This window comes from Puma concolor, chromosome A1 (genome assembly GCF_028749965.1).
Source record: "Puma concolor isolate L17-30 chromosome A1, mPumCon1.1.hap2, whole genome shotgun sequence".
In the NCBI taxonomy this organism is placed as follows: Eukaryota; Metazoa; Chordata; class Mammalia; order Carnivora; family Felidae; genus Puma; species Puma concolor.
In genome coordinates this window covers 117349857-117494035 of record NC_141667.1, presented here as the reverse complement: position 1 = coordinate 117494035, position 144179 = coordinate 117349857, and the positions used below count along the sequence as shown (strand labels likewise).

At 38.1% G+C, this 144179-nt stretch overlaps 2 protein-coding genes, 1 long non-coding RNA gene and 1 pseudogene across 5 annotated transcripts; 3 read left to right on the top strand and 1 right to left on the bottom strand.

Annotated features, from left to right (window-relative positions):
- The first annotated feature begins 34334 nt into the window (after nucleotides 1-34334).
- On the top strand, nucleotides 34335-35221 carry LOC112860603 (transcription elongation factor A protein-like 3; annotated as a pseudogene).
- A 2880-nt stretch (nucleotides 35222-38101) lies between these two features.
- On the top strand, nucleotides 38102-114906 carry SPINK5 (serine peptidase inhibitor Kazal type 5). 2 transcript variants are annotated; one of them, XM_086701005.1, is made up of 33 exons: nucleotides 38102-38235; nucleotides 39714-39739; nucleotides 43614-43741; nucleotides 45663-45735; nucleotides 61995-62122; nucleotides 64158-64221; nucleotides 65309-65436; nucleotides 66856-66922; nucleotides 70679-70806; nucleotides 72133-72220; nucleotides 73328-73455; nucleotides 74704-74785; nucleotides 76173-76300; nucleotides 78287-78365; nucleotides 78689-78816; nucleotides 81425-81473; nucleotides 83475-83602; nucleotides 85450-85537; nucleotides 88190-88317; nucleotides 88964-89030; nucleotides 90142-90269; nucleotides 91836-91938; nucleotides 93335-93462; nucleotides 96672-96741; nucleotides 97641-97768; nucleotides 98189-98267; nucleotides 101440-101567; nucleotides 102590-102662; nucleotides 103751-103878; nucleotides 104762-104861; nucleotides 109650-109780; nucleotides 112034-112124; nucleotides 114606-114906. In XM_086701005.1, exons 1-33 carry the CDS (start codon nucleotides 38181-38183, stop codon nucleotides 114612-114614), a joined length of 3186 nt encoding a protein of 1061 aa, XP_086557131.1. In that variant the 5' UTR covers nucleotides 38102-38180; the 3' UTR covers nucleotides 114615-114906. The 2 variants fall into 2 exon arrangements, with proteins under 2 accessions (XP_086557131.1, XP_086557139.1); XM_086701013.1 differs by lacking the exon at nucleotides 39714-39739 and having other exon boundaries at nucleotides 38132-38235.
- LOC147584389 (uncharacterized) lies at nucleotides 68628-74709 on the bottom strand. 2 transcript variants are annotated; one of them, XR_015249189.1, is made up of 3 exons: nucleotides 74548-74709; nucleotides 73680-73813; nucleotides 68628-69704 (listed from the first exon to the last, which is right to left on the bottom strand). It is a non-coding gene; the product is annotated as an uncharacterized LOC147584389 (long non-coding RNA). The 2 variants fall into 2 exon arrangements; XR_015249188.1 differs by lacking the exon at nucleotides 68628-69704 and having other exon boundaries at nucleotides 73623-73813.
- Nucleotides 114907-123057: 8151 nt separating the features above from the next.
- LOC147584388 (double-headed protease inhibitor, submandibular gland) lies at nucleotides 123058-128608 on the top strand. The gene is made up of 6 exons (XM_086719210.1): nucleotides 123058-123405; nucleotides 124558-124577; nucleotides 124967-125088; nucleotides 126782-126824; nucleotides 127836-127945; nucleotides 128437-128608. Exons 1-6 carry the CDS (start codon nucleotides 123222-123224, stop codon nucleotides 128480-128482), a joined length of 525 nt encoding a protein of 174 aa, XP_086575336.1. The 5' UTR covers nucleotides 123058-123221; the 3' UTR covers nucleotides 128483-128608.
- The last annotated feature ends 15571 nt before the right edge of the window (nucleotides 128609-144179 follow it).

The window sequence follows — 144179 nt, the reverse complement described above, 5'->3', positions numbered from 1 at the left end:
CTTAATACAGTAATTGTAGGTGACTTTAATACTCCACTTACAACAATGAACAGATCATATAGGCAGAAAATCAATAAAGAAACAATGGCCTTGAGTGATACATTGGACCAGATGGACTTGACAGATATATTCAGAACTTTTTTCTAAAAGCAGCAGAATAAACATTCTTCTCAAATGCACATGAAACATTCTCCAAAATAGATCACATACTGGGTCACAAAACATCCGTCAATAAATATAAAAGGATTGAGATCATACCATGCATATTTTCATATAACAATGCTATGAAACTTGAAATCAACCACAAGAAAAAATTTGGAAAGCCTCCAAATGCATGGAGGTTAAAGAACATCCTACTAAAAAGTGAATAGGGCAACCATACAATTAAAGAAGAAATTTAAAAAATATATGGAAGCAAAGGAAATGAAAACATGATAGTCCAAACCTTTTGGGATATAGCAAAGGCAGTCCTAGGAGGAAAATACATTGCAATCCAGGCCTATCTCAAGAAACGAGAAAAATCCCAAATAGAAAACCTAATCTCACACCTAAAGGAACTAGAAGCAGAGCAACAAAGAAACCCCAAAGCCAGTAGAAGAAGAGAAGTAATGAAGATTAGAGCAGAAATTAAAAAAATAGAATTAAAAAAAACCAGTAAAACAAATCAATGAATCTAAGAGCTGGTTTATTTGAAAAAGTAAACAAAATTGATAAGGCCCTAGCCAGACTTCTCAAAAAGAAAAGAGAGAGAACTCAAATAGATAAAATCATGAATGACAGAGGAGAGATCACAAGCAACACCACAGAAATATAAGCAATTATTAGAGAATACTATGAAAAATTATGGGCCAATAAACTGGACAACCTGGAAGAAATGGACAGAGTCCTAGACACTACCAAAACTCAAATGGGAGTAAATAGAAAATGTGAGCAGACCCATGGCCAGGAAAGAAATTGAGTCAGTTATCAAAAATCTCCCAGCAAATAACAGTCCTGGGTCAGATGACTTCCCAAGGGGAATTTTACCAGACATTTAAAGCCAAGTTAATACTTATTCTTCTCAAGCTGTTCCAAAAAATAGGAATGAAGGAAAGCTTCCAAACTCATTCTGTGAAGACAGCATTACCTTGATTCCAAAACCAGACAAAGACCCCACTAAAAAGGAGAATTACATGCCAGTATCCCTGATGAAAATGGATGCAAAAATTCTCGACAAGATACTAGCAAATCAAATTCAACAGTATATGAAAAGAATTATTCACCATGATCAAGTGGGATTCATTCCTGGGCTGCAGGGCTGGTTCAATATCTGCAAAACAATCAATGTGGTACATCACATCAATACAAGAAAGGATAAGAACCACACGATCCTGTCAATAGATGCATAAAAAGCATTTGACAAAATACAGCATCCTTTCTTATTAAAAACCCTCAAGAAAGTTGGGATAGAAGGAACATACCTTAACATCATAAAAGCTATATATTAAAGGCTCACAGCTAATATGATCTTTAATGGGGGAAAAACAAAGCTTTCCCCCTGAGATCAGGAACATGGCAGGGATGTCCACTCTCACCAATATTATTTAACATAGAGTTGGAAGTCTTAGCCTCCATAATCAGGCAACAAAAGGAAATAAAAGGCATCCAAATTGGCAAAGAAGAAGGCAAACTTTCACTTTTTGCAAATGGCATGATACTCTACATGGGAAACCTGAAAGATTCCACCAAAAAACTGCTAGAACTAATCCATAAATTCAGCAAAGTCACAGGATATAAAATCAATGTACAGAAATCGGTTGCATTTCTATATACCAATAATGAAGCAACAGAAAGAGAAATCAAGGAATCAATCCCATTTACAATTGCACCAAAACCCATAAAATACCTAGGAATAAACCTAACCAAAGAGGTTAAAGATCTATATGCTGAAACTATAGAAAGCTTATGAAACAAATTGAAGAAGACACAAAGAAGTGGAAAAACATTCCATGCTCGTGGATTTGGAAGAACAAATATTGTTAAAACGTCGATACTACCCAAAGCAATCTATACATTCAATGTAGTCCCAATCAAAATTGCACTGGCATTCTTCTCAGAGCTAGAACAAACAATCTTAAAATTTGTATGGACCCACAAAAGACCCCAATAGCCAAAGTAATGTTGAAAAAGAAAATCAAAGCAGAAGGAATCACAGAATCCAAAGCTCCAGGCTCCAAGCTGTCCAGCAGAGCCTGATGTGGGGCTTCAACTCAAGAACCATGAGATCATGACCTGACCCGAAGTTGGACGCTTAACCAACAGAACCACCCAGGCTCCCCATTCCTTTGCTTTTTTATATGTGCATATATAAATAACTTTATTCCTTATAGGACATCCAAGTGATTTGTTTAGATTTTTGTATGTTTTGAATTCATATAAATGTTATTATACACTTTATATTGTTACCACTTGCATTTTTTCTAAATGTTTAATTGTGAGGTTTCATCTATTTTGATATGTATATTTCTACATATATCACATGTTAATTACTCTGTACTATTTTACTGTATGAATAAACCACAATTCACTCATGGGAATATCTTACTGATGGATATTCATATTGATTTATTTTTTCTTTTCGTTTTTGTTGTTGTTGTTGTTGTTGGAAAAACTAGTATTTGTACATGTCTCCTAGTGTGGAAGTACAAGAGTATCTCTAACATATTCATCTAGGATTTGCATTGCTTGCTCATATGGTGCCTATATCTTCAACTTTCCTGGATAGTGTTGTTTTCCAAGGTGTTTTTGGAAATTTGTAATTAGTAATTAGTAATTGGTATTTAGTTGTGATTAAACTTTTGTGTTTAGGAAGACTGTTGGGAAATAAAGTTGCCCGGGTGCCTGGGTGGATGTCATTTAAACGACTGACTCTGATTTTGGCTCAGGTCATGATCTCACGGTTCATGAGTTCGAGCCCCCGCCTCAGTCCCACTTCTGAGCACTGCGCTAACAGCCTACCTGGGATTCTTACTCCCTCTCTCTCTCATGCTCGTGCTTCCCCGCTCGTGCTTTCTCTCTCTCTCTCAAATTAAATAAATAAACTTCTAAAAAAACAAAGCTGGGAAAGAAGGTTATAAATCAGACTGTGCAGTAAGCCGAGGGGCCAAGGTGTTCTTCTAGAGGAAAAAGAAAGCCATCAGTTATGAGACCTTGTAGGTTACTTACCTTATCTGAATCTTAGTTACCTTCTCAGTAAAATGGGGGCAGTAATGCCTACCTCATGAGGTTGTTTTGAAGACCCTAGCATGTGCTAATGGATCAATAAATTTTTAGATATTCATATCAGAAAACATGGTGAACCAGGCATGGTATAAGTAGATTTTTATTTAACTTAATTTAATTTAATTTTATTTTATTTTATTTTATTTTATTTTATTTTATTTTATTATATTTTTTAATATGAAATTTATTGTCAAATTGGTTTCCATACATCACCCAGTGATCATCCCAACAGGTGCCCTCCTCAATGCCCATCACCCACTTTCCCCTCCTCCCATCCCCCATCAATCCTCAGTTTATTTTCGGTTTTTAAGAGTCTCATGGTTTGGCTCCCTCCCTCTCTGTAACTTCTTTTTTTTCCCTTCCCCTCCCCCATTGCTTCTGTTAAGTTTCTCAGGATCCACATAAGAGTGAAAACATATGGTATCTATCTTTCTCTGTATGACTTATTTCACTTAGCATAACACTCTCCAGTTCCATCCACATTACCACAAAAGGCCATATTTCATTCTTTCTCATTGCCAGGTAGTATTCCATTGCATATATAAACCACAATTTCTTTATTCATTCATCAGTTGATGGACATTTAGGCTCTTTCCATAATTTGGCTATTGTTGAAAGTGCTGCTGTAAACATTGGGGTACAAGTGCCCCTGTGCATGAGCACTCCTGTATCCCTTGGGTAAATTCCTAGCAGTGCTATTGCTGGGTCATAGGGTAGATCTATTTTTAATTTTCTTGAGGAACCTCCACACTGTTTTTCCAGAGTGGCAGCATAGACTTATATTTTAGAAAGCCAATGGCACCTGGGTATAGTATGGATGTTTTCAGGAAGACAGGAAACTATGATGGTTATCTAGCTGATAGAAAATCTTCATTAATCTTTTAAGATCTAATTCAGGGTTTCTCAACTTTGACACAATTAAAATTTTGAGCTGGATAATCCTTTGTTTTGGGAGTGTTGTCCTGTGCATTGCAGGATGTCCCTGGTGTTTGCCTACTTGACGCCAATAGCAGTCCTTCTCTTCCCCATGTGGCAATCAAAAATGTCCATAGATATTGCCAAATGTCCCCCAGGGGACAAAATTGCAACCATATGAGAATCTTTGATCTAATTCCAATGTCAACTTCTTCATAAAGTTTTCCTTGTCTCCCTTAGAAAAACAGAGTTTTTCTCTTCCTACAAATGCCTTTCTATAGCATCTCTCAGATAGTTTTGAATTATTTATTTGTCTATTTCTATACAAGGCCACGTTCTTATAAACCACATTGATCATTTTTGTATTCCAGGCACTTAGAACATGGTAGAAACTAACATAGATTTTTAAAATGTGAATTATCAGGGCACCTGGGCATCTCAGTCAGTTAAGGGTCCGACTCTTTTTTCTTTTTATTTTTTTAATGTTTATTTTTATTTTTGAGAAAGAGCATGAGTGGGGGAGGAGCAGAGAGACAGAGGTACTGATGATCCAAAGCGGGCTCTGAGCTGACAACAGTGAGCCCCATGTAGGGTTCAAACTCATGAACCGTGAGATCATGACCTGAGCTGAAGTCCAGTGCTCAACCAGCTGAGCCACCCAGGTGCCCCAAGGGTCTGACTCTTGATTTTGGCTTAGTGTAGAGCCTGCTTGGGATTCTTTCTCTTTCCCTCTTCCTCTCCCCCCTCTTCTGCTTCCTCTCTCTCTCTCTCTCAAAATAAATAAATAAACATTTTTAAAAAATAAAATTTGAATTATCAAATGAGTAATTCAACAATTATTACTGTGAATATCCCTTGTCCTAGAGACTGTGTCAAGTGTTGTATTGAAGTTAAAGTGTTAAACAAAAAGGCATGGTTCCTGACCTTGCAGAATGTATAATGTAATGGAAGAGAAGGAACAGACAAGTAATAAATTAACAAAATAGTTACAGATATGATAAATGCTATGAAAGAAATCCAAATTGTGCTTTGACAAAAAAAAAAATGAGGGCCTTTATTTATTTTAGGGCCTTTAAGTTTTTCAGGGAAAATGGTGTCATTTAATTGAGGCCTGAAAGTTGAGATAAGTAAGGTATGGAAAGAATTAGGTAGAAGAGTTTTCCAGGTAAAAGAACTAACAGGAGCAAAACTCTTGAGTTAGGCAAGTTTGCGTGAACACACATGACAGCAGTATGTGATGAAGATGAAGAACTGGCAAGGATGAGATCATTGTTGCCTGCCATAAACAATTTGTGTTTAATTATAAATGTAACGGAAATCTGTTGGATGGTTGCTTAGGAAAGGAGAGACATGACCTGATTTCATTTAGGTCTTTGGCCTTAAGTGACCTATTTAACTTCTCTGAGCCTTAGACCTCATAGGGGTGTTGTGAAGATGAAGTTAATTAACATGGATTAATTAGTATAGATGACGGATTGCATGTGATCATTGAGAGAACTGAGAAATCAAAGACAAATGCTAGGTTTGGGGCATCGTTGGGAAAATGATGGTGTAATTGACTGTAATAGGACAGACTGCAGGTGAAGGTCAGGTAGGGAAAGTCACGAGTTCTATATTTTTTTTAAAAAAGTTTATTTATTTATTCCAAAAGAGTGAGAGAGAGAGAGGCAGAGAGTGGAGGGGAGAGAGAATCCCAAGTAGGCTCCATGGTATCAGTCCCGAGCCTAATGCAGTACTGGATCCCGCGAACAGTGAGGTCATGACCTGAGTTGAAACCAAGAGTCAAATGTTTAACCAACTGAACCACACAGGCACCCCTATCTTGAATGAATAAAAGCAAGTGAGCCAGCATGCAGGCATTAGTAACGAAGTTAAAAAAGAAGCATAGAGATTGGGAATTTTATTAATAGAATCAATAAGGTGTTGTGACCAGTTAGATGTACCTGGATAAAAAGATGTTAAAATGACTTCTACATTTCTAGCTGGGGATAGGGAAGTTCTAAATATAGGGAACAAGAGAGGAGGAGACTTGGGTGTGAGGAAGAAATAGTGAGTTTGGTTTTGGATATGTGAGTAATTATGACTGATGGAGAGTTAGAAGTTACAAGTTTGGTTGAAGGGGGAGATGGAGATGATTTGGAGTTAATGTCATGTAGTTGACAGTTAATGGGTCAGGAATTAAATTTTGAGACATACCAGACTTGAGAGCTAGGCAGTGAAGGAAAGGAAAATAAGGAAATGAGACTGAGAAAGAATGTTCTGCATGGTAGAAGCATAGGTGAAGAGAGTAGTGGCGCTGAAATGAAAGGCAGAGACTTCAGAGGGAAGTGCAGCTATCATCTCGAATTTTGATGAGAAATTAAATAAAATGAGAAATGAATTTATCTTTAAATAGCTAATGCTAGTGATTTTCAGTACAATTGTAGGAGAGAAGCTAAATTAGATTTGGTTAATGCTGAATAAATGAATGAGAGGCAAGGTAGTAAAAGCTGTAAGTAGATACTGCCCTTCAGAGGACCTTGGGAACACAAGAGGCAAGGAAGAACTGAGGGAGTAACTTACAGGAGAAAGATAAAGCGTGTTTGTGGGTTAAAGGAAAACATCCTGTTGTAGTGAGGATATTATAAGGAACTTTGATAAGGCAATGCACTATAGACGTGGGAGTCCTTGGAATACAGAAGAGAGGTGGGTGATTAGCCTTGAAGAATATTTAAGTCATCCTTCTCCTGAGGCAAAATGGAAAAAGGAAAGGATGACTGAAACTGTAAATTGTATTTTGAAGTGAAAAGAAGGAACAGTAGTTGAAATTAATGGCATTTCCATGACATTAAGGAGGGTAATGTTCATTTTCATTCAACAAATACTCACCTTGCATATGATTTTTGTCAGGCACCATGGACATACCAGGGAATATACCTTACGTAGAGAATTGAGGCAGAGAGAAGTTAAATAAATGGCCTTGGTTCAAAGAAATAGTAAATGGAAGAATTGAAATTCAAAATTAGATGTGCCTGAATTTAGAGCTTAGTTTCTTAAATATAAGCTATACCTCCACATGAAAATAGCTGTCCTTTGTTGATTAGGTGTGGAATTTTGCAAAGAGAAGGGGTAGAAACTCTAGATTATGTGTTACTGAAGGTGAGGTAATACCTGATATGTTGAGCATTGGATTTAGGTTGGAATAACGAGAGAGAAAACTAAGATAAGATATTCAGTTAGCAATAATAGGAAGAGGAGAAGGAACTTGGGTATGAGTAATGTGAGGAGCAAGATGAGTGAGAGAGAGTGGGAAAGACGGAAAGAGGGGATCTGATCAGAAATGGCACTATTATTATTATTATTATTATTATTATTATTATGAAATTTATTGTCAAATTGGTTTCCATACAACACCCAGTGCTCATCCCAACAGGTGACGTCCTCAATACCCATCACCCACCCACCCCTCCCTCCCAACCCCATAAACCCTCAGTTTGTTCTCAGTTTTTAGGAGTCTCTTATGTTCTGGCTCCCTCCCTATCTAGCCATTTTTTTCTTCCCCTCCCCCATAGTCTTCTGTTAAGTTTCTCAGGATCCACATAGGAGTGAAAACATATGGAATCTGTCCTTCTCTGTATGACTTATTTCACTTAGCATAACACTCTCCAGTTCCATCCATGTTGCTACAAAAGGCCATATTTCATTCTTTCTCATTGCCAAGAAATGGCACTTTTAAGTTTTACATCTTGGGGGTGGAGAATACCCTGTGATGATGAGGGCCAGAGTGTAGCTCTGTAAAAAAACTCCACAAGGAAAGCTTATAGGAGAATTCAGAGAACACATAAATTGGACGATAAAAACAGTGCAAGGCAGACAACCCCATGAACCTTAATAAAATCCACAAGTTGTAACTATATTATACAATTGTCAAGGATAGTTAAATTCTGTGTATTATTTTTTATTCAAGGAGGCAAAATGTGTGTGTAGAGATTTTTAGAATATTTTCCCCTTCTGGGATATGGTTAAGCTATATGGAATGTAAAGGGTAAATTCTGCATTATTCAGAAATCTCGATCGTATTGAATAACTCATTCTGTAAGGTATTGGCTTACTGATATCAGGTTCTTTAAAATTATTCCCACCACCTGTATGCTCACTAAATGTTGTGGCCCAATTGTTTAACTGATTCTTCTGTCACACACGGCCAGGTTGGCTATGTGTCTGTTAAGTATAATGCCAGTAGGTGCAGGAGTCCTCAGAATCCCAAAAAACTTCTCTATTCTTTGATGGTATTTCAGTTGAGCTACCCTTTCGCCATGTTTGATAAGCTCTTCCCTCCTTCAGATAATTACTCAGGAAATTCCCACCCACATTCCACCTGAGAGTCCCAGCTGCTTCCTTCCCACTCAGATATTTTTAATAGCTCCCCAAATAGCCTCTGTCATGTAGTTTTTCTGTCTTCTTCCTGATATAAGTAAAATTCCCAAAGTAATAAAAGCAGTAATAAATATATATATGTGGCACAGTTTTCAAAATGCTTCTATATGCACATTTTTGTCCTCACCCCAATAATGTGAGAAAGCAGGGATTATTTTCACTTTACTGACTGAAGAGAGAAGTTAAATGACTTGTCCAAGGTTGTTTCTCCTAGTAAATAAAGATGACCGGTGTGAAAGCCTGGGTCTTCTGAACTCAACTTTCACCCCCAAGAGCTTCATTCTTTTAAAGAAATATGAAGTTTAGAGCTTGAAGGAAAAGATTTTAGGCATCATTAATTGCAACTTTCCATTTATTGCTAATATCCCATCGTCAGTATCCTTGCAAAGGACCCAGCTCTTCTTGGTCCTTTGCACTTTGACATGTACTATAAATTCAGCTACTCATTCTCTATGAAGAGTCTTGCTAGAATTTTGAATGCTACTGAGTTGAGTTTGTACGTTAAATTTGGGTACATTTGAAATTTTTATAATTTTAGTCCTTTGTATCCACGAACATGTATTTATCTATTTATTTCAGTTTCCTTCATTTCTTTCAAGTATCATTTCATAGTTTTAGTGTAGAGGTTTTATACAGCTTTCATTCTATTTATTCCTAAATTTTTTGTTTCTGATGCTATTTTAAATGGCTTTATATATTTTTACTAAAAAAAATTCTTTCTAGGGGCGTCTGGGTGACTCAGTCAGTTAAGTGTCCGACTCCTGGTTTTGGCTCAGGTCATGATCTCACAGTTTCGGCGTTCAAGCCCCGTGTCAGGCTCTGTGCTGGCAGCGTGGAGCCTGCTTGAAATTCTCTCTCTCTCCCTTTCTCTCTGCCCCTCCCCCACTCATGCTCTGTCTCTCTCAAAATAAATAAATAAACTTAAAACATGTCTTTCTAAACATTTTTAAACTTTATTTCTTAGAGTATAGCTGACATTTATTATATTAGTTTCAGGTGCACAACATAGAGATCCAACAGTTCCATGCATTACAGAAAGCTCACCAAGTGTAGTCACCATCTGCCAACATACAAAATTATTACAGTATTATTAAGTATATTCCCTATGCTCTCCTTTTCATCCCTGTGACTTATTTATTTTATAACTGGAAGCTCATACCTCTTCATTCCCTCCGCTAATATTTTGCCTATCCTGGCACCCGTCTCTTCTCTGGTGACCACTAGCTTGTTTTCTATATTTATGAGTCTGTTTCTCTTTTGTTGTTGTTTGTTAATTTGTTTTGTTTTTTAGATTCCACAAATAAGTGAAATCATATGGTATTTGTCTTTCTCTGACTTATTTCACATAGCATAATATCTTCTAGGTTCATCTATGTTGTGGTGAATGGTAAGATTTCATTCTTTTTTTATGGCTGAGTAATATTCCTGTGTGTGTGTGTGTGTGTGTGTGTGTGTGTGTGTGTGTGCGCGCGCGCGCACGCGCATGTGTGTGTGTTTATCCGTTCATCCATCAACGGACACTTAGGCTGCTTCCGTATCTTGGCTATTGTGAATAATGCTGCAATGAACATAGAGGTAAGTAGGTCTTCTCAAATTAGTATTTTCATTTTATTGACAATTGATATTGACAACAATTGGATTTGGATCCACCTCCTTACTATATATTTTCTGTGAGTCTTTCCTCCTGTTTTTGATTCCCTTTTCTCATTTTCCTGCTGTTTTTGCATTGAGTATTTTTCTATGATTCCATTTTTGTTGCATCATTGTTTATTAGTTACACCTTTTTAAAATTTTTTAAAGTTTTACTCTAGTGTTTTCAATATACATTTTAAGCTTTCGCAATCTATGATTAAATATTATGCCAACCACTGAGCATGTAATAACCTTACAATAGTATATTTTCATTTCCTCTCTGCAGTCATTCATACCATTGTGGTCATGTTTAATTTCTTTCTATGTAATAAACACACAAATATATTTAACTTTAGGGCATCATATCTTTTAAAGTTATTAATTTAAAAAAATGTTTAAATTTGGGTTTGGAAGTTAGTAAAACTGAAATCTCATCTTATTACATTCATTTTTGTTCTGGATATCATGGACTAATTTGACGTTTTTCCTCATCCTTTAAAAAGATAGGATGTTTTTCCTTCTGTGACGCATTTTTGCTTTTTGAGATTTTAATAATAGTCCAACCTAAGGATAATTTAGTGGCTAAATGATTTTAGGAAATGTTCTATATTTAATTTTTCTCTAGATTTCACGTATCTTTTAGCACTTGAAAGGAGTCCTGCAGCTAGGTAAAGTTATTTAATTTGTTTAAACCAAAATTGATAAATCGGGTGCCTGGGTGGCTCAGTCAGTTAACCGTCCGACTCTTGATCTCGGCTCAGGTCATGATCTCACGGTCATGATCTCTGCACTAGCAGTGCAGAGCCTGCTTGGGATTCTCTCTCCCTTTCTCTTTGCCCCTCCCCTACTCTCTCTCTCTCCCTCTCTCAAAAAATAAATAAATAAAAATAAATAAACATTAAGAAAAAAAAGATCGACAAGCCACATTTGACCCTAAAAGTCTTTTTTCTAAAGATACAATTGTAAATACTTGTTTTGTATGGAGCATACTTTGAAGATTACTGTTTAAAATACATAAAAATTTTTATTTTTATTCTTCCTAAATTCAGAAGTTAAATTACTGATCATATTTCTTTCAGTCATCCTTTCACACACCCCCTCATTAAAAATAAATTGAATGCCTACCATGTGCCAGACATTGTAATTTATAGAAATAATGGTAAAGTTGATCTTTAAATACATATTATCTGGCTTCAAATTCAATACCCTTTCTCCTGTGATTTTTCCACAGTACGGCTGGGGCCTCCATCAAAACTTCTTTAGAGCTTCAGGTATTTCTAAGCCATTATGGCATGAAATATAAAATCCAAACCTAGCTATGTCACTAGTCTGTGATCTTGAGTAAATGCCTTCCCTGTTCTACAGAGCAACTTCCCACATCTGCAGTACTGAATGTAACTTTCAAAGTAGCACAAAATGGTCCCTGAGTATTCAGTAAAAGATGAGATTCACACAGGCCTCTTAGTATACAGACAGCTATTTTCTTTCTCATTTTCCTTTTAGATATAATTTACATACATTAAAATTCGCAAGTCATAAATGTACAGTCTGTTGCATGTTTATATATGCATAGACCTATATAATCACCTTTCATATTAAAGTATAGAAATTGACTTAAAGGTTTCTTTGTGCCTCTTTATGGTCGATGCCTCCCCTACCCCTGGCCACAGAAGTTACCATTATTTGAACTTCTATCCCCACAGATTTGCTTTATTTGTCTGGAACTGTATATAAAAGGAATTATATGCCGTGTAGTCTTTTTTTTTTTTAAACAGGTAATTCACTCTAGTTTTCTTGTATAAAAACATTACATGGTGGTCATTTAGTCTTTTGTATGTGGCTTCTTTCACTCCGCAGAATGTCTTCAAGATTCGTCCAGTTGCTGTCTCGTGTTTTAATGTCAATAGGGCTTCAGTCTCTTAATCTAGACAATGAAAGAGGTTGGGCTAGATGAACTGTAAGAGCTTCTTGAGTTCTGACAGTAAGACACTCTTTCCTTTTCACTATTAGGCAAGAATTAAAATGCAGGAATTCTGATCTGAATCAGTTGCTATGATACCATAACAATATTGGGAATGACAGCTTTGAATGTGTAATCCAATGAGAACTTTGATGTTGCGTGTCTGGGCTGGGAACATTTTATGCACCTGTGTTATGTAAGGACAGAAACCATGTTCTATCTCAGGATGCCCTCACTGACTCCTGAGCCCTCCCCTATTCAGCATTTTTCTTGTGTGACTTACTAAGTTGAATTGCCCATATTACAAGAGAGAGAGTGCACAAGTGTGGGAGAGAGGCAGAGGAGAGAGAGGGAGAATCTTAAGCAGACTCCACACTCAGCATGGAGCCCCACTCAGGGCTCGATCCCACAACCATAGTATCATGACCTGAGTGAAATCAAGAGGCAGACGCTCAAACTGAGAGTCAGATGCTCAACCGACTAAGCCACCCAGGCACCCCGCCCATGTTAGAATTTTAAAAGTTTTTGATAAACAGGATTAGAATAGAACTCTAGTGAAAAGCTCCCTCCTAATTTTATTTAGAAATCTATATGTGTAGTGTTTAAGAGTTTAAGAGTAGCCCACAGTGTTAGGAAAACTCATACTCAAATCTCGGTGCTTCACTTCTACCTGTGTGACCTTGGATGAGTCTTAAACTCTGAGTCTGTGTTTCCTCACCTGGAAATGGAGATAATGTTAGCTCCCTCATAGGGTTGTTGTGAGGAACCAAGCGAGATAACGCATGTAAAGTGTTCATTGTGCCTGGAATATGGGTAATCCTTCCTCAAGGATGACTATTAACTCTGACAGACTGCAAAGTCTCCTGCATTTACAATGTTTCAGTTTTTTTGTGCCAGTCCTATATGTTCACATTTTCTGGGACAAGGGTGGGTGTAAGCAGTGGGTAGTGATCAGCCAGAGAATTTCTTACCAATCCTATGAAGAGGAAAACTGTCAATAAAGAATGGTGTGGGACAGCTAAACAAGAAGAACAAGCAATGGTCTAGGGAGTGAGAAAAGGGTTCTAACAACTTGGCTAATCATAAAACACTTCATACTCTTGACTGAGGTACTAAATATCACTGGGATAGCAAAATAGTTTAATAGTTTAGAGTATGTGATTTTTCATTCAAACCCCATTCTGCTACGTATTCTCCATTTCCTCAAACTCTCCCAAAGGAAACTTTTTTTTTCATATATGAAAGCTAGATAATATAGAAGTTGAAAAAAATGAGGCCAGAGTCAGGTGAATTAAGTTTGAGTCCTGACATTGTCATTAATAATGTCTGTAAAATGTCAGACCAGTTAATTAATTTCTCTTCTCCTTGGCTTCCTGATCTGTAAAATGTTAGTTGTCATGAAGATTGTTTAATTTGAGAGCACGTTCAACAGTGCCTGGTAGAGAATAATCAGTCAACAAATGTTAGCTGTTATTCATGAAATAGGCATGATGATATCACCTCTTCAGGTTGTTGAGGGCATTTAAATGAGGTGTAGTAGGTTAGATGACTGACAGAGATATAGTTGATACTTCAAGTCCTATTGCTATAGAAAAATTATAATGTATAAAAAGAGGTCTGGGAATGTGATAGGATGAGAAGATTTAAGGAAACATAAATATCATCGGCACCAAATTAATGGATTTACTATTTTTTTAATGAGAGTATAAGAAAAAATGAGTGGAAGAAGTTATATTTGTAGTATATGAGATTTATACAAAGGAATGCTCTTATTTTTGCTCTGAAATAGGGGAAACCAAGTGAAAATTCTCAAGTCACATAAATAATAATAATAATAATAATATGATAATGATGGGGTTTGGGGGTGATGGTGGGGTTCAGAGCTGATGGCCAAGAAAGAATGCTTGAAGATGTATTTGGTGCAAAAAGGTGATTTTATTAAAGCACAGGACAGGACCTGGGGGCACAAAGAGCTGCCCTGGGGTTGTGAAGAGTGACTGGTTATATACTATGGGGCCAGGGGAAGTAAAGTCAAGAGGAATTTTCATAAAGGGATTTTCGACATGCTAAAGACTCACAAATTACTGAAGGCCTAGCTATTTGTCAAGCTAAAGTTGTTTTCCCCTCTAGCAAAGCATTAACAATAAGACAGTAAGGAGTTCCTAGAGAAATGTTTTAGTCTGCCTGCCTCACGTATTTGTCAATGGGCTGCAGGTTATAAAGAAATTCAATTTTATCTGCCATTTCCTTCTGCCTTTCTTTCCCATATCACTGTGGAGGGAGGGTGATGTTGGGGCTCCAGGAAGCTGAGTCTATAGGTTTCTGGAGATTAGGCTATTGATAAGATTCCTTTTTCTTATAATTTACTAAAATATTTGTAAACTGATGGAGAATTTATCAGCTTACCCATTTGTTTCCAGTCCTTTCCTTTGTCCTTGGGCAGCCAGGAGTGCCTGAGGAACATCACACATATCCCACCTGGGTAGGGGGGAAGGCAATTCTAGGTTGTGCTTGGCCCTCAGTGTGCCTTATGGTCCCTCATCAATAATACCAATAACAATAATCATGCAATACAGCTTCATGGAGTAAAATCTGAGAAAGGGTCCTTTCTTTATGGAGCCTATATTCTAGTGGTAAAGGCACATAGTAAAGAAGTAAACAGATTAATAACAAAAGGATGCCAGAGAGTGATTATTTTACAATGAAAATAAAATAAACTGGGTCATAAAAACAACCAGGATTGGGAATGCAGTAGCTGGAAGGTCTGCTTTAGATTTGGTTACAAAGAAAGGTCTGTCTGAAAAAAAAAAAAAAAAAATTAAGTTGAGGCCTGTCTGGGAGTCAACTCCTCAAAAACTAGGGGAGGAGCTTTCCCGACAGAAGGTTAAGCTCATATAAGATTCTAACATAGGAAGGAGCTTGCATGGTGGAGAAACAGGAAAAAAGCTGATGGTGAAAGAATATGATAAGTGAGAAAAAACAATAGTGCAAATTGACATTGGAAAGATTCATTAGCATCTTGTAGGCCAGAGCTGAAAGTCTGGATGTAATTCCAATGTGAAGTTAGATGGAAAACAATCAGAAGTTCTAAGTAGTTAGTCTAATTCATGTGATTTGTATTTTTAAAACATATCTCAAACTACTGTGTGGAAAATTGATCAGCATGGGGGTCAAAATGGAAGCAAGGAAGCTGATGAGGAGGCTAGAGCAGCGGTCCTTAGGAGAGATGGTTTGGTTCAGTAGGTAACAGCGTAGAGGCAGATATGTTGTAGAGGAAGAATTGACTGGACTTACTGGAAGATTAGGTAGAAAGGAGTCAGATAAGAATCCTAGGTTTTTGACTTGAGAAATACATTTACTGAGATAGGCTTAGAATAGGTGGGACAGGTGATAAAGAGTACAGCTAGGGTGCAAGAGTTGATAGACTCAAGTCTAGATAGCTGCACTGTGAATAATCCGTGATTTATTTATTTTTTAATGTTTATTTATTTTTGAGAGAGAGACAGAGACAGAGCATGAGTTGGGGGGGGGGCGGTGGGCAGACAGAGGGAGACACAGAATCCAAAGCAGGCTCCAGGCTCCGAGCTGTCACCACAGAGCCCTTTGCGGGGCTTGAACTTGTGAACCACAAGATCATGACCGGAGCCAAAGTTGGAGTCTTAACCGGCTGAACCACCCAGGTGCTCCACTATGGTTTATTTTACCATTTTCTTTTCGGTGTATGTTTAAGTTGTTATTTTGTTTTATATAGAGCTATACAATTATTAAACATCTATGTTTAGGTTAGTGCATTTGATCTGTTATTTCATTGGCATTAAGAAGTTAAATTACAAAGATATGCATTTAAAATAGTTATGGACTATCTATATTGCTCTTCAGAAAGGCTGTACCAGTTTCCACAAACTCTTCCAGCATTACCAGTGTCTTTCTTTTCAAGCCTTGTAAATCCAAATTGCATTCTATCTCAAGTCATTAAATACTCAGGACCCTCTCTGTCACCAGCTAATGCTAAATATTTGGAGAGGGAGCTGGGGAGAGGGTTAGAGAGAACAAAGAATCAAATAATAATAGCAAATACTTATTGAGAACTTATGATTGCCAGGAACCATTCTAAGCACTTTATGCATGTGTTAACTTATTTAATTTTAGTTATTTAATTAAGAGATAGCTACTATTTTCCAGCTACTATTATCCAGCTATTATTATCCATAATTTACATATGAATAAACGGAAGCAAGGAGAGATAAAGAAACTTGTCCAACCTTACACAGTTAGTGGCAGGTGCAAATCCAGGCAATTTATTTCCAGAATCCATACATTAATCATTAAATTCTGTTGGCAATCTGTAAGACACTGGATTGGTGAATGTTTTATTTATATAAAGACAACAACGTGAGATAGAATATGGGGTACATATGTCACTCTGTCTAGTAGAAAAACACATGTGAGCTGAATAAGTCAATATTGATTTAGTTAAAACTTGGTTAAAGTATTGAAAGAAAATTTTTTTCTACTTCCTGCATCTCTGCTCAGTGGCCAGAAAATCATCATCCTCATTATCACCATCAATGCCAACTCTTGTATGTGCCAGGTCCTGAGTTCTAAATAATATAGATATTAGCAGCAATCCTTATATTACCACCACCTTTTCACAGATGGAGCAGGTTAAGTGAAATCTGTAAGATCCTATAGGTATGACATTTTTCTGTCAATCTGTTTTTCTGTCTGTGACTAGCTTTAAAATCCTATTCTTTCTATAGTGACAAATGGAGGGACAAGAAGAGGTATTCAAAAGCTAGATTGTTAAGGTCAAAGGACTCATATAGATTCCCTTATATTCCAATAGCTAAGCCACAGAAAATTACATGGTCTTTGAAAAGCAGAAATGAAAAGGAACATCTTGATTCTGAGGCTGAGAGGAGTCACTGGAAGATTTTTTGTGAATGAAATCACAAGGTAAGATTTAAAAATCAAGTCTATTTTTTACAGCAGTTTTAGGATCACAGCAAAATTAAGGGAAAGGTAAAGAGATTTTCCATATACCCCTGCCAGCCTCCACATGCATAGCCTACCCCACCCAGGTGGAATATTTGTTACAGTTGATGAGCATAAAAAATATCATCAACGAAAGTCCATAGTTCACATTATGGTTTACTCTTTACACTGTGCATCCTATGAGTTTTTAGAAATGTGTAATGATATGTATCCATCATTATGGTATCACACAAAGTATTTTCACTGCCCTAAAAATCTTCTGTGCTATAATTATTCATCCCTAACCCCTGGCAACCACTGATCTTTTTGACTGTACCCATACTTTTACCTTTTCCAGAATTTCATACAGTTGGAACCTGACAGTACCTAGCCTTTTCAGACTGCCTTCTTTCATTTAGTAATATGCATTTAAATTTCCTCCATATCTATTCATAGCTTAATAGCTAATTTCTTTTTAGATTGAATAATATTCCATTTTCTGGATACACCAGTTTATTTATCCATTTACCTACTGAAGGACATCTTGGTAGGTTACAAATTTTGGTAATTATGAATAAATATCCATGTACATGTTTTTGTGTGAACATAAGTTTTCAATCCTTTTAAGTAAATACTAAGGAGCTATGTTGCTGCATTGTATGGTAAGAGTTTTTGTAAAAAACTGCTAAACTGTCTTCCAAAGTGGCTGTGCCATTTCACACTCCCACCAGAAATGAATGAGAGTTTCCATTGCTTATATCTTCACCAGTATTTGGTGTGGTCAGTGTTCTGGATTTTGGCCATTCTAATCACTATGTTTTGGTATCTTTGTTGTTTTAATTTACATTTTACCAATGAAGTATTACATGGAGCATCTTTTCATATGCTTGTTTGTTATCTATCTATATTTTTTGTGGGGTGTCTGTTAAGGTCTTGGGCCCAATCTGATTTAAAAATCAGATTGTTTCTTATTGTTGAATTTTAAGAGTTATTTGTATATTTTGGATAACAGTTCTTTATCAGACATCTTTTGCAACTATCTTTCCTAGTCTGTGGCTTGTCTTCTCACTCGCTTGTTTTTGCAGAACAGAAGTTTTTAATTTAATGAACTCCAGCTTATCAATTCTTTCTTTCATGGATTATGCCATTGGTGCTGTATCTAAAGAGTGATCTCCATACCCAAAGTCAGTGTGGTTTTCTCCTGTGTTATCTTCTAGGAGTTTTATATGAAGTTTTATGTCATTTTACATATAGATCTGTGATCCACTATGAGGTAATCTTTTGTGAAGAGTGTAAAAGCTGAATTAAGATTTTTTTTTTTTTTTTGCTTGTGGATATTCAGTTGTTCCAGCATCATTGTCTTGATTACTGTGGCTTTACAGTAAACTTTAAGTCAGGTAGCATTACTCTTCCAGCTTGCTTGTTTTTTGTTTCTGTTTTTGTTTTGTTTTGTTTTGTTTTACTTTGTTTTGCTCCTTCAACATTGTATTGGCTATTTGGAGTCTTCTGCCTCTTCATATAAACTTTTGAATCAGTTTGTTAATACCCACAAATAACTTACGAGGATTTTGATTGGGATTGCACTGAATCTATACATCAGGTTGAGAAGAACTAACATCTTGATAGTATTGAGTCTTCCTATTCACGAACATGAAATATTTCTTAATTTATTTAGTTCTTTGATTTCATTCACCATAGTTTTGTAGCCTTCCTCATATAGGTATTGTACATATTTTTTTATATGTAGAACCAAATATTTCATTTCTCTGGGTGCTAATGTAAATGGTGTTGTGATTTTCATTTTAAATTCCACTTGTTCATTGCTGGAATATAGAAAAGTGATTGACTTTTGCATATTAACCTTGTATCTTGCAACCCTGCCATAATCACTTATTGGTTCCGGGATTTGTTTTGTGTATTTGTTTGGATTTTCTAGAGAAACAGGCATATCATCTGTGAACAAAGACAATTTTATGTTTTTCTTCCTATATGTGCCTTAATATTTTGTGGAATGAATAATAGTTACCATTTATTGAGTACCTACTAAAGCCTAGAAATTTTCAAACATTAGCTAATTAATCCTCCTGATAACTATAGAATCGTGTACTCTCAGCCAAGACCCAGAAATTCCAATAATTTGCTGTTGTTTTCATTGCTGATAATGGTGGATTCATAACCAAGAACCTGATCCAATTTTAAAGCACATGTTCTTCACTTGTCTTGCTTCCCTGCTTGTAAAATGTTACAGGAATGTAGATCAGTAGTAGGATGTAGATCACTGTGCAAGATTTGAGGCTGGTGGAGGCATCAAACGTAATAATTAAGGTGAAAAGACTTTACAATGTCTGGGACCAACATTAATGACAGAACTCTCTTGTTTGAACCAGAGAACACATTATTGTAAACACATTTAAGGTGTTTAAATTTTTAAACCCGAGAGAACAACAAAAACAAAAGTTTCCCTTATCAGCAAGTATTCACTCTCTTTAGATACTCTATCAGGTATTGGAGTTATGAACATGGATAAGGCTCTGTTAATTATGTGTCTTCTCTGTTAACTACACACCTATGAAAACAAAAAGCACATCATAATTTAATCTTAAAATAATGCGTCAAATGGGTGATGAAGACAATATGTGTATGATAGAAGAGGTTAGTGGAGGGAAGGGTCACAAGTGGACAGGAAGTCCACTCCACTTCAGTTTTAAGGTAGTGGCCAGGTTCTCTGTTGGTGTTTTACACCCATAATAACATAGCATCATAAAAATTGGAACAAAAATGAAGAATCAACTAATCCTACTCCTTCATTTCACACAAGTGGAAACTGAGGCTCAGAGAGGGCAATTTTCCTAAATCTAGCTTTTTTGATGATGAAATTAGTACTTAATTCTAAATGTATCTGGCTTTCAGATCAGCACTTCTTTTCTTTTCTACAGGCAGGCTTTTTTTTTTTTTTTCTTTTTTCAGTAGGCTTCATGCCCAGTGCAGAGCCCAATGCAGAGCCCATTGCAGGGCTTAAACTCATTACCCTGGGATCAAGACCTGAGCTGAGGTCAAGAGTGAGATGCTTAACTGACTAAGCCACACAGGCACCCCTCTACAGGCAGTTCCTAAGTTGAAAGACCACTGAAAGAATGAGCTCTCTCAAGTTTATATCACTGTTTATATCCTGGCAATTTGATTTGAGTTGAGTTGTCTGCCTTAAATTCTTTTTAGAACAAGGCGGGGTGGAAATAAATTAGCAAGTGAGCAGAAATAGACATGAGTAGTCTGGGATAAAATGACACTCTAAATCTAAGGAAATCCTATATGATGAATCATCCTTCATATATTTCACATTATAATTTGACCTTGGAGAGTTTGATGGACATTAAACACAGTGTGATTTAGTTCTTAAAAAGAGGGTGGGTGGGATCTGGGATGAAAATAACAAGAGAACAATCATCTTATTGAATATCTTTTACTTGCCATTTATTGAGCTAGATTTCATTTAATATGAATCCTAACATTGTTCTATGAGATCAATATCATTATTGACATAGGAACTCCCTATTAGTGAAGCACAGAAGTTCATACACCTGGTAAGTGGAGGAGGCAGGCATGTGTTCTTTCCTCTGCAATGGTTTACTTTATACAGTCTCCAGATTGAGTGGCATGCTAGGTTTCTATATCTGAAAATGGAAATGATATTACCTTTCTTGTTTAACTTCCACACTGGAGCAAAGATATGAAGACATGGGCTAAAGACATAGAAGTATTTTGAAAAATATCGCACTATCATTTTCCTTAGAGGTGTGGGATAACAGCCTGTTGGTAATTTACATTTGGAAGGCATCACAATAACATAGTCTTTGTGGCCACACATTTCTAGGTTTGAAGGCAGTCTGTGCCACTGTCTAGTTTTGTAATTTGGGGTAAGATTCTGAGCCTCAGAATTATACATGGAAATAATAATTTTAAAATGGAGATAATAATGCCTCATAGGTTTTGAGGAAACATTAAATCAGATGACAGGTGGAAAAAATTATAGTCATTAGTTCTCTAAGTTCCAGGGAGAAAAGGTTTTACCCAAGCTACTTCTTTCTAGTAACAGGAATGTATTATAAGGATAACATGTCATAGTAAGAAAAAAGGATCCCAGAGGGAAAATGTGGCATATACATACAATGGAATATTATTTCATCAAAAAGGAAATCCTGCCACATGTTACAACATAGATGAAACTTGAGGACAGCATGCTAAGTGAAACAAGACAGTCACAGAAGGGTACATACTGCATGATTCCCGTGACATGAGGTATCTGAGATAGTCAAATTCACAGAAACAGAAACTAGAATGATCAAGGCCAGGGGCTAGGGGGTGGGGCGGGGGGAACAAGGAGTTGTTCAGTTCAGTTGTTTTAGTCACACAAGATGAAATAGTCCTAGAGATTGGTACATTGTGCTTGTAGTTAAAAATACTGTACTGTATGCTTAAAAATGTTTTAAGAGGGTAAATCTTATGTTATATAATTTCTATCAGAAAGAAAGAAAGAAAGAAAGAAAGAAAGAAAGAAAGAAAGAAAGAAAGAAAGAAAAGAAAGATCACAGTTCAAATAAATGATCCAATAGGAAAGACTGAGAATGAGCTTCAGGCACCTAAGACTTGTTCAAAGACAAGGTACTGGATTTTTTTTTTTTTTTAAGATTTTGATATTTCATTACAGTCAGTTCATAGTCATAAGGGGAAAATTCAAGTGTGTTGGACTGCTGTGCCCATGCTTTGGTGTTTAGTAATCTTACAATTTTGAATTCCATATTTTGTAGAGAGCTGTGTCAATATATTTGCAATGCTTAGAACACCTGCCTTCATCACTGGGAGCAATGGATTTTCTTGCCATCCCTTTCCCTGGTTCTTCTGACTCTACTATCCGGCCCTCACCTACTTTTCTGTATCTTATTTCTGTTTCCATTTATCAGTATATTGATTCTTTCCGTATTACACTACTCAAATTCCAGCGGGGGGGGCATTATTTAGCTAAAATAATATCCATCACCCCTATTACACAGAAGTCCTCATGCAAAGTATCCTCAGCCTATGTATTGACTGCCCTCGGACTACATGTCAACCTTTGTCTGATTAGTAGTCATGCCTCCCCACGCTGAAAGAAGGGCCCTGAGTTCTCTTTCCTCAAAGAAATTGGGTGGGACAATTTTTCATAGAGGTCAGGCATCATGGAAGACAAAATTACTCTTAATGTCATTATTTGAAATTAGAAGTTATTTGGTCTATTCTCAATATGGCGTAAATGAGTAATCTCTGTTTTAACAGGACGATGCAGTTTGCCCCAGGCCAGATGAGTTGTAATTAGTAGCCAAGTTATAGTTTGTGTCTCTAGATTTCTACCTCTAATGTTTCTCCTGTACCAGGTGCTACCATTGTGATGATCAGCATTAGTAAAGAAAACTAGCATGTGGCAACTTTTTCTTAGCAGTACCAATCTGTTACTGCATTTGTCATGGTAAATGTTATCACCACTGAATGTTTGGATAGACAGCAACAGGTATCAATAGATGCAGACATATAAATATACAGGTACATTTAAAAACTACAAGCTTGCCGTATTCTTTTTAAATAACTTTGATAATTTTTCATTTTACTTTTTTCAGAATATTATTCATAAAGCTTGGCTCATTTCCAGTAAAATTGCTTATTCAATTCCATTTTTAAATGTCTTTTTTGTTAATTTTGGCCGAGTTTTAAGTACTTTTCCTTATTGATCATATGTAAGTGATAACCATTTCCACTGATTACATTATCTGACTTACAAAGATGTATCAGATTACTGTTAACTTTGCATGTCAAAATTTTTGCATACTCAGCAAATATTTAAGGCAGAATAGTTAATTAAGATGTTTATTTTAATAGAACATTAACCCAGTACAAAGACTTTCAATAAAGAAAATATTTGCTATCTTAAAATATCGGTAGAAAAAGCCATGAGAAATAAAACAGAATGAGACTCAAGATTTAGGTATTGTGCCCTTTACATTTTGGTCTTGTTATCCTATTCTAATTGTATCTACCACTATTTTAATTTACCTTTTATTACAGTCTAGTTAAACTCCACAATATCCCTTTTCCTCAAAATATACTTCTCCTGAACCTCACCTGAGTGTCTTTATGTTTCAGATCACTCTTTTCTCAAGACTTTTATCAAATTTCATGTCTCTTATAAATCTTTTCTTAATGTTTCAGCTGGTTGTAAACTTTCCCATTACAAACTCCCATGGCACTTCATCTTTTGGTGGTTATCACTGTTTATTTCAAAGTAGAGCTATGTTGGGGATTAGCCTTAACTACCCTATTAAATTAGAAGATCCTTGAAAGCAAGGTTTATACCTGATTCATCTTTTGTAACTTCCACAGACTTTGAAATTGATGATCAGTAATGACTCAGCAAATCAATGAATGAATAATTTTAGTTTATGTACTGCTGAAGTGAGCACAAAGAAGGCATCATCTTGATAGAGATAATGGAAAATGAGAAGTAGACTTTAAAAATGAAGAAAGAGGGTAGCAAATCAGTAATGTGTTCAGTGGTGAAAGATACACTTCTTCATACCATGAGGAATATTCAACTGATACAAGATTCAACATACTCAGAGTGATTGAGATGCAGGGGAAAATGTAGCATGGAGAAAAGGCCACACTTGGCATCACTAATTTTCAAAAGCTTTATATCTTTTCCCTCTTTCATTTTGATCAACGAATATGTATATAATGTCTTTGCATGTACTCCCTGTACTAGATACTAGATACACACTGGTAATTTAATCTCTATGCACTTTTTTTTTAGTTTATTTATTTATTTTGAGAGAGAGAAGGAGAGAGGGAAGGGCAGAGAGAGAGAGAGAGAGAGAATCCCAAGCAGACTCCACACTGTCAGTGCAGAGCCCATTACAGGGCTCAAACTCACAAACCATGAGATCATAACCTGAGCTGAAACCAAGGGTTGAATGCTTAACTGACTGAGCCACACAGGCACCCCCTCTCTGTGCACTTTTTTTGATGAGCACTGGGTGATGTGTGGAAGTACTGAATCACCATATTATACAACTGAAACTAATATTATGCTGTACGTTAACTAACTGGGATTTAAATAAAAACTTTAAAAAAGTAGAAAGTAATGAAGGTGGAAGCTGGGTGAGACACAGTGGTCCTCCCCTTTCTACATGAAAACAAAATACTTTTATTTGTTATATATGTTATGATTACATTCACAATCTTATTTGAACAAATTTTATTGTTTAAGCATTAAATTCAATATAGCAAAGACAGAAACATTGTAAGCCCCAGAAAAAGAATAGAAGACACTTAGGAAAGTTCTAAAGGAACAGGAAGAGAGGAAGTTAGGAAAGCAGTCTTTGGAGTGGAAATTTGAGATAGGCCATGGTTACAACAGTGAAGAGAGTCAGAAATACAAATAAACCTTTAGAATGTGGCCAATTGTGAATACCTAAGTAGCTTGGTGAAGTTCCACCAAAGAAGCCACTCAAAGAAGGTCCTTGGAAGTTAGACCTCAGAGGAGTTCAGCCATGGAGATGCTAATGACAAAATAATGATTGCAAAACAAGGAGGAAAAAGATAGAAAGAAGGCTAAAGAAAAATCTCCAGGGTTCTACATCTTCTCTTAAAAGTGTATCTCTGGCCAAGATGGATTCTGGATTTGTGTATACATTCTGCAGGCAGGTGATGATACGATGAACTGGCCAATCTAATAAATCATTAAAAAATAAATACTTGGCTTTTCTAACAGTATTCTTATACCCTCTGTGGGTCACAGCAGAATCCCTTGTTCCAGAAATAACTGTCTCATCACCAAGATAATTAATAAAACTTTGAAGCTAATTCTGGCTAGGAAGCATAAGGCAGGGTTTCTGAACATCTCTATTGGCATTTCGGACTGGGTAACTCTTTTCTGGGGGCCAGAAGTGCTTTCCTGTGTATTACAGCATGTTTAACAGCATCCTTGGCCACTATCCACCAGTGCCATAGAAGATCCCTAATTGTAACAACTAAAACTATCTCCAGATATTGCTAAATGTCCCCGGGGTTGTGTGGAGAAGGGGGACAAAATTGCCTCCAGTTAAGATAGAGTAAAGCTAATAAAATGTAACCTAGAGTCCAAACCATTACATAAAATTCTATGTAGAGATGAGTCTGAGTTTATTCTCCAAAATACAGGGTGTGAAAGAAGAGTCGATCCCCAAATCAGGCATGAGTAGGTGATTGAAAAGGTGTGGGAGAAAGCACCTGGAGCTGGAAGTCAGGAGACGTGGAATGAGTTTCAGCTTTGCTGTTCTCAGCTGTTTGTCCTTGAATTTATGGCTTCCCCTCATCGGCCTTACAGATAAAATGAAGATCTTTGAAAATACTAGAATATACCAAGACCCGTTCCAGTTCAAAGACTATAAGTTTGTGACTATTCATAAATGTTTACCTAGTTCTTTGGCTATTCAATTCTCACAAAGACTAGACACTCAAGAGGGCTGAGTGTATTTTCTTGTTGAGGCCTAACCTGACAGGTTTCCCCTCTTTCTTCTTTTTTTTTCTTCTTCTTTTCTAACAGGGCTCCATGCTATATCTACCCTCACTGTTTAATTCTATGAGCAATGGAAGGAAAAAGTGTGCTCTGGCAAAGGCATCTATTTTGCAATATTCATTTTTTTTTCTTTCTAGCAGTTTTGCTTATGAACGCACTTTTTGCTGGGCTCAGAAATGTAATTCAAGTAGGCAAGGAGTCAAGGGTGAACTTCCATGGGAATTGTTCTCTCCATTTGACTCTCTTCCCAGAAAACAAACGTCAGAGGATATTCTGCATTTCCGCCATAAGTAGGCTGCCATTTTCCATTGCATCACAACTTTGAGAGATTACTGTGACTCCCAAGAGTTGTTTTCAGAGCACACCAGTTAATTAGGTGACAGACAGCTGGGTGGAGTGATACTTTATTATTCTAGATGTCTCCACACCCACGACGGATTTGGCCTGGTGCCACCACCAGCCACCCTCACAGCAGTGGCATCTTACTGTTGCAGCCACACCCAGATGACGACAAATCATATTTTTTAAGAACTTTAATTAAAATTGCATATATTAATTAATCTAAGGGCAAAAAAAAAAAAAGAGTGTCAGCTCTTTCTTTCCCACTCTCCTTTTTTTTTAAGATTTTGGGATGTAACGAGCTAGCCTTGTAAGTGAATGTGGCTGATAAATATATGAGTTGAGGCAGCTTGAGGCACATAATACCAGTATGGACCAAGAACAGCAATGAGCTTAGGCTTAGCACCTTATAGCTCATGGAATACTTCTACTCTTACTGTTTAATTTTATCTTCACGACAAAACTGATTTGTAGATGGCAGTATTAGGTGTATGTTTTAAATGAGAAAATGGGCTAAGAGATGTAAATAAATAGGTTTAAAATTGCACAGATAACTTATGGGACCCATTTTTTTTTTTACTCCAAATCTTACACTTTTTTTCACAGCTGTTCCCTATGTGACTTAATGATAGGATATTTTAGTCAAAAGAGTCATCATGTAATTTACTATCTACTGAATGCTGTTCTAGGCATTGTTGCCTTTGAAGACTATTTTTTAAAACTTTTTTTTAGTAGGCCTTATTTTTTAGAGATGTTTTAGATTCACAGCAAAACTGTGTGAAAGGTACAGAGATTTCCCATATACGTCCTGCACCATACATGCATGGCTTCCCCCATTATCAACATCCTCACCAGAGAGGTACATTTATTACAATTGATGGACTCATCTTGACACATCATTATCACCCAAAGTCCCTAGTTTACTTTAGGGTTCATTCTTGGTGTTGTAGATTCTATGGGTTGGAACAAATGCATAATAATATATGTGTATCCTTATAGTATTGTACAGAGTAGTTTTACTATCTTAAAAACCCTGTCTGAAGGCAATGTTTTTATTACATTGGTTGATATACTTGATTAGTAAAATTTAATTAGTCTACCTTCATTTTGTTCCTTTTGTCAATTTTCCGATGTGCCTTGCCTCATGAGTAATTTAGAAATTTAATCCATGTTCACAGTCTCACTTCAGCTAAAAGTGAGGACTGGAATTAAAATGCAGACTCTCAAATTCCACATTAAGTACTATTTGGCTGTATTCATGAACTTGCTAATGAGTTAAAGGCCTAAGATGGACTCATAACAGTAGGAAAAGGCATTCCCCCCACCCCCATCCCCAGAGAGCTGATAAAATATTCTCTCTCTTTTAAAAGAGGAAATATTTGAAAATGTAAGAGCTTAAAATGAGCTGTTTCATTTTCTGACCTATTTGAAAAGGTGTCACTTTTTCATGTTTCAAATGACCTGTCAGTCCATCCAGCCACGTGTGGCTATTGTTCATTGTGGGTGACCCAATTCCTTGCCAAGGCCTCACCACCTGGAGTGCAATAAGCTGTCCAAAGGAAGGGGCAATGATGAGGAAATGACTCCTCTACCCTGGAGGCTATTAGTTTGTACCCATAAAATTAGGCCCCGGTTTTTGGCACTTTCCATAAAATATTCAATACTTTCAAAGCCCAAGAATTGAATTTCCCCACCGTGATCTCTAATTCAATATTGTCAACAGGGTAACAAGAAGACCTTTCTAATAACATCTAACACTTGTACTCTCCATACACCAGGACTCATCTGAAGTCTTTACAGGAATTACCTCATGTAATCTTCATGGCATTACTATTACAATTTTGAGTTTAGCAGTGAAGAAATTGAGACAGGGAGTTTCGGTCAGTTGTCCCTGGCCACATATCACAAAAGCCAGTTTCTGAATCCAAGTAGCATTGGTACAAAGCCAAACACTTAACTTCGAAGTTTAAAGTACTTTTGGCTCTCAAGTAGTCTTCACTATGTAATTCACACTTACCAATATAATAGTGGCTTTGGCTTTTTCACAGAATCATCTCAATCTGCTTAACAATGCTGTCAAATGGATGATACTCTTATCATGGCTTGCATGACGTCAAAATGCCAGCAAGTCACACATTTCCAAAAAATCACTGGTCTTCTATGGTGCACTTTGGAGAATTGATCTTCCCTACCCAGACATTGTCAGGCTCCACCTGTAGGAGATGGTTCAGGAAAATCCTAAAACATTTTACTTCATTTTGACTGGACTCTTGAGTCCAGTCCATTTCTTTCTTTCTTTTTTTTTTTTTTAATTTTTTTTTTTTTTTTTTTTGAGAGGCGGAGAGAGACAGAGCGCCTGTGGGGGAGGGGCAGAGAGAGAGGGAGACACAGAATCTGAAGCAGGCTCCAGGCTCCGAGCTGTCAGCGCAGAGCCTGATGCGGGGCCGAACTCCTGGAACGGGAACACGAGATCACGAGCTGAGCCCAAGTCAACCGACTGAGCTACCCAGGCGCCCCAGCAGTCCATTTCTTTCGATTGATGTTTCTTTTCATTACAGGTTCTATTTCCTATTACTCTGTTAAGTTTTTATTGTAGACTAGTCATTGTCTTTACTCTGTTGGGTGATAAATATTTTTGTATTTCTCTGTTCTTGAGCTTTGTTCTGAGACACAGTTAAGTTACTTGGAAATAGTTTGATACTTTGAAGTCTTGATTTTAAGTTTTTTTTGGATGGAACCAAAGCAGCCTTTGGGGTTAATTTTGCCCCACTGCTAGAGCAATACCGTTCTCAGATCACTAACTGAATGACAAGGCTTTTCCCTTTTACTAATGAAATACAAGGTATCTCCTCTCCTGTTTAAGTTCTGTATATTGTTCCCTGTAGGGTGATTTTTTTCCCCTCGACTTGAGTAACTTTCTCAATTACATTTACTTCTTAGTTCTCAGTTGAAGACTATTATTTGCTGCAGCTCTCTGAAGACCTTTCTTTGAAGTTCTCTTCTCTTAGTCCATGCCGTGTGATTTTTTTCTTTTCTTTTCTTTCCTTTTTCTTGAGAGAGAGAAAGAGAGAAAGAGTGTGTGCACACACATAAGCAGGGGAGGGGCAGAAGGAGAAAAGGAGAATCTTAAGTTCCATTCTCAGTGCAGAGCACTAAGCAGGGCTGAATCCCATTACCCTGGAATCATGACCTGAGCTGAAATGAAGAGTCAGACTCCAATGACTGAGCCACCTAGGCACCCCATGCCATGTGAATTTTAACTCCCTTGGTCTCCCCAACTCTCAGCTGTGTATCTGCATTTAGGGAAACTGCTAGGCTCTGCCTGGGTTTTCTCTCTCTGTGTAGCAGCCTGAAAATGCTCTATAGACAGTGAGCAATGTAGGTATTGCTTACTCTGTACTTGTTCCCTCTCCCAGAGATCACCGACCTGTACTATCTGATGTCCGATGTCAGAAAACTGTGTAGTTTTTCTGTTTTGTTTTTTTTTTTTTTTCAGGTAGGAAGAAATATCCTTTCCCTGTTACTACTCCATTGTAGCCAGAACATAAATCTTACTTATCATTTAAAAACAAACCAGTGAACTCCTTAGTATACATACTCATTTCTGTTTCTCTTTTCAGGATATAAAGCAGGTATTTTCCTTTTCCCACCTGTCTTCTCAAAGCCTTCTCATAATTTGCCTTCTAATGAAATTTTGAAAAGTATATCTTTAAGCATCTTTTACATTGTTAGGAGACCCAAAGGTCATTGGGAAAAGACAATAGAATCTTGATTCATTAAATTCCTGTCTGATTCCAACTTTAACCATTTACTGCCTTTGAGAAATTTCCTGTATCTCTCTAAATTTCTGTAAAATGGGGATACTAACAATATTATATGTCTAACCTACTCACCAGGTTAGTAATGAGGCCCAAATGAGAATATGTATTTTAAAACACCCTTTCGTACTCTTTCAACATTTTCTCCTCTTTTTCTTTTTCTTTTTTTAATTTTCTTTTTCTCTTTAAGTAATGTGCCCAACGTGGGGCTCAAACTCATGACCCCAAGATCAAGAGTTGCATGCTCTACCGACCCAGCCAGCCAGGCACCCCTCTCCTTCTTTTCTTTCCTAATATCACTGACTTAGTGTTTAGATCTATCAAATATGAGAGTGAAAAAAAAAAAAACATGTCAGAATAAAAGTCAAGAGACATGAATTCCTTTGCCAACTCTTTGGCTAATAGATTTAAGGAAAAATCATTCAATCATGCTGATTTTCAGTTTTACCAACCATGAAATGGAAATAACAAATTATCTACTTACTTTAAAGGGTTAATATGAGGATCAAATATATAAAATATAAACAGCGTACACATATTTATACTGTGTACAAATTGGTATTGTACTATACAGTATTCTATGAGTATTATTATTCTGGAATAAAATTTACATATAAGTACAGTATAATAATAAGGTGAATACCGTTATTAATGCTAGTAATTGCATAGAGTTCTTAAATAATTTCCTGTACACTTTAAAAACACTTCTCCCGGGGGAACCTAGGTGGCTCAGTTAGTTAAGCATCTGACTTTGGCTCAGGTCATGATCTCATGGTTCGTGGGTTTGAGCCCCGCATTGGGCTCCGTGCTGACAGCTCAGAGCCTGGAGCCTGCTTCTGCTTCTGTGTCGCCCTCTCTCTGTCCCTCCTCTGCTTTGGGTTCTGTGTCTCCCTCTCTCTCCCATTCCCCTGCTCATGCTGTCTCTTACTCTTTCAAAGATAAACATTAAAAAAAAATTAAAAACAAAACAAAACACTTCTCCCAGAAGCATAAGTAGTATATTCTAAGAGTGAGAGAAAAAATAACTGCTATCTTATACTATAGACTAAAGCTAGTTATTGCATTTTCCAAGAGTGTCCTTGTGGTTGGCAAATAAATGTCCACCACTTACAGCTCCTCACTCAGAAATATTAAAATTACTTTTAAGGACAAATATTTTCTTAACTAGATTAGTTTTTTAGTGAGGATTTGAAACGCATTAATAATCACCTGGGAGATATCACTCAAAATAAACCAAAAACCCACTAGATTTAAAATCACTTTCACATTCAATTTTAATTTCAACTCCTGCCTAGCTATTAGATAACTAACTAGTGATACAGTAAAAACTGAAAATATCAGATAAAAGAAATTACCAGAGCAAAACTTAGGCTCTCATAATTATTTAAGGAATGATGCATTCTGATTGTGTGAATTTTTCAGGTAGGTGATTTTAAATACCTATAATCCCAGATCATTTTTTTAAATTGAGCCTGATTTCATCAGGGAATCCCCCTTCAGAGGCTAAATACCTGTGCTAATATACTAGCTTTACTCCATGGACATTTTTTTAAAAAACACTTTCACAGATTTGACTGAACAATGATTTGTATGATTGTTTTCCACCACTTCCACTAGACCATAACCTCTTAAAGATAGAGGTAATGACTTTTTATTCACAAATCTAACACTAGCCTCTCACACAGTGCCAGGCAAACGTAGGCATTTAGTCAATATTTGTTGTATTCATGTGGGAGTACTATGCAATCTGCTGGAATACCATAGCACCTCACTTTGGACTCACATTTTTAACTTTTTAAATCATTTGGTCCTATACCCTAGAACTCTCTGATTTCAAGCTTCCTATTCATCCCTTTATTGCTTTTTTCTGTCTAATGAATAAAGATTGTCACATGACACAATCAATGTATTACTTGATTGAATGAAATTTTTCAAGTCTTAAGACCTAGATACGACTCTCAGCTTAACCACCTACAAGCCAGGTGCTTGGTGTAAGTCACTGTGCGCATGCTTCACTGGTGTGTCCCTGCATGTCCAAATCTCTTATAAGGACAATGGTCAGTTTGGGTCAGGGCCCAACCCTAATGGCCTTATTTTAACTTAATCACCTCTTTAAAGGACCTATCTCCAAATGCAGTCATATTCTGAGGTATTGGGTGTTAAGGCTTCATATATGAATTTTGGAGAGACACAACTGAGACCATAACAGTGAGTGTCTGAGATAAGTTAATTACAGGTGTAGGTAACATGGTCTCTACATGCGATATTTAAGAGCATGGGCTTTGGAGTTTGACTGCCTTTACTTGCAATGTAAAAACTACTTCTTATAGGCTGTACGACCTTGGGAAAGTTACAGAATTTTACCAAACCTCAATTTCTTTACCTGTAAAAACAGAAGAAAATAGTTTCCTTTTAGGTTTTCTGTTATACCTGTCAGTTAGTACACAATAAATGCTAGCAAGTTAGGGGCGCCTGGGTGGCTCAGTCGATTGAGCGGTTGAGCGGCTGGCTTCGGCTCAGGTCATGATCTCCTGGTTGACGAGTTCACACCCCTCATCTGGCTCTGTGCTGACATCTCAGAACCTGGAGCCTGCCTCGGATTCTGTGTCTCCCTCTCTTTCCGCCCCTCCCCCGCTCATGCTCTGTCTCTCTCTGCCTCAAAAATAAATAAACATTAAAAAAAATTTTAATTAAAAAAAGCTAGCAAATTTTATATTTCTTTGCAAATGATTTTATACAGATATATAAGTCAAAAACACAGATTATCTTTTCAAAATTTTACTTATAAATATAGCAATTTTGTTCTTGCTTACTGTACACATAGACACATAAATATTTCACATATAAAATACACAATATTCTTTCAACAAAATTCATTATACTAGCTAGTTCAAAGTAATTCACTGTGATTTTTTTCCCAAGGACCATAGCTCCACAAACTTCTGTTTTGTAGAGTCAGAATGACTCCTAGGAGACTCCAGAATGTACTGAATTTCCAGGTGATGGACAGTGTGGAGTCATGGAGCAGTGGTTCTAGTAGCATCAACTGTAGGGATATTGTATTTTAGAACAAATATAACCCAGTATGTAAAAGTTAATCCAGTTAAAAATTAGGTATTGAAACTTTCCTGTTTTCTTAATCCTAATCTAATAAAAGCAACAATATCTATAAATAGTAGGGTCTGTGATCAAACAGTGCCCATCCCATCTTGTTCTTAGATAAAATGAGATGCTTATCTATAGTTTCTAAGGCTTTGTGGACAGAGGGGAATTTCCAGAGAGGGAGTGAAGTTAGCTGTTAATGGAACAGTGCAAGATAAGAAGGTGAGTGAAGGCTGTTTTCCAGTTAGCGTCTTTCAAAAAAGAGAATACAGACAGACCTGTTAATGGGGAAAAATATGAGAATTATAGGAAAGGAAATTAAGGATAAGAAAATAAGAAGTAAATTACTTCATCTTCTAAGATCTATTAGGGTATATACTTTACAGTCATGATCACAACGCATTTATTTTGCCCAAGCCATTATGGGTGAATGGTTTTGTGTGTGTATGTGTGCAATTGTATGAGTGTGTGAGAGCAGGCATGAGAAGAACTAAATGATCAGCACGCTGTCCCTAGTTTACAGCATTATAATGTCTAGATTCTCTTTGAACTCCCTAAAAGGCTCTGGGAGAGCTTTATCGGGTGTATAAGGTGAGCAAGAGGCAAGGCTGGGATTACTTTCCAAGCTAGTTCCTGACCTGGGGTTCATTCATGCTACCATCTGGGGCAGGTAAGAAAAGAATAACACGTACTTTGCTACCTCACGTGATTGCATAAACAAATCAAGACAGCTAATAATGGCAGATTGTTTTGAAAATGCAGAAAGTGATTTTATCTTAAGAGACTATAGTTATTTATTAAACTATGGTCATCATCAAGGATATCTCTACATAGAAAAAGAAGATTTGAACCACAGTCTGATAACTTCGGATTTAGGAAATAAATTTGGCCTTTAGCAACACTACTGGTCTACAAAATCTCGTTTGCTTTTATAGTTTTCTCATCTCTTTCCTGTGTGTCAATATCCTTGACGTGAATTCAGATTCTGGACCACTTGATACCTGTTTTGAACTGTAAAGTTTATACTTCTTGTACTCTAGCTTCGTTCCTTCTTCATGAGAAGAAAAAAGGTTCTACATGTTTCATGAATAATTGAAAGAGTGAAGAAAAAAAAAAAAAAAAGATGGAATTTGGAATTTAAGGAAAAGTACGCACGCTCCCTGCCTGCCTTGCTGACGCGTCCCTGCACCTGCGCAGAACCTGCTCCTTGAACGCTGGCGGGGGCAGGGGGGGAGGGCGCGCTTCCGGAGCCAGAGGACGCGGGGGGGCCTGCCGGCCCGCACCTCCGCGAGTCAGTCCCCAGCACTCTGCAAGACTAGAAGGGACAGAGGAACCTGTCCGGGTTCCCTGCAGGGCAGGAAAAAAGGGGAAATGTCAACATGGAAAAAACTCTACGATGAAAAAAAAGGAAAGCTGGAAGCGAGGCTAAAGCCGGAAGATGAAGGGAAATCCGATGAGGAAGAGAAGCTGGAAGTGGAGGGGGAAGCCAGGGCATGAGGGAAGGTTCCAGAATGGGAGACAGCCAGATGATGAGGGACAACCAGAAGATGAGGGAAAGCAAGAAAAGCCGGGCAAGTCCGAGAATGAGGGAAGGCCGCAGTGTGAGAGCAAGCCAGAATCCCAGGCAAATCCTGAGAGCGAGCTGTGGGATGCGGAAAAACACCTGGCTGAAGATGACATGCCCAGGAAAGCAAAAAGAAAAACAGACAGGGGAACAGACGATTCCCCCAAGGATTATCAGGAGGACTTACAGAAAGGGCACTCGGGCAGTGTGAGGAGATGATGAGAGAACGTGGAGATATGTCAAGGGCTCAGGAAGAGCTAAGGAAAAAACAGAAAATGGGTGGTTTACATTGGATGCAAAGAGATGTACGGGATCCATTCTCGCCAAGGGGACCATGGGTGTCAGGAAAGTCACGGGTGGAGGTAGGGGCCAAGTGGGCTTACATGATATCCCATATCTCTAATGCCTTTGGTCTTAAATTCTGATTTCTCTGATGAAAATATTGCTGACTCTGCTTTCCCTGGCAGGCATTTGCCATGCTATGTGCTTTAACCTTAAGCTGATACCTTGCTTTAGCTGGCACTCTTGTTGCCAGCAGCCTTTTGATCCAACTGCAGTGTTCTTCGTCAGTAGGACATTTTCACTCATGTGCATGGAAGAGGTTTTCATGGTACATTGTAAAATAACAATAAAGAAAAACAGTTTTCAGAACCACACTCACACACAAAAGTACTCTCATAACCCAAACCCCATTTTTCTAAAACTTCAATCCCATTCATTTGAATTTAAATGTTGTGGTTGTCAGAAACATGGAATAACTAACAGAGTATGTCATGAATCACCTCTGGATTTAGAACATTCCTGAAATGAAATGGAGAAAAAGCCCTGATGTCAAGAGGCAACTGGTTTTCCTTCCAATATTGGGAGTGCTCATTGAATCTTCTTTTGGCTCCCTCTCCTCATAGAAGAGGCTATCCATTCCAAACTTCTTATTCATCATTTCATATGTACTGGGTGTCATTGAGGAGCACTTTTCCAGTAAGAAGGAAACCAACTCCTCAACCTTTCCTCATAGCAGAGATTCTTTAGAGATGCAATAATTTTTGGTTCTTTTGTTCTGCCTTCACACTACTTCCACTCCTGGGAATACTATCCATTTGGGCTAGGTTTGGGGTTCATTGGAGCATATTACACAGTCACCAATTCTACTTTAAGACATTAAACTTCCTTATCACCAGTAATAGAGTGTATTGTTGGGTCCCATTTCATATGATCTGACAGAGCAGATAAAAAATAAAAAATCGGTACTGGTGTGTCAATATTTAGAAGACACTTGTACAGAAAAAGCTAAGGAATCAATGGTGACTGAAATCTTGCAATGACTTTGACAAGCTTTAAACAGCAAAACTCTTGATTTCAGCTCAGGTCATGACCCCAGGGTTGTGGATTCGAGCCCCATGTCAGGCTCGCACACCAAGTGTGGAGCCTACTTAAGGTTCTCTCTCTCTTTCCTCTGTCCTTCCCCTGCTGGAACTTGCGCATGTGTGCACGCTTCCTCTGTCTAAAATAAAACTTAAAAAAAAGAAAGAGAGAATATAATAAAATGAAAAGGAGAACTTATATCTTGACTTTTTAATCTTAGTTCAGAACGTGTTGGGGGTGTTATTCCATGATGAGTAAACTTAAATCTATTGTTGAGGTCCATGTCCAAGTGATATTGACTTTTCTTGGGATCTTTGACATTAACTAATACACCTACACCATTATAATAACATAAAAATGCAAAACCAACTATAATTAACTATAAGACTTATCACTATACTCAAAATTATTCTAAGCCACACACACACACACACACACACACACACGAATTTCCTCTAACTCTTACAACAATTGTATACTGCAATTTTATTACCCCTGTTTTGCATATTGGGAAACTGAGGCCGAGAGAAAATAAGTGATTTGCCCAAGGCAACATAGCTAGTAACCAATGAGTCAAGATTTGGACCCACGTCTATCATACGTCAAAGCCAAGTTCATTTCCATTACGCTGTGAGGTTGCAAAGACAGGAATAGAAACAAATTTCCTGACTCTCTGTTCCATTCTCTTTCGATTACGCCATGATGGATATCAATTTTCTAATCTATAACAGTAATGCAGTTTGAATTTGCTTTCCGTAGACACTCATTTTACCAAACTATTGGAAGAAACAAAGCACAGACCTTGAAACCAATGATTATACTTTTATAGGAAATAAGTTATTTCATTAAAAAAAAAAAAGAAAAGGAAATACTCTGGCTTTGATGGTATCCAGAATATTGACATCATTCTCAAATTGGCTAGCCTTAGATCAGTTTTCTGGAAGAACCTTTAAAAGGGCTTTGATCCCATAAAGTTTAAAACTTTCCCTCTATGAATGTAGAGACCCTTTGGAGTACTGGAATCAAACCGTTGGGCTCTGGCTTCAACCATTTTTACATAATTTTTCAGGTGCTTTCTTGAGCTACTGGAGTAGAGTAAGCAGGTAGACAAAAGGCATTACTTGTAAAATGGAAGAAGGAACTAAGGAGAAGATACTATCTCTAGAAAAATGTTACATTGATATATTGGTATTTTTAAATACTTTATTCTTTCTTTCCTCCTTGGGAGACTAAATAATGAGTCAACATAGGAGTAAACTAAATTTAGGAGAAAATAGGTTGAGACAAGTTTTTAAAACAGTCATTTGGGGAGTGATGGGTTGTGGAAACTTAAAGCTGGAGACTCTAATGTTTATGATTATGATGTTTGGTTAGACCAAACAGTGAGACCTTAGAATGTAAAATGTCCTTCAGGTTGAGAATTTTTAAAAGTAGTTATGTGCAAGCTTTGATTTCACACAGTTTCTGCCTTTACTAATGCGTGATGGAAGCCATGAAAAAAGTTGAAAAAAGTGTTGAACTTGTGGTCTTCTTCAAGTACCACCCTTGAGTCTTCCTTCTAAACTGTGTGTTCTGGGGAAAGTCAGTGTTCCTTTTCTGAATTTCAGCTTTCCCATGTACTCAGTGTTAGAATCTTGCTGGGTTAGCTCTGTGGGTTGTTAATTCTAACTTGTACATGAGTCCATGGCACTGAATTGAGACACTTCAAAACATCTGCGGATGGAAGCAACAGCTTCTCTCACTACAGGCAACTTTCTCCAGATGTGGGAATCTGTACGTCTCTGACTAGTAGGGTAATCCATCTGTCTTTTTCCCTCCCCTCCCACTTATGAAGGGAGACCAGTTAGAAACATGTTTGTCTGAAAAGTAATGTGTCTGGTCTTGGTGAAGAATTCAGTTCTTAGATACTAATAACCGTGGAGTATTAAACTTTAATGACATTCTTGGATTCAATCTATCGCTTTTTGGGGGAGGTATCATGAAAACATATTAGAACTGTAGAAATACACATTATTGGTTCAAATCTGCTCCCTTGACAGGATGCTAAAGGATGGAAACTAAATTGATGTGGTGTATTAAGTCTAGCACGACCTTGAACAACTGGTTTTATAATGTTGCTTGTTGTTGTGGGTGTCACCAGTATTTGCCAGTATATATAAAAAGTAGGCTGCATCTCCACGGGTTCAGTCTTAGAGCACCAGCTGGTGAGCAATGCACGGAGCAGACTTGTAACCAACTTACATCATCTTCAACATGAAGATAACCACAGTGCCAATGCTTCTGACCCTGGCTCTTTGCCTTATACAAGGTGAGCAATTTGCATGTAATCTAAGCCTCTTGCCACACATGGTAAAGCCCTAGGCAGGGACTTGTCTCCCTCCCCCTACTCCTAAAATGTGTGTTTGTATGTATATATGTATGTGTGTATGTATAATCTTGAAATATCTTGCCAGACAGAGTTTTGAAGGATTACATATGTGGCTTAATAAATAACTATGTTGTTATCTTTAGAAATGGCAAGTAGTTTGACATAATCTGAATTTTTACCAATGAGAAATCCTTCTATTAATTCTTTATTAGTTCTGAAAAGCTAATAGATTCTTCTTCATCTTCCCGTAACCAACTACATCAATTCATACTGATAGGAATTATGTATGTAGTAGATATTTAAAATGTAGATGTATATTTCATGTATATATATATATAGTACTATATATAAACAATTAAAAATCAAATTCAATCATCTATTCCTATTTTAAAGTAGCAGTGCCTCCTTGTATATTTTATTTTTGTATTACCAAATCCTAAATGGACTGAGAGCATCTCTCCTAAAGGGTAAGAGACTTTTATAAGAAGTGAAAGGTAAGTTTTTGCACTTGCTATTTGAATTTGAAGGAAACATGAATTGCCTAGGCTCAATCTTCTCTGAAGCATTTGCATTTTTTAAAAGAAAATCTCAGAGATGAAGAGTCTGGAGATTATTATACATAAATGATGCCACTTTCCTAAAATAAGTGTGTAGGTACAAAAGGGAGTCTGATGGGGTGCCTGGGTGTCTCATTTGGGTAAGCAACCTACTTTGGCTCAGGTCATGATCTTGCTGTCTGTGGATTCAAGCCTCGCACCCGGCTCTGTGCTGACAGCTCAGAGCCTGGAGCCTGCTTCAGATTCTGTGTCTACCTCTCTCTCTGCCCCTCCCCTGCTCGCCCTCTGACTCTCTTTCAAAAAATAAACATTAAAAAAGGGGGGCGCTGGAGTCTGTTAATGAGAGAGTATAATAGCCTGGGATTTTAATTATTCTTAATTTTTGTCAAATCTCTAATCCTTGTAGCTGTAATAAGGAGGCAGAGTTGCCAGAATTCAGAAAATTTAATTTTATGTGTATATATGATATAAACTTTACGCTACACTATACTTTTAAATTATAATTGCTGTGATATACTTGGTATTTGTTACATTATAATTTTAAGAGAGGTCTCTCATACTTTTCTGTGAAAGGATCTTTTTGAAATCAGATATTTTGAGGGGGTAAGAAAGTATATGAGTATTATTTTCCAAAGTAATTTAGACTTTTATGAGTGACTGGACCTCTGTGAGTGTACGTGCTGATTTCTTGGTGCAGTGCCTTCATTTTATTTGCCATCGTAAATTTTAATGTGTTCAAAAACAATTTGTGGTTTTATAACATATTGCCATTAAAATAAGCAAGACACTGCACTGAGTGAATTGTTTGTTTATTGAATAGTTTACATTCCCTTAACTTTGGTTTCTATATTTTTGTCCCAGATGCTGCCAGTGAGGGTGAAAATCAGGTTAGTCCTGCTTTTTCTGTTCATTGAATCCATTTCAAGATCTCTAAAGAAAAATGATCTGTGGCCAACACCTTCACGTTAATAATACAGACATATTATACTGATAGGTACTAATAGCTTTTGTTAAAAACAGAAACAAGTCTTTATGAAGGAAGACATGAATCATACAGACGCACACACACACACACACAGACACGCATATCAATGTACAAATGATGATGGATGTCTGCAAGAGGCAATCTACCATGCTAAAGGAGTGCTTCAAAATTCCATAAACAGGGGCACCTGGGTGGCTCAGTTGGTAAGCTTCTGACTGCTGGTTTCGGCTCAGGTCATGATCTCACAGTTTGTGAGTTCGAGCCCCAGGTTGAGGTCTGTGTTCACAGCACAGAGCCTGTTTGCGATTGTCTCTCTGCGTGCCTCCACCCCGCACCCCCCCCCCCGCGTCTTCTCTCTGTCTCTCTCCAAATAAATAAACTTTAAAAAAATTCCATAAATATACCAGTGAATTAGTATTGTTCAGTTTAACACCTGAAAAAGTAACAACATACATAGAAAGCTGAAGTGAGTGCTCTTGTGATTATTGCGTATAAAGGGGTTGTCTGTACCTAGTATATATTTGTATATGTATGTCAGTGTATGTATTTCATTCAGTTAATATTTACTCAGCATCTACCATTTGTCAGACCCTGTTTGAGATGTTGGAGATATTGGAAAGTAAGGAAACAGACAGGAACCCGGCCCTTGTGGAACTTGCATCTTAGTGGAGAAAAACAGACAAGTTAATGAGTCAATTAATAAAATGTATAGCACATTAAATAATGATTAGTGTCACAAGAAAAATGAAGTAGGATGGAAGGTAGGAATTTCTGGGGATGGAGGTAGTATCAGTTCTTCTTAGGATAGTCAAGAAGTTTTCTCTAAAAAGACAGCATTAAAACAAAGATCTGAAGTCCAAAGCCTGACTCAGGGCTCTGCCTCACCAACCGTGACGTCATGACCTGAGCCAAAATCAAGAATGAGACACTTAACTGACTAAGCCACCCAGGCACCCCCGGTAGAAAATTTCACCATAGTCTCTATTATTTCATCTAAGTTTGCTGTCTGAGAAGAGGCTCAGAAACCTCTATGGAATAAGTAGGGTAGTAGAGTAGAGTAGAAAAACTTGGATTTGAAGGAGTCAGAGAGCATGCTCACTTGCATGTTTTATACTGGCAAAAAGAAGAGTATTGTATAAATATCACTGTGCATGAAGCCGTGATTTGCTTTTTCAGACTCTATGATAATGGGTGGTGATTTCTGATAGATATTTCTATTTTTTAAAAAAATTTTAAATGTTTTTATTTTTGAAGGAGAGAGAGAGAGAGACAGAGCATGAGCAGGGGAAGGGCAGAGAGACAGGGAGACACAGAATCTGAAGCAGGCTCCAGGCTCTGAGCTGTCAACACAGAGCTGGATGCGGGGCTCAAACCCACTAACTGCGAGATCATGACCTGAACTGAAGTCGGACGCTTAACTGACTGAGCCATCCAGGCAATTTTGCAACTGGGACTTTGCACAAACTCTATTTCTTTTAAAAATAAATTTAGCCACCCTTTATGTTGGCATAGGCAAGAAGAACACAAAGAAATAATTATGTCTCTGGAAATATTTCTGATAGCAATCTTTGTATATTTTGTCAGAAATGAGAAGTATTGATTTAATGTTTCTTATGGTCCTGGAATTTTTATTTTCCAAATTCAGTAGCTTGAGTTCTTGACAGCTCCAGAAAAGCATGTTGAATGTTATAAACATGACCCGGAACAGCACAGAAAATGACTGTAGTCATCTGCAAGGATCTTTACCATACATTTAAATTTGTTATCACAGAAGGGTTATTATAGTCAAAAGCACCTTGTTAGTGCCCTAACACAGAATGGAGGTGATGCCAGCTCCTGGTGGATTGTATTATGATGTTGGAGGAGAGACAGTAGAAGACAATGAGCTATGTCAGAGCCAGTAAAGGAAAGAGCTTGGCCCTGGAGGGCTTTAGTTTTTCTGAGACATGTGGAGAAGACATGAACAACAACAATAGCAAAACAAAACAAAATGAAAACAAGCCAAAGGCTGTTTTTTCCAGGGAAAAACCCACCTCCTGCTTTTAATTTTTATGGCCTTTTTTCTGTTTGCCAAGAGAATCCATTGGATTATTTCACAACTCAGAAAAACAGCATTGAGTTCTATCTTAACTCACAAGGGATATGTTTCTATCACAAAAAATACCAAGCTCTTCTCTCTATGACAAAGTTGCATCTAGAATTTTGCATTTTTAGAATCAGTTATGTCTGGCAAGCTAAGCAGTAACTTTCCATGTTGGCATAAGATACTGTAGAATCAGAGGCTCCTGGGTGGCTTAGTTGGTTAAGCGTCAGACTCTTGGTTTCGGCTCAGGTCATGATCTCACAGTTTGTGAGGCTCACAGAGCCTGCTTGGGGTTCTGTCTCCCTCTCCCTCTGCCCCTCCCCTGCTCATGCACACACTCTCTCTCTCTCTCTCTCTCAAAATAAATAAACTTAAAAAAAAAAAAGATACTATAGAATCAGAGACTACACAGAGCTCAAGCAGCCCAGTCATCAGTCAGTTGCCAGAAATTATTACTGTGCTACTCAGATAACATCACTGGGTGGTCATAATCATTTTCTGAGGTATTTTAGTAGGTCACCATTAGCAAAATTTCCCAGGGCTTGTCTCTGATATTATTTATTTATTCCTCTTCTCCATTAATTATTCTGCTAGTGCTACCAACTGCCTCCCATGTTAAAGAAGCTAGGTGAAGTACATCATTATCCATTAGTATCCATTAGATGGTAAGCACAATTCAGGCAAGGATGCTCCTGCCTCATTGCTCTATCCATGCACCTAGCTATATACATGGCACTTAGCAAAGTATATTAATATTGTAATGACTTTTTGTTAACTGATTGAGTGATTATTATAAAGATATAGGAGGCTGGACAGAATTCTATGATCACTTCTTTTGAAGAGGTTGTATTTGTCAGAGTTGGACACAAAAGCATCGTTTAATTTTTTTTCTTATGTAAACATGTTGAGGCAGTAATTTTTTTGGCAAAATCAAAACAAAATAAAAACCCCACAGAACTTACATTCTAAAGGCTTGCTCTAAATACCTAGTGGATTTTCTAAACTGATAGCAAGTAAGACATATTAAATTAGTACTGTATGAGATAGTGCAAATGCACCATTGATTTTAAGTTCCTAGAAAATAGTGACATACAGAAAGCCTTCCATGAAATATATTGAATTAACCTTTTCAGTAGTCTTTTCATGTTCCTTTTGACAGCAGTTATTATCGACCTACCGTGTGCTGGGTATCTTATATGCATCATATTCCAATAATAATAATAATAATAATAGCAACAATAATAATAAAGGAGGAGGAAAAGGGGAGAGGAATGTGATTATTGATTATTTACTATTTATCAAGCACCTTTGAATGTTTCACATACTTATTTAATGTTCACAAGACATATGAAACGTATGAAATTATATCCTGTTTTTACAGATAGGGTAAGTTAGCCATTGAGAACTTAATTTGAGAAGGCTATTGGGCTTGGGAATGACAGCCCTGGAATATGAGGTCAGGTCTTTCCATTTTACTCATTGTTTTAGATGAATGCTTATTAAGTGGATTTTCAATCCCCAAGGGACAATCCAGTCATTATTTGAATTCATGTTATTTGTGTCAATTGAGTGATTGGCTTCGATAGAGAGCAGGTAGTGGTCATTAAATAATATTGCTCAAGGAAGTTCTTAGAAGGTAAAGCCTTGGTTTTATGAGCTTCAGTAAACACAGTTCTTTAAATCTTTTCCTTAGGAAACATGCAATGAATATCGGGCATTGATGAAAAATGGAAAATTATTTTGTTCCCAAGATAAAAAACTTTTTCAAAGCCCGGATGGAATAGCATTCATCAGCAGGTGTGCCACATGCAAAATGATACTGTGAGTAAAAGTTCTCGTTCTTTTGAGTGTTTGAGTTACCAGCTATTCTCTGAAATAGTAAATGTATTCTTTTTATATCCCATCAAATGTACTTTTCTAAATCTAAGTGGTTAAATAAAAATGCTTAGCAGAAGTTGGATAAGTACCTCCTATCTGGAAAGATTTTTTTTTAACATTTATTTATTTATTTATTTATTTATTTATTTATTTATTTATTTATTTATTGAGAGAGAGAGAGAGAGCACGCTAGGGAGCGGAAGAGGGGCAGAGAAAGAGGGAGAGAGATTCCCAATCAGGCTCCATACTGTTAGCGCAGAGCCCTGCGTGGAGCTTGATCTCAGTAACCTCAAGATCATTACCTGAGCTGAAATCAAGAGTTGGAGCCTTAACTGACTCAGCTGCCCAGGTGCCTCCTGGAAAGATTTTTAAATCGCTCAAATGGTATTCTAAAACATTCCAGAGGGTAGAGGGTTAATACCTTATGTAGCACTTAATAGTCTTTTGAGGATATAGTTCCAATTTGAGTTTCCTGATTCTGGGAAAAAAGAATTCTTAGTTGTGTTAAGCCCTGACTCTGTGGTACCCTCAGGACTGAGAAAAGCCACCACCACCCGCCTCCCCACCCCCACCCCCACCCCCCACCCCCCCGCCCTGGGAATGATGCCAAGTTCTCCTTATGGCAGCCAAACAGTAGAAGGCTTTAAGCAGGACACATCTTGCACCCTGACCCTGTGAGCTGCCAGTGTCTGTAGACACCTAGGATTACACTAGGATGAGAAGGTCTAAAGAATTAATTTTATTTTCTACATCCCGGCAGCTCAGAAAGGGTGAGTGTCCTGAAAGTTTACCAACATCTATGTAATGCTTCTTAACTTGACTTCCTTCTCTTTGATGACACCCAAAGGTGGAAGAAGGCTTGTTATCAATACAGAATCCTCAAATCAAAGTGTTCTATTTTGTTTTTGAATAGGGAGGTCATCTTTAATTTCTGACCACCATCAAAACTTCAACACTGATACTAAGCCAACACTAAGCTGATCCATTTAAGATAATTATGTTATAATTAGCTTTTAAATGCTAATTAAATCTCAGGGGATTTAATTTGACATAGTCAATAATATTGGGATAATGAAGCCATGATCACACATGCTGCTGCTAGTGAAGAAACTGTGGGAAGATGAAGGAAAAAGATCAAGATTTAGGTGGGGGTGGGGGGAGGCCTATGGCAAATTATTCTCTTGAAACCTGAATGTAAACTAGCAGTTGTATTAGTTACTACAAAGCTTCTTCCTTGTTACATAGGATTGTCTTGATAGGAGACTGAAACTATGAACCTAGTACATTTACTGAAAAATAATTTAAAACAAAAGTAGAATGCCTTGAGACATAAAGGCAGTTTATCTCTTTGAAGTCATTCACTCAATTATTATTTTTATCACTTACTTAAATTATGTCGGAATAAACTCAGTTTCTTAATCTGGAAAGGAAACTGTGCAAGGCATAAAAGCTATCCTCAAATTTCTGAATTTTCTCTGTGGGACCTTAGAGTGTAGAACCAGAAACAAACAGATTTTGGTTCAGTGTGAACATGGTCTTTCAAAGAGACTATTCCAACAGTGGCAGAGATGGCTTTTAGAGTTGGTGACCACCTAGATGTTGAAAGCACTGAAAGGGGTGGGGGAGTAGTCATTATGCAGTTAAAGGTAAAGATTCTTGCCTTCTGTGGAACCATATCTGAGATATTTTTCAGTACTGAGGAGACATTTATGGTACCTTGGCTCATTTCTGCGTGTACCTCACTTCCGATATACCTGATTGAGCTCAGGGTAAGAGTCAAAATTAAGTTTGACATGTATGCTATTATCCCCCAAATTGGGAAAACATATCTAAGCAAGCTATGCTCTTCCTTGCTCTCTTCCAGGGAAAAACAAGCAAAATCCCAGAGGAGGGCTAGGCATTTAACAAGAGCCACTCAGGCCGCTGCCCCAGAAACGGTGAGATTATTTGAAGTCAACTTGTCATATTTACTTTCAAGATTATGTTTGACTATTTAAAACTATTTGTTTATTTCCTAATTACTAGGTCATACCTGTTGTGAAGCCAACTACTTAGGAAGGGAGGGAACATGGCTTAGTCCAGGGGTGGGCTAACTATCTGGTACAGCTTGTCCCTATGCCCAACCCATGACCTAACTCTCAGAAAACATTTTGGGCACTGACAGACGCTAAGAGGTGGAGTAAGTGAGTGTGATGCCTGCCTTCCATAGCCATTTCTCATTCCTCCTGTCCTGTCTCGGCTTCACCAAGAGCCTTCATGGAACTATTAGAACTAAGTTCAAATCTCAGAACTCTTATTTATTGTCTATGTCACTTGGACAATTTATGTGTCTCTGCGTCTCAGTCTTTTCATCTGTGAAATGGAATGTGGACCAAATGAGAAACTAAGTTTAAAAAGCCAAGTACAAGGTTTACCATGTGTTAGCAGGCATCTGATTCCTTTTCTTTGTTTTTTCTTTCCTTCTTTTATTTCCTACTCATGTCCTTTCTGATACCTGTAGTTTCCCTAACTCAACTAGAGTTGCTTGTTTGTATCTATTTTGGAGATTGGAATACAGGCTAATATTTGTTTGAGAAAAGTGCTCTGTGGTAAAAAAAAAAAATTTTTTTTATAAAAAATCAAATAAAATGAAACCATACAGCTGCTAGCCACCACACAATGATTTCACTTTTTATTTTTTTATGTATACACAATTTTTGTATTTCTACAAAAAAATAAGAATTCTAGACCCAGATTAAGGGAAATTTCTAGGGTGCACCGTGTCACAGTAAGTTATTGACAAAGCTGGGGTTACCACTAGGAATCCTGACAACTCATATCACTATAGATCTCCTCTGTAGCTTCTTTTCCAACATCTTCTTTCTCCTCCACTCCTGTCCCTGACACATAATTAAAATGATCAGTCAGGGGAGGCACACCCAAATTGCTGTAACATCCCTGGGCTAACCGAGCTAAAATTTTCCCTGTCAATGTTACTCAGGTCTGTCTGAGAATCTTAGCCTCCACAGTAAATCTAGTCAACCAGATTCTTTGATTGAACTCAACTAATCTCAGTTCCAAAATAATAACACAGTCACCACTCAATTGGTCAATCCCTGAAAATCCTTTGTCTGAGCAAAAGCGAGCTGCTTCTGTGCTCTGTAAAGTCTGTGGAGATCAGAAAGGTTTACTGGTAAGTTCCAATTCTGCCCTTACTGGTCACATTGAGAGAGAGGCTCCTTCAGTAAGATCTATTCTCCTCCACATTCTCTTCCCCTTCTTTCTCCTTCATGAGAAACTAATCAGTGATGTTTTAAAATATAAAATACAAGCAAATACAAACCAAAAAATGAATTATACAAACATACCAATTTTAACAAAACTATTTCTAAATATTGCTAGTCATATGTTTTCACATGTAGGCATATATTTGCTGAATTTTAATCAAGTAGGATTTTTAAGAAATAAAATTTTGGAATTTGAAGACATTATACCTTTCTGTTATCATTTTATGCCTGAGTTATAATTTTTACCTCTTAAGTTCTTATGGTTACTTTTTTCCCACCTAGGAAAGTACTTGTAAATTAAGGTAGTTCGTATTTGTCTCTGGGCCTTTCAGATAATTTGTTTAGATTTTTACTTATTTGTGTTTGAATCAGTTCATGTAATTTACTGTTTTTGTTGTTACCTTCTCTCTACTATAAGAGAGAAAAATCTACCCACTTTTTGTGCTTAGATTCCTCCCATCAAAAATCAACCCTGATACTTTCAGAATAAGGTGCTCTTCCAGTTCAAGAATTTTCCTCCTACAGAAATCCTTTCTCTCTTGCATCATCAATTTCTACTTCACTAGTATGTCATTTTTTCACTTTCCAACTCTAATATCCAGTCCATCTACAACTGTCATTGGTGTTGCCTCCAAAGTATATCCCAAATATGACTCCTTTTTACCATTTTCATTTCTACCACCCTCGTCTAATTCCTCATAATCTTTAATGTATTTGGTCTGTGTAGAGACTTTATTTTTTAATTGATTGATTCATTTATTTATGATTTAGGTTGCCAACTGTGTAGGATATTACGTTCATATGTGTGTATGTATGTGTTCCTGAGTTACCTATTCTGTTTAGATGAGTTCATTGCTTTAATAACTAATAAGGCAGGTCCCCTTTCTTAATTCATCTTTTTCAAAGTTGACTTACCTATGTATAGACCTATATTTCCCCCCTATATTACAAATAAACAGTTTATTCAGTTTATGAAAAAATCTAACTTGAGTTTGGGAACCCAAAGTGATTAGGGATACAAAGAATTTATAAATTTGAGTAAATTGACTTTTTTAAAATGTTTATTTATTTTTAAGAGAGAGACAGAGTGTGAGTGGGGGAGGGGCAGAGAGAGGGAGACAGAATCTGAAACAGGCTCCAGGCTCTGAGCTGTCAGCACAGAGCCAGGTGTGGGGCTTGCACTCACAAACCACAAGATCATGACCTGAGCAGAAGTTGGACGCTTAACCGACTGAGCCACCCAGATGCCCCTAAAATTGACTTTTTATAGTAGTAACTTGACCAACTCAAGAGCACAGAATACCTTATCATTACTTCATAATACTTTCTGTGTACTTCATGAAATCTATATTCTCCACAGAGATTTTTATGATTTTTGCTAATACCTACAAAATTTGTAATTTTATTGCTATTTTGATTGGTATTTTATTTATGGTATTTCTTTCGGTTATTGCTGGTATAGAAAAATTCTTTTGATTTCTACAGGTTAATCTTACACTGAATAGCTTTATAGCATTTTCTGTTAATTCTGATAGTTTATCTATTAATTTTATCATTTTTTCTTGGTAGTTCATCACATTATCTGCATAATAAGAGATTGTAGGTGTTTCATAACTTTCTTTTGCATTTCATCACTCCTTTATTTCTTTTTCTTTTCTTGTATCATTGGTCAGGATCTAGAATTCAAAAGTTAAATAGTAGTGATGATAATGAACATCAGATTGCCCTCTCTTCATATATTAAAAGGAATATATCTAAAGTTTCTCCACTAAGTATGTTTACTGTAGGTGTTTTTTAAATAAACTATAGCAGGTTTAGAAAAATTTCTTTCTGTTCTTAATATTCTAAATCTGTTTTGATCATTGTCAAATGCCTTTTCTGCAACTATTGAAATAGTTTTCTAATTTTCTTCTTTCAGTCTATTAATGTAATAAATTTCTTGATAAATTTCTAATGTTAAACTATTCATGTTTTCTTAGGGTAAATCATACTAACCTTAATATATTTTTAATATTTTTAATACACTGTTGAATTATAGTTAGTATTTTATTTAGAAAATTTGAAACTATTTTCCTAAGTAAAATGAGTGTGTACTTTTCTCTTTTTAATTATTCTTATCTGGTTTTGAAATCAATATCAAATTACCCTGAGAAGTGGCACTTAAGGCTATAGCTGAATAACAATGTTAGCAAATCCTTTCCCCAAAAAGCAACTATAAATCTAGACAAAATTGACCAAACCAACCCTTATAGCATCTGGAAATTGACCAGTAGCCTATGTCAATCTGATAAGCATTTATGCTTGAAAAACTGCTGAACTTTGATTTAGAACAATGGGAGTCTGTGATGTTCTTCTTAAGGAAACTCCCATCTCACTCTTGTTGTTGGGTTGGTATAGAATGTCCACCAGTTGGGCAGACTATGAGGGTCAGCAACCGCACTGTCTTATTGAAGTAATTTAGAGCAGTGGGCAACAATTATATCCAGAGGTGTTTTCAGTAGATGTCATGATCTTCACCCAGAGTAAAGACAATGCCCTGAAGTGGTAACATGGTTGAGGCAAGCATATTTCTGGCTGAGTCTTCATACATAGGCAACAGAGAGCAAAGAAAGACTGAGCAATTCACAAAGTCTTCGTTAGCCATAGATATTGTGCACAAGCATTTAGAAAACATACATGAAAAAATCCAAGTGGAAAGCAAATGCCGAGGTAGATGTAAATGTATTCTGAACTTTGAATATCCTCCTCAATATACACAGGCCTATCTGTAGGGGATGGAAGCCTTACTAGCTTGAGATGTTTGAGCACAAACTGTTTCTAATCATTGGCCATCTGCTAAGCTATAGAGATATGGAAAGAAAAACCTAAAGACCCAATCTTAAAAAAATAAAAACTATAAACATTTTCTTAGCAGATGTATCAACAACTGTACATTGTGGGACAGCAAGAAATCAGAGAGTTAGCCCAGCCGAAGATGCAAATACGCAACACAACAGCAAAAATATTCTTTATAGTGAAATCATTATCCAAAATGTCTAGCCATCAACAAAAATTATGAAATATGAAAATAGTAACTGGAATGTATGACCCCTACTCAGGGGGAAAAAAAGCCAATGGAAACTATCTGAATGCCTCTGGGGGTTAGGTTTTGCAGACAAAGGCTTGAAGCAGCTATTTTAAAAGTGTTTAAATAGTTCAAACACTATTTAAATAATTAAAGGAAAGTATAATAACAAAGAATAAATAAATGCACATTTTCAGTAAATAGAGATAGAGACGGAGATAGACAAAGATAAATATCTCAAATAGAAAATCTGGAGTTGATAGCATAATTCACACAAAAAACTCAGTAGAGAGGCTCAAAAGAAGCTCTGAGGCTGCATAAAAAAGAATTAGTAAACTTGTAGAAAGATAAATAAAAATTAACAATGGAAGTAGAAAAAATATTGGTTAAAAATGGACACAAAGAGTCCCTGAGGTAGTAAGCATGTCAATACATGTGCAATAGAAATACCAAAAATAAAAAATATCAAATAAACAGAACAATTATATGAAGGAATAATGGCCTAAAATGTATCAAGTTTGATTTCTAAAAACTTACTCTTCACATTCAATAATTGCAACAAGTCCCAAATAGTATGAATACAAAGAGATCAACACCTAGGCCTATCATGATTAAAATGCTGAAATCAAGAGAAAAAATTTTAAGTGGAAAAAGAAAAATGACACATTGTATATAGTGGTTTCAATTAATGACTGGCTTCTCATCTAGAATAATGAAGGCCAGAACACAATGTTATGACATGCTTGAAGTACTGAAAGAAAAAAAATGTTTATCCATATTCTATATTCACCAAAATTAACCAATAAAAATTAAGTCAAATAAAGACATTTCCAAATAAGTGAAATTGGAGAAAATTTATTGCCTTCAGACCTGTTTTACAAGTAATAATAGGGTAGTCTTTTAGATGAAAGGAAATGACTTCCAGATGGTAACTTGGATTTATAGAAAGAAGTGAAAAGAACCAGAAATGGTAAACACATGGGTTAAAATGAACTACTTTATAAATATATTTCCCTTATTTTTACCTAGTTTCTTTTAACAATATAATATTTTATAAAGCATTAACTATGACACTGTTTTATTGGGTGTATAGATAAAATATTTAAGATAACCATAGTACAAAGGGGAATAAAGAAAATGGAGCTATACAGGGGCAAAATGTCTATATTTTACCAGAATTAAATATTAATCTGTAATAGATTGGGATAAACTGGGGTGAATATGATAATCACTAGAATAAGCAGCAATAAAATGATATATATAATAAATATGTAAAATCAACAGAAGCATTAAAAAGACATACTAGAAGTATTTAACCCAAAAGAAGGCAGTAGTGGAAGAACAGAGAAGTAAAAAGGGTAAGAGTATATTGAAAACAAGCAGAAACATAGCAAATATAAATACAACTATATCAATAATTATACTAAATGTAAATGATTTAAACATTCTGATCAAAAGTCAGAGATTGTTGTTTTATTAAAAAAAAAGCTACTATAACTATCTCCAATAGATACTCCTTAGATCTACAGACACAGGAGTCTGAAATGAAGAGTGATACCATGACAAGTATAACACTAAAGAGCAGGATTTGCTATACTACTATCTAACAAAATAGACATTAAGTCAAATATTATTGGAGACAAATAGGGACCTTTTATAATTTTATCTTTTTAATGTTTTTATTTTTATTTTTGAGAGAGAGAGCATGGGCAGGCAGAGAGAAAAAGGATGACAGAGGATCCAAAGTGGGTTCTGCAGGCTCTGTGCTGAAAACAGCGAGCCCGACGCAAGGCTCACACTCACGAACTGTGAGATCATGACCTGAGCTGAAGTCAGACACTCAACCAACTGAGCCACCTAGGTACCCCAGGAAATTTTATAATTTTAAAAGTATTAATACATCAGGAGATATAACAATTATAACTGCTCTTACTCACAGAAGCTCAAAATGTGTGAAACTAAATATGCTATAAGTAAAGAAAGAGACAATTCAACAATAATAGTCAGAAATTTTAATACTCTACTTTTAAAAGTTGAAAGAGCCAACTAGAGAAAATACCATCAAAGATATAGAATACTTGAACAACACTATGAATTAACTGAAATATAGGGAGTATTTCCCCAATGATTGCAGAAGGTACATTCTTTTTAAGAAACAATGGAACATTCTATAAGATATCTATCTCAACAAATCTATTATTTTTTTGAGAGAGAGTGAGAGAGAGTGTAAGTGTGGGAGAAGGAGGAGAGGGAGAGAGAGAGAATCTTAAGCAAGCTTCATGCTCAGCCCAGAGCCCAATGCAGGGCTGATCCCACAACCCTGGGATCATGACCTGAGCAGAGATCAAGAGTTGGGTGTTCTACCAACTGAGCCACCTGGGAGCCCGTATCTCAATAAATTTAAAAGAATTAAAATCATACAAAGTATGTTTTCTGAAAAATAGAATTGAATATAAAACCAGCAAGAGAAAGAAATTCTGGAAATTCCCAAATATTTGCATGTTAAGCAAATTTTTAAAAAAAATTGATGGATAAAAGAAACACTCCTGACAGATATTAGAACACAAGTTGAATTGAATAAAATTTTTAAAAACATAGCAATTCGAAACTTAGGCATTTAGCTAAAGCATTCTATAGAGCTCTAAATGCATAAATCAGAGAAGAAAGTTCACAAGTTAATCATCTTAACTTCCGCATTAAGAAGCTTAGAAAGGGGCGCCTGGGTGGCGCAGTCGGTTAAGCGTCCGACTTCAGCCAGGTCACAATCTCGCGGTCCGTGAGTTCGAGCCCCGCGAGTTCGAGCCCCGCGAGTTCGAGCCCCGCGTCGGGCTCTGGGCTGATGGCTCAGAGCCTGGAGCCTGTTTCCGATTCTGTGTCTCCCTCTCTCTCTGCCCCTCCCCCGTTCATGCTCTGTTTCTCTCTGTCCCACAAATAAATAAACGTTGAAAAAAAAAAAAATTTTTAAAAATAAAAAAAAAAAAAAAAAAAAAAAAAAAAAAAAAAAAAAAAAAAAAAAAAAAGAAGCTTAGAAAAAGAAGAGCAAGCTAAATCTCAACCAAGCAGAAGGAAGGATATAATAAAGACTAGAGCAGAAATCTATAAAATACGAAACTTTATTAAAACAATAGGAAAAGTTAATAAACCAAATATTGGTTCCTTGAGACAAATCTTTAAGTAAATTGACCTAGAGAGAGAGAGAGAGAGAGAGAGAGAGAGAGAGAGAGAGAGAGAAGACAATACTTACCAAAATCAGGAATGCAATTTGGGATATCAATATATGCCCTGGAGAAATTATAAGGATTATAGTAGAGTATTACGAATAAATTTGTGCCACAAAAAAGTAGACAACTGACATGAAATGGAAGAAATCCTAGAAATAAATGAATTATTAAAAACTGACCCCAAAATTAGAACATCAAAATACATGTATAGCAAGCAAAAAAAATTGAATCCATGATTAAATCAAAGAAAAGTTCAGACTTTAGTGGTGATCCCCAGCAAATAATGAAAGAAGAAACAGTATCAATATTTTATAGACTCATTCAGGAAGTAGAAGAAGTAACACCATACAGTATTATTTTGATACAAAATCCAAAGGAAGTGGAGCATGTGGGTGGCTCAGTTGGTTAAGCATCCAACTTGAGCTCAGGTCATATTTCAGTTTGTAGGGTTCGAGCCCTGCATCAGATTCTGTGCTGACAGCTCAGATCCTGGATCCTGCTTCAGAGTCTGTGTCTTCCTCTCTCTCTGCCGCTCCTCCAGTCTATCAAAAATAAATAATAAACATTATTTAAAAGTTTTTAAAAAACAAAGGAAGATAACACAACTACAGAAAAACTACTGGCAAATATTACTTATAAACGTACATGGAAAAATGTTTAACAAAATATTAGCAAACAGAATCCACGACATAAAAAAGATAAAACCATGACCAAGTAGGAATTACTCTAGGAATGCAAGATTGGTTTAACAACAGAAAATCTATTACACCACATTGATAAAGGCAAAACTACACGATTATTTTAATAGATGCAGAAAGGCATTTAACAAAATTCCACACTCATTCAAGATAAACACACTCTCTTTCACACACACACACATACACACACACACACACACACACACACACACACACACCTACCAATAGACAAAAGTTTCTCAGCTGATAAAGGACATCTATGATAAACCTATAACTAAAATCATACTTAATGATTAGAGGCCAAAGAGATTGAGAAGAAAGCAAAGATGGTTGTTCTTACCGCTCTTATTCAACACACCACTTCTATTCAACATTGAACTGGAGGGTATAGCCAATTTATTAAGCAAAATGTTTTAGTTAATTAAAGACATTCTGCTTGGGAAAAAAAACCAATTTTTTTCATTGTAGGAACATGATACTATATATAGAAAATCCAAAAAGAAAATAAACTAGAACTAATAAATGAGTTTAGCAAGATTTCAGCATGCAAATAAATAATGCAAATTCAATTTTATTTCTGTATACTAATGATGAACAATCGAGAAATTATTATCAAGATGACAATTCTCCCAAAAGTAATCTATAAATTCAACATCTTCCCTACCAAAATCCTGTAGCAAGCTTTTTCTTTGGTAGAAATTGACATTCATGAACATTCATGATTCATGGAAAGAGGTCAAAATACAGTATCAATATTAACAGGAGTTGAGAACCTCCATGGACGACTTTCAAGGGTTTAAGACTTCAGCAGAGGAAGCAACTATAGATGGGATGGAAAGAGCAAGAGAACTAGAATTAAAAGTGGAGGCTGAGATCTGACTAAATTTCTACAATCTTGTGATGAAACTTGAACGGATGAGGAGTCACTTCTCATGGATGAGCAAAGAAAGTAATCTGAGCTGGAATCTACTCCTGGTGAAGACGCTGTGAGGATTGTTGAAATGACAACAAAGGACTTAGAATATTCCATAAATTTAGTTGATAAAGCAGTGGCAGGGTTTGAGAGGACTGCCTTCAATTTTGAAAGAAGTCCAAATGGCATTGCATGCCACAGAGAAATCATTCATGACAGGAAGAGCTCATCGATATGGCACACTTCCTCGTTGTCTTATTTTAAGAAATTGCAACAGCCACACCAGCTTTCAGCAACCACCACCTTGATTATCAGCAGCCATTGATACTGAGACAAGACTCTCAACTAGCAAAAAGATGAAGACTCACTGAAAATTGAGACGATGATTAGCATTTTTTAGCCAAAAAAAAAAAACCTATCTTTTAATTAAGGTATGTACATGGTGTTTTTTAGACGTAATGCTATTGCACACTTAAAACACTAGCATAGTGTAAGCATAACTTTTGCAGGTACTGGGAAATCAAAAAATTCATTTGACTTGCCTTATTGCAGTATTTGCTTTATGGTGGTGGTCTGGAACCAAACCTGCCATGTCTCCAAAGTATGCCTATACAAACATTTGGGCTTCAAATGAAATCCTTGAAACAACAGAAAAGCAACTATGGACTGGGAGAAAATTTCTGATTTTCATATATTCATATATTGGGTAAAAGACTTCTATCTGCAATATATAAGGACCGCTTACAGCTCAGACATAAGAAGACAATTCAATTAAAAAGAGCTGTTACACTGGGGCGCCTGGGTGGCGCAGTCGGTTAAGCGTCCGACTTCAGCCAGGTCACGATCTCGTGGTCCGTGAGTTCGAGCCCCGCGTCAGGCTCTGGGCTGATGGCTCTGAGCCTGGAGCCTGTTTCTGATTCTGTGTCTCCCTCTCTCTCTGCCCCTCCCCCGTTCATGCTCTGTCTCTCTCTGCCCCAAAAATAAATAAAACGTTGAAAAAATAAATAAATAAATAAATAAATAAATAAATAAAAAAGAGCTGTTACACTAAAAACATCTTAATGGCTAGTGCACACTTAAAAAGATGTTTTACATTGCTATTATGTAGGGAAATGCACATTAAAACCACAATGAGGTGCCATTACACACCCACTACAATGGCTATAATCATAAAGACAAAAAAAAAAACAAAACCCAAAATGTTTTTAAGATTGTGGAGAAACTGGAACACTTGCAGATTTCTGGTAAGAGTACTCGAGAGTGCAGCTACACTGGGGGCACCTGGGTGGCTCAGTGGGTTTAGTGTCTGACTCTTGATTTCGACTCAGGTCATAATCTCAGGATCGTGGGATCGAGCCCCAAGTGGGGCTGCACGCTGAGTGTGGAGCCTATTTAAAATTCTCTCTCCCTCCCCCTCTATCTGCCTCTAGTTCCCTAAGGGGGGTGAAAAATGCCACTACTCTAGAAAAGAGGTGGTCACTTTCTTAGGTGAAACATAATTGACCATATGACCTAGCAAGTTTGGCCCTAGGAATCTGCCCCACTGATGTGATAACATATGTCCATACATATGCCATGCATGTGAATGTTCATAACAGCATTCTTTTTAATAATCCCAAACTAGAAATGATCTAAGTGTCTGAAAGTCCACTGGTAATGGAACAAAATGAGCTACATTTATAGAATGAAATATTATTCTGAAATAAAAAGAAAGTTATGATATGGATGAACCTCAAAAACATTAGGCAAAGTGAAAGCCAGAGTCAAATAATTGCATATTTATGATTCCATTTATAAGAAATATAGAGGAAAGGTAAATTTATAGTCAGAAAATTCTGTGGTTGCCTAAGGTTAGAGCTGGGAACTGGGATTAACTGTTCGTGGTCATAGTGGAAATCCCTTGGGGTGACAGACTTATTCTAAAACTGAGTTACGGTGATGGTTGTAAAACTCCATAAATTAACCCAAAATCATTGAATTGTACACTTAAAATTCATGAATTTTATGTTAAGTAAAACCTCAGTAAAACTGTAATTGTTTTTCAGTTTACACGCTTTCTCAATTTTTGGAATAACATAAATTATTATTATTCAATATAAGTTTTCCTCTTAATTTAAAACTTTAGAAAAATGGATTTTAAGGCTATTAGGACTGTGGCATTTTGGGGAGGGATTATCTCAGACCAGTATATCAGTTGGATTAATGCTTTTGGTCTGTTCAACTTTTCTTATTAAACAATGGAGAGTGTTTTACACTTTTTTTTAAGCCATGTCTCCATTTTGGTTTTCAGATGTTTTAGCATATGGATACTCCTAATATGCTTTTATTGTATGTATATCTCAACATTTACACAGTTATTTTCAATGGTCATTGCTTGTATTTTTTATTGCCATCTTCTCTTTCTCATATCAATTGTACTAGAAATCTATCTTACCAGCTGTTTTTGTTTATCTTCTCTATTGTTTATGTTATCTGTGTCACTCATTCTTGTTTCTTTAACCTTGTTCTCCTGCACATCTTATAATGGATTGTACAATACCTCGTTTAAAATTTTTAACTTTTAAAATTCTATGACTGGGGTACTTAAAGATATTAATGACTATCTAAAGATTGGTACTTTAAGTGTTTCCATTTGTCATTCTTTGCCAAACATTCTTTAATTTTCCTCCCTTGCAAAGTTATTCAGTAATACATTCTTTATATTATTGATTTGATTATTTGATTTTTGCCTATTTTAAATTAACTTTGATTTTATTGAATTTTGGTCAGAGAACATAGATCATATGACATTGATCCTTTGGAATTTCCTAACACTTTTTTAGTGACCTAATAAGTATTCAACTTTTATAAATGTTTCTTATGTCTTGGAAAAAGTGTTTATTTTCTGTGTCATGGATGTAGTTTTCTATCAAAATCTAATGGCTTAAGCATCTTAACTTTTTACTCTTGATCTATCAATTTCTGAGAAGTGCATGCTAAAGTCTGTAACTCCAGCTACTGATTTATCTAATTCTTTTTTTTTTTAATTTTTTAAAATATTTTTTTTTTTTTAAGAGAGAGAGACTGACGGGGCGGGGGGCGGGCAGAGAGAGAGGGAGACACAGAAACCCAAGCAAGCTCCACGTTCCAAGCTGTCAGCACAGAGGCCAATGCGGGGCTTGAACCTATGAACAGTGAGATCATGACCTGAGCTGAAGTCACTTGACTGAGCCACCCAGGCACCCCTATCTAATTCTTTTTTTTTTTTTTTTTTTTTTAGTTTATTTTTGAGAGAGAGAGAAAGAGAGACAAAGAGAGACAGAGAGAGGGAGGAAGAAAATCCCAAGCAGGCTCCATGCTTTCAGCCCAGAGCCCGACGCAGGGCATGATCTCATGAACTGTGACATCATGACCTGAGCCAAAATCAAGGGTTGAATGTTCAACCGACTGAGCCACCCAGGCGCCCCCTGGTTATCTAATTCTATCACATTCTGATGGTTGTAGTTTGACATAGTTAAAGCCTGTTTAATTAACTGAATGAATGCTCAGTGATTACTATGTCTTCATGTTCTGCTTTTTCTTTTACTTTACATAGAGTCCTTCTTTGTCACTTATGATGCATTTTGAACTGAATTCTATATTTTTCGTATTAATATTACTGCATTTTTACCTTGTATCCTTTCTTATCCTGTTGTTTTAGTATCTGTGTGTTTTTTAATGTTAACTTTTCTCTTATCATCCATACCTGATTTGATCCTAATTTTTAAAATCCAATAACAAATTATATTTTAACTTGTGTGTTTAGCCCATTTACAGTTTGTTATTTCTGTTTTTCTAGGACTTGGTTCTCCTAATGTTTCATAGTTTCAGTTACCAGACTTTAATAAAAACATATTTTAAAAGTAGTCTCTTCTTTCCAGCTTTTGTGTGATGATGAGTTAAAGGTCGCATATCTATTTTTGTTCTTATTATGACTACCCTTAACCAAATATCCATATTTATAATTATTTATCACTATTGCTAACATCTTTGTTTATTGTCAATATCTGTATTTTCTCCCCTAACATATGTTAGGCTAGTCTGGTTTGCTTAAAATTCCCTAAACCTCCCCCAATTTGTTATTGACCAGATGCTATTTTTGATTTGCTATGTCTATTTCTCTTTCTCTTGTTTTTTCAGTTTTCATTAGTTCTAGAAATGTTCCCTATTTCTTCAAATATTATTGTCTATATATGTTTGCCTCCTTTGGGGGACTTCTAATTCTATTCACCATGTTCTTTAAATTTTTTATTTTAAATTTTGTTTTCCTTTATCATTGCCTTTTATTAGAGTTTCTTGATCTGATTGTCTGGTTCACAAATTCATTAGGTATGTGCACCTATCCTTTTATTCTTTATATTGTTTTATTTATTGCCGTTTAAATATTTCCATATCTAAAACTTCCAGTTTTTTCCCATTATAACTTTTTTCCTATTTCACGTTGAAGATGTTTTATCTCTCTAAAGCATAGTTACACTCTTGATGAATTATTTTTCTATGCATTTTAATAATTCTGCTTCAACTGATACTGAATATTGCTCACATTACCATATTTCTTTTACTTTGTTTTGCTTCTCATGTATACAAATATTTTTACTCTTACGATTTCATGATAGCTTTAGTTACTTTTTCTGCTACAGTGAGTGAGATGGTGTTTAAGGCCACACTTCAGGCTCTGCCTCTCCTGTTGAGTGTAAGGATAGGAAAAGGGATGAAGCCCAGATCAGAATGTTCTGGAACCAGTGTTACTCCTCCAGTTTGTTCCCTACTCCACAGGTTAGAAATCCATCTGTCCACTCTCAGAATCTGTTAGCAATAGGAAGAGGTGTTCTCTGTAGGTTGTGATCTACCAGCCCTTGGAGTTTGGAGGGGGAGGAGGAAGTGGAGTAGTAACTACCTGCACCTGTTCTCATCACCTCACAGCTGGGCTCTTGATCGGCCCTGTCATCACCCTGCCAACACCTGTGACCTAGTATGCTGCCTTTGCTTTTGCTGGTGAAGGGGAATCACAGTGATTGTCCCAAGTTAATAAAATCAATCCCTATCACCCATGCTTCTGTCGTTTCTCCAGAAATGACCTTAGAGAGAAAGCCAGCAGCTCTCCTGCTTTTTCCTTCTACTTCAACCACACTTCTTGGTGCCTCTTAAACAGGACGATCTAGTTCCTATCACAAATCCTTTGCAATTGTAGTTTCTCTATGCCTGAAATAGTCTTCCCTCAGATCTTCAGTGGCTGGCTCCTTCTCATTAATCCCATCTCACCTCAAATGTTACCTTTACAGAGAGACCATTCTCGACAGTGTATTTAAAATCGCCACTATTGTGGGTATTGTTCAGTTCATTTTTCATAGCATTTATTATAATTTAAAATGATTGTATTTATGGTCTTTGTCTTCTCATCAGAATGCAAATGAACAAATGAACAACCGAAAAAGTGAAATAACACATAGAGCCATTACTTACCCTGTTTTGCCTCTATTTTAACTTCTTCCTAAACATATGACATGAATAGTTGGGCATGTCCCATAGCTTTTCTTTACTATTCTACATTCTTTTTCCTTTTTTATTGTCTTTCCGAAGTCCTCAATGTCACCTTTGGTTCACAAATTCATTATATATTTGTATCCATTGTACTTTTATTCTTTGTATTGTGTGACATACTAGGTCACAGGTCTATACATTGTAAGTTTTCCGCATTTACATTTAAAATATTTTTGTTATGGGGGCGCCTGGGTGGCGCAGTCGGTTAAGCGTCCGATTTCAGCCAGGTCACGATCTCGCGGTCCGTGAGTTCGAGCCCCGCATCAGGCTCTGGGCTGATGGCTCAGAGCCTGGAGCCTGTTTCCAATTCTGTGTCTCCCTCTCTCTCTGCTCCTCCCCCGTTCATGCTCTGTCTCTCTCTGTCCCAAAAATAAATAAACTTTGAAAAAAAAAAAAAAAGTTTAAAATATTTTTGTTATGACAATAACATCAAAAATTTATGTTGCCCTCTGATAACTGAAAAAATACCTAGTGTTATTATTTGCTTTTAGATAGAAATTAAATGCAAGTTAACTTGAGGTCTTCTTTAGTTAACTCATGTCACAATAGTGTTGCCAAATAAGGTTTCTCAAGTGTTCACTTGATCCCCAGCGTAAATCTGTAATATGGACTGGGTGTGAATTTCCATTTGTCAGGCAAGGAGGAAAGCGAGGTTCAAAGAGGTGAAGTGAGTGGGTGGCAGGTCTGAGATTCAAACGCTGGTCTCCAGGTATCACCTCAAGCTGTTGCTCTCTCCCTGCACAGCTGTGTCCCTAAGTACATGTCATATCACTAGAGCTGAGATTTGGGCATTTGTTCCGTCATCCAAAAAAGGTTGTTTAGTCTTATTGGCCTGATTGTCTGTGGGGAAAATGTTTAAAATAACAACAAAACAACAACAGTCAATGGTTATGAAATGCCATGCACTATTCTAAGTGCTGGGCATGTATTCATACAATGAAACCTCTTTGTAATCCTAAGAAGTTAGTAATATTGTACACATTTTGCAAGTAAGAACACTACAGCCCAGAGGGGTTAAGTAACTCCCAAATCACAAAGCCAGTATGTGGGAGAGTTAGAATTATGAACCCAGCAATCTGGCTTCTGATCACTATCCTCATCTGTAATGATAAAAACTTTGTTACAGCCTATAGTTACAGAGAGTTTTCATATCCATTATCTACTCGGCCTCATTACTACTCTGTAGAGAAGACAGGCAGGATTTGACAGACAAACAGGAAACTAAATTTCACAGAGGTGCCTGACTTGCCCTACTGAAATCACATAGAAATTCTTTCTCCTGAAATCTAATTGTATCTCTGTTCTTGGACCAAGTTTTATTATCGATGACTTTTTTAGTGTACTATAGTCTCCTAAACCTGTTTTGTTCTCCAGTGTAGTTATATTGTTGTGGGTTTAAAATATTAACTCATTTATGTACCTAAGGAATATTTTATCTCTTGTATTTTGATGTTCCTTGATAATGTCTCTTGCAGTTGAATTGCGATGATTTCAGAAAAGGAGAAAGAAATGGGGGTTTTATCTGTACTCTGGATTATGCAGCTGTTTGTGGCACTGATGGGAAAACATACAGCAACAAATGTATGCTGTGTGCTGAGAACGCGTGAGTATCTGCAGGAGACTTTCTCCCTAATGCATGCTCTCCGAATAATTACAGGACACATTTTTTTCTTACAGTCTTTAAAATATCAGTTCATTTTGTGGGAGTTAGCCATCCATAAATTATTAGGACCACTCCTTTTACTATATTCTTTTTTAATTTTTTATTTTTTTAATGTTTATTAATTTTTGAGAGACAGAGAGAGGCAGAGTATGAGTGGGGTGGGGGCAGAGAGAGACACACACACAGAATCCAAAACAGGCTCCAGGCTCTGAGCTGTCAGCACAGAGCCCGACGTGGGGCTCGAACCCACAAACTGTGAGATCATGACCTGAGCCATGGTTGGACACTTAACTGACTGAGCCACCCAGGTGCCCCTCCTTTTAATATATTCTTAGGGAAAAAAATATGTTGTGTCACACTTTATATTTTACAAAGCACTTTTGTGTGTAATTTATCAAATAGTTATCAGTGTCTCTGTGAAGTAGACATCTGATATATCTAGGTACATGCACAGATAAGTACACATGTATGTATATGCACATACATACACATACATATACATACAGACACCTATCTATTTCTATGTGTCTAGGAGTGTATCTTTTCTCACAGAGAGTTATTTAATCATCAAAGTATTTTTTTATTAAATGCTCTGTAATTTATAATATTAGAGTAGATTAATTCGAACTTTTAATATTGAACTTCTTTCCATTTATTTGACCTTTTGTCACATAGCTAAAGCATCTCACTGTCCAATATTTTGTCCCTCTTTGATTCTTTCTCCACCCTCAATGCTAGTTTGGTTATCAGTTGTCTTCAATCAACAAGATGGCATACCTGCTTTTCAGGTTCTGGTTTGTGACCTCAGTCTTGAATTGTCTACTCTTCAGTTTTTGCAAAAATGTTAAGAGCCAGTGCTTGAGGCTAGTAAAGGATATAATAAATATTTGGTCTTCAAGCTTCTGCAAGCTTTATCTTTCCTTGTAATTAGTATCTTTACCAAAACACAACTGAATTAAATCACTCTGGTCCCTCACATTACTCCATTTTCAGAGATGCACTCTGAAATTATGCCTTCAACTCTCACCAGTGGCCAACATAAATGAAAACACAAATAGACATTAGGGAGAACAGACAGGCTTTGTTAGATAATGCATTTTGTAATACTATTATGAGCACACTGAACAGTTAATGACTACTGTGCTTTATGTGGGGATCCTGTGATAGATTCTTTAACTCTCTGTTTTAGGTGTAAATTTCTCTCTCCTGATTTCTGGTATACTTCTTTTATAATACAGTGATAGGCATACTGCTCATTGTGTTTCTGTCTGAGCTCTGTCTGCTAGAAGACTCTGCAATAACATTAGGATTCGATTTTTTTTCTTTCCCTCAGATGATATCTTTTGATATAACTTTTTTCTTATCGCTTTTAATGACTTCATTTTTCTCCTTATATTGGTCTTTTATTGTTACACAAATGCTGTAGTTTTTATCTTTTTATAAAGTAGAAAGTGTTTTTTTACATTTATGGTTCTGTTTTCAGATATGGTTTAAAGGTCTATTAGACCGAATAAAATTCTTAGGACTTTAGGTACTTTCCATGATAACTAAAATATTAGCATCAACCAAACAAAGAATAGTATAGTAGCAAGTTACATCCAATAAACTTGAATTTGTATATTAAAAAAAAAAACCATCAATGACAGCAGCATAGTTTTTTGGGGGCATATCTAGTTACAAGGTGTAGTTTTTCCCTCTCTCCTGTTATGGATCCCCTCTAGACACAGGAAGGAAAATTCTGGAAATCATATTTTCAGGTCTGAATCTTATTAGCCCTCCAACGTGATTCTATTTCTTTGACTCCAAGGTATAAACACAGGCTTTCATTATAAAGAGTAAGTCAGGAAAAGAATGCAGTGTGACATCTGTTTTCAAGGGTAAAAGAGAATCGTAATACAATGAAAATAAGTTATTTTTTGAATGGTAAGATGTTCTGTGATGCTAAACTTCTGTGTCTACTAACTTTCAATTCCAGCAAAACCAGGTCCCAAGTTGGCATAAAAAGTGAAGGGGAATGTGAGACCAGTAATCCAGAGCAGGTGAGGACAAGTGTCAAAATGATGGAAACCCTTGGGAGGCTGACCAGAGAGAGAAAAGATGCTCTCCTCTTCCTTCTTGGGTGGGGTGTGAGGAAGGAGGCAACTTCTGCTCATTTAAACATGGCTCATTTAGATGAAAAGCAATTGATAGTTCCTGAAACTGGAACCGCTTATTTTGGTAGTGAGACTTTCAGCTCTCTTTCTGCTTTCTATGAAAAAGAGAAATCAATCAATCAGTCAATCAAAACAAAACTACATTTGTAGTTGAAAGGGCATTATGCATCAGGCTCTTAACCTGAATTGAAACCCTAGAACTGTCACTTGCTGTCGGGAGATCTTGGGCAAATTACTTACCCACACTGTACCAGTGTTACCATATCTAAAAGTGAGATTTGTATTAAATGGCTTTTCTCTAGGCTAAAATTCTATGCACTTGTGATGATAGGAGAAAGAAAGAAGTATCTCAGACATGTCACGTTTGACTTTTTCTAGCTGAATGTTTTGCCTAAGTCAAGGTTTGGTTCCCTTTCTATGCTCATAGAGCACCTACCAAGACATTTAGCACATCATGTAAATTTTTCAAGTTTATTTATTTATTTTGAGAGAGAGAAAGCACGAGTGGGGGAGGGGCAGAGAGAGGGAGAGAGAATCCCAAGCAGGCTCTGCATTGGCAGCCCAGAGCCCAATCAGGTGCTCAAACTCATGAATTGATGAGATATGACCTGAGCTGAAGTCAGACGCTTAACCAACTGAGCCATGCAGGTGCCCCACACATCATATTTTAAGTGTCTCTTTGTGTCCCCCAGTAGATCATGAGCAAGTTGAGTGCAAGGACCGTGTTCTACCTTGGTTCTAGCACATACTAGGGTATCTGTGTTTATTAATAAATGAATAGGTAAATGGGCACCATACTAAACCACATGATTAATGCAGTACTTACTAAGCTACTTCTAGGCATCTGGCACTGCTCCAGGTGGCTCTGTGCATTGGGCAGAGAAGCACTGAGAATTATAAAAATTTCTGAAAACAGTGTGGAAGGCATTACAATCAGTATGGTGAATGTCAAGTTCCTTTCCCTGTTCTTCAGGATGTATGTAGTGCTTTTCGGCCTTATGTGAAAGATGGAAGACTTGGATGCACAAGGGAAAATGATCCCATCCTTGGTCCTGATGGAAAAACACATGGCAATAAATGTGCGATGTGTGCTGAGCTTTTGTAAGTATTGTCATCCCCAAGCAGGGCACGTAGGTGGACTTGGTGAGGATGCATTTGGTTGCTGTGTTGAGAACCACTCCACAGAGAGATACAGTCCTTTTCATGAAGCATATAATTCTTTGTCTTCATAAGGTGAAATAGTCCTTGCTCTCAGAGTGGCTTTTCTTTTTGATTAATGTCATCTGCTAGTGTTTCTTAAAAGAAGTGGATGAGATAATTACGTTATTAAATTCAGTACTCTTAATTTGCTTAATTATAACGACAAGACAATGCACCATGTTTTATAAGGCACAATATTTTAAAATCTAGAAAGTAGTTTCATATGGAATAATCTAGATCAGTCATTTGACATGCATTGTTTCATTTGAATATGTATAGAGACTCTTACTGAAAGTAAGTCTAATTTAAGATGATAATAACAATGTCATGTGGCTGAATTCATTATTAAAATAAAAGGTGGAACTTTATGAAAGGGAAGAATTGGGTTATCTTTTTCTGAGTGTCTGACATTGTTGTGAGTACTGAGGCTGGGATATGAAGACCATCCAGTGAGTCTTTTGAATATTCTGGCTGTTAAACAAGGTATGGACTCTCTATATGTCAGCAAGCTTTAAAATGTTCCATTTACCTCAATAGATTTAAGAGATTAATAAACTTCACACCTGCCTTTGAAAATTACAGTGTGCTCTTATAGAATTCAGGGGCACATCCTATCAGGTTTGCAAAACAGTGATTATAACCGGTTTCCAGACAGGAAATAAGCCTAATTTCCACTTTCTTATCTAGGAGGCATGTGATTTTAGTGTTCCAGCCTGCCTCAGTTCTGTGAGTTTCTGTTTCTTTTCATGCACTAGCTAAAAAAGAGAATTTGACCTCTCTAACTCTTGGTTTTCTCTCTGGAGAACTAATAATGCCCATCTCCAGGGTGAGACTGCAAGTAGGTAATAGATATGAGAGGACTTAGAAGCTCAGTTCAATGTAGCTTTTTTTTTTTTTAACAGAGGTGCTTTTACATTAAGGCAAACAAATACTTTACTAGGTATAGAAAAGGTTTACATAAGGGCGTGGATGGCAATAGTTTAAATGCTTAGTTTGGTTTCACTGTAGTCACAGCATTGTATTAAAGCTCTTAGTTCTGCCTGTTAAAGGGGATTTTCCTAACAATCTTCTGTTTGTCAATCAAGGAGCCACACCCATCTACTTTTACAGAACAAAGCTTCTAATTGACTGTCAGTGAGTCAGTTTCACACCCTTCCTTATCTTTGGCAATTTTCTGGCTCAATCAAGACAGGGAAAAGCTTGTCTCATGTAAATGGATCGGTTTAACCAGTTAAGGCCAAGGATGTGAAAGTACCTAGCACAGGGATGCTGAAAATATGATTGAGCCATAAACTGACCAACTGTTTTCTTTCTTAACAGCTTAAAAGAAGCTCAAGAAAATGCCAAGAAAGAAGGTGAAACCAGAATTCAACGAAGTGCTGAAGAGGTAAATTACTCACCAACATAATTTGGTTCTTGTGGCCAAAATATTAACAAACTTAGGTGTGACACTTTGAGGTAATTCAATAATGTCATGGTCCTTAATTTTTACAATAAATTGTTTCCCTTAATTTCAAACTTTACCACATTCACTATTCCTAGTATATTAATCATTAGATTCAATTTTAAAATAGCATTTCCACACCTAAAGTTCAAGCAATTTCCCTCCTTGCTTAAGAAAAAAAGAGAGAAAGAAGTCAGAAAATATGCAGATTTGGGGAGCCTGGGTGGCTCAGTCAGTTAAGCATCCGACTTCAGCTCAGGTCACGATCTGCTCTGGGCTGATGGCTCAGAGCCTGGAGCCTGCTTCCAATTCTGTGTCTCCCTCTCTCTCTGTCCCTCCCCCGTTCATGCTCTGTCTCTCTCTGTCTCAAAAATAAATAAACGTTAAAAAAATTAAAAAAAAAAAAAGAAAGAAAGAAAAAAGAAAACATGCAAATTAAATTCTACTTAATTTTCCCCAGACTTCTCTCTGGTTTAGTGTAGATTAATTTTGCTTTGAATAAATTTTTTTAATGCAACATAAATATAGACAGAATAACTTCTAAATAAGTCTAGACTTTTTTATTTTTATTTTATTTATTTTTATTTTTTATTTTTTATTTTTTTTCAATATATGAAGTTTATTGTCAAATTGGTTTCCATACAACACCGAGTTAGAGTTTTTTAAACAGTATATCACTGGTGTATTTTATATATGATCCCACTGATACAAATTGGAGTTATTTTTCCATTATGGTTATTACATTCAATGAGGCCTATGTTTATAAAAGTATTGCTTCTGTTTAAACAAAAAAAGAAACCCACACAAATATTGAGATTGTAGGTTTTATTTTTATTTTATTTTTTTAAGTTTATTTATTTATTTTGAGAGAGAGTGTTAGCAGAGGAGGAACAGAGTGGGAAAGAGACAGAGAATCCCAAGCAGGCTCCATGCTTTCAGAACAGAGCCCAATGTGGGGCTCAGTCTTACAAACTGTGAGATCATGAGCTAAGCTGAAATGGAGAGTCAGATACTTAACTGACCCACCCAAGCACTCCGAGATTGTGGTTTTTAAAGTACCTTTTAAGTTTTTTCAAATTATTGTATGATTTTATTGTTGAACCTAGTATACAAAAATTATTCCTTTCGTAATTGAATAAGCATTGTAGATCATACAACTTGATTTCCTAAATCACCAGTTATTAAACCGTACTTTCAATGACAGTGACAGTAATTATGTTGCTAAATGACTGTTTGTTGAGAAGTCAGAACACCTAAGTTTTAGCCATAGTTCTGTTATGCTCTGGCTCTGTGAAACTGACCAAGTCATCTCTTCTCTCTGTACCTCAATTTCTTTGTTCCAAATTAAGGAGGTTGGATAAATGTCAATTTTTACTTTGTTGTTGGAATGTGATTACACACTCTGTACCTTTTCATGCTAATACAAGTTTAGAGGCTGCTTTTAGACAATAGGCTTGAGCAATGAAATTTGATCAAGGCCGAAGGACCCACATTAACCCCTGGCTGAATACAGACAGGCCACTGGGGCAACCCAGCTCAAAATATCCACAAGTCCTAACTAACAAATGGGCTACTTACAACGAGGCAAAAAAGGAAAATTCCAAACATTCCCATACCTCCTCACTTTCCCTCTTTAAATACAGTCCCCACTGCCTCCTGGCAGATAGCCTCTCCTTTGCTCTCCTATCCCCCACCCTTGTGATGTATTCAATAAACTTGTATCTCTTTTGTTCTGTCTTGGGTGAATTCTTTCACCCCACATTTGGGGTTCCCCATCAGATCGGGAGAGGCATCGCAAGTATACTATTTTTGTGGATGATGGGCAAATGTTTTCCTATGATAGTCATAGGTCCAGTTTTGGTTTTGGGTGGACCTGGGCTAAGCTTCCACCTCATAATACTATTCAGTGAAGCGTATTTTCCACCCTAAATAGAATGTTGAGAGTTTAAATGAAGAAAAGTGGAGCATTCAGAGTTGTCTGTCAGTAATTTGTTGAATACTCACTAAGATTTGAAAAGCACTTCTTTTGGTGGTTAAATTTCAGTCAAAAATGTTGGGTCATCTTGTAATATCGAGCATTTTATTACTTCAGAAACACAGATCTTTTCCATTGTCTTTTATCATGTCTTGGCTATTTTTCCCTCTTTTTCTCTGTAGCTGGGGTCATTGTTTTGGTGGGGTCACGGGACATGATTTTATTGAATGGGGATGCTTTATAGTGATGGCTCAATAACTGCCCCATAATTAACCTGTCAGTGGTTTGCTCACAAAAGTATTTCTTCAGAATCTCCTTAGATGAATCACAACTTATAAACTGAAATTATCATTGTTTCTCTTATGGGAACCATTGAACAGTAATTTTGTTACTATGCTGTGATTATCAGGTGATTGTCTTCTATGTCTTTATTCCTAGATTATTATAACCAGGAAGTTTGGAGCACACCCACTGCTCCTCCAAAAACAAGTATCTTCTTATTAGGAGTCAATTAGAGTCCTTTTTTAAAGTGTCCTCATGAAATAGGAGTTCTTTTTTAAAAATTGAGAATACTAGATCTAGAAAAAGTCCTAAAGAGCATCTATTCCAAAAGCCTCATTGTGTAGGTAGGTGAGATTGAGGTCTCTAAGGTGATGGGGCTTTGCTGTGATCTCCCAGGGAGTTAAAGGCAATCTAGCTGCTCAGGTCTTCAGACTTCAAACCACATTCTTTATGCTCATGTTTTCTTGGCTGAAATGGGAAAATGAGGGTCACACAGTTGAAAAAGGCTTTGAAAAGCATTTCTTGTAGGTTATATAGTAATATACACCATCACAAAACATGTTTGTTGACATGAGAGATCCCTAAGTCTAGAGCAATTTAGGGGAGGTATAGATAGAAATATAGACATAAATATAAAGTTTAGCCTTCATCTAATAGTAGGATTTCCAAACAGAGAAAAACCTGAAACCACTGAACTAAAGCATTGGGAAATCTGGGTACAAACATTTCTTGGAACATTTGGGGAAGTCACAGCCTTTTAAGGTTTTCTAAATAAATATTAATCTTGATGTTTTACCTCTCTCTGCAGTGGGAAGTGAATGAAAATTAGATTCATTTTCTGTGCTTTCTATCTACTGTATTAGAAATAGATATCAGTAAAGGAAGCAGAGCCCATAAAAATGAACATCAGTAAAGGAGGCCACAGATTCACAGAGAGAACAAATGAAAGAAAGTGTAATGTCATTGGATGCCACCTTATTTCCTTGCAAGCCATATTGGGTTGTTCTTGATTCAGTCCATATTAAATAGTGTTTAAGCATCACATCTCACAGATTCTCTGTTCTGCTTGTTGACAAATTTTTGCTTTTGTCTTGGCAGCTGCGTTTTGTTATGTCTTTGTTGGGACTAGTTGAAAGATTTTTTTTTTTTTTTATAATCCTTTTTTCATAGACTTGGAAGTTAACAAGAGCTATCTCGTTTTACGAAATAAATGCTCAGCCCTATTCTTTATAATGCTCTTTACCTTTTAATAAACCAAATAGTAGATACAGGTACCAAGTAATGTCATGACATAATTACTATTTCTTACTAATCTTCATTAATATGTTACATGTTTACCAACATCTTCTACACCTGACATTCTGTGACTATAAATCCATGGTATACATTTTCTGTGTTAAAGAGTAGAAAAGTGCTAAGTGTAATTAGTTATCTTTTTGAAGGATTTTTGTAAGGAATTTGAAACCCAAGTGAAGAATGGAAGACTTTATTGTACACGGGAGAGTGACCCAGTTCGTGGCCCTGATGGCAGGATGCATGGCAACAAATGTGCCCTGTGTGCTGAAATGTTGTGAGTATAGATGCAGTTTCTTTGGAGTGAATGGGCGCGTGAAGTGGAGATTGATTGGCACAGTGAATAAGCACGATGTTGAGGTACAGCTTTGTTGTTTAGAATTTTTTGAGCAGTTTTCTGCCCTCTACAAAACATGATATCACCTAGTAAATAGATCCTCATGATGTGTGTCTGTTTCTGAGTACAGATGGATTTGATTTTCCAGTTAGAAGACTGGATTACAAAATACTTCTTAATATTTCCTCCCACCACTTTTGTAAGCCTTTTTATGAGCTACTCATAATACAGAATGAGGGTAAAAGCAGGTACGAAGACTTTGTTTTCCTTCAGTAATTATTCCATTGGATTGGCAGATGTTGACACCCACAAAAACTTGAGGTTCATATGTGAATGAGATTAACTTTATCTTTTCATCTCGGGCATCTGACCTTGGGGAAGGGCAAATCCCACAACATAGAAATCATGGCATTTATGAAGATGTCTCAGACAAGGTCTTGTCACTCATTCATATCCTTGATCTTTCCAAGCTCTTTTTTTTATGCTGTCCTCCAGCAAGTCTGTCTCAGTCTTGGCCAGCTAGTGTCTCCCCCTCTGTGGATTGCATTTCAAGATTATCCTTCTTTGGATAAGACTCCTGAAACTCCTAATTGAAATCAATCCTTGTAACTCTTAATTTTATTTCCTAACAATCATCACAGCTGGTAATTGTGTAATTATTCCTATGACTATTTGTTGACTGTTAGTCTTTTCTACTGGGTTCTAAGTTCCAAGAACACAGGGTATGTGTCTGTTTTGTATGTTGCTGTAGTATATGCCCGAGGGTTTGGCCTGTACTTGACAAAAAAATTGTTACTGGCCAAATGTTGAATGAATGTACAAGTGAAGGTCCCTGCTCTCAAGAAGCTTAAAGTTAAAGAGTACAAATAAGTGCCTCCGCAAACACACACATTTCAAGACAGAGTGAGAACTATCCTATAAGAGAATATTCAGGTATGAAAATACAGTGACAGATATACAACCCATTTCCACTTTGAGATCTGGGATGTCTTCTCAATGAAGGTAGAATTTAAGCTAAGGGGATTTTAAAAAAAGGAAGATGACAAAAAAGATCACTGCAGTGGATACATGAAAGCAAAATGAAAGGGATTTGGGGGGTAAAGAGTGAGGATTTCAATCTAATTAGGAGCTTTAAGATGATTGGAAAATGTTTGTATTAGAACTCATGAACATGTGGCTGTTTTCCCACCTTCACCTAAATGACTATTTTGTAACATAAAGATTTGAAGCATCTGTATACATTTATTTTGTCTTGTTTTTCTCCAGGAAACGGCGTTTTTCAGACGAAAAAAATAAAGCACATGAAAACCTAAGGAAGGCTAAAGAAAAAGTTAAAGTTAAAAGAGAAATTGAGGTGATGATTAGTTTGATCACCTTGTTTTGACTTTTGTGGGGTGTGTGTGTGTGTGTGTGTGTGTGTGTGTGTGTGTGTGTGTTTACATTTTACTCTAGAAAGCCTTTTCGATGTTGGTTCATTTTTCCTCCATTACTGATGGATCTTCTGGAAAGTGACTTATAGTTATTAATTCATAAGATTTATAAGAATAATTATGGCATTACAATTTTTAGCTCTATTTGGAGAAAATTTATCAAGTCATATTAGTAAAATAGTTCCTAAATGAAGGTAATATATCAAAGCACTATCTGAATTCAAAGTTTGATATGTGTGGTAGTTGTTTGGAGGTCTTCAGGGTAACATTTTAATATGCTCCCTTTAAAATCATACCACATTCTACTTTCTAAACATATCTTAACCAGGCATCTGTTGTTTTTTTTTTCTCCTGCTACTGACTTAGCTCATATCTCTAATAGATTCCCTTTGTGTGAGGGTATTAGCATTCTGCCTAGTCTCTATGTCTGTAGCCAACATCTCCCTCAGTCCTCAAGATTCAGTTCATCTTCTACATTGTGTTCATAGAGTCAGAAATATTGGCACAATCCAGTGGTAGTATGACAAGCCAACATTTGAAGGTATCCTGGAGGATATTTGGACCATTTCACTCCATGAAGAAACTCTATTTAAGTTGTTTCTAACAGTGAGTTAGCCCACATTCTCTAGTGTGCAGTTTCACAATTTCATAAAACAGCCTACCTCATTAGTCCCCTTCTGACTTCATGTAACTCCATCTTTTTGTCTAGCCCTCATCTTCAACTGATTTCTTTCCCACAATCCTTTAATTTTAGTTCTCAAATCAAAACTATCCTTTTATCTTTCATTTCCAGTTACTTCCTTCTTTCTCTTCCTTCTTTACCTTCCTTCCTTCCTTCACTCTCTCCTTCCTCCCTCTCTCCCTTCCTCCCTCCCTTCCTTTCTTCCTCAGTTCTTCCCTCCCTTTCTTTCCTTATTTTTTTCTATAATTTCTCTAACTTCAGTCTCCTGTCACTCAAATCCTCCACAGTATCTAAAATGTATAAACAGAATAGAGAACTATATCTAAAGTGTCTCATTTTCATTATTTAGAAACTCTGCAGTGAATATCAGCATCATGCAAAGGATGGAATACTTTTCTGTACCAGAGAAAATGACCCTATTCGTGGTCCAGATGGGAAAATGCATGGAAACCTGTGTTCCATGTGTCAAGCCTTCTAGTGAGTATAGAATGTCAAAGTGTCTAAAAGAACACCAAAGAGAGAAGGGAACTTACAGATGGTCTAATAGAACTAGCTACTTTCATAGATGGGGAAGCTGTGGCTCAAAATAGGGAAAGGAGTTGAATAAGTTGAATACTTACATAGAATGTTAGCAATAAAGCCAATAAAGCTGGGAACTATTTATTCCAATATGTCTGTTTCCCCGACATTCATTCTCTTACCACTGGAACATCCTGACAACCATGAGCTTGTGCAAATATCAGATTCTTCCCACTGCTGAAGCATCATATGTGAACCTGTTGTACAAGTTTGTGGCATCTCATCCTCTGGAGACGTTAGGGCCCAAAGTGAACACCTAAAGCAGAAAGTGATTATTAGAGTTAGTATTGCCCATGAAACAACCATGAACCCTTATAAAATTAAATATTACTATATATAATGTGACATTTCTCGATAAGTTAGAATTGACAGTTTGCTTTCAAAATTTGGAATTGCTCCCAGTTTATTTGATTGAGCTCAGATTAAGTAGTTGATTTACATTTCAAATCTATGGTCTTTTGTTTTGATTGACAGCCTTGTGTAATTGAAATGCCATCAGTTAGCTGTACATACTATGCAATTCCATTGTGCCAAGCAAATGTAAGCTCATTTGGTTTATCAATGTAAGAAAATTATTGGCCTTTTCCCACCACCCTATATTTTGTTTTTAGATAACACAGCCATGAGTAAGCAATACATGTAAGGTGAATTAATAAAGCTAGGGTGTGCACGATATGATGGATAGACTATAGACTTAAGAGGAGAGAACTTGTTTAGTTGTAGTCCTGTCCTAAGAGTATAGCCAAAACTGTCTCTGCCTCACTGTGAAACAAGGGAACCAGTCAATGTGCTTGTAAAGGCCACTTTCAGCCTCCAGGTATACTGTCACAATGGTACCAATTTTGATACCTCCTCTGTGGACATTGATGACATTTCTTTTCTGACCTCAGGCAAGAAAGGTAATTTACAGAAAGCAAGTTTTCCAAATCCACAATCACTATATTTCTTTCAATGTTAAGCAAAAACTATGAAGAAGTTATGGTGTCTTACCATACTGGAGGCTATTTTGTTGTTTCTCATTGGTTTAGCGATAAAAGGCCAAAATTGCTCTTCCTAAAGAGGGAGGAGAAATTATCAATGCAGGAATGTGGACAAATAATTGCCTGTTTTTGGTCCTATGGATTCTTCTCGTTTTCTCTCATTCAGCCAAGCAGAAGCTAAAGAAAAGGAAAAGGCTGAAGATGAAGCACGAAGTAAAAGAGAATCTGGAAAAGCACCTTCATATGCAGTGAGTGGAACCCACCCAATGAGTCCTACCGGGCACTATAATTTGAACATATTTCAGAGTCTATAGGGTAGAAAATTGTCCTGCAAAAATTCCCAGGAAATCTTAACCCTTTCCTCTGGAGATGACATTGAGATGACTGCTATGGGTGCTTGATCCATTCTCACTGCTTCAGAGACTAATCCTGTACAATAAGAATAACTTCTTTGAAGTCTGAAAAAACTGACTTCTAGTACTGGTTTCACCAGTACAGACTGTGCTAGCTTTGGCACACCACTTTCCAGAGACTCTACGTGTATATTTTCTACCTGCGAGTTTTGGAAATTTCACATCTGAGTTGGGATAAAAATACCTTCATTCTGCACACAGAAAGCCTGATTTTTATCCCTGAAATGTTATAATTTGTTTCCATAGCCTTTTATTAAGTTATTATCACACATTGTTTTGGGGTTTTTTTCCCTTGGGTTGTGTGTGTGTGTGTGTGTGTGTGTGTGTGTGTGTGTGTGTGTGTATTTGAGAGAGAGCATACAAGTGGTGGAGGGGCAGGGAGAAGGGGAGAGAGGGAATCCCAAGTAAGCCCCCCCCCCCTCAGCACAGAGCCTGATGCAGGGCTTGATCCCACAGCCCTGGGATCATGACCTGAGCCAAAATCAAGAGTTGTACGCTCAGCTGACTGAGCCACCCAGGCCCCCCATCGCCTATTGTTTAGATAATGAAAGTCTCCTACTTCTCCCTCTAGGTTTTAGTCTTTCCCTTATCCAACTATCCTCCCTAACACAAGTGAAGTTTCAAAATATTAATCTGCTTAAAGCCCACAAATGGCTCATCATTAACTGCAACATACACCTCAACCTCCTTAACTATTTTATTTGGCTTCTTACCTTCATTTAGAAATTCACGTTCTGCTATATGCCCATGTAGTTTACAACTTTGTTTCTCAATTTGTTTTAACAATCTAGTATGCGTATTCCTCAATTGTCTTCTTACCCACAAAATCCTGTTTGCTCTTCAGTCTCATACAAATTATTCCTGTCCCATGACATCTTCTCTGCTTTTCACAATCAGATCTCATGGCCTCAACCTCTGCATTCTCAGATTTTCTTGTACCTACATGTTTGCACTTATTTTATTCCATTTAGATTAAAATGGAGTTTACTTGCCCACCTCATTTATTATATTTTGACATCCTATTATGTTCTACTTGTTCCCATCTCTTAGCAAATGATGGGTTTTGTTTGTTGAACTGAATTTTACATGTTAGAGAAACACAGCTGAAATCCTGGAATCAAAGAAACATAACACTAGTTTCTGCCACTGTAGATGTTCCAGGATTCTGCTTGGAATAGGCATAAAAGCAAGTATCCCCAACTTGCTTTCTCTGTTTCGGCAGGAGCTGTGCAGTGAATACCGTAAGCTTGTGAGGAATGGAAGACTCCCCTGCACCAGAGAGAACGACCCCATCCAGGGCCCGGATGGGAAAATGCATGGCAACACCTGCTCCATGTGTGAGGTGTTCTTGTGAGTAGCGCTGTAGCTGGAAAAATGAGGGAGACTTTTGTCCTTTCTGCTTCATTTTTTAAATTTTTTAATGTTAGCTTTGTTGTATTTACTTCTTAAAAATTAAGTTGTGTTTTATTTCTTGTCAGTGGCAGTTTTGCACAATGTCTTAATTATCAGAGAATAATTCCTGTTCTGTCCTCAGAGAGAGGCAGAGAGGTCCACGTGTAGCTCCTTCTCTTACCCTTTTAATGCAGTCTGTCTTGGTCTCTGAGGTCCAGTGTGTGCTTCAGCCTCACCCCTGTGTTGTAGGATTCTCTCAGTCATATCGTGTTCTTGAATAGAGGTCGGTTGTTCTCATGAGGGGGAGGGAAGTTAGGAACCACCTATGTTGCCATCATGGTGATGTCACTCCTAACCAACTCCAAAGAATAATTCCTGCATATCAATCACTGGTTGAGTTCCTCTGGAAGTGTACAGGATATAAAATAAGGATCTCACCCCTACAGAGCAGGTTGTGAAGTCATCTAAAATTACACAACAAATCACAAAGCAAACATATAAGTATGCAAAATGGTACATTAGTCCATACACAGGACCTGGGGGAACGACTTGGAATAGGAAAGATGAGTATCTGGCACAGTGAACCCCTCCATGTGTTGACTTGTCAGCTGAAACAATCATGGTGAAGCCTACTCCATGCCCCTAACCCCTCAATTGTTCCATCTTGGTGACGAGGACTTTTCTTTATAGCACTAACCACAATTAGCGTAGCTGTAAATTGATATGTGTGGCTATATGTTCAACATCTCTCTCTTCAATAGACAATTGTTGTTGTTATGGAAGGGATTCTAGAAAATGTAAGCACTGAGTCCAGATTAACTTTGTGTTCCTTTGTGAGAGCTCCACTTCAGCAGAAAAGCAAAAACATATTTAAAAATTTTTTTTTTCAACGTTTATTTATTTTTGGGACAGAGAGAGACAGAGCATGAACGGGGGAGGGGCAGAGAGAGAGAGGGAGACACAGAATGTGAAACAGGCTCCAGGCTCTGAGCCATCAGCCCAGAGCCTGATGCGGGGCTCGAACTCACGGACCGCGAGATCGTGACCTGGCTGAAGTCGGACGCTTAACCGACTGCGCCACCCAGGCGCCCCAAAGCAAAAACATATTTAGAGGAAATGAATACAAACCATGTCCCCTGAGGACTGTTAAGACATGGCATGGGGCGCCTGGGTGGCGCAGTCGGTTAAGCGTCCGACTTCAGCCAGGTCACGATCTCGCGGTCCGTGAGTTCGAGCCCCGCGTCGGGCTCTGTGCTGTCGGCTCAGAGCCTGGAGCCTGTTTCCGATTCTGCGTCTCCCTCTCTCTCTGCCCCTCCCCCGTTCATGCTCTGTCTCTCTCCATCTCAAAAATAAATAAACGTTAAAAAAAAAAAAAAAAACTTTAAAAAAAAAAAAAAAAGACATGGCATACTTAGCAAGGGGAGAGTTATGGCCTTGAAATACCCAAGTATCTTTTGTTTTTAAATGTGGAATCAACACTGTAGGCTGTCTGTATGGATGAAAGTGGGAACAATGAGTCGAAACTCTGGAAGGGGTCCAGCTCAATGCCAAGAGCAACTTCCTAACAGTTTGAGGACTTCAGGGGTAGAATGACCTATGTGGGGTTTCACGGATGATGTAAGTAGAGAATTTACTGGCAGATTAAAGCAAAGCTAGATAGTAATGAGACATACTGAGTATTGAAAGTTGTGAGTACTGGAAGATTGGAAAACTGCAAGTGTCCTTGGGGCAGTGATCCATTCTGTCTGTCAGTTTTCTTACCTGTGGGGTCGTAATAGAAGTTTTACAACATGCAGTTGAGAAGATTTCATGGTATGAGCACGAGTTTAGGTACATAGTAAGAACTTAATAAATGTTAACTACAATAATTAACTGATATTTGAGATCACTTTCAATTTGGGCATTCTATGATCCTTACTGATCTCTTTCTATATTCTCTTTTAGTCAAGCAGAAGAAGAAAAGAAAAAGAAGGAAAGTGAGTCAAGAAATAAGAGACAATCTAAGAACACAACTTCCTTTGAGGTGAGGGAAACTTTTCCAAAAGTCAAAGGCATGTGGACCTGGGCTCCATAGATGGCATTCAGGAAACTCATAAATCCCCTGAAGCTGTAGGAAACGTTTGTACAGTTTGTGTTTGTTTACATGTGAGCATATACACACATGCATATGTGACTATTTCTAGGTTAAGTGTTTATAACTTTCATCCTTAAAAAATAGTCATGTCTTCTAAGACCTATTCTAAAATAAGTCACTTGCTGATCCCCATTTGAGAAAAAATGCAGCTGTTTTGCCAGTCTGATCCAACCTATGTTCAAGACCTCGAACTTCCTTCCTCAATTTCACAGGAATTGTGCAGCGAATACCGCAAATTAAGGAAGAATGGACAGCTTCTCTGCACCAGAGAGAACGACCCCATCAAGGGCCCAGATGGGAAAGTGCATGGCAACACCTGTTCCATGTGTGAGGCCTTCTTGTGAGTAAAGTTCAGGACTGCTGATGGTGGGGAAGAAGGAACCGAGCGAAGTTTTCAAACATTTGTGAATAATCAGTTGTGAATAATGCATTTTTCTCTTCAGTACAGCAGTCATTTTGGGGTGTCACATTTAAATGAACTAAACACACACACACACACACACACACACACACACACACACACATTAAAATACAAAACCTAAAAGCAAGTGGAGAGCTTTCAGATGATGATGATGATTGTGATATAAAGAGATTTTAGAGAGAACTCAAGATCTTTGATTCAGAGAAGAGAATACTCTGTGGTAACCACACTAATTGCTTTTTAGTTACTTGAAGGATTATCAGCTAAAATAGGAAATGGATGAGATTACATATAAAATATCATTATGGTGCATGGCAGGTTTTAGGAGAGTGTTTTAGTTTACTACCTTTCTTCTTACTCATTCTGTGTGATCTTAACAAGTAGAGTTAAAATGGATGAGAGCTATAGGGACACAGATTTGAGTGTAACACAAAGATGAACTTTGTAATATTTGAAATAGGTGAAGCCTGTTTTAGGAACAGTGGAAGTTGGATCCTTGTTTACAGGGGACTAAAGGGTAACTGTAGAATAAATGGCATGATGTATTTTCACAAAAAAAGAGTCTATGATATTCCTTAAGGCTTTGATCTTTGTCCCAAGAAACACTCCAATTGATTTGCTATAAACTCAGAATCTCTGAAAGGATTCATTCAGTCTTTCCCGGTAGAGAACAATATTTGTCCCATAGTGGTTGGGCACGGAAACATTAAAAACCTCTTAGATGGAAGTCAAGATGATGAACATATAATCATTATAACCAACATTTATTTAATGCATATCATCGACAAATATTTGCAAAAATCTTTGCTGCCTAATCTCATTTGATCTTCAAGACAAACATGAAATAGATCTTTCTTACATTATCACAACTTATAGATGACAAAATAAAGGCCCAGAGGAGTTGGGAAAGTTAGAAACATTAGTGCAGGAAAAAAAAAATGAAGAAAATGATGTTTCTCACCCTATGGTATAGATAGAAGATAATCATTTAGCAATGCCATTATCAACTTCTAGTAATTATATTTGCCTGAATTTAGGCTTGTTTCAGTCTGTTTTTCTGTCGGTACATCAGTCTTTCAGTGATGAGGAAGGAATTCTGCCACCTAGTGGTCAGCTCTGCTGCTTCCTCTGATGATTTCCCAGGATGGAAAGAAAATGCTTCTTAAATATTTTAGTCAACTTAGACTCATGGCAAAGTTTAGGTCAGTTTCCATATAAAAAAGTATGAGAAATCTCATAATTTTGGAACTATTTTAGTACTTTTCTCCCATCCCTATAAAAATTCCTTATCAAGGGGCACCTGGGTGGCTCAGTCGGTTGGGCGTCCGACTTCAGCTCAGGTCATGATCTCAGGTCATAATCTCAGGTGTGTGGGTTTGAGCCCTGCTGATGGCTCAGAGCCTGGAGCCTGCTTCAGATTCTGTGTCTCCCTCTCTCTCTGCCCCTCCCCTGCTCATGCTCTGTCTCTCTCTGTCTCAAAAATAAACAAGAACATTAAAAAAAATTTTTTTAATTCCTTATCAAAAAGAAATAAAGTTTTATTTATTACCTCATATTTTATGGGTATGTTAGCAAAGGCTGTTGCCTTTTTTGAGAATCCTTCTTCCCTCCATGGTCTCATCTTGCACACATTCATACCAAATGCAAACTGTCTTTTCACCTTTTAAGGAAGTTTAATTTGACCAATGGGAGCAACCCTTATGTTGATTGAAACATAACCTAATTTTTACATATTATCTAAAACATTTTTGCATTTTAAAATTAAAACTTCTTACATATTGTTTCATTTTTTTTCCGTCTGTACACCAGGATTAAATTGTGCTGTAGATTCAATTATGCTGAACTCAGTTTGCAGCCCTGTTAGTTATCCAGAATGGTTAAGATCCATCACCCCCACTTTATTTCCATCATATGCCTGTTTTGGGAGGATTGACTTGTAATAATAATTACAGTGATGATGACACCGATTGCTTTTGACAATCACTTTATCATGTACCGAATACTTATTCTACTTGTTTTACATGTATTAACTCATTTAACACTCACAACAATCCTATAAAACTAATTTCATTGCTACTTCTCTTATCCCTCCCTTCCCCTTCCCCATTTAAAGATGAGGAAGGCACAGAGAGGGTCAGACATTTCTTGTGATCCTTCTGCAGTTTGACTCCAGAGTCTGTCCCCTTAACCATGCTTGACTGCCCCACAGAAACCAAATATTACCAAAGTAGAAGGAGTTATCGCAGATGCAAAAGAATCCGTAAACAGGAAATATTATTGCAGCCTTTGCTGAGGAGCTAAATGGGTTTTACTCATGAAGGGACTTTTTCTTACAGACTATTATCTTGAGGTAAAGTGAATCATTTCAGTTTATTATCCACTAAAATGACAAACTGCTATGAGTGGATCTTTGGGGGTGTTTGAGACCTGTTAAAGCAACGGATGATCAACCTGTACACGTTAAGAATCTACTCTGTTAAGACCTATTTCTTCTTTTTCTCTCTTTTTCTTCCCCTGCTCCTTACAGTCAGCAAGAAGAAAGAACAAGAACAAAGACTAAAAGAGAAGCTACAAAGGTAATTTTCTCAGGACTGCTAATGCTATGCCTTGACATTTTTTTCTCCTTAAAGCATTCTAGATATCTCATTAGCAGAAATGTTTTCCTTTTCAATTGTCGTGCCTGAAATGAACAACAACAAAAACCCTGAAAAAAAGGTCTTGATTGGAAGTTTCCAGAGTATCAATTATATTGCATGATAATTCAAATTTTGAGTTTCATTTTATAAAAAGTAGAGGGTTAACTTACTTGGTAAAGTATATTCTCCATATTTGGCTTTTCTTAGATTTCTGTTGTCAGGCACAGATTATTAATATCAATTTTTACAATTTACTAATTTCAGTTTACATCATTCCAACCTCTATTATTTCAAATACACAGTTCAATGTCCCTATTGCTTTCATTAGTCCAATTTATAAAACAAAGTACACATATATTATCATATTTTATCTTTCTCACCCTCTAAACATGGAGAAAGTACTAATATTCTCATCCTAGTTAATAATTATTAAATCCTTTGACTTTCTAATTATTCTAATTATTCTTAATTAATTAATTCTTAATTAATTTTATAATTTTATAAGCAGCACAATAAAATCTGTCCATATATGATATTGAAATACTCTCATACAATGGCCATAAACAGGATTTACCTTTATGTGTTTTATTTCCTAACAGCTGCAAGGTGTAAGCCTACTATTTATTTGGAGAAAGTTGACACAGTTTAAAAGTTGACCTTTAAACTGACTCACTTGCTCATTAACTTTCTTTCTGTTAGTTGGAGCCATCTTTTTATTTTAAACTGAACACTTGTTTTATCCATAATATCTGATCAGCTGCTAAGTCATCTTAGATTTTCCAAATGGTCCTAAACCATTTTTCCTTCTCTCTGCTTCTCTTGTACCTCTCCTGTATGAAATCTGCATCCCTCTGCTTTATCAAGTGACTCCCACAAAGGTGTCAGTTTCTCCAAGGGATCATACTTGTTCTCTCCTCCATATCTTTTTTTGAAATATGTCTTTATTTCTTAGTTTGGGCATCATTTTCTTTTCTTTCTCGGCCTTCTAAAGACAAATTGAGGTTTACCAATAATTTTTGGAGACTATATTCTTATTTTAATTTTTTCCAGCTTTCTTAAGATTTAATTGACATATCACGTTGTATAAGTTTAAGGTGTCTATCGTGTTGATTTGGCACGCTTATATATTATAAAATAATACTCCCATACCATTACCTAACACTTCCATCACCTCACAAAAGTACACAAATACATTTCTTTTTTTATGGTGAGAACATTTAGGATCTAGTCTCTTAGCAACTTTCAAGTATACTGTATTGCATACTATTGTATCGTTAACTGTAATTACCACACTCTACATTAGATCTCCAGAACTTAATTCATCTTTAAATGGAAGTTTATAACTTTTAACCAACATCTCCCTATTTCCCCCACCCCACCCAGCCCCCGGAAAGTACCGTTCTACTTTCTGTTTCTATGAGTTCAGCTTTTTTAGATTACACATATGAGTGAGATCATACAGTATTTTTTGTCTACCTCACTTATTTCACTTAGCAGAGTTCCCTCTAGTTTCATCCAAGTAGTTGTAAATGGCAGGATTTCCTTCTTTTTTGTGAAGGCTGACCAGTATTCTCAGTTCCTCCAAGAAGCCTCTTCTTCTAGGTCCATTGAACCTCCCTCACCTTTGATCATTCAGTTAATAGACTTTGATATGTAACACAACACAAACATACATTTTATATTGTTCTCTACCAATTTTGTCAGCCTTCTTCTGCACCTAGATTGTAAGCAGTCTCAGGGGAATGATGATGTTAAATATTTCCAGACCTGCTCTGGTGCCAGGACAATGCTGAGTTCGTGATGGAAGTTTTGTAAATACTTACTGATTTACTGCTTCACATAATCACTCTTCCTTTTTCTTCTTACTCTGCATCACTTATTCCTCAGAATAGGCAAAGGAATAGTCAGGGTAAGAAATCATTCTCAGAAAATATTTTCCAGGAGCTCTGCAGTGAATTTCAGAACCAGGTGAGGAATGGGACGCTTATATGCACCAAGGAGAATGACCCTGTCCGTGGCCCAGATGGCAAAATGCATGGAAACAAGTGCTCCATGTGTGCAAGTCTATTGTGAGTACCTGTGCTCATCTGTTCTACTGTATCTCTTTATTATCCATCACATCTGAGTCTCAGTTTCTTTAGAAATGTGTAGAATATATGCCATGGGTTGTGTGCTAGGTAAGCTGAAAAGCACATGGACAAGGCAGGAAGTAATATTGAATCACACATTGACAATGTGATTCTCTATTCAGTTCTCTTTCTATCCTCTAGGTAAGTCATGGGAAAGTTTTAATTTAGTGCTGGTATGTTTGTAACACTTGATAATCATCATTCATAACAAAGAGGGAGCAGAAGTTTGATGATCTGGATGCAGTGATATCATTGGTCTCTCTCCCACCTCTGACATTTTATGATTCTGTGAATATATTCAAATATTGGCTAAGGAAGAACCAGTTGAACAGAGATCTATGAGGCCGGTGTGCAAGAACTGTTAGAATAACCTGAATGAGAAATGGAATAGAGAGAATTACATTTATCCTTTTAGGAACATTACCATGCCCAGGTGAGATAAATACTTTGATAAGTGGTTTAGTGTAGAGAGTAAAACCCCTAATAGGCAGGGCCATGTAATAGGTGTTTATTGAAACTTCACAAGAAGTTGTGAAGCCAGGTCCAGGGACTTTTTTTGCTGCTGTTTTGGTGAGTTGGACCTGAGCTCCATTGTGTGGAACAATATAGGAGAAATTGATTATTACCTCCTCTGGTTCTCCTCCTCCTTAGATTCTTAGTCCTCTACAGAGTCTCACTCTAAAGTAAATGTTGAGGAAAATGTTTAATTTTTTTTATTATTTTTTTTAATGTTTATTTATTTTTGAGACAGAGAGAGACAGAGCATGAACGGGGGAGAGTCAGAGAGAGAGGGAGACACAGAATCCGAAGCAGGCTCCAGGCTCGGAGCTGTCAGCATAGAGCCCGACGTGGGGCTCCAACTCACAGACCGTGAGATCATGACCTGAGCCAAAGTCGGAAGCTCAACCGACTGAGCCACCCAGGAGCCCTGAGGAAAATGTTTAAATAGTATCTGTTGAAAGAGGTGCAAAGTTGATTTCTGTCTTGTAACTTTTTGCATGTCCTCGCCCAATCTCAGGTATATGCACATAGCTCCTTAAAGGAAAGGTTGACACACTAGGCCAGTAGGGCAGGCGATGGGCTCAGATTCAGGAAATCAAGGGTCTTCTCTTACTTGCTCCATTTGTTCATTCTGTGGAGATGACCAGATATAATGTCATCCATGCTATAGATTTTCAAGCTTTGATAAGCTGTGTATCAGTAGAACATGGCAAGAATGCCAGAAGCTTAGGCTCTTGATCAACCTCAAAATGTTAGTTGTTGAATTTTCTTGGGCTTGGATCATTATTATACTTTAAAACGTGAATTCAACTTGAATATTAATGCCCTTAAAATAATATCTAAAGTTTTAATTTTATAGTGAAACGTGGTTTACTTTGACTAGGGCCCATCATCTGACTTGGTATCACCTCTGCTTTGATCATTGATATGTTTGTTATTTACACGGGAAAAGTTGCACAGTTTAGAAAAATCAAGGCAATGTGGCTTGCCTAAAGTCAGATCACTAAAGTCACTGACTGATAGAAAAAGACTACATGAGGGTCACATACTGATAAAAAAAAAAAAAAAATGCTAGTTTTATTTTTTTAAGGAGAATTGTAAACTACTGAATTATTTATTTTTTATTATTATTGTCTACAAAGTAATAGCACCTCTTAGACTGGATAAATTTGTACCGAAGAGTGAATCTGACCTTGTCTCGAAGATCCTCATTCCTTTTTAAAATACGTTACCAAAGAGAATCGAAAACTGTACTTAGCTTGTATCTTCTTTATTTTTGATTGCAGCAAACTTGAGGAAGAAGAGAAGAAAAATAATAGCAAGGAAGGAAAGGAGAAAGTAGGAGCTGAGAAAGTGAAGAGAGAAGCAGTCCAGGTAGTTGTTTCAGGCCATCAGAGCCACATAACTGTTCCATTCTCTCCAGGCAAGCCTCCTGCTCCCACCTCCTTATCCCATGTCCTTAGTAACTTCTCGGACTGAGGACATGTATTGGATTCTCGTGTATAAGGAGATCTCTTCTTCCTATTCAGTTTATTCACTCCAAGTATGATTTAGTTGCTTGTGCATTTGAGAAGAAGTCAGTCACCATTTTCTCCACTTACCATGTGAATTGTAGTATCCCAAAAAAGAAGCATATACAGATTGCTATCTTGTATGAATGCAAATCAATAGAGGCAGATTTCAAAGTTTTCTCCATATCTTTTTATATAAGCACGTTTAGTTCAAAACAAATAAAACAAAAAACAAAACAAAACAAATAAAACCTAAATTTTAATCCCAATTAATTATCTGTGAGATTTTGGGAAAATTACTTAACAGCATTTTTGAGCCTTGGGTTTACATTCTCACGTAATGATGATGATGATGGTGATGACTATTAATTATTTAGTTGCTGGCATATATCATGTGATATAACAGTTTTATGTCTGATCTTTGTAGTAACCATTCAAAGTATGTGATTGTTATCTGTATTTTATAGACGAGGACTCAGAGGCTCAGATAAGAAGTTAGGAAATATATATAGTTGAAAATTTGAGAGCTAGCCATTGGACCACACGTTCTGGCTTGAATGCCCATGATGCGCCTTAGATTTTGCACCTTATCACCATTTGTATCATTTTTACAGGATGTGTCTCAGATCTTCATTGTTCCTCTCCTGTGTCCTTTTCTAATTTGGAAGACCTCACTCCTTAGTGTTCTCTCTGCTCTCATCCTTATTTCCTACAATCTACCCTTAACTCCAAAACCAAAGCAGTTTTGCAAAACATAAGGCAATCTGTGCCACCCATGGCTTCTAACTTACTCAGAGTAAGAACCAAGGCCCTCTTAGTGGCTTATAATCCCACCCATGATCTGACCTCCGCCACCTCTCAGGCCTCATTTCCTATTTTCTACACATTGCTGCCCTTGTGCCAGCCCTACTGGCCACCTTGTTGTTTCTCGGACATCCCAAGCATTAATTCAAGGTATCCCATCTCATGGACTCAGTCACATTGTGGTTAAAGACCTGGGCTGAGACTGTCAGGGCTCAAATACTGGCTGTCTCCCTACCAAGAAGGCAGACAGTTAACATTTTTGCATCTTAGTTTCTTCACTTATAAAATAATAAACTATATTTATGTATATTATTTTTATGAAGTCCCAAGGAACTTACCCATATATAACAGCACATGTCTTAAGTCTTCAATATTATACACACAATGAACTTTACTTTCTATATGGTTTTCCTCATACTCAGATATGATTGTCCTTGTCTTCTATCTGTCAAAATTCTGGCCACTTTCCATGCCTTGGAATAAGTATTAGCTGCTCTCCAAAGATTTTCCCCATTTATACAATATACTTAATAGCTCTATCATGTATTATGCCAGAAATTTTCCTTTATTTCTCAATTATCTCATTCTTTTTATTCCAAGTTATAGATGGTTCTATGCATTTTCTTCAAAGACTCTAAACACTCTGTATTTGCTTTTTATGATTGCTCTAACAGATTATCACAAACCTGGTGGCCTAAAGCAAAACAAACTTCCTGTCTTTGGTTCTTTACATTAGAAGTCTGACCTGGGTCTCAGTGAACTAAATCAAAGGGCTGGTAGGTCTCTGTTCCTTTCTGGAATCTCTAGGGGAGAATTTGTCTCTTTGCCTTTTCTTACTTCTAGAAGCAGTCCATGTCCCTTCCATTATCTTCAAAGCCAACAACATCACATCTCTGACTGTTGTTCTACAGTTGTATTTCCCTCTCCATCTCTTCTGTCTCACTCTTCCTATTGTTAAGGACTGACCCTTACAGTTACATTGGACATACCAGGATAATCCAGGAGAATCTCCCCATCTCAAGGTTCTTAACTTAATTACACCTGCAAAGTTCCCTTTGCCCTGTAAGGTAATATGATCACAGGCTCTGGGTGTTAGGACTTGGACAAATAGGAGGGATGGGAGCTGTTGTTCTGCCAACCACAAATTTTTTACAAAAAGAACAATAGATAATTCTTTCTTTCTTTACTTCTTTTTCTCTTTCTTTCTTTCTTTCTTTCTTTCTTTCTTTCTTTCTTTCTTTCATTTGTATTTTTTTAGAGAGAGAGAGTGCAAGTGGAGAAGAGGGGCAGAGAGAGAGAGAAAGAGAATCTTAAGCGGGTTCCATGCTCAACATGGAGCATGATGTGGGGCTTGATCCCATGACCGTGGGATCATGACCTGAGCAGAAATCAAGAGTCTCATCTGACTGAGCCACTGAGGCACCCCTGCTCAATTCTTCTTTATGTATCTCACAGTATCTAGCCCAGAATAATATTTGAGTTGAATTGAAGGTTTTCTAATGAACTAAGTAATAGTAATCTTATACTCCAGATAATACGTGACCTTAAAAAGTCCCTAAAAAGCATCTTGGCTAATGTTGACCTTCTATATCACCGTTTTGATGTATCTGCTATGTTTGGGGGCGTTGTATCATAGGTTTTATAGGGGTAATGTAGAGGAAGTTTTCCAATATTTAGTTACCTGATTCTTAAATCCACCCTCATTTGGCAGGAGCTGTGCAGTGAATACCGTAACTATGTGAGAAATGGACGACTTCCCTGCACCAGAGAGAACGACCCCATTGAGGGCCCAGATGGAAAAATGCATGGCAATACATGCTCCATGTGTGAGGCCTTTTTGTGAGTAGAACCACAGCCACTGCTGCTGAGTGTGAGAGACGATAGGCCTGGGACAGGCAAGGGAGGTGATTTTGAAGGTTTTCTCTAGGAGGTAGATATGGAAGCTATCTTTGCATTATTTTCAAGGATTTACAATTAAAAAGCCATATCCTTAGCACATTTCTTTGAGGTGTTCTCAGTGTTCTAAACTGTACTTGAATTGTTCCAGGGAGTACTATGTGCTAAGGGCAAAGTCCCCCAGAGTTAATGGCATACAAGGACTGAGAAATCTGTTCTCTGCTTACATACTACCATGAATAATCCAAAGATGTGATTGTTAGGTGCTAACAAATGGAACATTTGCTAACATCTAGCAAATATTTTCAAGCATCCTCATTGCTTTCTGGGGAGAAGAACCGTATCTTTATTTTCCAGAAAAATGTAGTGGTAAATTTGCTTACTGGTTTGCTATGACATGTGTGTCTTATTCTTTAAGCAACATTAAACACAGAAAACAATATGGACAGGTGTGCGTTTACTCTCCTACTCCCAAGCTAAGTTGGTAGAGGTATGGAGGTAATGGGATATTTCTATCTAGAGAGAGTTCCCATTTAGGATAACATGTACTGGGTACTAGGAATGATTCTTCTCCCTCCCCCTCCTGCAGCCAGCAAGAAGCAAAAGAAAAAGAAGAAGCTGAATCCAAAGCAAAAGCTAAGAGAGAAGCTGAAAAGGTAGTTGTCCTGGAAGTTTAATACCACACTAAAAGATGAGATTTTGCAGTTTTTCTGTAAAAATAACATGCAATTACTGAGAGCCTGTGTCAGAGAACTCAAGGTTCATCGAGTCTAGGAATTGATACAATTTTCTTTAAGGATCAAATAGTAGATATTTTAGGTTGTGGCCATCCAGTCTCTGTCACAACTCTGCTGTTGTAGCTGTAAAGGAGCCGTAGATGATATGCAGACAAATGGGCATGGCTATGTTCGAATAAAACTTTATTTATTTAAGGAGGTGGTGGGCCAGATTTTGCTTACAGGCCATAGTTGACAAACATATGATTTACTTCATTCCCGAGTTTGAAATGAAGGTTTAAAATCCAGAGAGAAGGAAGAACTTGCTTACAAAGGCAGTGGGACTATTGGTATCTGAATCCACATCTTCAAATTTCAAAGTACTCACAGTTAAAAAATGGAAACAAAAGAATTGAAACCTAGACCTCTGGACACCAAATCTAGCATTACTCCTAACCCACCATGTAGTTTTTGATGACGACATTTGGTGAAATCAGTTGTTTTCCTTGCTTTACCTTTATTTCTGGTGACAGCATTTGGGGGAAAATAAAAATAATACATTGGGTACACTAGGATAATCTAGGATAACATTTTCTTGGCTTCAAAAAGACTGATTCCAAGTATATTTTTTCAAATTTGTGGTCATTTCCTTGCCCCCATCAAAAACGAGTCTTATGTGTGATTGCAGATTCAGTCTGGATTTGGGGGTTACACCTCAAGGAAAAAGGAAGAGAAACCTCTTTTTAAATCGTGTGTGTTTAGGGGAGGGTGGGTGATGGGTATTGAGGAGGGCATCTTTTGGGATGAGCACTGGGTGTTGTATGGAAACCAATTTGACAATAAACTTCATATATTTAATTAATAAATAAATAAATAAATAAATAAATAAATAAATCATGTGTGTTTAGTAGGAATTGACTGAAAAATTCAATCGCCAGGAAAAAATATATCTATAGGTCATTTTTTGTTGTTTCTAGGAAGCACTTAGTAGGAACCCAACAAAGTAATTTATCAGAAAATACCCCTACTCTTGCCCTTTCTCCTCCTTTAGGATACATGCAGTGAATTTCGGAGCCTTTTGCAAAATGGAAATCTTTTCTGCACACGAGAAAACGATCCCGTGCGTGGCCCAGATGGCAAGACCCACGGCAACAAGTGTGCCATGTGTAAAGCTGTCTTGTGAGTACACAAATGAAGCCCCTGCTGTGAGCTGGCAGATATGGTGGAAGGCAAAGAGCCAGGATAATAATATACATTGTGTTTGTCCTTTCTTTACATATAAAAGGAGCAAATTATTATCTCTAGAGCATTTTTAGGCAAATCTTCCTCTATAAAGGCCAAGATTTACAATTCTAGAAATAGACAATATATCTAGGTTGTTATATTCTCTCTTAGTTCTGGGGTAGAGCCTACCTATTAATAGATCATAACATCTTTCTTGGTAAAATTTTAGGTCCTTTGCTGTCAAATGGATCCCTTCTCTAGATTATAATTACCACTGGGAATATAATACACATATTTTGCTATCAGTCTAACTCTTCTACCTACATTTTTTAAAATATCACATTTTTCACAGAATGAAAATAAATTCTTTATACAAAGCTCAGAAGTACACATAAAATATTTAACTCATTTAATAGCCATTTACTATCTACAGTGTACAATGTGAATAATGATTGTTCATAGATGGATTAAATAATCTTCTCAGAAATCATATAGTTGACTAAAGATTAGACATGGGTACAAGTTAGTAAAATATGAGGGAGGAACTGCTAAATGAAAAATGATGTGTACAGTGTATTCTGGTACTTCAGGGAAGAGAGAGTTAATAGGAAGTTTTATGGGGGAATAGAACTGGTCTTTATAATTTGGATAAGATATGAACTGTACAGGAAGGAATGAGAGGGGCAGAGGGCAACAGCATGGGTAAAGCTCTGAAATTAAGAAAACAGTAATCTGAACAACAAAGAGCAAGTCATGTAGTTTAGTTAGAACTTAGCCACTTTGCTGGCTTTGAATGCCAGATCAAGGATTTTGAAGTCAATGCTATACATAGTGGGAAGCTGCTATGTCTTTTTTCGGGTAAGAGAGTAAGTGGCATAAATATGGTTCCTTTGGAAGATTCATACGTCACCAATAAAAAGGGGGGGAAGAGAAGGAAAAGACTAAGATTCAGAATGCTACTGGTGATGGTAGGGGTTTTCAGGAATCCAGGAGCCACTAGATCTCATCAGAGCCAGAGGAATAAGAGGGAAGGTGAATGGATCAACATGGGAGATGTGAAAACAGTGTCACAGTGTCAACAGCCATGGGGGCTGCAGGGAAGGGGACAGAGATGGCTCTAGTGTTTTCTTCTTCATGAAAAGTAGAGAATCCAGGAGCAAGGACACATTTGGTGGAGGAGGTAGTTCTTGTTGGACCTCTTGAATATGAGGTGTTTGAGAAGAATCCAGCTGGAGAGTCACAGTGAGCATTTAGGAAGTGGTAGTAAACCGCTCACGTGGCCTTGCTTGTGTTTGTGTACATGTTGGTTTTCCTCTACAGTAGTGAGAGCTCTTCTAGGCAGAAGGACTCCATGTAATTCGTCTTTCTATTTTCAAAGGAGGGCCTGCAACATAGTGGATGTTCAGTAAATGCTGGTGGATTCTGTACAAATCTATTTGGGTCACATGATGAGCAACTCACAGAAATGGGCTCCGCTCTCTGTAATCTGTTATTCCGTACTTCCCCCTTTCTAATTTCCAGCCAGAAAGAAGATGAAGAAAGAAAGAGAAAAGAAGAGGAAGATCAGAGAAACGCTGCGGGACACAGTTCCCATGGTGGTGGTGGCGGAGGAGGGAAGGCGCAGGTGAGAGGACCTCTAATTTCCACGACCAGGGTGGACGCAAGTATCTGACAAGAGCACCATGGCAGAGCCTGGCATAAAGGGGAATGAATGTCAGGCTGAGTTTGAAAGCATTCTCTGAAGGACAGGGGAGTTTCCCCTTGAAACTTCAGGGTAATATCTCAGCAAATTTTAGTCTCTCTATGGCTCGTTTTGATTTCTTTAACCCTGGAAATAATGAACATGATGACCTCATCCCAGTCTCCTGACCCCTTTTTATATAGTGTAGCTCTCAGGCCATTAATTGATCATAAGACTGTTAGGTGGTATCAACATGGAGATAGTCCTCAGCAGCATCACATGCTCTTTATTTTCTTCTATTATTCTCTTTCCTTCGATAGGGTCACTTTTTCAGGCCATTTTTTCTGTTGATCCAAGGCAGCATAATATGGTGAAAGAGCATGGTTTTCAGACCCTGCAACCCATTATGCAGCATTGAATAAATTACTTCATGTCGCTGAACTCTAGCTTCCCTTATCTAGCAGTACTCTTACAGGGACAAAATAAAATAATTTAGGCAAGTTTTTAGCACATTTTCTGAGACATTTTTAAGAGTCAGAATGACAGTGTTGCCTATAAACCCAGTCCTTGGGCCTGTGAACACTACTGCATAAGATTACAGCTGCTTGATTTCACTTCTTACGACCTCAGGATATCAAGATCCTCTCTTTGCTTCCAGATCTGACACAGGCCTGACATATGTCTTTGATAAATTCTGGCTACTCTGTTTTTCTATCTTTTCTCCTTAAGGAGGCTACATCCTCACTCTCAAGAATGAACACTCAAAAGTCCCCTGTTTGTCTTCTCTACAGTTGTCTTGAGCCTGTCTTCCTTAGCATTTTGTATAACTTTGTACTTTCTTCCAGCAATTCTTTCTCCCTTCTGTCTACACCAGAGGTCAGCTTTTTTTTTTTTCTTCTGTAAAAGGCCAGATAGCAAATATTTTAGGCATTGTGAGTCATATGGACTCTGTTTCTCCTATTCCATTCTGACTTTATTGTGGGAAAGCAGCCATAAATATATCTAAATGAATGAGTTGAGGGTGTGTTTCAAGTTTTGATTTGTAAAACCCCCATATATAAGAACAGCTGGATAGATTAGTCTTATAGGCTATAGTTTGCCGACCCTTCATCTGTGCTATTAAATCCCAGCCAGCTTTATAATTTCCTTGTGTAGAACCTTAGAAGCAACATCATTAACTATGACAACTGACCTCTGAGAATATGGGTGATTCCAGTCCCTCTTTCTCTGTAGATAGCAGTGCTGGACATTGTAATAACAGAAACTCAAATTGTTTAATGAACTTAACAATGCAACAAACCAAGTAATCCAAGAGACCTACTCTCCTCTCCTTTTTCAGGACCAATGTGCAGAGTTTCGGGGAAAGATGCAAAACGGAAAACTCACCTGTACTCGGGAGCGTGATCCTGTACGTGACGCTGATGGCAAGGCATACAACAATAAATGTACCATGTGCAAGGAGATACTGTAAGTACTTCTTTCAGCTGACAGTCTCAAAGATAGTCCCCAGTTCCTCCTGAATGACTAGCTATTTCTCATTTACTTATAGCTCCCTCCTGAAAAATTATTTTTGTTAATTCCCAAGTATTATCTCTTTCCCTTATATCCCATGAGAAACAATGAGCATTAGCAATGGCAGCTAATCATTGTCTGATTCCTAGTCTGTTTTCTCTCATAATTCTGTGACCTGCAATTGCCATCATGATAGAGCATTTCTCTTTAGAACATATAATGCCTAAGTCCTGTGGAGAGTTCACGAAGGTCATTTGGAATAGTTGACCAGCATAGTTTAAGAGGGTTGTTTCTTGCCGTGTGTGTGGAACACATTTATTGCATAATCCAGAGTGTTTCTTCTGTGTGTTTTCCCATGGTGAGTGTACTGAATTGGAGTGCTTTCTGATCCAACTCAGCCACTCTTGATTTGTGTTACTGGATCAAGGAGCATAACCACCCTTGTACACGGAGATAGTTTTTTGGGTGACCTTGATACGTACTCATAGTTTTAAAATGTGATGCATATATCATAATGATATTAATTATGACACTTAATTGATATGAATTTAATAAGTATTTAATGCTTCTCCACACATACATCTTTTTCACCTTTCTCCTTGAAAAGAAATTACAGTCTTGTGATAGTGTAGACCGTGTGAGAAAATCTGATTAGTTCAAATGTTGCATTTTACAGATGAGAAAAACTGAAATTTTTCTTTTTTTAACTTTTTTATTTTGAGAGAGACAGACAGTGTGAGTAGGGGACAGACAGAGCGGGGCTGGGAGAGAAAGAGGGAGAGAGAGAGAGAGAGAGAGAGAGAGACTCCCAAGCAGGCTCTGCACCATCAGCACAGAGCCTAATGCGGGGCTTGAACTCACGAAACCATGAGATCATCACCTGAGCCGAAACTGAGAGTCAGACGCTTAACCGACTGAGCCACCCAGGCGCCCCTGAAATTTTTTTAACCTCAGGGTCTCATGGGGAAGTGAACTTCAGAGCCGAAATCAGAATCCAGTTCCTCTGAATACTAGCCTAATATTTATTCACATTATGAAAATTTGTCAGTAGAAGCAGGGCAGTAGAGTAGAGCAGTGCTAGGGTTTTAGCATCAGATAATTTCAGCTTCATGTTCTGGACAGGTTATTCCACTTTCCTAGGCTTTCATCTGCTCATATTTATAATGGTGGTAGAGGCAACAATAATCATCATAGCCACTAGTGTTTGTTTTGAAAGGTAAATGAAAAGAACCAGGTAAAACTCTCTACACAGTGCCTTGCACAAAGAAGGCATTCAATAAATGTGAATTGTCACTATTAATGCCATCAGTAGTGTCCAGTAAATAATAGGCATCAGCATGAATAGTAATAAATAATAACTAATGTTACAATTTCCTGCACTACACTGTGTTGTCCTTTTGCACAACTTCTACTTTGCAGATATGACTAACATAACTGAGAGAGCATTTCACTTAGGACTTTGCTTCTTTTTGCCACATATATTAATAGATAATTTTGTTAAGGAACAAATGACGATTCTCCAATGCAAAAAATGTATAAGATAAAATTTTGCCAATGTAATCATTGTCATCTATATTATAAGATACTCATCTGGAGTATTTAACGAAACACAACATAGATGGAATATTTTTTACAATCTTTAGAAATCACTCATCTGACAATGAATGGTTTTTGACTGTCTGCATTGTAACAGGCACTGGTCATGGACAAGCATTCTTCATGTGAACAAGACAAAGTTCCTGCCATGTAATTATAATGTAATATAGAACAGACAAGTTATAAATAAATAAACAAATAACTACATAGCACAGGGCTAGATGGTAATATGGAAAATAAACCAGAGTAAGGCAACATAAGGGGAATGCAGTTGCTGCTTTATTTATGGTGTTCAGGGAAAGCCTGACGTGTGAGGGACACCCGTAAAGAGTAAGTGAAGTGAACCATGTGGACATCTAGAGGAAGAAAGTTTCAGGCAGAGCAAGAACCCATGAAAACTTTTCAAGATGTAAAATTACCAAGCTGAAAAACAGAAAAGAGGTCAGCATGTCTCAAAATTATTGCATAGAAGATTGCAGAAAATGAATATGGGGACATTAAATAAGGCTTTTTTAGGCCAAGAGAAGGATATTGGATTTTATTCCATGTGTGATCAGAGGTCACTGGAGGCTTTTGATCAGAGCCATGATTATCCCTCGAGTGGCATTAAACTGAATCATTACAGTACCCTCTTCATCCAATAGTACTTGATTAAAATTTCATGACTTTATATTTGTTTGAATCTTCAGGATCTATTTTATTGCCACTTCCCTATTTCTTATACATGCAAAGGGAACTCCCTAAAAAGAATATATACATGTATATATGTTATATACATACATACACATGTTGTTTTGTGTACAACACCAAATGAAACTTGGGAAGAAAAGTAAATGTACTAGATCTTGAGCCAACTGCATCAGAATGACCTGGCTTGTTGAAAATCAGGCTACAGAGTCCCAGTCTAGATCTTGTCAGTAAACCTGTTGGGATAGTCAGTGGATCTGGATTTTTTTAAATTTCACAGGTGTTTCTTAATGTGCATGAAAACTTAGAGACCACTGGCATAAATATTTTATCAGAAAAGAGTTTAAAAAAAAAAAAAAACATGATCCTAAGGTATTTTCTAGATTACTTATCTTCTTTCTATCTTGGGTTCCATACTTTAAAAACTAATACCCTAATGGGTTGATCTACAAGTCAAGGCACTAGACTGGTGAATTGGTGAGGTATTAAAAACCACGACGTAGCATGAAAAGATGAGGACACTGGGCCTGAGACCTGAAACTTGCCTCTAACTATCTGATGAGTTAATATCGAGAAGAGCTAATGAGTTCAGCAAACTTGTTCTGTGTTGTCCTGGGATTGTGAAGACCAAAGGACGAAAGTTAAAGGTAAATTTGGACACAAATAAAGGAGACTTTGAAATTACTTGAGTTTGTCTACCTAGAATACCTACCTACCCTATAGACCCTGTGATGAGGAAGTTTCTTAATAACCAAGCTGACTCTCAGCTTTGAGGATGCACAGAGATTCTCTGTGAAGGAAATGTAGGATATGAACTCTAAGGCTCCTTCCAAGCCTGAGTTTCTACTAACAGGATGACTATTGACTCTTGTCTCTTTCAGAGAAAGAGAAGCAGAGGAAAATAAGCACTCTGACTATAGATCAAATGAGACTCAATCAGCATCAGAAAAGGTGAGTCACTAACTAGATTTTGATAAAAATGGTCTTTCTGTAAGTCAACACTTGGCTATCAAAAATACAGAAAGAGAATGTCAATGTTGCCAACTAAGATCTTTGCCCTAAGAAGGTCAGAAGCCATCATAAACGTCAGTATTGCTGATAACTTGTTCAGTGTGGAAATTTCATGCCAAACGGAAATCTTTCAGTCTAACAGATTACAAAGCACTTTTATAAATCGTAGTTTATTTAATTCTCTCAACAACCTGATCAAATACATTTTTTTAACCTTATTTTATAGATGGGGAGAATGAGGCTCAGCTGCTGTAACAAATTGCTATCGACAGTGGCTTGAAACAGCACAGATGCATTATCTTATATTTCTGGAGTTCAGAAGTCCTAACTGGATCTCACACTGTGTTAAAACTAAGGTGTCAGTAGGGCTGTGTTTCTTTGTGGAGGCTGTGGAGAAGATCTGTTTCGTTGCCTTTTCTAACTTCTAGAGGCTTCCTGCATTGGCTCATGGCCACCTTTAAACTGAGCGGTGTCCACTTGAATCATTTTCATGCGGCATCACTCTGATATTGACTTCCCTGCCTCCCTCTTTCACTCCTGAGAACCTTTGTGATCACTCTGAGCCACACAGATAATTTAGGATAATCTGTCACCATTTTAAGGTCTGCTGATTAGCAATCTTAATTCTATCTTCCACCTTAATTTTTCCTTGCCATGTAAGGTAGCATATTTATAGGTTCCAGGAATTAGAATCTGGTCATGTTTGTAGGTCATTTATATTGCCTCCCAGCAAGGTTAAGTGGCTTCCTGACTCTTGAGTCAAAATCTTCAGACTTTCAAGCCCAATCAAATACTATGTGAAAATAGTCATTTCCAATATCGTCTTTCCTTATTTTTAGGATACGTGTGATGAGTTTAGAAGCCAAATGAAAAATGGACAACTTATCTGCACCCGAGAAAGTGACCCTGTTCGGGGTCCAGATGGCAAAACACACGGCAATAAATGTGCCATGTGTAAGGACAAACTGTGAGTATTTTTCAAAAATGGGGCTTTAATTGTGAATATTACAGTATAATAACCGTTTCTCCTTTCTCATCAGTTTGAGAAAATGACTTTTTTTTTAAAACAGATCAGGGCGCCTGGGTGGCTTAGTCAGTTAAGCATCTGACTTTGACTCAAGTAATGATTTTGTGGTTCATAAGTTCGAGGCCTGCATCAGGCTCTGTGCTAACAGCTCAGGGCCTGAAGCCTGCTTCGGGTTCCATGACTCTCTCTTTCTGCTCCTTCTCCACTCATGCTCTGTTTATCTCTCTCGCTCAAAAATAAATAAACATTAAAAAAATGTTTTTTAATGAAAAAAATAAAACCGATCTAATTATTAATGAGGTGTTTGTTCACTCTGCTGAAATGTTTTTGTTTTTTTTTTCCCCCATTTTTTTCTTCAAGGGAAAGGGAAGCAGCTGAAAAAAAAAAGAAAGAGGAGGACAACATGAGAAACACAGGGGAAAAGAGCAATGAAAACCAGGTAGTGCGTGTTAGACATCCTAACACTTAAAGCTGGATGCTTGATTGTAAGGTTAATTCTTTCAACAAATATTGATGGAATGCCAACTGAACTCACTCATTGTGGGCATAATGATAAACAGGAAACCATGGCCAGATGTGGCAAAGAAACAGCATGTGAACCAGTGCCCTAAAAGCAACTCTGATGCACGTAACCACCTGTTTGCAGGACCAGTGACAAGTGTCAAGTTTTGGTTGTTATCAAAGGGATTTCTTCTCTGAGGTTTTAAAACAAACAAATAAACAAACAATTAAGCAAACAGACACCAAAATTACAAACAAGAAAGCAAATATCAAAAACTTGGAGCTCTGATGATAAATTCTTGACTTGGTGGTCCAGTGTCATCTTGTATTCAATTTGGGCTTTAAATTTTTTTTTAATTTTTTTAATGTTTACTCATTTTTGAGAGAGAGAGAGAGAGAGAGAGAGAGAGAGAGAGAGCTAGTGGGGGAGGGGCAGAGAAAGAGGGAGACCCAGACTCACTGAAGTCCGAAGCAGACTCCAGGCTTTGAGCTGTCAGCACAGAGCCCACTGCAGGGCTCAAACCCACAAACCGTGAGATCATGACCCGAGCCCAAGTCAGATCCTTAACCAACTGAGCCACACATGTGCCCCCAATTTGGGCTTTAAAAATAATGTTCAAGGAGCAATGGGGTGTCTCAGTCGGTTAAGCATCAGACTCTTTATTTCAACTCAGGTCATGATCTCCTGTTTTGTGAGTTTGAGCCCCATGTCTCTGTCTCTGTCTCTGTCTCTGTCTCTCTCTCTGTCTCTCTCTCTCTCTCAAAAATAAACATTAAAAAAATAATAGAAAAAACAATGTTCACTGCTTTATAATACTAACACATAGACTTTGACACAGCACAATCTCCTCCAATCCATCTATGGACTCCAATTAGAAAAGAGAAATTGTGAAGTTTCCCCAGGGAAGTTTTCCCATTAATGAGGGAACTTTTCATTAGGTCTATACTGACTTACAAAATGAACCATGAATAATAATTTTCATTTTTTAAAAATATGTTGGGCATGTGCATTTTGGTAAATGAATGGGCTTGAGAAAAGATTTTGTTATCCAACTCTAAATGATCTCTTCGAGCCATCTATTCTATTTGTAATCCTGGTCAATATTTTTCTTTTTTTAATATCTATTTTACAAATTTCAAACAAAAAATACTGTCTACATTCATATATGAAAAATATCCAGACATTGTCTGTGTGTGTTTTGTGGCAAAAAGAGAACTATGGTCTTACCTACAAATGCAAAGTAAAATTTTTCACAGAACACATGCATCATCATATAAACCAGCCCAGTAGAAACTTTTGGTTCTAGAATAAATGTCACGGGGATATAAAGTACACATGGGGAGTATAGTCAGTAACAATGTATTAACTTTATATGGTAACAGATGGTAACTAGATTTATTGTGATGACCATTTTGCAAAGTATGCAAGTGCCAAATCACTATGTTGTATACCTGAAACTAGTATAATATTGTACGTCAGTTATACCTCCTTAAAAACACTAATAAACAGGCCTTCCCAAAATCAATGCAGTAGGCGGTACTGTTGCAATTTTTCAGTTGAGAAAAACTCAAGGGAAGTTAACTACACAGAGGTAATAAATAGAAAAGCCGGAGATTGCACCCATAAAGCAAAGATTGCAATATGGTGCTATCATAAACATATAAGTGTGTGGCATTTGGAGTGTATGGAAAAGGAAATAATTCCAGCAACTCCCAAAAATGATGGCTGTGAGATATTTAGTATTTGGATCAAGTATTCAATTCCAGAGGACTTTTTTACTGCTGCAGTTAAAAGTAGTTCTGGAGTTGTTCATGGGTATCACACTTTAAAGAAAGAAGGTTAACTATCATCTAGGTTACTAGCGGTGTCTTTCAAGGGCATCTTCCCATGTCTCTACTTTGGCTCTTTGAACTTACAGATTTCTGTAGATGTCCAAAAATTTCCAGGTCCTTTGGACTCCGTTCCATTGCCTTTTTTTTAAGGTTCTTATTTTTCAATGAATGTACAAAGCCACATTACCTTCTTACAAGTGCTTAGGAGTTTTATTCTCTGCCAGGTGAAAGCCCAGAAGACGGGAAAGCTTGTTAACAGATTTCTGAACACAATTCCAATGTTGACTTTAATTACTTCATCACTTTGAGCCTTATTTTCTCATCTATAAAATGAGGATAATGAATGTTTATCTTCTAGGTTTTTTTTGTTTTTTTTTTTTTTTTTTTTTTTTTTTTTTTTTTCAACGTTTTATTTTATTTATTTTCGGGACAGAGAGAGACAGAGCATGAACGGGGGAGGGTCAGAGAGAGAGGGAGACACAGAATCGGAAACAGGCTCCAGGCTCTGAGCCATCAGCCCAGAGCCTGACGCGGGGCTCGAACTCACGGACCGCGAGATCGTGACCTGGCTGAAGTCGGACGCTTAACCGACTGCGCCACCCAGGCGCCCCTCTTCTAGGTTTTTTTATGACAACCAAAGGAAATCCACTACAGCATACAACAAAATGCCTGGCATATGATAATACAGACTTGATTTTTGCCAAGAGAGCATCTTTCAGTTCACTCCAGGGCTTTTGTATGTGTGGAATATTACGTAGAGGTGCAGGGAGACAGGTGTAGCACTCAGCCTGCTGCAAATTGTGTTAACACACTACAGGCTGCCTGACACAGTAGTAAAATTCCACTGGGATGCTATGGAGAGGATTCTAACTTCATAAGCAGATATTGAATAAAGTTCCTTTGAAACACATTCCATCTCCAACATTTTGTTGTCTCTAGATTTTTATTTCCCCCCTTAAGTATTATAAGTTTATATCTCGCAAGTTACACTTAAAGTTTTAGAGATCAGGGGCGCCTGGGTGGCTTAGTCGGTTGAGCGTTCGACTTTGGCTCAGGTCATGATTTCACGGTTTGTGAGTTCGAGCCCTGCATCTGGCTCTGTGCTGACAGCTCAGAGCCTGGAACCTGCTTCGGATTCTGTGTCTCCCTCTCTCTCTGCCCCTACCCTGATTGTGCTCTGTCTCTCTCCATCTCTCAAAAATGAATAAACATTAGAAAAATTTTTTTTTAAGTTTTAGAGATCAGACTATCATGGTAACATCTCTTTTTTTCCTCAGGATCGATGCCATGAATTCCGGAACATGGTGAGAGAGGGAAAGCTTATCTGCACAAGAGAAAATAACCCTGTTCGAGGCCCCGATGGCAAGATGCACGTCAACAAGTGTGCTATGTGTCAGAGCATCTTGTACGTGAAGAGGTTTATCAATCACTTTGGCACGTTGTGCTCATTTGTGAGGAGACAGTTATTTTTTTGTAATGTTTTTTTTGTCTCTTTTTTAATATTTATTTTTGAGAGAGAGAGAGTGAGTCAGGGAAGTGCAGAAAGAGAGGGGGTCAGAAGATCTGAAGCGGGTCTGCTCTGACACTGGAGAGCCCAATGTGGGGCTCGATCCCACAAATCATGAGGTCATGACCTGACCCTAAGTTCGACACTCAACCAGTGACTGAGCCACCCAGGTGCCCTAGAGATAATTCTTTTTAATTTAAAAGTTAAGACCCTGGGCATCACACATTAAAAATAGAGTAGGCCTTCACTTTAGAAGAGGACAGTAAGCTTCTAGAACACTCTCATAAGAAATTTTCATTTTGATAATGAGAAGCATAATTGTACCTGGAGCATCTGGGACAGGGAGACAGCTGTTGTAAAGTGTGCCAAAATCACGGACTTTCAGGAGCTGAGGAACACGGGACATGCCAGTTCACTCTGCAGTGTTTCACTTCCTCTTATATATAAAGGAAGAAATTACTACATAATAGACTTTCTGTGGGGATTCAAGGAGATAATATTTTTTAAACATTTATAAACTTTAAAGCAATATAACTATATAATGAAAATGAATATTGGAGAGTTCAGTTCTAATTTAATAAGAAAAAGAAAAAAAGAGAAATGAAACATCACACCACATGAGGGCCATACAAATATTTTACTAAGGAAAACATGCAATGGCCTTCTAGGAGCATATATCATTCGGGTGACAGCATAGTAGCTGAATTTATGAAAGTTGATAACATTGCCACAAATGAATTATGACAATTCCAACAATTAGGACTCATTAGTAAATATATATATAGATAGATATTAGATATTTTTTAGATACGAGAAAATGGTGTTAGATTTGCTAAGGTTTAGAATTAGAGAAATACTTAGTTTAAAAAACTCACTAATAACCCTATAAAAAAAATGATCTAGGCTTTTTTATTCTGCAGTGAGCGAGAAGCTAATGAAAGAAAAATGAACGATGAAGAAAACTCAAACACCAAGCCCTCAAATGACGCAAAGGTTATTTTTTCTTAATGTTTATTTATTTCTGAAAGATAGAGCACGAGCAGGGGAGGGACAGAACAGAGAGAGGAGGACAGAGGATCCAAAGCAGGCTCCACACTGACAGCAGAGAGCCCGATGCTGGGCTGAGAACTCACAAACCGTGAGCTCACGTTGGACACTCAACCCACGGAGCCACTTAGGCACCCCACAAAGATTATTTCTTAAAAGATATGAAGATGACTATTTTGCCATCTATCCTCAGCATCTTACATTCTCCAGTTTTTTGATAATAAAAATGCTAATGTCTTGCTTCAAAGAAAAGAGACTCTGCTAATATTTGCATTTTGGTTATAACAACATTTTTTTCTGTCCTTAAGGTTTAACATTTTTCTCAATTTTGTAGAGAATTCTCCTGCAGTGTGTGTCCACTATTGCTTTATTCTCTCCTCTTTGGGAGAAATAGGGATTGAAAAATAGAGTATAAAAATCTTTACAACCTCAACTGCATGCTTATCTCTGACACTAAATGTGAAATGAGGTTTCAGGTAGTTTGTTGACATTGATTTTTACAATTCAGGCAATATAAACTAATTTCAAAGCTTCCTCTTCAGCTTCTCTCCTTGATCTCTTTTTTCTGTTTCCTCCAGATGGCTTTCTGAGCATCAATGACTCAATAGTGTGTATGTGTGATGCTGCCTTTTCTATTTACTTTTCAATGCAAAGAAGACATGTTCAGTCCTTTGCAATAATAATCACATTTATAGCATTAGATTCCTGTGATATTGTCCTTGGGTCAAGAGTACACCTCATGTGGAAAATGAGAGAAAGGAAGAAAGGAAGCAAGGAAGGAAAGGGAGACAAGGGAGACAAGGAGATCTGTCAAGAATTACCCCCCTGCATTTTTGGGACCAGTGCAGAGAGATTCAGAATGAAGTGGGGGATGGAAAGTTTAAAGTCTGGGTGCTCCTTGGCCTACATTGTCAGGGGAAGTGCACTGAGTCTGAACTCAGAGCTAAGAAAAGACTTTCTGAAATCAAGTTTGAGAAAGCCACCAAGCCAAGAAGGGGGAAAATCCTGTTCACTTGCCCTTTCTCATTTTCTAGGATGAGTGCAGTAACTTTCGGGAGTACGTGAGGAATGATGAGCTCATGTGCACGCGAGAGAATGACCCCGTGCGAGGTGCTGATGGAAAGTTATACAAAAACAAGTGCTACATGTGCAGAACTATCATGTGAGTAAGAGGATCCTGTTACCCTCTTCAGTGGGGCAATTGCATTTTTATTTTTATATTTTTCAATGCAAAAAGGAGTTTTTATTAAAGCATGGAGATAGGATATGTGGAAATTGCATTTTTAGGAGCTGCTGGTTAAATAAATGTGTGCAGACAAATCAATGGAATCCTTAAAATAAGTCTTTAGATTCAAGGCCCTTAAAAGTTGAGAACACCTGGTATAGGAGAAAGAACACTTGGACTTGGAGACAGGAAATCCAGGTGTAAATTCTAACTATGATATCTACTAACTGTGTCACTCAAAAGAAAAATTTTTTTCAACTCTCAGGATCATAGCTACAAGAAATTGTTCCAGATCTTTGTTCCGTGACTAGATCAGACTCATCAGAGAAGTCTTTCTTTTTAAGAAATATAGATTTTTACACCCCAAAATATATTGTCAGAAAATTCAGAGCTAAGGAACTTGTTTTTTAGAAAGGGTTTCTAGGTTATTTTGACAAACAACCATATTTGGGGACATTGGACATGATAGAGATTAATGAGCATGACTATGAAAAACACTGTGTGAACATGATAATAATAATCAGTATTTTTTTTAGCTCTTTGTAGTATGTTCCTGGAGATAAGAATCATCAATACTACCCTCTTTTTATGTTCTAGGAAAGCTAATCTCAAGGAATTGAAGCAACTTGTCCAAGGTTATATGTCGATTAAGTGATGAGCACTCTAAACCAGTTTGCCTTTGTGTACCTTTCTTTACATCATCCTCTGGTTGAATGTTCTATATCACATTTTATTCAGGGTTACTTAACATCCCCCTGGAAGTTATAGGAGGTAGTCTTTGTGGCTATACCTTTAAACTACCTTCTGTCTTCTTCTATAGTCAAAAAGAAGCTTTGGAAAGGGCAAGAATTCGAGAAAAGTCATCCCACATTAGATCTTCTGCAGAGAAAAACAGCCCAGCTTCCTCCAGTTCTTCTCTGGTAAGAATGGCTGCTTCAGAAAAGCTACTCATTAACTTAAAGTACCTATGCTTGGGGCGTGTTGCCACTCGCTCTCCATGAACTTCATTTCTATGGAAAGGCCTTGGAAAGGCTAATCCAGTGTAACTCCAAATCCTTTGTCTGTACTTCATGCTCAGTGAGAGTTCTGGGATGACTGGGCATATTATTCTGTGCACTTTTAGATTATTAGTCCTGCTCCAAGCCAATTTAGTACGTTTTCAACATTTTAAAACATGAATGTGACTTATTGCTCATGTGGTCCAATAAATAATTTTAGCAGACCAGAAAGACTCCTCATCCAGCTTCCTTTTGCTCCCCATCCCCAAACCAGCCCTCCTCCCAATAGCCCAGAGTGGTGTGCTGAGCATGTTCAAACTTGTGAAATTCCACCAATCAGCAATTCACAGTGGTTAAAACTTGCTTCTTCAAAATACAAGTTGAAGGCCATCAGTAATGTATACCTTAGTGTAAATTAGCCTGAGAGAGAGAGTGCGAGTGGGAGAGGGGCTGAGAGAGAGGGAGACAGAGGATCTGAAGTGGGCTCTGCTCTGGCAGCAGAGAGCCCAAATGTCAGGCTCAAATTCATGAACCATGTGATCATGACCTGAGTCGAAGCTGGACGCTTAATGAACTGAGCCAACCAAGCGCTCCACTGTTTGCTTTTTTAGAGCTTTGCCAAGGTGGGGACTAGAAAGGAGGAAAGGGGGGGTAAGAGAACATGAAGTATACTCATGAAGTAGAATATCAAATTGGCCCCTAAAAGTGAGACTTTAGCACCTAGTCCGATGACCAAGAAAAAAAGAAAGAAAAGTATCAAACATGAATTTTATCTTATTATTTGCCCAATTTAAGTAGGATAATAGATGAGTTGCACTAGTGAAATACATAGTAATGACATATTTCTAGTAAATTAGACACTTCGCTAGGAATCCCATAAGCATGAAGATAAACTATTCACAAATCTGTTCTTTCTTCCCCAGCTTTATTGAGATATAATTGACATATAACATTGTGTGAATTTAAGATGTACAGTGTGTTGATTTAGTACACTTCTTTGTTGCAAAATGATACCACCGTAGTGTTAGCAAACATTGCCATCATCTCACATAATTACGATTTTTGTGTGTGTTGAGAACATTTAAGATTTTTCACTTACCAACTTTCAAGTATCTAATACAGCATTATTAGCTATAATCACCATGCTGTATATTACACCCCCAGAATTTATTTATCTTATAGCTGAATATTTGTACCCTTTGGCCAATATCTCCCATTTCCCCCAATCCTATTTCCCTGGTAACCATCATTCTATACTCTGTTTCTGACTTTGAATTTTTGGTTTCCACATATAAGTGATATCATAGAGTATTTGTCTTTCTCTGTCTGACTCTAGCATTATGCCTTAAAGATTCATTTCAGTTGTCATAAATTATGGGATTTCCTTCTTTCTAATGGTAGGAATTCCTTCTTTCCAGTGGCGTGGGTGTGTGTGGATGTGTATGGGTGTGTATATAACACATATTCTTTTTTTTAAATTTTTTTTAATGTTTATTTATTCTTGAAAGAGACCGAGAATGAGGGAGGGAAGAGCAGAGAGAAACACACACACAGAATCTAAAGCGTGCTCCAGGCTCTGCACTGTCAGCACAGAGCCCAATGCGGGGCTCAAACTCACAAACTGAAAGATCATGACATGAGCTGAAGTCGGACGCTTAACCACTGAGCCACCCAGGCATTCCTATAACACATATTCTTTATCCACTCATCCACTGATGGGCATTTAGGTTGTTTCTGTATCTTGGCTACTGGGAATAATAAAATCTGTTCTTTTTTTTTTTTTAAACATTTTACTGAAGTATAATAGTCATATAGAAGAAGTATGCTTTTCATGAGTGTACAGCTACATGAAATATCACAAAGGGACCACACCTGTGATAATAGCACCTAGGTCAAGAAATGAGATATTGCCAGCAGACCAGAAGCCTCATCAAGATTCTTCCTAATGTACAATGTCATTTTGAGCTGAGCTTTTCCTCGGAGATGAGAACCATATCCATTATTCATTTCATCATCCATCCATTCATTTGACAAATGTTTATTGAACACCCACATTTTCCAAGCATTATTTATGTGTATGAGAATGATAGCCATAAACACAGCAGACGACACTATCTACACTCATGGAGTTTATATTTGAAGAACATAGGTAATCGATAACATGAATGAATAAAGTGTAAATCCAAGGGGGTATTAAATAAAATAACGATGTAGCAAATACTGGGATCGGAGTAAGGGGGGGATACAACTTTAAGTAGCCTGTACAGGCAAGCACTCTGAGGTGACATTTACACCAACACCTAATGGGATTGATTCCATGCACGTAAGTGAGAAGACAGCATTCCAAGAAAAGAATAGCAAAGCTCCAAGGAAGGGGTTAAAGACAACAAAGAATCCAGTGTAGCTGAAGTAGAGTAACCTCAAAGAGAGCCATAGAAGAGGAGGTCATTAAAGTAACAGAAGGCCATATTATATAGGATTTTGTAGACCAGACTAAAGATACTGAGGGGCCCCTCAGTAAAGATACTGGGTGGCTCAGTTGGTTGGGCCTCAGACTTGGGCTCAGGTCATGATCTCATGGTCCATGAGTTCGAGCCCCGTGTCGGGCTCTGTGCTGACAGCTTGGAGCCTAAAGCCTGCTTCAAATTCTGTGTCTCCCTCTCTCTCTGCCCCTTCCCACTCATGCTCTGTCTGTGTCTCAAAAATAACTAAAACATTAAAAAATATTTAAAAAATAAAGACACTGACTATCATTCTGAACCAAGGTTTTATAAAGAGGAGTGATATGATCTGATTTATTTTTTAAAAGAATAACTTTGCATAATGTATTGAAAATAAACTACAGGGAGGCAAGAGCAAAATCTGGACAGCTGGTTAGTCATAGCAGTCATCAATGGAAGAGATGATGGTAGTTTATACCACGGCAGTGGTGGTAGAAGTCGTGAGAGGTGGTTGGATCCTGGGTCTGCTCTGAAGGTAGAATCAACCATACTTGGTTCAGAGTTGTTGTAGTACATAAGAAAAAAGAGAAGCAGGGATGCCTGGGTTGCTCAGTCAGTTAAGCATCTGACTTTGGCTCAGGTCACGATCTCGCAGTTTGTGAGTTCAAGCCCCATGTCGGGCTCTGTGCTGACAGCTCAGAGCTTGGAGCCTCCTTCGGATTCTGTGTCTCCCTCTCTCTCTGCCCCTCGCCTGCTTGCATTCTGTCTCTCTCTCTCAAAAATAAATGAACATCAAAAAAAATTTTTTTTAATGTATAAAAAAGAAGAGGGGCGCCTGGGTGGCGCAGTCGGTTAAGCGTCCGACTTCAGCCAGGTCACGATCTCACGGTCCATGAGTTCGAGCCCCGCGTCAGGCTCTGGGCTGATGGCTCAGAGCCTGGAGCCTGTTTCTGATTCTGTGTCTCCCTCTCTCTCTGCCCCTCCCCTGTTCATGCTCTGTCTCTCTCTGTCCCAAAAATAAATAAACGTTGAAAAAAAAATTTTTTTTTAAAAATAAAAAAGAAGAAAAAAGAGAAGCAGCCTGTCTTTGTTGTTTCCGTATAATGCTTTATCCTAGTAGTTTTGAACCTTGTAGCAGCAGATACATGAAAAAATACTAAGGATATATGTGGTTCAGTCCTGCCTTTGTCAGTGATTCATAGACGGTGCTTGTCTAAATTCTCCCTGATTATCTATTAATATGGAACTCATCATAATCTAAAGCAGTCCATTTGGATGTTTTAATTATTTGTCTAAACAACTATACTAGCAAACAAGTATTTCTGTATGAGTGGCTACAGATATGATACTATTAAATTTTCTCTTTTCAGTCTGTTTCAAAGAGTGGTTTTCAAGGAATTTATTAGTTTCATCTCAGTTGTCATGTTTATTGGCATATAGCTATAACATATCCACATCATGCTTTAATATCTATATCTAGTGAAACCCCCTTTTTATTTTTAATATTGCTAATGTATATTTCTTGACTTTTTATCAGTTTTGCAAATGGTTTATCAATTTATTAATCTTTTTAAACAACCAGTGGTTGGCTTTGTTCTGTTTTCTATTTCATTAATTTCTCTTCTGTATTATTGTTTTCTTCTATTTTCTTTGAGTTTAGTTTGTTTATTATTTGCTAGCTTCTCGACATGGAAGTTTGGGTCACTGATCTTAAAACTTTCTTCTTGGCTTAGGGGCGCCTGGGTGGCGCAGTCGGTTAAGCGTCCGACTTCAGCCAGGTCACGATCTCGCGGTCCGTGAGTTCGAGCCCCGCGTCGGGCTCTGGGCTGATGGCTCAGAGCCTGGAGCCTGTTTCCGATTCTGTGTCTCCCTCTCTCTCTGCCCCTCCCCCGTTCATGCTCTGTCTCTCTCTGTCCCAAAAATAAATAAAAACGTTGAAAAAAAAATTTTTTTTTAAAAATAAAAAAAACTTTCTTCTTTGCCAATTATAAAATTGTTACAACTGTCCCCATATCACTGCTTTAGCTGCTGTGATTTGACATCTGGTAGTTTTGTCATCATTCAGTTCAAAACACTTCTACATTACTTTGAATCATGAGTTATTTAGAAGTGGATTGGTTGATTTTTAAATAGTGAGTGTCTATGACCTATGTTACAGTTCCTTTACTAATCTTTTATTCAGATGTGACTGAGGAAATCAAAAGGTTTTTCCAAGCCCATTCCTCTTGAGTGCCATTGACAAAATCTGATTTATGTTTTGCTTGCTCAGGATTCTGAGATGTGCAAACACTACCGAGTATTACCCAAGATGGGTTACCTTTGCCCAAAGAATTTACATCCTGTCTGTGGTGATGATGGCCAGACGTACAACAATCCCTGCATGCTCTGTCATGAAAACCTGTAAGTCTACAAGTTGCACTACTATATCTTCAAGGGTAGAGGTTCTTGACTGTGGTGTTGACCCACAGTACTGCACTGATAGCAATTTGAGGTGTGTTGTACCAATTTACTAACCATAACAGTTAAAAATTCAAAATTTGTGGACGATCTTATTCATATATAAAATAGAGAAGACTGAAGATTATCCTTTTGGCTAAATTGCTTACATATTTTACTGAGTAGAAGAGAAAGGAAAAGTGGTGGGGTTATAACAATTAGAGAAAGTCTCTATTAGCCCATGTATACTCAGGAGAATGTGAACATCATCCACCCACTATATAAAAAGGAAAAAGTTGAGAATTATTGCTATGTTGAGTCAGCCCAGCCTATAATCTCTACTGGGCCTATTGACTACCTGATAGCCAGGTATTTCAGATCCTCTCCAGGTCTTCTTGGTGAAGAAGTGGTGTCATGCAAGAGAAAGCAACTGGGAACAAATGGCAGACTTGCTGTGGGCTCTCAGATTTGTGCATCTTGGGCATATTATCATTCTGAGATTCAGTTTTTCCACTGGAGAAGTGCACACTGTTCTCTGAGCCAGCTGGCTTCACCAGGTTGTTAAGAAGAATTGCCATTTTTATTTGAAATTAAATATAAGGGATTTGTTTTTATACTGTCATCATTGGTTTTAGCTCTGTTGCTTTTCTGCTCAAATACTGTCTTGCCCTCCCCTCCGTTCCCAGCCTCCATTGGGCCAGCTCGAAGTGAAAGCATGGTGACAAATCTTGACTTTTCCATCCTGCCTCACCCCACCTAGATTTACACTGTAGTCCATGTATGTTCTAGTCTTCTGAGGACACTATAAGCAAAGGTCAGAATGTGAGGATGGTACACTCTGCAGTTCATATACTTAGAATAACATCTGAAAACTTTTTTATGTGTTCTCACATCTGTAGGTAAAGCACTTGCACTTTAATCCTCTCACTGAATCCTCACTATATTGTACAGAGGATGACTCTGAGGCTCAGAGAGTCTAGGTAATTTGTTTAAAGTCACAAAGCTAGGAAGTAGATCAAACAGGATTTTAACCTTGTTGGTTTAGATCTAAATACAGTTTTCTTTTCTTTCCACTACACTACTGTTGTATCCAAGGTGGTAGTTCTTTAAACATTTGGGGATCAAAAATTTCTTTGTCAATATGGAGAAAGTTACCTCTTTCCAGCAAAGAAGAAAAATGAAGCAACATTAATAATTTGTATGTTTATTATTTATGGGCACATAAATCTCCTGAAATCCATCCATGGATCTTACAGAGTTTTAAGAATTAAGAAATCTCCATTCAAGAAATGAATGCAACCATTCAGGAATTTGTTTTATATATGCCTTCTCTTCAGCCCAGAAAATTTTCAACTTCCCATTACTGTAAAGGTCAGAGCCTAAATTATCCACCCAGTGTTCTTTAGTCATTCCATTAACTGTATAAACCCATAACAAGTGATACTCTAGTCAAGGGAACATTGAGTCACACACTTCAATGGTAAAAATATTAATAAAGCATGCCTCAGGATGGATTTTTTACCTAAAGGAACTGGAAATATATATTACGGAGAGAAGATCCAGGCTATCCAAGCAAGAGAGAATAGTACTGGTTTCTGTGTTCTCAGAGGAAGTTAGAGGGAAGCCATTTCGACTTGAGCAATGTCCAAAGACAAGGCAAATTATCTTGATAGATAGTGAGTTTCTCATCACAGAGGCAAACGAGTAGATATTTAATATATGATATTTCTTAAGAGAGGCATTAAGATTTCATACCTTTTAAGATTTTTTCCAGCAATAAAATTCAAACTGATTATGTATTGTTATATTTTATAAAATCTATATTTTATATTTAGTATATTTTACATATTTTATTATATATATGTATTATATTTTGTAATCCCACATTATCTAGTTTTCCCATCTGTAAAATAATGGCTTTGGACTAGATAGTTTCCAGGTTTATTTCCAACATTGAACAATTTCATAAGTAGATAGGTGGATTGAAATGCGATGGAATGGATCTAGGACTGGAGAATGAATTTGGAGCTGAATCTGAAGAGAGGACTGAACCTGGGTGATCCCTACTGGAAAATAGTTGAATTCAGATCCCAGGTCCTACCTTTAATTTCAGTTCTGGTGTGATGCCCAGATGTCACCCACATTGATCCTTGTTGTTGTTTTCTCATTATAACTGTGAGTTTTTCCAGCCTTTAAATTTCCTCTGTTCTGTTTTAGAATACGCCAGACTAACACACACATACGCAGTGAAGGGAAGTGTGAAGAGAACAGCACCCCAGAAACAACACCTCTTGATGTGCCAGCATCTGTAAGTACACCACATTCGTGATTACAGTGTCAGAGCCAATTGGTTCTGCTTCTGTGTCTTCCACTGGCTGATGGACGTTTCTCGGCTAGGGAAGTGACACTGGGTCACGTGACCCCAGAACTGGTCATGTCTTCCTTGTGAAGATAATTAAGTAATTACTGAAATATGCAGGGATAATAATATAATAGTTAATATTTTAAAAATATTTACTGTTTACTGGGATCATTAAGAGATTGTTTATAAGCAATGTCCCGTCAGGGGACATTTGTCTAAGTATGAACTTAGACAAAGAGTCCATAGTATAAACTTAGAGTAACAGACCCTGGTAGAGTGCTTATGTATTTTTAATAATATTAACGAATTATAGCTTAATAAATTTACATTTGATGTTAAAATATATATTTGTATTCAATAAAACAAAATATTTTAATCAATTACATTTACTAAAAAAATATTTCTTATTATTCACAACTGGTTTCATGCCACTCCACTGCCGTAAAAAGCTTTGGCAATAATGGAATTGGAAACCTCTCTGCCAGATTTGGGGCTCTGAAGCAACACTAGATGAGACCATGTTCAAAAGAACTACTCAGTGAGCCTTGACATGGCAAACTGGAAAAATAAGAGGCGTAAGCTAGGTGTTTTGGGTTTTACGTTAGCGGCTAGAAGGCCAGGTAGAGTAGGCAGAGTATAGCGGTGAAATCAGGAGACCTTCCTTTTTCCTCGTGTGTGCTTGACAGTCATCTCTTTTCTCTGGATTCTACACATCCATAAAGAAAAGGTATAAACTTTTGCTCTACTCCTATTATTGTGTTTGCTGTCTTATTACATATAAATTCTTTTTTAACTATTACATTTAAATTCTTAATGGTTTGTTCCTTATTGACAGAATATACTATCCCTCCCATCTCACAAACATACCCTGTTACATATAACTCAGGGCAGGGACGTAAAAATACTCTTTATGTGAATTCTAAAGACCACACCTCCGACCATATCATGCTGTTATCTCATGTAGACAAGTTGACAAAAAGTACTTTATGAGGAATTTGCCATAGGAAATACTGATAAGATGTATTCATTCAAATAAGGAAGAATCTTGCCAGGGCTAAGCATTATAAAAGGTTTTGTAAGAGAGTGCCTTCCTTTCATTTTTGGGTGTGTTCTTTCCACTAGAATTATGTAACAGACATTATTAACAGCAGGACTTATTTATGGTGTTAGATGATGGAATAAATCATTAGAACAAAAGATGTCCCGAACACGGGTTCAGTTCCCTCTGTAGGATTCGTGGTGTGATCTTGGATACACCAAGGTTGTACAGGTGGGTGATGGCCCAGCATTGCTCTGATGACTATGATGATGCGTGTCCTGGAGGTCGAAACCTATTGCCTGAACTTTGTTCCTGTATAGAAAGATTCTATAAGACAGTCTGGAGTCTGAAGAATGAATTAAACGCCAGATCACAACTTTCCTGGAATAACAGACCGAGGATCCTAGAATGCATACTTACATTTAATATCTAAGAAGTATTTTCTATTGTACGATAACTACTATGATTTATGTAACTCAGAATTTTATGTGCTCTTTCCTTGTGCGCATCTTCACAGTAGGCCTGTGATTAGGACAGGGATTATTATCTTTCCGATTTTATAGAAAATCAACCCAGGGAAGATCCTGCAATTACCAGAATTATTCAGTATTACATTTTGGGTCTGGTATAGGTCTTCTGACTTCAGAGCTTATGCTCTGCTACTATCCCTTGGTTATCAGGAGATTCTGAAAACCAGGAGCTCTAGAAAAGGGATTACATATCTCAATTAAATAAAAATTAGCTACCTTGAAAGGAAATTTCCTGACAAAGATTTTCAAAGATGTAACGAGACCATAGATTTCCACTTTCAAACCAAAGTAAATCTCCTGGGGTGGATGTGAGGACTAAACTGGAGGTTTAGGTTTGGAACAACAGTGCTGCTGGTGCTCCAGGTGGTACTAGCTGATAACGCACAGGAATATGGAAGAAAACTTCCTGAGGCCCTTGCCTTCTTCTAAAAATCAGAGAGATGATTAAATTCTTACAACCCAAGAAGCTATAATAGTAAAGCATTAGTGTTGGAGGAATTGGATTTAAGTTCTGACCAAATGTGAGACCTTGGCAAGTCACTAGCCTTCTCTAGAGCTCAGTTCCCTGCTCTGTGAAACGATGTTAATGACACCTACCTCTTTTCATTACCATGAGGACCACATGTAATCAAGCACAGAGTTCGTATTTGTATCTGTCTCAACAGGTAGTATGTACTAGGTGTTCAGTACTCATTGAATCAATTGAATAAATGTGGAAGTGATTTTAAATGGTGAGTTCTTGGCAGAATGCAGTAATCTGTGGATTTCTTTAACTACAACATAACTATAAATGTATAGCCCACATCTCTATTATATCTCTGAGTTTCTAGCACCTAAACTATCCATCTTCTCTTCCAGGACAAATGATGGAAGAATTGGTGAAAGCCATGAGGGAAAATATATGCCCTAATTCTGAATCGCCTCTCACCATCTGTATATACAAAGAATTCTTCAGAGCTTATTATTTACTATAGAAAATGATACAGTGCTGTTGGGGGAATGGACTCACTGACTTTCAGTCTTTCCCATCTCTTTCCTCCTAGAATCTGTGATCCAAGGGCACAGAGATATCTCCATCTGTCTGTGCTTGAAAATCTCCTGATCACAATGCTGTCTGTTCAACTACTTGTTCAATAAAAGTAAACCCAGCAGAACACTATTTCTGGGATTTCTTCAAAGCTGAAAACTACCCTTTTGTCTTGCTAAGCTATTGGTGGACACAAAATGCTCACTTTTTTTTCAGTTTCAAGTTGCTGTCCTAGTTAGAAGAAATGTCTAGAAGAGAGGTAGGGAGGTATGGGATCCAGGCATTCAAGAGCTGTATAAAGCCAAACCAGTTATGAATCACCTTCCATATCTGTCACTTTATCAGCTCTCCTATGTAACTTCCGTATTTCCATGCAGAGCGTAACTACCTCTGTGACACAGATACCATCCAAAGACACAAACCAGTAGTTTCTCATATTCAGTCGTGTTGCCTATTGACCATTTCCTATATCACAGTCTGGGAGAAGACTAAGCAGATGAGAATTACCAGTGTGTTGCAAGTCTCTAGAGCAGCACAATCCAATAGAAAAAGAATTCAAGTCACATGTAATCTCAAATTTTCTAATAGGTAAAGAAATGGGTAAAATCGACTTTAATAATGTATTTTATTTAGAACCCAGTATGTCAAAACTCTTATCATTTCAAAATATAGTCAATATACACTTTCATTTTAGCAGGTCAATGATATTTTATATTCACAGCATACCTGTTTGGACCAACCACATTTCAAGTGCTACGTGTAGCTAGAGGCCACGAAATGAGACAGTGAGCTAATGCACTTGAGAAATTAACCAGGGAATACAAGTGCGAGGTAGGGGTGGGATGGAACAGCTTGTAAGCTCCTGCCTCAGCGCTGAAACTCTGTCACGTTCAGCATCTTGATACTGACGTCCTGTGACAGCACCTAGATGGGATAAACACATCCTAGAGGGAAAAAGCTATGGAGAATCCATCATGGTTGAAGTTGTTCTCAGCTGAAGAACTGTACCCAGAATGGTAGGTCTACTTGGATTTGGGGAGTTAACTTTGTTTTTTTTCCTCTGCCCTTTTCTCTTAGATAAGTTGTTGCTAGGGCAATTACAGTTAGGATTTTGTAATCATTGTCCTTTGTAACTGCATGAAAAATCAATTCTATGCTGTTTTTCCTCTTATATTATCATTAAGGTAACAGAAAAAAAAAAAAAAGAAGGTTATAAATCCTTTTTTTTTTTCAAGCATGAAAATATTGTCATTTCTGGAAAGAAAAAAAAGTGAGAAAACAATGTTGCTATTTTCTTTGACAATTCCAGGATATAAGGGATGGGTTAGAGATTCTTTAACATGAGATTGTATCTCCTAAGTGGGTAGTTCTCGGAAATCCAGAAACTCTATTTTCATGGCCAAGACATATTGTTTTTTGAGAAGTAGTTGCTTTTTTATGTCACTTTGAACATTTGAAATATAAACAATAAACCATTTACAAATATTCAACTTTCATTATTTTTTCTATTATGATTATCATTATTAGCTAATATGCACAAAAACTTTGTTACCCATGTTTAAGACTTAACCAATCCTTGATAATCATTCTGAGCACCAGGGCAAATGTGGCTTAGGAATAGGATGGAGTGGAGGATAAGATGGTCTGGAGTGGGATTAAACAGGGAGATGGAAAAAGGCTCAGGGACCCAGGGAAGGTCAAGAGTAAAGTGGGGGGTGCAGATGTCAGGAATGGGATGGGTACCAAGAAAAATAGAGAGTGGACTGAGATGCAGGGATTGGGGTTGAGTGTGAATGTGTTGAACATGTTACTTGGAATTTAAAACAAAGCTGAAAGTTGATTTTTTTGGTGGGGGGGACACAAACTAGAGGTGAATATAAAATGTCATCTGTGTCACAACGGTCACAACAAAATAGCTGCATTAATAATCAAGTAAACTAATTTTTGAGTTGCTTCTTGAGTTATGTCTTGATGGATGGTAGGCAGATGAAAACTGGACCCATCTCACTGAGGTTACACAAACCAGCTCTAAAATTGTAGACCAGGACGTGACAAATGATCCTGTGTTGGAACTAAAAAAAAAACAAAACTATTTATATCACCTCTTCTTGGTCACTCTCACAGACTTATGCATTTCTCTATAACTGATGCTCTTTCAGATTCCATTTTCAGAATATGGGTTTTCATAGATCTACCACTGTCAACTCCTTTATTTCCTCATGTAAGGGACTCACCTGAGATCTTCCTCTTTCTCTCAAGGCTACACAAACACCCAAGGAGAATACTTATCTACACTATGGGTAGGGAAAATTTTTCTGTAAACAGCCAGATAGTAAATATTTTAGGCTTTGTGGGATAAATAGTTTCTGTCACAACCACTCTATGCTGTTGTTGTGTGAATAAATGAATTTAAATTATGTAAATAAATATACGTGGCTGTGTTCCATGGATATTTATTTTTTTTTTAATTTTTTTTTCAACGTTTTTATTTATTTTTGGGACAGAGAGAGACAGAGCATGAACGGGGGAGGGGCAGAGAGAGAGGGAGACACAGAATCAGAAACAGGCTCCAGGCTCTGAGCCATCAGCCCAGAGCCCGACGCGGGGCTCGAACTCACGGACCGTGAGATCGTGACCTGGCTGAAGTCGGACGCTTAACCGACTGCGCCACCCAGGCGCCCCTGTGTTCCATGGATATTTATAAAAATAGGTGGTGAACCAGGTTTGACCCATGGGCTGGAACTCACTAATGGGTAGGAATCTGTCAGTTGTCCCTCTTCTTTGTAACATGTTTGTCTTCTCTTTGTCCCCTTCTGTACTTTTAAACACCAACCACACTTCTCACTCCATGATAATAGAAAATAAAATAGAAATATAATAATAGAATAAAATAAGAGAAATAATAAATGTTGACATTTCTAAACATTTAATATGTGCTTGGAACTGAAAAAAGCACATGGCAAGACTCACATTTGTACCCCAATCCAATATTCTTTGTGGCCTTCTTGGTTGACTTTGACCAAAGACAATATCATATTTTACACAGAGATAATGGTAAATGAAGTCAATATGTCCTGTGGTCTTTATAATGATGAGGGTATCTGTTTTCTTCCTGGAAAAAAAAACATAGCAAGACATTCCTGTTCTTTCTTTGATGCCATTGTGGCACATAAGTCCCTTTTTCTTTCCAGTATTGAAATGAAAGTTCTATCTAAATAACATGTGACTATAAATCATTCTTTGATCATGAGGAGAGAACAGAGGCAAGGACTTTGTCATATGAGGATTAGTCCCAGGAAAGAAATCAAACAAAATATTTGTCATCCTTAATGGAAATTTCATATGACCATAGAGCTCCTTCCAGATTATTTTGAGGGATAATGTGCTGTCTTCCTCCAAGTCATTCTATGCTATTAACTACTTTTCATTATATCTTTGCTTCTCCTGTATCACAAAGCTATCAGAAAACAATGTACTTTTGCCATTCTAATCTGTTACAGTACTTGTAATATTTTTTAATGAATTTTAGACCCTCTTTTTCTCTCCAACAGAATTTTCCAATGGCCCTTCAACAGACTTGTTTGTTTCCCTCCTTTACAGCTCTCTCTTAAAACAAACAAACAAACAAACAAAGAAAAAACTCCAAGGGCACCTGGGTGGCTCAGTGTTAAGCATCCGACCCTTGGTTTCCGCTCAGGTCATGATCTCATGGTTCATGGGATGGAGCCCCATGGGTCACTGTTAGCACAGAGACTGCTTGGGATTCTCTCTCTCTCTCTTCTCTTTCTGCCCCTCCTGGCTTGCGTGTGCACTCTTTCTCACTCAAAATAAATAAATAAACTTTAAAAAAAAAATGAAAAACTCCAAATGACCTCTTCCAAACACAGATCTGTTTAATTCCCCAGTTTAAATTTTTGAAGACTCCTATGAAGCAGCCACACTGTACCAGAACAAAGCAAAACGAGACAAACCTGAACTCTAGACATTGTCTTCTGTCTTCTCCTCTCCTTTTCATCCTCCATAGAGTTAATCACCGCATCTGATAAACTCCAGTTCTAGCCATAGTCAATCCCTTCATGACTGGCCATATCATCCTTATAAATGATCTCCCTCTACAGCCTTCTCCCTTCCATTGAATTCTTTACTGTAGGCAGGGTAATGCTCTGAAATCCAAATCTGATGGTATTATTCTTAAAACCTGTAAGTGGCTTCTCTAGCCCCCAAGATTAACTCGAAACTCTTCCTGGTACAAATAAAAAATTGCTGACACTAATAGCTGAAAACAAACTAGTTACTTGAAAATATGAACTTATAAGATGTATCTCCCTCCCCACTACCCCTGTAGGCTAGATAGATTCATGAGGCGTTTTTCAGAAATATTAGCAAAAGCTGCCTCTGAAGAGGAATGCAAAGAGTAGCATGAGCCCAGAAAATATGTTATGAAGTGTACTGTTGTAATTGACATTGTACTTTCAACCAACTAATTTTGTTATCAGCTAAATATGTAATTGACAGAGTTAGAGAAAAATTAGAGATGACTTATCCAACATGTTTCAGATATGGGAATCCCGAAGCCCAGAGGGGGGGAAGTGATTTTCTGAGCTTACCCAAAATCAGAAATACAAATTCAGCTAAGTGGTTTTTAATCTCATGTTCCTTACACCATTCCCTCTGGCTTCATGAACCCTAGTTCCATGCTGTTCATACAAATAACATTATCTGATTATGTTTTCAGATAAAAAGGAATGGATTTTTCATCTAGTGATCCAGAATATTGCTCATGTCCTACAGAAATGGTCACCTCTGTTTATGTGTGGAATAATTCAATTCCAAATCTAGGGAGTGTGTGGCAGGACAGAGAGTACATGTGCTGATTTTTTAGCACATAGTAATGGGATTAGTGATGAAAAGTGAATTCCAGTGGCTTGACTTACATGAAAGAAGTCTTGGAAGCAGTAATAAAGTAAGAAGTTTTCAACTATTATATTCTCACCTCTGGATCAATTTTCTGCCTGGAATTTTAAGTGTGAAAGTTGCCAGAACTTCTGTTCTGAGAACAGAACTTGCCACAGTCTCTACAAGTGAGTTATGGACAAGGTGTGTTCACAGGGGATATTTGCGTAAGTCACAGCCTTTGATCACAGGACAGACATTAATAAATCAAGCAGGAAATGCCACATCCTTCTCCACCCAGAAGTTGTTCCTATGCATTCAAAAGAGGAGTAGACAGCTGAGTGATTTCCAGTTATAAGTGCCCACTGAAGATTTGCTGGTGGAGCTATATAGCCCAATTAGTACTTAACCAGAAGCACAAGATATTCCAGAGAAAACAAACATTGATAGTCATTTTAATGTCAGTATGTCAAGTCAAAGAAGAAATAATAACACAACATCTACAATAAGAGCAATAGTCAAAAGCTGTTAACTAGGTTTTTTTTTGTATCTTTCCTTCCCCTCTATCACAAAGCTCTAAGAAAGCAGTGTGTAGTTTATTTCAGCTACACTGGACAAAGGCATAAATAATAGGCAAGAAATTATCCTTCATGGCTTGAGTGCTTTGGGAAGTAACCCAAATAGTAAAATTTTCAAGAGAAATGAAAGCGACCAAGTTCTGACACTGCCTAACACTGCTGCCTGGCAGCATCCTCAAACGGCAAAAGACTGCTGATGCTTGACTGTAAAAGGTGTCTGCTGAACCCTGGAGTCAACAGTTCTCAATCTCAATCAAAAATCACTCTGTCCCATGAGTGGCACAGAATCAGGGAACAACTTCAGGGAAGGGAACCATTTATGTCTGGATTGGACCATCAAGATGCAGGCAGCCGCCATGACTGTCTACAGATCAGAGGGCCTCTTCTGAATTTCTGGGCACCTGCTTAAACAGCTCAGATCCTCATAAACCCCAATAATGAATGAAACCAAATGTCCCCAAAATCCAGCAGAACAGAGGACTTGGAATCAGTTTATTTAGAGAAATTTTATAATTTTATTTAGAGAAAAAGAAGGAATAGATAATTTTGTACATCTACATTATTGATCAAAGCTCACACCTACTATGTGTGGGATCTTATTGAGGGTTGCCAGGAATTCATGTGGGATTCATACCCACATCAAGGGCTTGCTTCCCTTGAATCACAGCCAACCAATCATTTTTGAAACAAGATCTTGAACCTGTAAAGGAACTGGTAACAGAAGTTGGTATGGATTTGAAGTCGCTTTGAGACAACTTTTGATTTGGGCAATGTATTGTGATGATGCTAAATTTTACACAATCCTACATACTCATTTTAAATCTTTAGACAGTTACTGAGTAGATGGTAAAAGGAAGAAAAATGTAGTGTTGGTAGAATTTGTTGACAGGGTTAATTTCTCTGTCATTCCTGTGGGAATTTCCAGAAAGGAAGGAATATGGGAAGTAGATTTATAAGGTATTATTCTTGAAATTCTGAATTAAAAAAAAAAAAAAACATCAAACAAACAAAAATCCTTATATTCTTTCTGGAGAGAAACACACACACACACACAAATTAAAGCCTAGTTGGTGAGAGATTGGCTGTGAGTATGAAAATCAGAAGAAACGAAGACTCCTCTAAATTTTCCTGGATTGGGTTGCTACTGGCAGATATTAGCAGAGTGAAACTGGAGAGAAGCCACTAAAAATGAGATTTAGCAACAAAGTTTGCTAGGAACATATTGAACTAGAAGATCCTATGGGATGCCAGGATGGTGATGTCCAGATAGCAGTAGAGAATTGAGTGCAGGACCCAGGCAGCAAATACTTCCTCACCTTCTCTGGGATACCAAGTCGGGACAGAAACCCCATGCTGACCCAGGGCTGTGTGATGGTTTGAGAAGTTACGGCATTAGCAGAATAAATCCTGTGCTAGAATCTAGGGATTTATTTCACTGCATGGTCTTGGACAAGATATTCTCCCTCCCAGGGCCTCACTTCCTTTTGTGTGTGTTTTCTAGGTCAGTTTTCAAATGGATTTGCATGGAGCCTTATAGTATGTGGTGGAAAAGCAGGGGCTCTTGAATCCTGTCTTGCTTCTATTTAAGTGACTGCCTTTTTAAAACTGTTTCATTTGTTGCTTACCTCATAAAATTACATTTAGAAAGAAATGTAAAGTTCCATTTCTTAATTAAATAACAGTAATGAAGAGTTTGAAAGTCACAGGCCTAAATGCTTGCCCCTGGCCTTGCCAGATCCAGCATCACTGAGCCATGGTTCTCATTTCTGTTATCTACTTAGAACTTGTGACTCTAATCAGATGTTCCACTATAACTTGGGAAGAAGATCATTTACCCCATGAAGAAGAGTTTCTGGAGCACATTTCATTATAGTATACATATTTCAAATGCTGAAGAAGGATTGAAATATGGGTGAGGTGTAAGTACTCAAATTTCACAATAGGAGAAACCAAAATTATAGAATTATTTCTGAGAAAAAGAAGTGATATTGGAGATGAAAAGTGGGAGATCGTAAGTTCTGAAATTGGAAGAACTAGTTTTGGATCAAGTTTCTATTACTCATTAGCTGTCTACTTTGGGCAATTTTCTTAATTCCTCCAATCTTTGAGTTTGTCCTTTCGGAATTAACTCTGTCTTAACTCCACAGTAAATTTATCTTCTGGACAGCTGATGTTGATGACCACATCTAAGTACTTGGAAATCATTAGGCCTATATTATTGGAAAAAAAAAAAAAAGGTTGGTTATCAGACATATATAGATAGGGGCACCAGAGAATGTGTTAAGCAGAATATCATATTTGTAATCTTAAGAAGCATGACACTCTATGCTAAAATCTGGATTTTCATTATACACAATCATTGTTGCTATTGACATAGCATATATGAATAAAAAAATACAGAATAGAAGCATAAGTCTAGGATTCTGGAGGACTGGCTCTTACATCTATTAACTCTATGACTAAATAGAAAGCACTTAATCTTTCTGTATTTGTTGTCCCATCTGCTAAGTAGCAATAATACTGCATATTTCACAAGTTTGTTATAATCACTTAACAAGCCTTCATAGAATATTGAAACTGTCTTCCTACTCTAGGAAAGCAAGGTATTACAGCGCTAAGTATTCATGTTGTACCACTGTACAAGAAATGTCCTCATTGCTTCTGTTTTCTGTTTCAACTTTCCTACATTTGACATCACCTTAAAACTCTTTACGCATACCATCTTAATGTTTTTTTCTCTTTACTACACCTGTGATTTTTATTTGTTCTTAAATATAGCCATGCTGTTGTATTTGCTAAGAGACCAGAGGATTATTATGCAAGAGAGCTTCTGGTAGGTGAGTTTCAGGGTATAACTATTTCCACTGGCTACAATTCAAGATAATAAGGAAGTTTGTGAAGTTAATACCCTAGCTTGGGTTAGCAACCAATCACCACTGAAAAGGTCGATTTTTAACGAAAGTGGGACCCTGCCTTATGCATGTGTGTATATATATACGTGTACGTATGTATTTGGCAGACTGCTTTCTCTCTCTTTCTCTGGACTTCCTGTCTCAGAGCAGCATATCTCTGCCACCCTCACTCATCATCATGATGAAGAGCATCACTGCTTTTGCCATCATCACTCTGGCAGCCACCACGTGGGCTGCCTCTCCTCCTGGTGAGTTAGGACTCCTTTTAGTATCCATACCCATGTGTTAGCTGCAATTTGTTCAACCTCCAGTCAATATAGGATGTTAAAGTCAGAAGAAAATTTAGAAGTTAACTATCTGGATTGTTCTGATTAACAAAGAGGGGGTGGGGGTCAGACCTTCCAGAAGAGGAAGAGAGACTGAGAAGAAGAATAAAAAGATTGCCATGGGAATAAAAGGTACCGCATAGGGAATATAGGCAATGGTACTCTAATAGGGTTGTAAGGTGACAGATGGTAGCTACATTTGTGGTGAGCCCAGCATAGTGTATAGACTTGTCAAATCACTGTGTTGTACACCTGAAATTAATGTAACATTGTGTGTCAACCATACTTCAGTTAAAAAAAAAAAAGAATAAAAGGACTATGGGCAGCCTGCTCAGTTGCTGATCGATGTCAGGCTTCTGAATTGCCCTTTCAGAAACAACTTAGGCAACTTTGAGACTGTAACCAACCCCTATCCTTGACATGCTCACAGGAATTCCTAGATACCTATGACAGCCTTTTCTCCAATGACCACAAATTTCCCCCATGTTTATTTATTTATTTTTTAAGTCAGAATTGCATACATTTCTGGCTTCGTCCTGAACTGGCCGTAAGTAAAGAAGTGACCTCTTAGGTCTGATGGGGGCAAGGGATGTTAGAAATGGGTTTTAGTTACTGTAGACCGTGAATTCAACCTTGCATTTCTAACTGTGGAATTTGCTCTTTCTCCACTTCCTTCTGTTCAAATGCGTCTCATGCCACACTCTTCTGGGCATCATAGAGGTGAGTATAGCCCCTTTCTGTGGGGTCTTTGTAAAAATAAAATCAGAGCTAATTCGTAAATGGGGCTGTGAAAGTAGGTAACCTGGATCACTGTGGATGGAACTAATTCCTAGGGGGGTAAAACCAGTCCTAACTCCACTTCTCCTGGTGGTGTTTTTTTTTCTTTAAAGGCTGCAAAAGGAATCTTTTTGCAAATGGGGAACAGCAGATTAAGGAAACTTTTACCTTAGGTAGCTTTAAAAAAATTTTTTTTAATATTTATTTATTTATTTGAGAAAGAGAGAGAGACAGCATGAGTGAGGGAGGGGCAGAACGAGGGAGACACAAAACCTGAAGGAGGCTTCAGGCTCTGAGCTGTCAGCACAGAGCCTTATGTGGGGCGTGGACCCATGAACTGTGAGATCATGATGTCAGCTGAAGTCAGACACCTAACTGACTGAGCCATCCAGGTGACCCTTTAAGTAGCTTTTTAAACTTTCACATTCATTATTACATTGCACTCTCAACATAACTCTAAAAGGAGAGATTAACATTTCCTTCTTTACCTGTTAATTATCATTTTATTTACAGATTATTTCAGGTCTGACCTAGTTGTGTAGCACAGCGCCTGGACCATACAAGGTCTTCTAGACATATTTGCTAGAAAGTTGAACAGGCTATGGTACTCTTTTCACTCTCTTCTCTTTCTTCCCAGCTTGATAGAAGAATGGTTATAGAATTGAAGGAAAACAATGTAGGCCATTATTTTTTATTCTAATTATAGGTGAACTGCTCCCAATACAACAGAAAAGGCTCTGGGATTACATGCTCAAAGGAGCTGAAACCAATATGTGGCATAGATCATAAAACTTACAGTAATGAATGCATGTTTTGCCTACTGAACCAGTAAGTATAATACCCAATTTGGAGCCCCTCTTTTTTTAAAGATTACAAAGTCCACATTGGCTAAAATCTGCTTGGTTTCTAACAACATGGTTTGATAAATCCTACCTTTTGTCACACTCCTCCAATACCCTTTGGACATTGCTTTGTTAAAATAAAAATAAATAAGTAAATAGGTAAACAAATAAATATCTCTAAGGATATATATATTTCTTTGCTATCCAGCCAAATTCTCATTCACATATTACACTGTCCTTCAGGCATTAGCTGTTACATAGAGACATTTTTATTTTCACATTACATTTGAGGAAACTGAGTCTCAGGCAGAAAATGTATCTTGGTTAAAGTTCCATAATCTTCTGTTTATATCTTTCTTATTGTATAATGAGAGCTCAGAAGACAACTCTCTCTATTTAGGCTGTTTGCCATGGGTACTATTATAAGAATTTGATCTATCTTTTATAACCCAGAGAAAATCCATGTTCCTTCTTAGAATTATCTGGAAAAGTCTAAGGAAGAGATTAAAAATACAAATGGATAGTTGGAATCCCCACCAGCAGACCCACAAATTACACAAGAAGTCCTCACTATAAACAACATCTCAGCCTCTAAGCAAATGAAAGAAACATTATTACCAGCCATTCCATGAATTTGAATTCACCACTTTATGGCTACTGGTTAAAATCATGGGCTTTGGTGTCACACATCTGGATTAGAATCCAGATTGCTCTTAGTAAATATGTGACATCAGACAAATACCCAACCCACTACGTACTTCACTATCCTCATTTGTAAGATATAAGTTATTTTTTAAAGCTTATTTATTTATTTATTTATTTATTTATTTAAAGCATCAGTGAGGGAGGGGCATTGGGAGAGGGAGAGAGAGAATCCCAAAAAGGCTTTGCCCTGTCAGAGCAGAGCCCGATCCAGGGCTCCATCCCACAAACCATGAGTTCATGACCTGAGCCAAAATCAAGAGTCAGACACTTAACCAACTGAGCCACCCAAGAGCCCCTGTAAGATAGAAATTATAATGGTGTTTAGGGTTCACTGTGATAAAACATATCAAACCTTAGCTCTGCAACTAATACAGAAATGAGCTCTTCTTCCTTCTTATCATCTTCCCCTTCTTTTCTAACCCTTCTTAAAATTTATAGTCAAGTATAATAACAAGTGTTATTCAGAATAAAGTCTCTCAGGATATGCAAACTCCTGTGCTGAAAAAAAAAACACAAGAGATTAAAGACTGATGAGATCTTATTGATGATAGCATCACCTAACCTCTTTTTAGGAAACAGGAATCTAATACAAAGAGGAAGTGACTAACAAAATTACACAGACTGTGAGTGCCAGAGATGGATTTGAACATATTTTCTTTTTCTTAACTGCAAAAAAATGTTTTCACACTATATTACACCTTTGATTTTTATGTGGATATTCATGGACTATTTTTTAAATGCCCAATCTCCTCTTAGTGCTGATTGTATTTTCTCATACTTTTATTTGTTTACAAAATGATCACCCATCAAAGATGTTAATGGTCAGTATTAGCCGACTAGAGTAGAATTTAACCAGAACTCGTCATTCTCAGTACAGGTTAGACAACATAGAATAACATATGTCTGTATTTTACTCTATAGATTGTGAAATATCAAGTAATGCATTACCCATTCAATAAAATCTTTTCTTTCAGAAATAAACGATTTCAACTCAGAAAACTTTATGATAATAAATGTGTAAGTATACACAGAAATTTCATTTATGCTCAATATAAAATGTTATAATTCTCACTTTATGAAAATTTTAAAATAGGTATTCTAGAAACTGTCTATGACTATGTATAGACCAAAAAACTCAAGAACACATGTAAAGACAATTCAGGGCTAAAGAGCTATGTGAGTGGGTTAAAATATTAAAATAATTTTAATAGAGTTTGAAACATGACAAGAGAATTATACACATGGGATTGTGGTAGTAAATATTTTAAGGAGGGGCATCTACACCAATTTGATGGGTGAGGGAGAGAAATATCATCATGAAACTGTTAAAAAAAGTAGTTAAACTGACTTTTAAGGACTAAGAGTCTTAGGAGTCAGTCTGATGGAGAAAGGGGTAAGGTGATGCAAGATAGGAAAAACACCTTAAGCAAGGGCACAGGGATGTATAGGAGCAGGAAACACTCCGGGAATTCAGTTGTTAAGTTTAGCTAGATAGAGTAAGAGGCAGAGGATAAGAGAGATAAGCCAGGCTCATGAGGGGAATTTCTGTTGACGGGGAATCAGTTAAGTAATCAAAAACCAAAAACTGATTTTGTTTTTTGAAAGATCACTCTGGCGTCAGTGTGGAGGGTGATTGAAATCTCAGATGAAGGTAGGTTTAGGGCAACAAACTGGCAGGCAACTGTGACTATGCAGGCAAGACCATGAGGACCTGGATAAAATGGATGACAGCATGGTAAGGAGAAGACTGGTTCAAAAACTAAGTACAAGATAGAAGATGTATTCTATTCATCAGTTCCCTGAGGAGAATGAGGGAGAGGGAAGCCGTAACCTCAGGCTAAGCCATCTCTTTCTGTGATGAGAGTGCCACCATTTTGGGTCAGATTTTGTAAACTGAAGAGGGTTTGTCTTTTTATGAGTGAGATTTGGAACTAAATGACCTCTCAAGACCTTTAAAAAGCTCATTTTCTGTGATTTAACAATTCGAAATTGTTCTTTCTTTTTTTTTTTTCTTTTTTTGGACTGGAGCAAATTGAGTGCACCAATTATTCTGCCATCTGTACTATGGAATATTTCCCTCTCTGCGGATCTGATGGAAAAGTATATTCTAACAAATGCTCATTTTGCAATGAAGTTGTGTAAGTGCTGAATTTAACATATTATTTGCAGTAATGGCCTCTCCTGCAGAGCTTGAAACCATCTTAGCTACCTGATAAGCTTGCTGCTCCTATGAAGTGTATGAGTGTATACACTGCTATGAAGTGTATCAGTATAGGTTGCTGATAATTATAATATTTTACAAAAAAAAGCAAAAATAAAGAGAAAGAGGCAAGAGAAAGAATGATAGTGGATAGTAGGAAGAAAATGAAGCTCAAAAAGGAGACTTTATCAACATCATAGTATTACTGAATGGCAAATAGCAAGAGATATTTAAAGACTTTTTTGGCTCCTAACACTGGCTTTCACTAGCACACTGAATTCCTTTTTCCCCCTTGCTGGATCTCAGTTACTAATTGCTCACCTTTCATGCTCTGTGCTCATTTGGCTGGCTTGATTTTAGAATATAAAAGTTTCAATTTAAGATCTCCAAAGCCTTCCCTTAAAAAAAAAAAAATGATTTCTCTTATAGGAAGAGACGTGGTACACTTTTTTTGGCAAAGTATGGAGAGTGCTGAGTCTCCCTGATGCTCAAGGGCACCAAGTTCCCTTTGGCAGATTCCACATAGAGAACCAATCCCTCTCAGATGGCTGTGGGGCAAATATATGGATTTTATTCTTCAATAAAAGATTTTTAGCAGAAAGCTTTCAGGCATGTCTTTGGATGCAACTGTAGTCTCTTAAGGAAAATGTCTGTGGTCATTTCTCTCAATAAGTGACAAGGAAAGATTTCTTCTATTTCTACTCAAGTTGGGAGCTGGAGAGATTATATATACACTAATGGGAGAGGAATCTGTTCATAGCATCCCATTTTACAAAAACTCACAATTTTTAAGTAAACATGGGTCAAGGGGCAGATCTGACCATTAGTCTTAACACTAGTACCTTTAGCAACACTAATGAACAGTGGAAAGTTCAGCTTTGGAGGAAGATAGAGTAAGAATCCATAATACTATCAACTAATCAGACCAGGAATAACATTAGATGTTAGATACCATTATTTAAAGAGGACTCAGTCACAGGTGGGAATCCACAAAGGAAGGCATTTTGTTGGTCATGTTGGGAAGAGACTAAAAATAATAGAATTTGATTAAACTGTTGTTGAAGTCTTTAAAAGGCCCAAGGAAAGTTCAAGGTAACTAGGAAAGATGAGGACATATGCAGGACTATCACAAGAGAGATCAGAACGTTCTCATTTCTGGGGCTCCATAGAAAGGAGTCATGTCATTAACATAATATGCAAAGACAGATATTTTGCTTACATAAAGAGAAGAATTTTCTAACAGTACATCTGCAAATAGGAACAAAGTTATGCCCTGTAAGTTCATCAGTCCAATACAATTTGCTTTTGTAGTAAAGTCTGGTTAAATGCTTGCCAGCTATTTTGTGGAGATTTGTGTGTGTTTTTTAACAACACATATAGAAAGATCACTATGGGTCAAGCAGTGTGTTGTGTAGGGAGAGGCAATACAAGTGGGCAAAGATTTCATGTCAGTAAGGAGTTTGTAGACTAGTCAGAGACAATCTTTTGAAGAGTTGATTACTATGCAATGAAAAAAGACTATAATCAAGAATCATTAAAGGTTCAGTAAAAACTGAAAGGAAGACCTGACCCTTATGACCTCATTTAACATTAATTACCTCCTAAAACCCTATCTCCAAATACAGTCACACTGATGGTTAATGTTTTCACATTTGAATTTGGAAGGGACACAATTTCATTCATAGCAGCTAGGTTGCCAGAACTTTATTTTCATTTTTCATATGTGAAAATAAAATGCATGACAGCATAAACACAGAGAGAAGAAATGAAAAGTATTCTATTATAAGATTCTGTGTTAAGTTAAATGATATAATACCACTTAAAGGTACACTGTGAAAAGTTAAGAATGTATATTATAAATCCTAAAGCAACACTAAATATGCCAACAATGAAGATAAAATGGAATAATGAAAAAAATACTATATTTGTGCAAGAGAGACAAAGAAAAGAGGTAAAGAGGAAAAACAGATTGGACTAATAGAAAGCAAGTAGCAGGATGGCAGACTCAAGGTAATTGTGTTAGTTAGGGATTCTTCAGAAAAACAAAACCAACTCTGTGTGTGTGTGTGTGTGTGTGTGTGTGTGTGTGTGTGTGTAGAGAGAGAGAGAGACAGGGAGACAGAGACAGAGAAAGGGACAGAGACAAGAGAGAAAGAAAAAGATTTATTTTAAGTAATTGGTCCATGTGATTATAGAAAGTGTGAAATTTGCACAGTAGGTCAGCAGACTGGTGACCCAGGGGAAGTATTGATGTTGCAGCTCAATTCTAAAGGAAGTCGAGAAGCAGAATGCTCCTTCCCTAAGAGATCTCAGGCTTTTTCTCTTAAGGCCTTCAAGTGATCACAGGAGGCCCACCCACATTACAGAAAATACTATGCTTCACTCAGAGTCTACAGGTTTAGACACCTCACCAAAGAGGAAATCCCAAAGGTTAAAATATCTCTCTTTGGGGAGGCATGTATAGGTAGTAAAACTATTAAAAATGCAAGTGAGTGATTAACACAGAAGTCAGAATAGAGTCTGTGAGAGGGGGCTGTAGTTAGGCAGTGCCTCAGTCTGTTTGGGCTCCTATAGCAAAAGTACCATAAACTGGGAGGCTTAAACAGCAAACGTTTATTTCTCACAGTTCTAGAGTCTGGCAAGTCTAAGACCAAGATGCAAGTGAGCTCTCTGGGCTCTGCCTTCATGACCTAATCACCTCCTAAAAATCCTACCTCTTAATACCATCACATTGGGGATTAGGCTTCAACATATAAATTTACTGGGGACACAAATACTCGGTGTATAGCTGGCAATAACATGTGGGAGGCTTTTAGGATGATGGCGGTTCTAGCTCGTCACTAGAATGATGGGTACATAGATGCTGACCTTATAATAATAATTTAACTACAGACAACAATAATAACAATGAGATCTGATTTAAATATTGATCATAGCAGAAAAAATACCTTCACAGTGATATCTCAACTGGTGTCTGACCAAATATCTGGGCACTGTGGCCTAGCCAAGTTGATATATAAAATTAACTGTTACAATAAGTATATCAATTATCATATTAAATATGAATGGTCTAAACACTAATTAAAGGAAGAGATTGCAGACTGGATTTTTAAAAAAGTAAGTGTGTTTATAAGAAATACACTTTAAAAATAAAAGCACAAATAGAAAAAATAAAAGGATTACCATGTTAACATTAGTCAAAAGAAAGCTGGAGTAGCATTATTGATATAAACAAAATAGATTTTAGAGGAAAGGCTTATTCAAAGGATGAGAGTTATATTTTATAATGATAAAATTCTCAATTAATTAAGAAGATACAAAAATCTTACATGTTAATTAAACTCAAGATTTTCAAATCAAAAATGAATATAAGTGCACGGAAAAATAAACAAATCCATGATTATGATCAGAGATTTCAATATCCATCTCTCAAAAATTAATAAAACAAGTAAGTAGAATATCAACAATTGTGCAGCAGAATTGAGTAATACAATCAACCATGTGGCCTGATTGACAACCACGTGACCCGAGAACACTGCCCCCAACAAGAGCAGTGTGAACCTTCTTCTCAAGTAAACAAGAAATACTTACCAAGACCACTTTCTTGTCTGTAAAACAAATTTCAATATATTTAAAAGGATTCAAGTCAGAATGGTATTTGTCCTCTGACCACATCTGAATTGAATAAGAAAACAAAAAAATTAAAAAAGTCTCTGGAAAATCCCCAATATTTGGAAAATAAACATCACACCAATAAATAAGCCCTGAGTCAAAGAAGAAATCAAATGAGAAACTAAAAGCATTTTGAAATAAATGAAAACAGAATAATATTATTTGTGAAATTCTCCCTAAGGCAGTAGTTAGGGTAAAATTTATATTACTAAATATGTAATATTTAGTAACATAAATATTATATGTAATATGTACTAAATATATTACTTAATATGTATATTAAGGATATAAATATTATATGTAATATGTACTAAATATATTACTTAATATGTATATTAAGGAAAAAATTACCAAGATGGAACTTATCCTGTGCCTTAAAACAAGTATGAGTATATTTATCTAGCATTACTAGCGCTAGTAACACTTGATTTGAAAACCTATTTTCATGACACATTTTGAATTACGATTGCCCATCTTCTGTTTTCCTATTAGGCCAACTGCGTTAGACTTTACACTTAGACTTTTCATAACATCAGTGTGTCATTTGAAACACTCACCATGTTATGCCCAGAATTCGTGATCCCCAAAGACCACTAGGGAGCCGAGTCCGATGCAAAAGCAAAGAGCCTTTATTCGAGCTAGCTCGAGCTCAATCCCCTACCTGCACCGACGCAGCGGTGAGATACCAGGGAAAGAGAGCTAGTTTCAAAAGGACAAAGGTTTTATTGGGGCCTGGGGCAGTTGGTGAGGTAATGGCTATGGCCTCAGCCGATTGGCTGGGGAAGGGTCCTGGGGAAGGGTCCGAGTCCTGTTAGGCAGGTGAGGGGGGGGGTTACTCAAGGGGAGGAGGTGTGGTCAAGGTGAAGGACACAGAACAAGATGGAGTCGGCTGGCGTAGGCCCGCCCTTTCATTCCCCCCTTGTCATGTAGCTTAGGGACCCAATCATGGGACCGGCTGCATTTATGGTGACAAGGGGAACAGAGTTTGGAGGTTTATGCAAAGTTCTGGGAACCAAGTGTCCCTGGGGTGGCTCTGGGACGTCTGATTAAGTATTGTCCCCAAGCTGGTGTCTATGATCTGCCAGGTGATGTTTTGGGGGGCGTGGGGACTCCCGGCAGCATGAGCAATGACAAGCAGTTAACAGAGTTACCAATATTAGGTAGGTCAAATGCGCTGTAGCTTGAGCTTGAGCGGGTTGTGTTGGTCCCGACTGATGGCCCATCGCGTGACAACGTCCTTCCGGATCGAGGAGGGGTCCGCTGGCTGAGCGTGGGTGTGATGGACCCAGGTCGCGATGCCGTCTACCTTGAGAGCAGTGGGGGTTGTCAACACCACGATGTAGGGTCCCTTCCAGCGCGGCTCGAGAGTCTGTCGGTGGTGCCTCTTGACGTAGACCCAGTCTCCTGGCCTGTATTGATGAGGTGTCAGGATCGGGCCAGCCTCGTAGATGGCACGGAGACGCGGCCAAATGTCCTCGTGCGCCCTCTGGAGCCCGCTCAAGGAAAGAAAAAGTTCTTGATCTTTAAATTCAGCAATAAGTTCAGCTCGAAGGCTGGGAATAACAGGGGGTGGCCTGCCAAACATAATCTCGTAGGGAGTAAAACCCAGAGTGTAAGGAGTGTTTCTAACCCGGTAAAGGGCGTACGGTAGGAGAGTCACCCAGTCCCCGCCAGTCTCCATGGTTAATTTGGTAAGGGTCTCTTTTAGGGTTCTATTCATTCTTTCTACCTGTCCTGAGCTCTGGGGCCTATAAGCACAATGTAATTTCCAGTTTGCCCCCACCGCCTTGGCTACTGCCTGTGTTACCTGCGAGATAAAAGCTGGTCCATTGTCTGATCCTACCATGGCAGGAAAACCATACCTGGGTAAGATGTCTTCTAGTAGCTTCTTAGCCACCGTCTGAGCCGTTTCATGCTTGGTTGGGTATGCCTCCACCCAGCCAGAGAAGGTGTCTGTAAATACTAAAAGATATTTAAAACCATACTTTCCTGGTTTGACTTCAGTGAAGTCGACTTCCCATTGGGCTCCTGGTCTGGTGCCTCTGAGCCTGGTTCCTTTTTTATTTGATGTGGCCCTCGCGTTGGTGAGTTGGCAGGTCTTGCAGGCGGATACAACTTGCTCTATTTTGGTGTCCTGTTGGTGAATCTTAATTCCGGCATGTCGGATTAAGTCTTTTAATTTTCGGGCCCCCATGTGAGTAGACCGATGCATGTGCTCTAATATTGAGACTCCGAGCTGGTCTGGTAACACGAGCTCCTTGTTATGTGTATACCACCATCCCTTTATCTCCTGGGCCATAGGGAGTTTCTTGATCTGCTCTAACTCCTCCTGGGAGTATTTGGGCTGGTCTGGTAAAACTGGGTCTCCCGGGTCTGGTAGTTGTATGCTCATGGTGGGGACTGGAGTAAGGGCTACTGCCTTGGCTGCCTGGTCAGCCTTTCGATTACCTCTAGCTACTGGGTTATCAGCTTTTTGGTGCCCTTGGCAGTGGATAATGGCTAGCTTGGCAGGAAGCCATAAGGCTGTAAGCAGGTTAAGTATCTCCTGCTTATTTTTTATAGTCCGTCCTTCTGCCATCAGTAACCCCCTCTCCTGATAAATTGCCCCATGAATATGAGCTGTGGCAAATGCATAACGGCTGTCTGTGTAGATGTTAAGCCGTTTTCCAGCTCCCAGCATCAGCGCCTTGGTGAGGGCTATGAGCTCTGCTCGCTGGGCTGACGTTCCAGAGGGTAGAGCCTCCGCCCATACGGTGTCCGTTTCGGTGACCACCGCTGCACCCGCATACCTGTGTCCGTCTTGCACAAAGCTGCTGCCATCAGTGAACCAAGTAGCCTCAGCATCGGGGAGGGGCCGGTTGGTCAGGTCCGTCCGGAATCCATGTACTTGTTCCAGGATTCCCGCACAGTCATGTAATGGAGCACCTAGGTCAGGGTCGGGCAGCAGGGTTGCAGGATTGAGGGCTGCACTGGGGTGGAACCGCACTCGTGGAGGGTTGAGTAGGAGGCTCTGGTAATGAGTCATACGTGTATTGCTCATCCATCTATCCGGAGGCTGTTTCAGGACCCCTTCAATGGCGTGTGGGGTCGTGATCCAGATCTCCTGTCCTAGGGTCAGCTTGTCTGCATCCTTGACTAGGAGTGCTGTCGCCGCAATAATTCTTAGGCATGGCGGCCAGCCGGCAGCCACTGGGTCTAGTTTCTTAGACAGGTAAGCCACTGGACGGTTCCAGGGGCCTAAGGCTTGAGTTAGAACCCCTTTTGCTATTCCCTTATGTTCGTCTACAAAGAGGTGGAAGGGCTTTGTAATGTCTGGTAGGCCCAGGGCTGGGGCACTTAGGAGGGCCTTTTTTAACTGATTAAAGGCAGTTTCTTCTTTTTCAGCCCATTTAAATGTTTTCCCCTCTTTGGTAGCTTCATATAGGGGCCTGGCGATCTCAGCAAAACCTGGAACCCAGAGGCGGCAGTAGCCGGCTGATCCTAGGAATTCCCTCACTTCTCTTCGGGAGGTGGGAGTAGGGATCCTTAGGACAGTTTCTTTTCTGGCTTCTGATAACCGCCGCTGTCCGCCCTCCAGGATATATCCCAGGTAACTTACCCTCTTCCTGCATATCTGAGCCTTCTTCGCGGATGCCCGGTATCCTAAGGCCCCCAGGGTAGCCAGCAGGTCCTGGGTCCCTCGCTCACAGTCTTTGGCCGTGTCCGCAGCAATCAGGATGTCATCTACATACTGTAGAAGGGTGAGGCCAGGGTGCTCCCTTCTGTACTCACCCAGGTCTTCGTGTAGTGCCTCGTCGAAGATGGTGGGTGAATTTTTGAATCCCTGAGGTAGCCGTGTCCAGGTGAGTTGCCCACTGGAGCCCTCCTCCGGATCATGCCACTCGAAGGCAAAGAAGGGTTGGCTCTGGGGTGCCAGTGGCAGACTGAAGAAGGCGTCCTTTAAATCTAGTACAGTATACCAGACCCTGGAGGGCGCTAAGGAGCTCAAGAGAGTATATGGGTTGGGAACAGTTGGGTGTATGTCCGCGACCCTCTTATTTACTTCCCGGAGGTCTTGTACCGGTCGGTAGTCATTTGTGTGAGGCTTTTTGACCGGCAGTAAGGGGGTGTTCCAGGCAGACTGGCAAGGAACTAGTACCCCTAGGCTTCGTAGTCTCCGGATGTGTGGCTGGATCCCCTTCCGGGCCTCCTGAGACATGGGGTATTGTTTGATCCTTACCGGACTCTCTCCTGGCTTGAGCTCTACCAGGACTGGGGTCCTATGAGCGGCTAGTCCCATCCCCCCTGTCTCTGCCCAAACCGAGGGGAATTCTCGTAGCCATCTGTCTATATTATCCTCTCTCGGGAGCGCCTCCTGGTGGAGGAGGTATTCATCCTCCAGTTTCATGGTCAGGACCTGGATGGGGTGGCCCTTGCCATCGGTGACCTGAGGCCCCCCTTGTCTGAAAGTTATCTGAGCTCCAATCTTGGTCAGTAAGTCCCGTCCTAACAGCGGGTAGGGGCATTCTGGTATTACCATAAAGGAGTGGGATACCCGGCCCGTTCCCAAATCTACTGTTCTTCGGGTAGTCCATGAATACTGGCTCATACCAGTTGCCCCTTGTACCCAGGACTTTTTGTTGGCTAGTTTTCCTTGTGGGGTGCGGAGGACCGAATGTTGTGCTCCGGTGTCGACAAGGAAGTCAATAGGGGTCCCCTCCACTTTAAGAGTTACCCTGGGTTCGGGGAGAGGGTCCGAACCCTGACTCCCCTAATCACTTAGTTCATCCAGCTCTAGGACTTTTACTCGATCAGTCTTGCTTCCCTTCCCGCCAGCTCTTTTTGGACAATCTCGGGCCCAATGCCCTATCTCCTTGCAGTATGCGCACTGATCCTTCTGCAGCCTCTGCTTCCCCCCTTGGTGCTTTTACCTTTTCTTGTGTCGTCTGCCAGCTGCCGGAGACGGCGGTCTCGTTCCTCGGGGAAGTCAGCAGTGGTAGCTAGTAGTATTCTGACCAGGTCTCGAGTCTGCTTACTGCTGGCAGCCACCATGGCGCGAGCCTGCTTGTCCTCAGGAGGCTCCCGGTTATTATATACCTTTTCGGCTACCACCAATAAGTCCTGCAGACTTTTTTTCTCCTAGTCTATCTATTTTCTGTAATTTTCTCCTAATGTCTATGGCCGATTGGTTTACAAAGGCCATGAGAACAGCCGCCTTGCTTTCCGGAGCCTCTGGATCCATGGGGGTATAGGTACGGAATGCCTCCATGATCCGTTCTAAAAAGGCAGCCGGAGATTCATCTTTTCCCTGTTGTACATTTCCTACCTTGGCCAAATTGGTTGGCTTTCTAGCAGCCATTCGGAGACCCCCCATTAGAGTCTGGCGGTAGACCCGGAGCCTCTCCTTACCTTCTGGCGTGTTGAAATCCCACTGGGGCCGAGTTAAGGGGAAGGAGGCATCTATCTGAGCCTGGTTGGTGGTGGGATTTCCGTCTGCACCTGGAACTAGTTTCCGGGCCCCACTGAGGATTCTTTCTCTTTCTTCAGTCGTGAACAGGACCTGCAAAAGCTGCTGGCAATCATCCCACGTGGGCTGATGGGTAAAAAGAACAGAGTCTAATAAATCAATAAGCCCTGCCGGTTTCTCGGAAAACTTAGGATTCTGAGCTTTCCAATTGTAGAGGTCACTAGTGGTGAAAGGCCAATAGTGATGGGGCTGATTCCCCTCCGCGTCTGGGGGTCCGGTGGCTCGCAGGGGCAGAATAGTGGAGTCGGCGGCGGAGGCGGATTGCCCCCTCTGAGCCCTTTGTCTGGTAAAGGGCGGGCTTCCCCCTGGAGCGTTTCCGCCTCCCGCTCTCGGAACAGCGTCTGCCTCCCCCGGAAGGGGAGGATGGTGTTCTTCCGGCATCCTAGAGGGGTTATACGGGGGAGGAAAAATTAATTCTTCTTCAGCACCCCCCTGTAGGACAGGGTAGAGGGGTGCTGAAGGCTGGGTAAGACTTTTCCTCTTCTCTGTCTCCTGCAAAGCAAGAATGGGTTTTGGCTCCGGAGGGAGCAGGGTTAGGAAGGGCTTAAGCCAAGAGGGTGGGTCTTCTACAAGGTCCTGCCAAGTGATAATGTAAGGGAGCTGATCAAGATGGCCCGCCTTAGGCTGAGAGATGATACTCCTGACTCGGTGGATGGTAGGGAGGTCGAAGGTCCCCTCTGGTGGCCATCCGACATTGAAAGTTGGCCACTCGCTAGAACAAAAAAACTGCATCTGACCCTTTCGGACTTCCACACTGAGGTTGTTAGCTCTTCCCCTCACATCCTTAAAGTGATCAATCATAATACTTAGAGGAGTAGTCTGAGTCTGTCCCATAACGTCCGTCCAGTAAGTCCACAGAACAAAACAGAGAAACACAAAAACAGACAAACAGAGGGCCCCTAGAAAGTCTTCCAACTCCATGGAAGCAAAACTGCAAGCTAGCTTAGACCTTTGAGGGGATTCCATGTCCCTCCAAAACCGATGAGGGGATTCCACGTCCCTCCAAAGACGACGGCCTCACGCAGACCAGCGGGAGCGACCCGCCTCGTCTCAGACCTTTGAGGGGATTCCACGTCCCTCCAGAAGAGAGAATCGGAACGTCTTCCGAAACTCCCGGCCCGTGGTCCTCCAGTGCGTCCACTTAGACCGCGTCGGGCACTACCAGAATTCCAGAAATGAGCTCACACAGAAAAGACAGAACAAACAGATACTAACCGTGGCCAGTCAGGCTCTCCGGGTCGGGGGTCCCTCGGGGTTCTTGGGGATCCCGGGCCGAGCCCCCAAATGTTATGCCCAGAATTCGTGATCCCCAAAGACCACTAGGGAGCCGAGTCCGATGCAAAAGCAAAGAGCCTTTATTCGAGCTAGCTCGAGCTCAATCCCCTACCTGCACCGACGCAGCGGTGAGATACCAGGGAAAGAGAGCTAGTTTCAAAAGGACAAAGGTTTTATTGGGGCCTGGGGCAGTTGGTGAGGTAATGGCTATGGCCTCAGCCGATTGGCTGGGGAAGGGTCCTGGGGAAGGGTCCGAGTCCTGTTAGGCAGGTGAGGGGGGGGGTTACTCAAGGGGAGGAGGTGTGGTCAAGGTGAAGGACACAGAACAAGATGGAGTCGGCTGGCGTAGGCCCGCCCTTTCAACCACAACACTTTGCTTTTTTCAAATGTTGGTATAAGTTAGATTGATTCTTGGGGGTAGTACGGTATGTTGCAACTAGCCCAAGTTTTCATTCAGTTCTTCAATAAACATAAGCTTAGGTGCCTCTGATTTTCCAGTTAACTCTGAAGAGGAAGAGAGAAGGGTTCAAAGTAGGGACATAAGAAATGCTTGTTGAATTACTATTCCAATAAGAACAAAGCACTATATTAGGCTTTTGGCAGAAAACATGAAAAAAGAAACCCAAAAAACTTGTTTTCTCCTTGCAAGAGGTACACAGCTTGCAAATAGCAAATTTTTGTTTCCTTACTTGTAGGTGTATCGTAGAGGCTTTGAAACTTTATTGAATGTGACCCACAGTGAACAAAATATGTTATCTCACCACCTAGAAACACACACACACACTATTGAAGTTGCATTGTCATTTTTATTTTATTCTATTCTATTTACTCTGTTTTACTATATTTTATTTAAAAAATAGTGATGGTAACAAAATAAGTTTCACAGCCCACAAAAGGGTCACAATACGTAATTTGAAAACTTCTGTACCGTACCATCTGAGAATTAACACTTAATTTTGTCAAACATAAATCTGCGTCTGTGTATGTGTGTCTGTGTATGTGTTAGGTACAACACTGAAAAGGAAGAGGGATATCTTCAACTCACACTGATCAGAACATTGCAAAGGAGAGTTGACCCTAAGGGCCCACGCTTAACCTGGGCCTTCACAATTTCAATTGTCAGAGCCTCTCTTCCAAATATTCCATAAGATATTGTGGGCAGGATTTGCTGCCTCAAAGAGAAATGGAGAAAAGCAAATCAGTCTTTGAAAAGCCTGAGGGAAGAGGAATCAGATGAGACACTGGGGGAGCTCACCATCAGGGCCTTGCCTTGAGGACTTCTTAGTTATTTTCCTCGTTGTCTCGGAGGAATCTCATCTCTATGTTCTAGCATTTTAGCTTTCCCCCTTCTCGGTAATTCCCTTTAAAGATTTTCCTTTCTCCAACCTGTTAGTAAAGAAATTCACGTCCATCTGTACAGCCAGGGGAGGGATTTTAGGGACAACAAAGGATTAGGGCAAATAAAAGGGAAGCGTGGCCTGACTCAATTCCACCTGTTGGTTAGTCCTAGAGGACAGGCAGTAGCTGCTAGAAGCTGCCAACAGGGACCAGCAGGCCAGTGAGTGGGTAGCTCAGGGCAGACTTCTGAATGCCAGAGAAGAGTAAATAAATGGGCAATTAAGGAAAGAAGTAAGGTTAACAGGAAGTGAGTGCTTCCGTTTTACACTAGAGTATTTGCATGTCTTCAAGGTAGGGAGATTGACACTTGAACTACACAAGGTCGAGGATTGGTCTTAATAGGAAATAGCCACAAAACAGTAATTGTGCCCAAATGAAAGAGACAAGAAAACTCATCTTACTGGGCATGTGGGATGGTCCTGTCAAAACGAAAACTACATCAGACAAAGTCAAATAGGCAAGAAAGGCTTTATTCAATGCAGTTGCAATAGGTAAGAGAGGCCAGAGCTCAGAATGAACTCAGCGGGGTTGAAATACAAGAAGGAGGATTTTTAAGGTCTGGGTGAGCTAGTGAAAAAGTACTAGAGGAGGGTAGGGGGAAATTACAGGCCATCTGTGTTAGCTCATTGGCTTTATCTAAGGGAAAAATAAACCCATATCTTTATGACAGGAGGTAGTTTTGCAACTTGGAGCAAAGTGCTCACAAAAAGTTAGGCTCCTGCCCTTCCACAGAGATTAGGAGATAGCCTGCCTGGTGTTTCCTGATGGCTGCATTTCAAAGGGATGGCTCCTGGGTCCTCCAGAACCCCTCCTGGGTTCTGGGTTGTAAAACTGGCAAGGGGTTTCTAAAAACAATTACATCTCAAGGCAACAGAGAAAGAATTTATGATTATAAGATTTCTAAAGTAAATGCTCTAAGATAAGGGAGGTCAGGAGCTCAGAGTCAGGTAGAAGTTTATCTAAATTTTAGTCAAGCTGAGGGGAACTTGAAGGCCATTAAGGTCATCTTAGTCCAAAGAACAGATGAGGAATTCTGTTACCCAGATCAGTGTTCAGACCAGAACATGGGTTTGTTCTTGGAGTTGCCATACAGCACCTTTCCATTTATTTAACCCCCACCTGATCAGTATAAACTGAGTATTCCGCTGGTGTCTTTTTTTTTTTAAGTTTATTTATTTTTGACAGAGAGAGAGAGAGAGAGAGAGAGAGCACACACACGCATGAGTGGGGGAGGGGCAGAGAGTGAAGGAGACATAGAATCTGAAGCAGGCTCCAGGCTCTGAGCTGTCAGCAGAGACCCTGACTCGGGGCTCGAACTCACAGACTGCGAGATCATGACCTGAGCCAAAGTTGGACTCTCAACCAACTGAGCCACCCAGGCGCCCCTGGTGTCTTTTACTGTAAACAACAAGGAGCCTTCGGTCTTCATTTAAACCAAAATCATATTTTGTATTTTACGCTCGAGGGTTTTTACCGGTTCCTTTTTACACTCCTTCAAACAGTTTTTTAAGTCGTTTGGAACAAGAGATTTTTTTTTCCCTTTCCTGGCAGCTTTTAACATTATAGCAAACCTGTGTCTGAGCAACTGCAGGTCACTGTCTCTCACAGTGGCAGATCAAGACATTTGCAAACAAGAATAAAAAAATGTGTTTTGTATTTGAAACTGGACTGGATAAATGGTATTTGATGGCTGCTGTATATAGTTTTAAATGGTTTATCCACCTTCTTGAGTTGCACTTATGGTGGGGGGGTGGGGTTGATAGAAGTTTTTAATTCCAAAGTCACAGGACTTTTTTTTTTGGTAACTGAGCTAAAAAAGGACTCCTTTTTGGTGGGGGCAGATGAAGGCTCCCAGGAGCCCTTTCTCTCAGAGGGAACAAATACCCTTTCCTTATTTCTTTCAGTTGAAAAATGTATGAAGAAACAGTTGCAGTCACTGAAATACTACTGAAGTTGAAAACTTGACTTTTTCTTTCTTCTTTAAAAAAAAAAACCACGAAAAAAACCTACTTGCCCCTCTTTGGGAGGCTGTGTGTCAGAGAACCAGGGTCACATACACTCCCCTCTTCCTGCTGAGCTGACATTGTTAGTCATTGTAGCCTATGCAGACAAGACTGCACTCTCCTACAGACATTTCTGCTCAGATCTTCATTATTTCTCTTCTTCTGCTGGGTTTGGGGTGTCTTTGCTCTTCTGCTTCTAGTTCGTGTGCAATTAGCCGTGGTGTCGTTTTTTTGGCACATAATAAACACGTTGCAGCAGGGGGAAAAATGGTAATGCTGTCCTATGGCTTCCATGAAATCCTTGAGAAGGGAAAGACTTTGTCCTCTAGCCCAGGATTGGACTGACATTTGTGTGGTGGCTGTTCTATGGGGGGGGGGGGGAGGGGGGGGACACAAATGTCGAGGCCTAAAGACAGGCAGCTCCATGCTCTGGTGGGATTGTGACTGGTTAACAGAATGGGCTAGACTATGAAAGTTCTGTAATTAATGGGCTGTGGAGATAAGTTTCCTTTCTGTGGGAGAACAGTAGAACTGTAGGTTAAATCCTGTAGAGGATTTTGGTGTCCCTGAAAGGTGATAACCATCTGCTTTGGACTACATTGCAAGGAGCTGGTTTTTGAAAATGTTGTTTTGAAGTAACTTGAAACAAAAGTAGGAACAGAAGCCTGACATCCAGAGGAAAAGCCCCAAGCTATAGCTTTTAGAATTAAGCCAGGGGGTGAGGCACCTGGATGGCTTAGCCATTAAGCATCCGATTTCCTCCTCAGGCTCTGTGCTGAGGACTCAGACCCTGGAGCCTGTTTTGGATTCCGTGTCTGCCCCTCCCCTGCTTGTGCTCTGTCTTTCTCTCTTTTTCTTTCTCAAAAATAAAATAAAAACATTAAAAAATAATTTAGAATTAAGCCAGGGATATGATAGATGATGAGGAAGTCATAGACTAAGGATTTTCTGACGGGGATGTGATACCTTAATCTTATTTATTCTCCTCACCCAATACTATTAGTTCAACTGGAATTTGGGGGAGTTTGGAAAAACTAAAGCTCTTTTAGGCTTATTTCTTTCCTATGATGTTTTATTTCCTCTGCAATCCTTTCTATGCAATGGAGTCCCTCTACCTCTCTGAACTGGGGGACAAACAATTCACTTAGTAAGGTGGCCTTGTATTTTCAAAATGCTCCGTGTTAGATTACAAGCATGGAGCCCACTAATTGGGTGAAAACCACCGCTTTCATATTCTAGGTGACTCAGGTCCTTCTGGAAGTTTCCAGTAGGTTTGTTTTTGGCACTTATTAAAATTATTTAATAAAAAGTACATTAAGTGAGGTAAATAAAAATTTGTTCTTTCTAGCATTGTAATAATATTGAAAATTGGAATCAACCTAACTGAGCAACAAGGGAAGAATTTCTTTTTGAGGGAGAGGGAGGGAGCAAGTGAGCGAGGGGCAGAGAGAGAGGGGGAGAAAGAAAGAGAGTCCCATGAGGGGCAGAGAGAGAGGGAGAAAGAGAGAGCGAGAGAAACAGGGCTCACTCGAAGTAGCGCTCAAGCTCACCCGATTTTGTGGGGCTCAAACTCAATAACTGTGAGATCATGTCCTGAGCCAAACTCAGATGCTTAGCCAACTAAGCCACCCAGGTGCCCAGAAAAATATTAATATAATAAAAATCCAAATATGTGACAAAATATGGCACCAGGCCTCTAAATTCATATTCTATATGATTATATTTGAAGATCAAGAAAATGTCACAGTACATTTCTAAGTGAAAAGGACAGAAAACAATATACAGTTCTACAAAAATTTGATTTTTAACAACTGGAACAATATAATTCAATATATGTTTAACAGTTATGTCTGGGTTTTGAGATTTCATGTCCTATTTCTTTTTTTAAATTTCTATTTTTCCAATTTTCTAAAGTTGACATATCTTTCCTTGTTATAAGAACAATTGTTCTTCAAGCGCCTGGGTGTCTCAGTCGGTTAAGTTTCCGACTTCAGTTCAGGTCATGAGATCACGGTCCGTGGGTTCAAGCCCCTCTTCAGGCTCTGTGCTGACAGCTCAGAGCCTGGAGCCTGCTTCAGATTCTGTCTCCCTCTCTCTCTGCCCCTCCCTCACTTGTGCTCTGTGTCCCTCTCTCTCTCTCTCAAAAACAAATAATAAAACATTAAAAATTTTTAAAAAAGAAAAAGAACAATTGTTCTTTACAGAAAGGAAGATGAACATAGGGCATTCAGACAACAGGAGGAAACTCGGTTATGACAACCTATCTTCCATGTTACAAAGCTGCAAAGGCTGTGGATTACTTTAAGAACCAGGCAGGA

Coding starts and splice junctions, on each gene's coding strand:
- SPINK5 (XM_086701005.1), top strand. CDS start 38,181: ATGAAGATAACCACAGTGCCAATGCTTCTGACCCTGGCTCTTTGCCTT. Junction 65,437..66,855: donor GCGATGTGTGCTGAGCTTTT/GTAAGTATTGTC, acceptor CTTTCTTAACAG/CTTAAAAGAAGCTCAAGAAA. Junction 73,456..74,703: donor TCCATGTGTCAAGCCTTCTA/GTGAGTATAGAA, acceptor TCTCTCATTCAG/CCAAGCAGAAGCTAAAGAAA.
- LOC147584388 (XM_086719210.1), top strand. CDS start 123,222: ATGCATGTGTGTATATATATACGTGTACGTATGTATTTGGCAGACTGC. Junction 123,406..124,557: donor GTGGGCTGCCTCTCCTCCTG/GTGAGTTAGGAC, acceptor TCAGGCTCTGAG/CTGTCAGCACAGAGCCTTAT. Junction 124,578..124,966: donor CTGTCAGCACAGAGCCTTAT/GTGGGGCGTGGA, acceptor TTCTAATTATAG/GTGAACTGCTCCCAATACAA.